Source organism: Apium graveolens, chromosome 1 (genome assembly GCF_009905375.1).
Source record: "Apium graveolens cultivar Ventura chromosome 1, ASM990537v1, whole genome shotgun sequence".
Classification (NCBI taxonomy): Eukaryota; Viridiplantae; Streptophyta; class Magnoliopsida; order Apiales; family Apiaceae; genus Apium; species Apium graveolens.
In genome coordinates this window covers 181821656-181965834 of record NC_133647.1, presented here as the reverse complement: position 1 = coordinate 181965834, position 144179 = coordinate 181821656, and the positions used below count along the sequence as shown (strand labels likewise).

Here is a 144179-nt window from a genome sequence, read left to right as displayed (position 1 = left end):
TAATTCCTCATCCACAATATCTGTGCACAGCAACTACCAGCATCAATGTACTCAGCTTCAGCTGTTGATGTAGAAATAGAATTTTGCTTCTTGCTGAACCATGACACAAGCTTATTCCCTAGAAATTGACAAGTGCCAGTTGTGCTTTTCCTGTCTATTTTGCAACCTGCATAATCTGCATCTGAGTAGCCAATTAGATCAAAACCAAACTCTCTAGGGTACCAAATTCCTAGATTTGGAGTCCCTTTGAGATATTTGAAAATTCTTTTAATAGCCACTAAGTGAGATTCTTTAGGGTCAGCTTGAAATCTAGCACAAAGACATGTAGAAAACATTATATCAGGTCTACTAGCAGTTATATATAAAAGTGAGCCAACCATGCCTCTATAACTTGAAATGTCCACAGACTTTTCAGCCTTGTTTAATTCAAGCTTGGTGGTAGTGGCCATGGGAGTTTTTGCAGATGAACAATCCATTAAGTCAAACTTCTTTAAAAGATCATAAATATATTTAGTTTGACTAATGAAAATTCCACCACTAACTTGTTTAACTTGTAAACCAAGAAAATAAGTTAGCTCTCCCATCATGTTCATTTCATATTTACTTTGCATTAACTTAGCAAACTTTTTACAAAGCTTATCATCTGTAGAACCAAATATAATATCATCTATATAAATTTGAACAAGTATTGTAGAGCCATTAACATTTCTAAAGAAAAGAGTTTTGTCAACAGTACCTCTTGTGAAGTAATTATCTAGCAGAAATTTTGACAAAGTCTCATACCAGGCTCTAGGGGCTTGCTTTAGTCCATAGAGTGCTTTCAACAGATAATACACATAGTCTGGAAAATTTGGATCTTCAAATCCTGGAGGTTGGCTTACATAAACTTCTTCCTCCAATTCTCCATTCAGAAATGCACTTTTGACATCCATTTGATAGACTTTGAAATTGGCATGGGCTGCATAGGCTAGAAAGATTCGGATGGCTTCAAGTCTGGCAACTGGAGCAAATGTTTCATCAAAATCTATTCCCTCTTGTTGAGAATAGCCTTTAGCAACCAATTTGGCTTTATTCCTTATGACAATGCCATTTTCACCCATCTTGTTTCTAAACACCCATTTTGTGTCAATAGAACTCTTGTTCTTTGGCTTGGGTACCAGCTTTCATACTTTGTTCCTCTCAAATTGGTTTAGCTCTTCTTGCATTGCTAAAATCCAATCTGGATCTAATAGGGCTTCTTCCACTCTCTTAGGTTCCTCATGTGATAGAAAACTACTATATAGACATTCGTCTTGAGTAGCCCTTCTAGTTTACACTTTAGATGTAGCATCACCAATGATCAATTCAAAAGGGTGATTCTTGGTCCATTTCCTTTGAGGTGGTAGATTAGCTCTAGATGAGGTTGCCTCGGTATTGTCATGATGTGAGATAGAATGTTGATTGGTTGAAACTCCCCCTGAGTTGCTGATCCTTTGAAAGGAATTGGGAGTTCTATTACTTGATAAAGTGAAATGATTATCCGTTGACAGACTGTGATCAACGGATGCTTCATTATGAACTTCAACGGATGATGCACTTTGTCTTTCAATGGATGCTGAATTGCTTCTATCAACGGAAGCTGAATTATGACTTTCAACGGATGCAGCATTCTGTGCATTGTCCAACAGCAGATTTTGAATTCTTTTTGAGGTGCCTTCTCCATCATTCTCATCTTCACTATCATCACAATATATCTCAATGTTGTCAAATTTGAGTCCTTCATGATGTCCCTCATCTGTTAGTCCATCAATCTTTTTATCATCAAACACAACATGCACAGATTCCATGACAATGTTGGTTCTTAGATTGTAGACCCTATATGATTTTCCAGCAGAATAACCAATAGATATTCCTTCATCAGCTTTTGTATCAAACTTTCCTTTGTGATCTGGTTGATTCCTTATAATGTAGCATTTGCAACCAAAGACATGAAGAAAGTTTAAGGTTGGTTTTCTTCTCTTGAACAATTGATAGGGAGTCATGCCTTTTGCTTGATTGATTAGAGAAATATTCTGATTGTAACATGCACAGTTAACAGCCTCAGCCCAAAAGTATGTTGAGAGTTTTGACTCTTCAAGCATTGTTCTTGCAGCTTCAATTAGTGACCTGTTCTTCCTTTCCACCACACCATTCTGTTGTGGAGTCCTTGGAGCTGAGAACTCATGCATGATCCCATTTTCTTCACAGAACAACTTCATGGTTGAATTCTTGAACTCAGTTCCATTATCACTCCTGATATTCCTTACTTTGAAATCTGGATGATTCTTGACTTGCTTGATATGATTGATAATGATTTCACTAGCTTCATCCTTTGATCCAAGAAAATAAGTCCATGAAAACTTTGAGAAATCATCTACAATCACTAGGCAATGTCTTTTCCTTGAAATTGACAACACATTGACTGGTCCAAAAAGATCCATGTGTAGCAGTTATAATGGTTCATCAATTGCTGATTCAAGCTTCTTACTGAATGATACTTTCTTTTGCTTTCCTTTCTGACAGGCATCACACAGTCCATCCCTTATGAATTCCACTAGAGGCATTCCTCTAACTAAGTCCTTTTTGACTAGATCATTCATTGTCTTGAAATTTAAATGGGACAGCTTCTTGTGCCATAACCAACTTTCAACTGGACCTGCTTTGCTGAAAAGACAAGTAATTGATTCTGCATCTGTAGAGTTGAAGTCAGCCAAGTACACATTCCCTTTTCTAACTCCAGTTAGAACCACTTTGTTGTCCTTCTTATTTGTGACGACACAGGCTTCAGAATTGAAGGAAACAGTATTCCCTCTGTCACATAGTTGACTGATGCTCAATAGATTGTGTTTGAGACCATCAACTAATGCAACTTCATCAATGATGACATTTTCCTTTGAAATCAAGCCATATCCCATAGTGAACCCTTTGCTGTCATCTCCAAAGGTTATGCTAGGGCCAGCTCTCTCCTTGAACTCTGTGAGCAGGGTGAAATCTCCTGTCATGTGCCTTGAACAACCACTGTCCAAGTACCATAGATTCCTTCTTTTTCCCTGCACACAACAAAATCAATCAAGTTAATTTTGGTACCCAAGTTTCCTTGGGTCCAGCCTTGTTAGTCTTTTTCCTAGACTTCATTCCTCCCGCATCTTTTGACTTAGGCAACTTTGGGTCAACCTTGATCTCAGATGCAGTTGGTTGAAGTGTAGGGTTAGTCACAGAATCATTTAGCACATTTGGTTGAATTTGATAAGGCATAGATTGTGCAAACATATTATTCCACATAGGCATATTGTATGGCATTTGAGGCATACTGAATGCAGTAAAATAAGGGTTATTAACATATGGCATGTTTGCGAAATGTGCATGAGGATTCTGATGAGACATAACAGGCATAACATGCAGAGGTGACATAGACATGTTAGGCATGGAAGGAGTTAAAGGCATGTGAGCATTCTTAACAGATTTGCAGTTATCAGATAGATGATTAACACTTTTACAATGCACACAGCTTTTTCTAGGAGCATACTTACCAGGTGTGTAATTGTTATGTTTGTTAATCCCTACCTTCCCATTTCTATTAGATTTTCTTTTAGTTTCCTTTTTATCCTCAACCAACTTAAGCCTATTTTTCAACTGATCTAAAGTCATGTGTCCTATATTCATCTTACTGGCATTTTTGGATGTGCTAGCTTCTTCCTTGACAAAGTTCTTGGAAGTTGAACCAAACTTCTTATTGAGATTTTTCAAATTGTTCTTTTTAAAATCACTTGCCTGTTTTAATTGATGAGCCTTCAACGGATGCTCTTTTTCTTCCTTCAACGGATAACTTTCATCATCCGTTGATTCCACATCCGTTGACAATCCATCAATTAATTCAACTTCCTTTTTGGTTTTCTTCCAGGCATTCTCACAGAGTGATTCAATTCCCTGAACCTTGACAATTTGAGCACTAACATCCCTAGATATTTTCCAGGACTTGATTACCTCTTGCTCACGTTCTAATTGTTTAGAAAGAATTTCTACTTTCTTAACAGATTCTTCTAGTTCACTCTCAACAGTCAAGCATTTGATTTTAATTTTTTCAAGCTCAATTACCTTACCCTCTAACACAATATTCCTATCACTTAAAAACACATTATTCTCTTTGATTCTTGTGTTTTCTTTAGCTAGTGATTTAAGGGAAACACGCAAATGATATAATTCATTGGACATATCATTTATGGCTTCATTGCATTCAATATTAGAAAGCTGAGAAAGGTCAGTAGTAATTACCTGGTTGCTTGATGAACTAGTTTCATTTTCATCAGAATTAGCCATCAGGGCTAGGTTGACATATTCCATATCATCATCTTCATTGGCTCCATCTGCTGCCCAATCATCTTGAGTCAGAAAAGCTCTTTCATTTTGTTTGAGCAAATCGAAATATTTCTTTTTGTAATCAACTTGCTCAAATTTCTTCTTATCAGAGGATGGCTTTCTGCACTCATTTGCAAAGTGTCCACGTATGCCACAGTTATAACATTTGAACTTAGATTTGTCCACCATGTTCTTGTTTGACTTAGTGAATTTTGCATTTTTCCTGAATTTCATCTTTGCAAACCTCCTGGACAGAAAAGCCATATGTTCATCAACATCATCAGAGTCATCTTGACTGGAATTGTCTTCAACCTCAGCTACTTGCTCCTTTCCCTTGCTTGATTCTGATTTGCTTGTGCCAATTTTGAGACTTGGCATTGTCTTTTCTTCATTCCTGGCTTCAATCTTCTCATTGTCAGCTACAAGTGCAACTGATCCACCTTTCCTTTTTTCCTTTTCCAACATCTCATCTTGCTCCATCTCAAGTTCATAGGTCTTCAAAATTCCATATAATCTTTCAAGTGTGAAGTCCTTATAATCTTGAGAATTTCTTAGAGAAACAGTCATAGGCTTCCATTCCTTTGGTAGAGACCTCAGAAATTTTAAACTGGAGTCCTTGAATTGGTACACTCTGCCATACAACTTCAATCCATTCAACAATTTCTGAAATTTATTGAAGGTATCATTCAATGATTCTCCCTCTTCAAAATGAAAATATTCATACTGTTGAATGAGAAGCTGCATTTTGTTTTCTCTAACTTGCTCAGTACCTTCACAGATAAGTTGCACAGTATCCCGAATTTCCTTAGCAGTTTGGCTGTTAATGACATTGTCAAACATTTCTTGATCTAGGCCATTAAACAGAATGTTCATGGCTTTCTTGTCCTTGTGAACCTCTTCAATATCTTCAACAGTCCATTCTGCTTTTGGCTTGGGAATAGACTGTCCAACAGCAACTGTTGCAGTAGCAGCTGTGGCCACTTTGTGAGGAATGTGAGGACCATTTTCAATGCAGTTGATGTAGCTTTCATCTTGAGAGAGAAGATGTAAATGCATCTTCACTTTCCAGTGATGATAGTTATCTCTTTCCAGGATTGGAATCTTTACACCAATATCCTTCTTACTCATGATGTTAGCAGAATAGATCTTTAAACTCTTTATATGTTAAGAGCTTGCTCTGATACCAATTGTTATTCCCAGTGGACTAACAATGAGATTTACAGAAGGGGGTTGAATGTAAATCTCAAACTTTTTCAAGTTTTGAGCAGTTTCTAAGACTAAGTGTTTTGATGAACAAATGTGTGTAAATTGCTTTAAGCTAATACATACAGATATATATTCAAGCACAAATGTAAAAAACACAAAGAACTTAAAAACTTTTCTGGTGGATATGTTGTTCCACCAGAGATGTGTTATTTCAGAAAATCTGTGAATCTAAGAATTGATCACAGCTGCGTTCTAGTACAAAGTAGATGATTTTCTCTATGGATTTTTCTAAACAGCTCTGGAAAAATTCACACTCTAATTACTAGCTGCTACTTGGTTTATATAACACCAAATTTACAAGTGAAGACAAAACTGTAGAATACAATTAAAAGATTCTTCACATGTTTCTTCTTCATTTCTCTATCCAATGCAATTTAGGTTTAGCTGTGAATCTTTGAATACTTCCTTGTTTGCACTAGAATGGAAATGCTGCTTTTTCTTGATTCCTCCTAGAGGCTGCCACATTCCAGTTTGTCTCTGTCAACCCATGTGCCTCTGTCAGCTTATGAATTATCACTATCAACTACTATTGAACTTAGCATCCGTTGAAGCTTTCATCCTTTGATGGCTTTATCCGTTGAAGCTTTATCCGTTGATGCATTAGCAGTTGAAGCTTTATCCGTGGAAGCACTCATCCGTTGATGGATGTTATCCGTTGAAGCTTTAGAGACATCCGTTGAAGCTTTGTTTCTCATCCGTTGAAGGCCTTTAATATCAGTTGATACTACTTCACTTATACAAAATTACAAGGCATGAAATATTTACAATTAGCCCTCCTATTTGCATATCCACTAGTAGTCAACATGACTTATAATTTCCCACAATATCTAAGAATTACAACTTAAATACAGAGAATGGAATGTGCTACAATACTAAACTTATTTCTAAGTAAAGCTACTCCTTCAACGGATAGCCAGAATGGTCTTATTCGTTGAGGCTACAAACACCAGATTTCTACTTAAGTGTTTTGTTGAACTTATCATCAAACTAATACACATATTCCTAACATGATCACGCCTCAGTGAAGAACAAAGGTTAAAGACTTTCAGGGTTTCAGAAATGTTAAAAATACAGTATACAAGTGCTACCGGAAGATTTCAGTGTATTGGCATTGATTGAAGATAGACAGTGTTTGAAGCAGATGAATCTGAAGAATTGAAGACAGGGTATAGACAAAGGTTAATAAAGACGTTGTCTAAAGTACCATAAAGGATTCCAGTGAAAGTACAGTTGTTTATTGACAGTCAGTGTCTGAAGCAATAAAGTTGAGGCAAGCTTAACAATTTAATCAAGGTCATAATACGAAAATCTGAATCGGGGTTAGTCGTCTGTGAACCAGGCCAGTTGCACTAGGCGTCAACAGCCTGTGAAAGGAATCTGGGTATTATTTATAGAGGAACTGTTAAGTTGAGGAACATACTTGGATTGAACATTTATATGTTAAAGTACGAGAAGAGGTGCGCAGGGTATACATCTAAACAGATAAGGGGATTGGCGAAGCTCAAAGTTTAATCGGTAAATTAAATAAATTTATTTAGTGGACTTTAATATAATTTATTTAATAAACTTAAAACGATTTATCTTATAAACTTTAAATAAGTTTATTTTGTAAATCTAAATTAGTTTATTTATATAAGTTATATTTAAGTTTATTTAATAAATTAATTTAGTTACAATTTAAACTTAAAAAGAAAAAGAAAAAAAGAGAGAAAAAACAAAAAAAAAAAAGAGAAAAAAAAATAGAAAAAGAAAAAAAAAGAGAAAATAAAACAAAAAGAAAACAAAAGAAAAAGAAAACAAAAAAAATAAAAAGGAAAAGCAAAAACAAAAACAAAATAAAAGAATAAGGGAACAAAAATGTGTACAGGTTGCTTTTGGTTAACCAAGTACATATACATGTACTGGTTATAACCTGTCGCCACGGGCTCCCCCCTCACCTGTCGCCACAGAGCAAAACACCTCCCCCTGTCGCCATAACAATCTTTACTCCCTCTCATGTCGTCACAGAGGTTTTAATAAAGTTGTCACCATAGAAGCTTCTCTCTCCTCAGCCACACATTTTATTAGATAAAGTCTATACTTTGCAGCAGAAGATTGAGAGCCATTCATTTTTTTGGGGATCAACTTCTGTTCATCTTCTCTCCCAAAAGAGAAGTGAAAATGACAGCAATGATTTACAGAGAAGCTCAAGCTTTTTGTATATCCGTTTAACTTCTCACCGGAGTAACGTTATAATGCCCGATTTAATTCTTGTATATTCATAGGGGCATTATAATCGTTACCCGATAATTAAATCCTAGTACAAACAAAAGCTAGATCATTGTATAGGATTTGATTTGTAAATCTTTGTAGAAGCTAGGAACATTATTGTTCTTGGATTGTAGCCGGTTAATTTATTTACCGGAGTGTAGCAACACCCTCGAGGATTTATATATGAATATATATTTTCCCGAATATCTTGTGTTCCTCATTTTTATCATTCCAAATACTATTCCTCTCAAGAACACGAAACCACTAACCGAGCACTAAATCTTTATCCGCTAAAGATTCGAAAGAATTTTTAATTTAGTGATTATCGTATTCAACCTCCCCTTCTACGATAATTCGAGACCTAACAACAATCCTGAAATAAGGCCTTTACCTTCGTCCTTCTCTTACAATCCATAATGATATTAAAGAAGACCGAAAGAAACCCTATCTAAGGGCGATCCCGAAGAAGGCAGGACCCTTCGTCCTCAAATCATGCATATATTTATTACATCTAAAAGGGCGATGAAGGTCAGGTCTAGGGGCGATCCCGAAGAAGACCAACCCTTCCTCTCCTTGGCCTAATCTAAGCTACTTTTTACAAGTACCAATGTTGACCGAAGGAACGAAGTCATGCTGGTCAAGGGGCAATCCGTAGGCGACCCCCATCCTTGTTCCTTTGCCCAACAGAAGCCCTACGTAGTGTCAACAACCCAAGATTCCCTTCGAACCTCGGCCTTTAACACTTGGGGCCGAAAAAGGAAATAAGAAGTAGCAAGATCATGAGTAAAAATTCTGAAAATTGCTAAGGCAAAAGGTTAAGACGGTGATGCAATAAAATACATAAATATACTAAAAACAATGTTAAAAAAAGATGGAAGATGCATTAAAATATAAAAGCCCGAAGGCTAGTTAAATTACAAAAGCTCGAAGTCAGGAGTATCAATTACAAAAAGCAAATTTACAAGTAGAAAAGATGAACGAATGAAGCAGCTGCAAGAAATGGGTATGACCATGGAAACACCAACAACAGAATTCGCAACAAGATCATCTTCAGTCATGTCAAGCACCTCGGGGTTGAAAGCTTAGGCCTGAAGGTCTTCATCTGAGAGCTCTTCGTCTTCACCGGAGGAGACGGAGGGGGGGGGGTTCGACTACTTCCGGCCGATAGGATCCTCCAGGATATCATCCAACAACTCCAAGACATAATCAGCGCCGAACTAGAAGCAACGCTCCTCCGTCAGATCCAATTGTTTCTTCGTCTTCCGAAGCTTCTTGCGGGACTTCTTCAGCTGAACATTTCGGTGGGAGATCCTCTTATTCGCCCTATCAAGGGCCTCCTACAGCCTTTTCTTGTCGCCCTTCAGCACCGTGGCCTGACCGTCCAGCACCTCGTTCTGGGTCTTCACCCTCCGAGCTCCTCCTCAGCCACCGTGGCCCTCCTCTCCAGCTCCTTCACCTCGGCCATCCGAGTCTCCATGTCCCTAACTTTGTCCTCCACGGCCGCAGCCCAAAGTGCAGCCTGCAAAAAATACACAAGGCAAAAATGTCAAATGAAAGAAGACAAGAAGTCTACAACTGAATAAAGACGAATGAATGCAAATTAACTATGTACCAGGGACAAAAAGGACAGAAGCTCAGTACAAGCCTCGATCGGAGAAGTCGATGCAAAGGCCGGAAGGTCGGCGGGAAGCTGAATGTCGTGGCACAGGTCTGAGGCCACCTTCTTTGTTGACTACCTAGCCGGATAGAAAGTATGGTCGGATGTCAGAACACCCCAATCAGGGAGGTACGTCTGAACAACCCCATCGCGGCTTCGGGTCCTCTTAGCAGGGACCCCTTCCCCCATGAACTCTAGCTCATCCCCCTCAACGCCTTCCGGAGAAAGTGGGACTTGGTGAAGTGGAGAGACCCTCTCAGCCTGGGGCTTCTCCTCCATCTCCTCGGAGGGATTCGACGTAGCCTTCTTCCCAGCAGCCTTCTCCTACGCCGCCTCCTCCGCGGCTTTTTTTTAAGCCGCCGTGACCTTCTTCCTCTCAATCAAAGCCTCACTTGAAGACACTGAAAGACAGAAGACAAAGTACAAGTCAATCTCAATATATGCAGGAGCAAGTAAATAAGGAAGACATAATGAAGGAGAGGACGTACGAACAAAGGAAACAACTATGGAAATAATATAAATGAAACTACAAGGGAAAGTAAACAGATGAAGGAAAAGTTTGTTACCCCTATCCCACAAAAACAAGAGCCAGTCTCTGTCCCGAAATTCTTCGGGACCAAGCTTGCTCACGCGGATATCAAATAGAGCCGCATAACCGTCTTTCTCCTCTTCCGTCAAATTCGACATGAGGAGCAACGAAGCGTTCACATCACGCCAGACAGACATCGTAGCCAGCTTTGGCCAACTCACGAAGCACCAATGAGTATGGGTGGTCTTGTTGCTGGAGTTGGTGGTAGTCCAATCCGCTCGGCCAGCCCAACGAGTGATGGTGTAGAAATCCGGGCTCTTCGGATTCTTTCGGAAATCATAGTGATACCAGAATAACCAAGTGCTGGGAGTAATTTCGGCGTGAAGACATCTATTCTGGAAGCAGTTGATATAGATGAACCTGTTGGGGTCCATCTTTCCTATGACAATCCCCATCCGGCTGAAGAGGTGCTTCATAATCTTCACCGTCAGCACTCTAAAGCCGCATTTGAACGCCACTTTCGAAACTCCAACGGAACAGTTACCGTATCTCTTCACCACTCCTGGAGTATCATAAATTCGTTCATTCTCCTTGGAAGTATAAAGCCAGAAGAAGCCCCGAGGAACGAAGAAGTCATAGTACATCTGACCTACCCGCTCCTTCGATAACTCCGATCGGTTATTTGCCGCTGGGCAGTTCACCGTGGAACCGAAGAGATCTCGCCCCGTCCTCTCTGGACGGATAAAAGATGTCCCGGCCAAACTGTTTGACCTTGGGTCCCAAGCCTCTGCCGGATGGTTCGCTCGGTCCATGTCCCTGAATTCGGAAACAGAGAGACGTTAGTCCATGTACTCGGATTAAACCAAAAAGAAAAATAAAAAGAATGAAGGACCAAGTACATGTCCTAGAACCGAGTTAACATAGAAAGAGTCGGGAGTCGGCTCCTGAAGGATGTTCTAACAGAAAAGTTTCTCGAAGGAAGTTCTTGCCCCCAGAAACCCTTCGCCTGCCATCTTTAAACTCCAGACCATATATCTACACCCCGGGTCGGCTCACGATGGATGTTCTACAGCCAAGAACCCCCCGAAGAGAGTTCTTGGCCAGAGAACACCTCGCATGCCATCTTTAAACCCGTAGGGGTCCCCTAAAATAAACAGAACCCTAGAAAAATCCTATTAACTACCCAGAAAACATCACATAAACTAAAAACCCCAAGACACAACTCCAAAATACATACAAAGCCCAGGAAAGAGCCCCTGGACTTACATGAAAAAAACAACGACATTGTTAAACTTGCATGAAAGCACAAAAAAACGGAAAAAGAGACATACTGATTTGAAGATGTTCTTTGACGGAGATGGGATGATCTGGGAATGTAGAGTTGTTGCTGCCCATTATTGGAAAACTCGACAATGATTGTTGCTATTTGTGTTTGGACACCGGAAAATGTTAAAAAGAAAATAGAGTACACCGTGATCCTTTATATAGGCGCTCAAAAATGAATTTAGGTGTTAAAAAGGGCGACGTTTGGGGAGTTTTGAAATGGAAGGCCCAGATTGAAACAGTTAAGATTCAACGACTGAGATTGAGCCATGAAATGACATGCCAACAGCTGTCACATTAATGCACCCACAAACTTCCACAAACTTGCCACATGTACGAACGAAGATCAAGTAAACTGAAGCAACCTCCCTAAGGTTTATTTGCACCAATATGGGCCAAAACTGATGTCCATCGGCCCGCCCGAAGGCCCCACCAAAGGACAGGGATATGTTGGCTATGGGCCCAATAAGGCCCTCCGAAAGAAGGCCCATCTGACGATTGTGCTATTGGGCCGAAGGTCCACCAGGCCCATGAGCCGAAGGCTCACGGAGTGCCACGGGATAAGGCCCACCTTCCCTCCCAACCGTTGGAAAGCAGAAGAGGCATAACACCCCCTTTTCACTCCCTTCTTAATGATGAGTAACGTAAGGACACTTATGGAAGAAATGGGTATAAAATCCCTGGAAAAGTAAGGAATAATCATATACTCATTCTCTCAAACACTCTAATTTATTATATTTTCTACCCACTTTACAACCAGATTCTTATTCTTACGCCGGGGGTGAATCGAGGGAACAATCCCTCGCATTCTCTTCATTTTCAGGTCACAGCCGAAAGCATCTCCACGGAAGCCGAAGTCTGTTCATCCTTCTAAAGGAATCTGGGCGTAACAATATCTTTATCTATATCTTCGATAGTCCCCCTCAAGTTGGGAGCTACATGAGCTAATAAATCATGAAGAGTATTGAGACAAGAATTACTTCAAGAAAAACACTAGGATTGATCTAGAAACAATGGAAATCTTGAAGACGATGATACATACACACTATGTATGTATTTATATATAAAAACAACGAAGAAAAATTATAACACGATAATGAAAACAGTAAATTTACTGAAGAACAATGATAACAAGTAAGAAAAATGATTGAACCTGTAAATCGATCACAATTAATCAATCTCAAAGAAAATCGCCATGAAAATCGTTATGTGAAACTCTGATACTATGTTAATTTCTTGAAGAAGAACAAAATTATATTGAATTTGTTAAGGGAAAGTTATAACAAGAAACTGAAAGATGTGAACTATATACAAAAATAGAAAAGAGCGGGAAAGTTTGTTATGCTAAGTAATGGACTAACTACCGTACCTATAACTATAATGTACCATCAACTAACTTTATGTGGGCTTCTATATTGGGCTTGCATTGTATCTTAATTTATATCTTCAATAGTTACGTTTACAGTTTTACTGAATAGTAGTTTGCTAGTACTCCCTCTGTCCCTCCCATTTGTTTACACTTTTCTTTTTTGGGGTGTCCCTTCAAATTGTTTATATTTCAAAATTTTCCAAAAATAGTAAAGTTTTTATAATTTTTAAAATAACTACATCCACTACTTCTCTCCACTATACCCACTTTATACATAATATTAATCGGTCCCACTACTTTACTCACTTTTTATTTCTTTTTTTCTACTAATTTATTATTTTTCTTAAACTCAGTGCCTAATTCAAATGTAAACATTTGAGAGGTACGAATTGAGTAATACTTAGCCAACTGAAACCCTGAATCCAAATTTGTATCATCAAACTGTCTAAATTGATAATCCATTTTTGGAGAAAGATTCAAATCATGTTCCCACCATAAAAAATATAAATATAAATTTAATCATCATTATTATCGTTCTCCTAATTATATTCCAATTTTAATTAATTTATATCTAATAACATTAACAAATTATTAATATAATAATATTAATTGGGTCAGTTTACATTTAACCCCGCCAATCCGATCCGACCTTATAAACACCCTCCTACTGTACACATATCACGATATAATGTCACAACACAATGTGGTAATAATTTTCGTTATACGATAGTATCTAACTATATTCGGGTATTCTTTCCCGAACCCTTTAGTAGTATGAACCAACACTTTTGGAAACGACAAGAAAATTTGCATTACCCGCGAGTACCTTGTTGAAATTTAATGTCGATTTTATTTTCACCATTTGAATACATGACATGATACGAAGTATACGACATAAATATATATATATTAATATTTTTATAACCAATATATGCATATATATTTTTAAAATAGTATTTAATTTCATACCATTGTAGAGGAATGTGATCATTTCATATATTTTATCATTTTTACCTAAAAACAATTTACTTTTAGTTATTTGTTTATTTTTATTTTTATTAATGTTCAATTTGACACGAAAATACATGACACAAAATGAAACTTAAAAATGTTGGTTTTGTATTTGACATTAAGTAATGAATTCGTAGTTCTACTTTTCAGGGAGGTAATTTAACTCATTTTCAGTCTATCGGATATTTCTTGGGTATGATTACTAAAATTCGATGTATCGATTTTCTATGTAATTCATAAATTAAATCAATTAAATGAATAAATCAAATGATACACAAATATAAAATTTAAATGAAATTTGATTTTATAATTTTGATCTAAAAACACGAAAATATAAGAGTATCTACAATACATGAACCCATTTTTTTCTTTTTTCAGGGACCCTTTTTATGCCACATATATAATACATGGTAAATGGCCAATATCATCAGGCGCAAACTTGCAACTCACCCGGCCACTTAGATTTAAATATTAATAAAACTGATCTTGTAACACAAAAATGTTTCACACATCTATACTATACTATTTGGTAGTCGGGTGCTCAATACAGTTGTTTGGTACGACAAATAACAACCGTCAAATTTAAGGTCAGAAAGATGAGAACCGTTGGATGCAATAATAAAATATTATTATATTAATATTTAAACTGCTCTCATGGATTCAGGATTCGAACCCTGTCAAAAGCTTATTATATTTAAATTTTTATATTCTTTATTATAACAATTTCTACAGGTTCAGGGCTCAAGTTCCGTGAACAACATATTATATTATATTATTTATTTTCAGTCAAGTCTCAAATTATTATAAAACATATATTATTATAATTTATTATGTTCTTCAATTTATTTTTCAACTATTGAAAATTATATTATAAAATATATTATTAAAAAATATCGAATGTTATAAGCAATTCGTGCATCGCACAGTTTATAAGCTAGTAAACAGTAAAATGCAGTGCAACAGTTATTGTAATCAATAAATTAATATAAATAGTATATTTCTGATAAAGTGGGCATGGCCAGGGACACCAAAAGGGCCTGAAGTAACTTTCTTATGTTGCCCCAATGCAAAATATGATGGCCAGGTCCACTTTACTTGTCTCAATGTAGTAATTGTACATGCATTGGAGGTGCTCTGGCAAACAATAGAACATATACCGTCCATTGTCAGTCTTGGTGCAAAGCAAGGTCCAATCGAAGGGTCATTGTCATCTCAATGTTAAAATTTTGTTCACGGTCCTACTCTGTTTCTCTCTTTCAACATCCTTTGTCTTTTTCACCTCTTTCTTTCCCATTCCCTTCTTACTTTTACTTCATTCGTGCATGTCCGTTTACTTTCTTATACAGAAAAAATATATCGTAAAAATGTCTCCGGTGACTAACCCCGTTGAGGCTGAAATTTGGTAAACAAGTTGTTGCACCATAAGCCCAGAGTCCAAATTTATGAAGGCCATACAAAATTATTTTCCTTTAAAAAAAGGGTCGCTAGAAGGAGGGGTCGAACCTCCGACCTTGTGGTTAACAGCCACACGCTCTAACCAACTGAGCTATTCCAGCAGTTGTTGCAACATTGTTTAACAACCTATTTGATAATGTACAGTTGGCAAGTTATTTAATGGCAATCGTTATTCGTTACCCTCTAATTCTGGTATCTTTCAAATTGTGATTCTTTGCACATTGTTATGAGATGTTCCATTAACCTCCCTCGCTATTTCCTCTGTTCTCTTCATCATTATTCTTGAATCACTCAGTGATCATTCGCCGTCCCTCGTAGAGCAACAAAAACATAAATGTGAATCACATCTGCTATGCATTGGATTTACATTAGTAATCTTATCATCTGCAATGTGTGTTGCAGCCTAGTCGGAATCACGCAAGAAATTAATTACTGGCTCTGGTCTAGACGTTACAGTGCCATTGCCTTACCGATTATTATTATGGAATGCTTCAAAAAAACCTAAATCATTTCCATCTACATATATTGTATTGGCTATTGTGGGCATTGAGCAGACAAGTTTTTCAGCATTATCTATTCTGCGCAAACATATACGACTGCAGATCATACAACTAGTAGTAGAACGAGTGCTACAAAAGCCAGCTTATGTATCACTGCAATGTTCAATAAAGCAAGTATAGGATGTCAAATTGTGCTTGTTTTTGTCAAGTTTATATAATACATAAAAGATGAAGAGAAAGAACAAAGAAGAGATGGTGCAAACAGAGATAGCGAGGTCTGATGAATAAGCTAGTACAGCATAGGTCCCTGAAATGAAAGCCAGCATCATTGCTAAAATCGAAAAAAGGTTGAGCAAGGTAGAGGCCCAGAACAAGGCTTTAGCAATGTTTATGACTCTCTCTTTAATCAGTATGGTCCAGAAGTAGAGGAATAATGCTGAAATCGAAAGCAACAGGGCTATTGCATCTGTTACTATAAATGTATGAAACACAACTTTTTTTAAGAGCACCGGAGATCCTTGAGCAGGTCCTTTGTCCCCATCAAAACCACCTGGCACGGCAAATCCTGCTGTCAAGGCTACCGTAGTTATTAATGCAGCCACTATAATATGGGTGTTTTGTTAGAAAATTAGGATTTTAGAGCTTAATTTAATTATGTTCTTGATGTTAATCCTAAAATCTAATGATTGAAAATTGTTCAATGATATTTGAACTTAAATTTTCATGTATGGTTTTAAGAATTTTCTTAATGAAATCCATACGAAATGAGAGTTGAAAGTAGTTTGGAAAAACTTGGAAAATTTGAGAATGTTTGTCCCACATTGAAATAAATAAAGGGGGTTGTGTGCTTTATATGGTATTACCCATATGAGTAGTATACAACTACTAAGGTGTGTGATGGTCCATTGTGTTGTTGTGTGCTTCATGCGCGCGCCCGCCCCGCCACGGACCGGATTGGGCTGGGTTCTGAAATAGGCTAAGTAGTCTAAATATATTCTGTAACAAGTTCTGATATTAGAATCAGAACTTAAGAACTGATGAATAAAATCAGAACTTAACAAGTTCTGATATCAGAATCAGAACTTAAGTACTGATGAGTTAAATCAGAACTTAACTTAAGTTCTGATAATAATGTGGGTGTTAATGTGAAAAGCTGTTACAAATAATTTAAATTCAAAAGCTGATCAGTTTTGATTTTTTCATTAATGAATTCAAAATCTGATCAGTTTTTATTTTTTATTAATGAAGCAGTTTAATTCAGACATTAAGTGTGTGGACAGTTTCATTTTTCCTCTCCTATAAATAGAGGCTAAACTGAATGAATAAAAAATATACAACACACTACATTCTCATCTCTTCTCTTCAACCTCTCTGCATTTCTCTCCCACAAGAACTGAAGTGCTGATATTTTCCGGCGACTGAGGTGCTGGTCGAAGTGGAGGTTTTGTTGCTGCTGTTAACATAAACTCCGAGTTGTTTTATCCTGGTGGAGATATTGCGCACATCCCAAACGCAGCAGGTAGGGGGCAATAATCTCTTCAAGAGCAGCCAGGACTTCGAGCAAGGCCTGATGACTCAGCTGTAATCATTTTCTTGGCGTTTTGTATCTGTAAACCTTTATTTCAGTCACTGTTGAAAGCTATGGTTTCGGGTACATCTTTCTTTCTCTCTACGTTATTTCAGTTACTGATTTTGTTTACCTGCATGTTTTGCTTTGTTAACTGTGGTCTTGGCCTAAACTTGTTAAATTCTTTATACACTTGCCTCTATGTTGCTATACTTGTTAGTGAGTTTCTCAACATGTTTATCGTTTTTTCAGTCCTTTCGACATATTTGCTTTCTGTTTCCATCTCCCTTTGCTTCACATTTTTTCCATTCTCTGGATCCTCCATCTCTATGTCTTGCAGCGGCAAGTACTGCTGTCGCTTATGTTTGCCTTGCACTAGTGCTATTCTAGTTATAGTCTGCAATATTAGAGGATTGTCATCATATACAAAATTTAAGTATGAGATAACTGATAAGTGTGAGCACTAATGCAGAAATAATGGTTAAACAAATGTATTTGGTAAATTTTATAAAACTTGGTTGTCGCGAAATAAAGGAAGCTCAACTTTTGCAAGCTAGCTGAGGAACTTACGTGATCTCCTGATGAAGTATTAGTCCGTCTATTCTGTAGTACATCCCAGGGAGTATGACCGTCGTAGTTTAGTACTTCCCAGTCACATTCTGCCTTGAGTAACATGAATTCCCGGACATAACATCCCAACTTGGCAATGAGATGGAATGGTGTATTTCCCTGCTTGTCCCTTCGAATTAGTAGTCTGTTAATTTCTTTACTATCATGTGACAAAATAAATTTAATCACCTCCTTTTGGTCCTGCACCACCGCAATGTGCAATATATTTTGACCATTTTTATCTACAATCTCCCAAGAATCAGGATAGTATTCTACCAGTTTCTTCATCACACGTACATTTCCTTGATATGCTGCTACATGAAGAGCTGTTTTACTATGATACAAATCTGCTAGGTATCCCACAGACTTGTCTGCAATTACTAGATCTTCAACTATGGTAGCAAGATTATTATATGCCACGTAATGAAATGCCGTCCATCCATAATTGTCTACTTTCTTAATGAGGTCTCTGTTCTTTTCCAATAGAATTTTCACACATTCTGATAAACAAATTTTGGTAAGATATATCATAGGCACGTATATAAAAGTACTAAGAACTAAAGAACATACCTATAAATATCCCAGAAATTTTCCAGTTAGGTTCTTAAGTCAAAATTTAAGGAGTCATTGATAACATAATGCGCCAACAAATTTCTAGGTGCTACTGAAATTTATTATAACTTTCACCCTCTGGTTATTTTTGAAGATAGTTCTTCAAGAGATTTAATTGAGATTGCACTCCTCCAAAAATTTCCCTATCTTATAGGTTCAAAATGACCTTTCATACCACACTTCCTTTTCTAATAGGTTGTTTAAACAACAACTGCACTAATAAAATCAACATGCATGACTAATTAGCAAATAAGTTCGGAGGAATTGAGAGATGGTACCATGTCCATCATAATTCAAAAGTGCAGCATGCAAAGCCGTTCTTCAATGAGGACCCCCAGATGTTGGGGATTCAGATATGTCAAGAATTGTTGTCATTATATCACAGTAACGCGCAAAAGAAGCCATGTAGAGTGGAGTTTCACCACACCTATTACGAGGATATTCATGGCTGGGATCTTCATTTAATAGCAGTTGACCCACGTTCCCATGATTGTATCGTATAGCCATGTGCAAGGCAGTTTCACACTCCACATCGGTGGTTCTAATCAGAATTTGTACTGAACTTAATGATGTATATTGGGAAGATTCAGGTTTCAGAAGCTGAGACCTAGCTGCACCGAGAAGTGCTGCAACCACTTGATCATGTCCTTCTCTTGCTGCCAGGTGAAGCGCAGTCTCACCAGTTGAGTTTGTCACTAGTAAAAGTGATTAATGGGCACGTACAATATGCTCTACACATTTGATACTCCCGTATTGGCATGCAAGATGAAGCACCGTACTTCCTGCAGCAGTCCTTCCTTTGTCGACACTAGGCCTGCCCTCAACGACGTGAATGCCATCCTTAGTGACAGCATCATACAAGACAGAATCTATCTGATTCAGTAGTTTGACACTACGCGACCGCATCATACAAGACAGAATAACACTACCATATCAGTGTTATTCTCAGTGAAAAAATCCATGTGATACAGTTGTTGTATGTGATCAATATATTATTATAAAAAGTTGAAGAAAGGTTATATAATGTTTTTTATGTAATCAGTGATTACATATAGTGGTGCAAAGAAACAGATTGTCACTCACGACACGACTAAACATTTCTTTAACAAGTAATAGCGGTAAAATCTGGGATGGAAGAGAAGAATCAGACGTACAGATTGCAATGTGAGTTACAAGTTACAAGTTGCAATGTGAGTCCTCTACTGCTCTCCCTATTTGCAATGTGAGTTACAAGTTGCAACATTGGTAAAAAAAAATCAAAAGCAAGAAGACCGCTACTAACTCTGATCTAGACGCTACACAGGGCCAGTGCCTATATTATTCTTTGGCTTGCATTTCAGTAGTTGTTGCTTGGATCAGCTGTTTCACCTAATTCTAGAACTCATGAGATAGAACTAGAACTTGTAATTTGTACCAACCTTGTTGAAATGTAAGTGACAATTATTTCAGACAGAACAGTGGCTATAGAAACCAACTTGTAAACCACTACAATGATCAATAAATCAAGTTTAGGATGTCCCAATTGTTGTAGAAAGGTTGTGGATAACTTGGATTATTCTGAAATCTTGAGAAACAATTTCAGATTGAAACAATTTGGTGGTTATCCAAATTTTTCAACCGGATAAAATCAGAATATAAGAACAGAGAATGATGTATTTTGTGTGAATTTAACAACCAACCTTTTAATTTTTTGAGTAATTGGCAGTTTGTACCCTACTATTATTTTCATTTTTTCGATTTGGGCCTATATTATTTTTGCTGTCAGTTTGCACCCCGAACAATTATTTTCGCTTCTTTTTGCACCCCACGGTCGCTTTTCCATCCAACTGTGACGTTAAAGTTAACGGGAGAAGGGGTAAATATGGAAAAACACTTTTGAACGGCTCTTTTGCAATGTGTATGTCCTGTATATATATATGCAGCCCCTTTCCATTATGTACTATCAGTGTTCTTCTTCTTCTCTCAACAAATCAGGCCTAAACTATTTACTCTCAACAAATCAGCCATAAGAAATGACTACAGGATGTTATTGTCTAAAATTTACAGCACAACAGACGGCTTGGACAACGGCAAATGCGGGTCGACGTTTCTTGGCATGTCCGGATCGCAGGTGCAATTTTTTCCGATGAGTAGATGGCCCTTTGTGTCACCGTGCTCAAGTTATCATTCCGGGACTTATTCGAAGAATTAATAATCTCGAAGAAGAAATCAAGAATTTCGAAGTGATGAATGAAAATGTTGTGGAGATTGGAGGAAAGGGGAAATGGTGTAGCAAAACCATGACTTTTCTAATGTTGACATGGATATGTATTTTCATTTATTTGTGTTCTGATAAGGAGTAAATATATTTGTCATGACAGATGTTTGTTATGAAACTATTCTTAAGTCTCAAATTTTTAGCTGTTTTTTGTATATTGTGGAAATTGTATGTTAGGATGTAACTGAATTGTACAATGCAATAAAAAGGAAAGCAAACTTGAAACCGTTAGTATTAACTTCAAACCAACCGAATCCAATAATATTTAAAACATTGCACCAAACTGCAGCCACATAAAACTATAAATGGACCTAGAGTAAATGTTTGGTTTTAACAAAAGACCACAAAAGTAGGTGCATATGTTCATTTAACATTGGTTCTTCACTTCTTTTGTTTTCCCAAATTTTTCTCCTTATGAAGCCTTGTTGCTTCCAAATTCCTCAAAGATGTGAACTTTCGACCTTCGACTGGCGGCACACCCAAATTCTTCTTCTTCCCAGTACTTGGGCCTGGTGCCCTGAAGGGCTTGATAATTCCTCCATGACTGGATGCATCTATATTGGTCCTAGCCTTCTTTGGTGTGTTTTGCACCTCCTTCCTTGGCTCCAGATCTGACTCCTTCCTCACTTCCTTCCTTTCCTTTACAGCTGGGTCCTTCATTGCCTCCTTTTTTAGGTTCTTCTTTGCCTCCACTGTTGGCTTCTTCTTTTCCTTCTTCTTTGGCTCCACAGAAGGCTGTAATGTAATTAAATGAGTTGTTAACTTCAGATGTGTTTAGACATGAATTGAGTTGTAATTGATTACCTTTTTGCAGGTTCTTTTATTGTGGCCATGGCCCTGACAATTGCCGCATCTTGATGCAACTTTTGAGGTACTTTCTTCCACACCTTCTTCTTTATTCTTTCTCTCCTCATCAAATTTCTGGCAATGAAATAGCTCCAATTAGTCCCAAAATCAGACCATTTGCATAAATAAACCAAAAGCACAGTGATATATACCTTAGCTTCACATGTTCTTATGTTGTGCCCTAAAGCCTTACACCAAGCACACTGATTTGTTGTGCCACTCCTTTTTAACATTGTTGGGTCATTTTCTCTTGTCTCAACAACATCAGTGGTTGTGTTTCTCTTTTTTTTAGGTCGACCAGGTGCCACTCTCAGTTTTGGAGGAAAGATGGGAGTTTCATTTGTCTCTTCCCAAAACTCCTCTCCATTTAGTGGTTCAAGTACATGGCTATAGACCCTTAGGTACCAATCTTTGTTGTGACACTCATGCATGTATTCTAAAGGGCTTTGTTTTTGAAAAAATATACAAGCACAAGCGTGGAAGCACGGTATACCTGTTAGTTGCCACTTTCTACATGCACAAATATGGTGCTTCAAGTCAACAACAACTTGGTGGCCACCTTCTGACATAGTAACTAGGTATTTGTAACCACCATTCCACACAGGACTTGCTGTTCCAGCCATTTCCATTGCTCTATTTCAAAATAATATTTAGCAAGTAAGTCAATCTGTTTTATACCGAAAAAAATAAGTACATATCATTAGTACATACTTATGTAGTTTCTTAAGAGGCTTAGTACAAAATTTAGTCCTCCTTTGCTCCATCTTCTGTTTCCTTCTACTAATCCTCTCCATGCATGTATTATGGATTTTGGTGAACATAGTGACAATGGCCATATCCCTGAATCTGTTAATGGCATTATTGAATACTTCACAGTTATTATTAACAAAAATGTCTGATTTAGAGATATCTCTAAATCCAGACCTACTCCACTGAGACCTTGGCTTAGATGCCAACCAATCATGGGCCCTGGGTGCAATCTGATAATAATATAAAAACACATTAAGAAAAACAGTCTACAAACAGTCTAAAACTAGACTAAATATCAGTCTAATAATGCACAAGAGAAAGAAACATATATACCTTTTTCAATTCTGCCATATTTTTTTGGAAGAAATAGTCTGTAGTTGATCTAGCAGCTAGCCATAGAAGTTTCCTCACTCCAGTTCCCTTGTGCTCTTTCCAAAGATTTCTGTAGAGGTGCATCACACAAAACCTATGTTCTGCCATAGGTACTTGCTTCTCCAATGCATTGACCAAGACTTTTTGTCTATCACAGATGAAGGTGTAAGTTCCTTCATGCTCCATATGCAAGTCAGCTTTCAGAAGGCCAATAAATCAATCCCAAGAATCATTGTTCTCTGCCTCTACTTGTGCCCAAGCAATTGGGTACATCCCATCATTGGGATCAGTCCCAATTGCTGTCAACAAAATCCCACCTAATGGTCCCCTAAGATGGCACCCATCCAGACCTATAACAGGTCTGCAGCCATCTAAGAACCCCTCCTTTAATGGACCTAAGCAAATGTACATCCTTTTAAATCTCATATTTCCATCTTCCTCTTGCTCAGACATGATTTTGACAGTGGAGGTAGGCATTTGTTTCTTAATCTCATTCCCAAATGCAAAGACCTTAGCATATTCAGCCTCATGCTTACCTGTGATGTTATCTCTAGCCTTTTTCAGTGCCCTATATATCATTGACAAAGAAATTTTACACTTTACATCATTCACAACCCTAGCATGAAAAGCAACTGTTGCCCAGGTTGGGTTCAGTCTTAATTCATCCTCATATGTCTCTGCAATCCATGTAGAAGTTATACACTTCTGTTACCATGTGGGATTACAAGAGTGTGTCTTGCATAATGTCTTTATCTGAAAGGTGTCTGTCCTTCTATGCTTTATACCATAACATTTCCATTCACATCCAGGTGAGCACATCCATTTCACCTTATCAGTATGATTCTTCTTAAGACTAATGGCCCTCTGATTCTTGATTGCATACTTTCTAACTGCTGCTCTAAACACCTTAGCACTTGTAAACAACATACCAAGCTCAAACTTAGGGTCATCCATATCAGTGAACTCATTAAACTCAGGGAATTGTGTGTCAACCTCATCACAGGAGTCAACAGCCATCCTCTCATCAGTACTGTCAAAACCACCCTCAGAACTTTCTTCATCAACAACTTTTGGTTCTTCACATTCAACTCTATCACCCTCAACTTCATTCAAACCTTCATCATCACCTATATCTGCACTGGTTCTCACTTGTTCTTCTCTGTCCCCTTCATATGCATCATCCCTAACTGCTTCTTTTCCTTTTTTACTTGACTGTGCTTGTCCTTTTTTAGTTTTCTTCTTTGGCTGACTACTCTGACTTACAGGTGGACCATCATCTTCATCAAGCACTACAGGAGTGTCAACAGTATTCTTGAACAAGCCCTGTTAGGAAACAATGCACCATATTTGAAAATGCACCATCAAGCAGAATTTATGAAAATGCAATAATTAAAAATTGATAAGGAGAGTTAGATATTACCCTTAGCATTGAGTATCTTCCTTTTTTCCTGGTTCTGAAAGGAGGATTGGGAGGTGGTATTCTCTTCTTCTTCTTTTTAGGACTAATTTCAACCTCACTCTCACTGGAATCCATATTTGAACTATCTCCATTAAAACTCACATCATCTTTCTCTTCATCCCCCTCACAGTCATCTTTCCCCACTTCTTCCTGTTTTCCTTTTGCTTGACACTCTTCAATCATACTCTCAACTCTTTGTATTCTCTCATCAGTGTTAAATTGAGTGAAATCAAAGTCAAGCAAGTCACTATAATTATCTTTGGCAGTGGTATAAACTTGAAGGCACTTAGTGTAAACTAACATATCCAACATGGTCCCAACATCATCATCAAAATCTAATGGATTTATAGTATCAACACATAACTCTCTCTCAGGAAGGGAAAACCACAGATCATATGAACCCTCTCCTATGCCTATTTCCTTACACATTGAGTCCAAATCAACCATTCTAAAATTTCTAAGAGAGCACATATCAAAAAATTTGCATTCCCCGTCAATGTACGTAGTAAAATCTTGACTAAACTCTCCCCCATATAACAGTTTAATGGAGAAATTAAGTGAATAATCTGAAACAAAACCAATTTTGTATACATGTAAACAATAATATCACAACATAAACACATTGTGACAGTTAAAAAAGACCACGAATTGGACAAAAAAAACCCTAAAAACTCAGATGACAAAGTAACCCCACTTGTATAACTGATAACTGAAATTGCTAGATGACAAAGTATTTAGGGACCACAAATTGTTCAATAAACAATAGAAACCCTAAAAATCATGCATGCAAACATATTGGGTTTAATCGATACCATACAAACACTATAACCAGACTTGGAATAGAAATTTACCCCCATATTCTGGTATTTCAGCATCATCTTCCATTATTGGTGCTTCAATCACCGGGATTTCAACTCCTTTGTCCAACACTTGTAGCCAATAATCCTCTGGAACTTCATTCCAACTTATTGTTCTCAAGTTATCATCACTTACTACTCGCATACGGCCTCTCATTTTCTCACAGTTGTCTAGGGTTCACAAATTAGGGGTTCACAAATTAACGAAAATGAGAGAGTGGTTAGGTTTAATTGATGTGGAGTTTGGTTTCCTATTTTTGTTTGTTTTACTCTGTTTTTTTGTTTTTAATTAGTAATTGACTAAAATGCCCCCATTCCCGTTAACGTTAACGGCACAGTTGGATGGAAAAGCGCCCATGGGGTGCAAAAAGAAGCGAAAATAATTGTTCGGGGTGCAAACTGACAGAAAAAATAATATAGGCCCAAATCGAAAAAATGAAAATAATAGTAGGGTACAAACTGTCAATTACTCTAATTTTTTTCTATATCCATGACCAAATCTGTTGCAAGTATTATATAGGTGTCCAAAAGACATGTCCTAAGACACATCCATACATGTCTAAAAGACATGTTCTAAGACACATCCATACATGTCCTAAGACACGTCCTAAGACACATCCATGTCCAAAAGACATGTCCTACGACTAGACCTGACAATTCGGATAACCGATTCGGTTTCGGATCGGATCAATTTTGGATCAGATCTACTTTCGGATTATGATATATTTGAAGACCATTCGGATCGGATCGGATTTGATTCGGTTCAGATCTAATTCGGATTAAAATCAGATAAAATTCAGATTAAAATCAGTTAAAATTCTATTCGGATCAAATTCAGTTCGGATATTTTTGGATCCTAACTTATTTATTTTTTCAATTTTTGAGATTGAAAAAATTTCTTTTTTATTTAATTTAGTATTTTTAATATAATATAACGTACTTTTACAAAAGAATATGATTAAATAAGTATGTTATCATAAACATAAAATTGTTTAAAGTATAAATTTTGCATATTTCGGGTCATATTCGGTTCGAGTAATATATTATTCGGTTTTAATCGGTTCCAAATTATAATTGGGTCTTGTATTTCAGATCATTTTAGGTTAAATTTTCGGTTCGGGTATTTTTCGGATCGATTTAAATCGGTTTTCAGATAATTATCGGATTGTATGATTCGGATCTCGGATCGGATCTCGGTTTCATGAATTTCGGTTCGGTTCTTCGGATCCAGACCCATTTTGCCAGGTCTACCTAAGACACATCCATACATGTCCAAAAGAAATGTCCTAAGACACATCCTTTGAGGTATGCGGTTGTGTCTGAAACACATGTCTTTTCACATTAACACGAACCCCGCCAATACCGAAAATCATAATAAACTCAAACAAGTATGCACTCCACTCTCCCGACTTATTTGATGAAATATTACAATCACATTGGTTAACTAGTTAATCCAATTACACTAAAATATCTAACACCAATTATATGCTTGTTTTTGCCTGCACAACCATCCCCAGGTGCTATTTTCTTCTGATTAGTAGCTGTAAAAATGAAAGCGAACTCGGATCCTTACAAGTTGAATTAGCCTCTCTTTGATTTTCCACTGTTGTCTTTACTATATTTCTTGCACCACTGTATGACCATTTTGTCATCCCATTTGCTCGTAAGGCAACAAAAATCAGAAATGATAATCACTCATAAGACGCAGTGGATTCAGATTAGTCCTCTCTATTATTGCAACGAGAGTTGCAGCTTTGGTTAAATTCAAAATCAAAATATACTTCACTAGAGCTTCCAGCCAACAATAATGATGAAGAATCTTGATCTTTTTACTGGTTAAATATATCACATAAATTTGTCAACTAATTATGTCAAAATATGTCATTATAAGTATCCCCCCTAGTCTATATTAAACTAATGGAGCCATTTGAATGCCCTCTGAAAGTCTGGATTTCTGAACCTCTGTGACTGTGACTAACAGGTCAAGCTTATTCACTAAAATGTTTAAATCAGATAAGACATCAAAATTGTGCTCAAACTTCTCCCTATATTTGTCAGGTTTCCAGAAACTCAGTTCAATAAGCAGCTACATTGTACAAAATACTCCAATCCATAAAAGTACCTACAGCCTCCCTCCCGATTTCCCCTGTTCTCTTCATCACGATTCTTAAAGCACTCTATTGTTAATTCCATCATCATGTTCACTCAGCACAGCAACAGGAATTACATAAATGAAATCACTCATCTTCAATGCACTAGATACAGATTAGTCCCCTCCAGCATTGTAATGGGATTTGAAGCTCTAGTTGAAACCAAAAGCTAGAGAACCGCTACTAACTTTGGTCTAGACCCTACAACACATTGTCTGTATAATTCTTTTAGACTGCATTCCGGTACTCGTTTCTGGGAGAGCTGATATATTCACTTAATCAGCGGACTAATTGAGTTTTTCTTTGAAAAGCTCCAAGTGGCATTCAATCTCCAGCTACTTCACTAATGTGAGATTCAATGTCACTGGATTAGTGCAAAGGTTGTTGATTATTTCAGTTGTCAACAGCACAACTGGTAACTCCAACAACAAATCATGGCTATCCCAAGATTGAGATAAAGCGACAGAAATACAGAATATTGAACTAGTAGTACAAGGAGTAGAGAAGTTCCAATGCAAATATTTAGAGGGGAAGTCAATAGATAGTCTGAGCATCCAGGCAACAACATTACAGAAGAAATTTTGATCCTCTTTACTGCTTGAATATATATCACATAAATTAATTGGCTTTAATAAAACTTGGATGCTAGCTAAACAGATTGAGTTTTCTACATTATCTGGTAAACAGTTCAAGCACAGAACATCAAACTAGTATTAGTACAAGGGAAAAGAGAAAATTCCTCTTAATGCGTACCTGAGGATCCATAGAGCCATAAAATACATAATACTTCATCACATTATCATTAGTTCATCAAAAGCAATCATCAGCTAGGCAGAACGAGGAGACAAAAAAATTGTTTAATAAAAGATTTAATTAAATGAAATGATACCTCAAACATCCTTTGCACTATTGCAGAACAAATCAAATTACATTTCTATCTCAAAATCCATATCTATAATATCTTCAATTCTATAGTTCCAACCAAAAAATAAGAATGATCCTCTATAAGCTCATCTTAATCCACACACAATGACTTGGAACACCCTCATGTACCACAAACAACATATAATAACCAGGAGGTGCAACATTACGCGATGGAGGTGCAAACACACTAGCCTTATAAGCAACATCCGACAACTGCTGCACATCCGTAGAATCCAACACCAGCAACCTCTGATTCATAGCAAACGAGTGTGTCGTAAATGAAGGTGCAATCATCACCACATTGATCACTCCATTTCTAATCTCTGGTCCTAATGAAAACATCACAGAAAATTGCTGACCATAATCTGAAGGATACTCAACCGAAATTATCGAAGGCTGCAAATGCCTTAAATCAGCTGCAAGATAAGGTGGTGAAAAGGCCTCTAAGCTCAACTCTGTTGGATACTTAACATCAGTAAAATTATAATGTACATGAGGATTACTACCACCCACTAATATCCTGCCATCTGGCAACAATGTAGCAGCTGAATGATACATCCTAGGTATTGTAGTAGGGTTCATCACAGTAAATCTTTTTTTCGGATCATCCACATTACTCGAGTACAAAACTGGGTACAAAATTGGGTCATCCCCTTTCTCCCACCCGGCTGTCCCTCGACCCGCCCCATTCAAAATAACCACATCACCAGTCGGGACCAACAACATATCGGGCATGACCCGACCCATGGGCATTTCCTCCATTACCCATTTAGGATCCGGATCCGAAACTTTTAACCGCCCACAAGAACTCGAAGCTGCCACGTAATCACCAACCTTAGCTTTCAAGTAGGCCCCACCATAGGACCCACCACAAATCATAACCTCAGCTTCAGGTAAACTCTCACCAGAAACCAACTTGAGAGGTAACAAAACAGATGATCCGGTAGACGGATACGATCTTTTCGCATCCGGAATCACCGGGTACTCCTTAAGTACCCGGTGATTCGAGTAATCGAATAAAATCGAACGTTGGTTTGCGAAAATAAAAAGATTACCGTCCGGTAACACATGCAAGAATGGATAAAGATTGTTCTCCTCTTTAGAATCAGTAGTTTCTTGCAAGAACAACAGATTAAACACATTATTTAACGTACCATCTTCTTGATTTTTCGGAAAAAACTCGTAATTAAAAGCCCTTCTGCCACCGACAATTATGATCCTACCATCCGGGAGAATTTGATTAGTTGCATACCATCTTTGAACTGTTAAGTTCGTTACGAGTTCAATCCAATCACATTTTTCATCGTCGCATGGCGTAAATGACCGGATTTTATTAGCTCCGGTGAGATAACCGCCGGTCTGAAGTAGGGTTCCGTCAGGTAAGACAGAAGCTGATGAACACCAAAAATCAGTTTGTACAATAAGTGGCCTAAATGTGTTTAATGCAATGTCGTAAGAGACCGAGTGAGCGGTGCAATCCATGTTCTTGAGTTCATCGTTGTATCGACATTGAGAATCAGAAGGTAAGGAGAGATTCGAGAGGCCAAAATTTGTACGGTCAAAGATGATGATTTTGTTGTTGTAGAGGAGTTGCATGTGCATGGCTGAGACGCCTATTGTTTTTTGGAGTAGGGCCCACTGGCCTAGGGTTTGGGAGGGTGGGAGAGGAGGAGAGAGTGGTGATGGGGTGGGAGGGAGGGTGGTTTGGTGGTGGTGGTGGTGATTGGGTTTGGAGAGAGATAGGGAGAGATAGATAGAGAGAAGGATGATGAGGTAGGAGAGATTCTTGAATGCCATTGGGAGAGAGATTTTAATTTTCTTGCAGAGAGGTGGTGTGTTGTTTTTCTAGAAAAGAGGGAGACAGATGTGAAGATATAGACAGGAGTTAAGGGTTTAATAAAGACTTTTCGTGGAAAGTGTTAAATACACTGCACACGGTTAAAATCTTGAATGAATAAACTGTATATGGACAAGAGTAGTAAAGATATAGAGAGAGATTTGAGAGAGATCAACAGAGAGAGAGAGAGATGGTCGTCCTTGTTACTTATAGAGACTTAGAATTGGGGGAAGAGTACAAGGACTGCACACGGTTAAAATCTTGATTGAAGTAATAACTGTATCTAGACAGGAGTAAAGATTTGAGAGAGAGAGAGGGATTAATATTGGAAGAGGGAGAGAGAGAGAGAAGTAGTCGTCCTTTCTACTTGCAGAGACTTGTATCGGGGGAAGAGTAAAAGGACAGCACACGGTTAAATGTTGGTGTATATGACTGTAAATAGCAATCAATTGATGGAATGTGTGTGTGTGAAAATGTTTAAAGATTGAGCTGAATTGGTCAAATGAGGTGATCAGATGACATTCACAATGATTGAGAAGAACAGAGGAAGCGACTACTAGGCTATATATTTGTGGAAACTGATTTGTTCTTTTGATAGGTAAAATAGGAATGTAGTTGTAGGTATTGTTTTACCAAAGATTTGAGACATTAGTGGTAGGCTCTTTTATAAAAGGTAAGTGAAAAAAATGTGATCTTTGAATTGAAATTGAATTATGAGAAAATTGTGGGACGACAAGATTTTGTGAAAAGGTGTTCAAGTGGAGGTGGGTTATGGAAATGTCTGTGTGCGTTTAAGCTGTTCTATGTGTATTTTATGCAAGTTTAATTTTCACTTTACATGTGGAGGACTCTTTTTTATTTATATTTTGGTAATGCCCTGATGTTTTTATGTTGCAACCGACATTGAAATAAGGAATTTGGGAATACTTTTTCTATTTTTTTTAAAAATATTTGTTTACAAAATATTGAGAAATACCAGCTTAAATAATTTCCAAAAATCTTATCAATTTTCAAAGAGAATTTCTTAAAATGAGAATTGTGAAATGGTAATTATTGCAGTTAAAATTGATGATTTTTTTGTTAATAAAATTAAAATTTTGATAAATTAATAATTTTGTGCAATTTTAAATTTCTTAAAATCATCCATTTTTTAAAGAGAAAGATATCCCCAGTTAATTTGTTGGTCAATTTTTTATACAATAATATGAATTTGTAAAACGGAGAAAGATGCTCGTAGGATTACGAACACGGAGTTGCTTATTGTGATTGATACTTATAAAATGTTCATAATTATAACTATATTACTATAGTTTTACTAAGTTTTTAATTGATATTTTCCTTCTTTAAATAACAACTTCAAATCTTTTAATTTTTACTGCAGAAGTATACGAGTACATGTTTTGAAAGCCATACGTTCTCACCGCCGACTGGTCCCAGTAATAACTGGTAGTACTAGTTGAGTTGACTGCTGCCTATAAATTACTGCTGCATTAACTTTTTTTTGCCAGTACATCCAGTTGGATTCTTAATTATAGCTCTCAGCTCTGTTTCTCTATTTTACTTCTTTCAATTTATCATCATATTTATTACTACTGCAGTATCATATACAGTATAGGCATCACATGGCATTTTGTTATGGCAACCCTTTTCTTATTTATGTTGACAACTAAAATATACCAACTACTTTTGCAACAAGTCCTGTGATGACACTACCGAACTTGTTCCATTGACAGATGATCTAGATATCGACTCATTCTCCTAATATTTACAAAAAAAATTCTACGAGAGAGTCGGTTAATTTAACATGGTATCAGAAATTTAGCCGACTCTTGAAGAGTCTCGCCAAGGATATCTGATCTCCCAGCTGAAACATGATAATCAGAACCTGCGTTACAACATCTTTTTGGCTACCTCTACTTTATATAATATGTACATAGCATTCCAACTCTTTGACAAGAAGACAATGTTCTATTTTTACATCCGTTTCACTTGAAGAAGAGACCCAAAACGTAACAAAGATAGCTCAAATTTTCAAAGATGACATAAACATGGAAAAACAATACTAGGTATCGCCAAAACAGTTGTGTGCATATCTGCTGAGAAGCCAGCCTTTGCACTAGCTTGACTCGATATCTCTTATCTTCACGACCCTCGCTGTTTGCATCCATATCCATATCTGTCAGCATACCTAATGGAAGAAACAGAACTATTCTGATGACCTCAAGAGAACGTTATATAAGGATAACTCTCAGAGGAGATGACTTGATATGTAAGCATAAAGACCTATAAAGACTACTCCAACATTAGACTTGTATAATTGCATGCAGTTGCAAATGCTGTGAATATTTACTATACTTACCTTCCCAGAACCAATTCAATTAGGTAAAATGTGAAGATAACTCCAAAACAAACTCGTAAATTCCCTGCAGATGCTTCAGAAAATATATTGCAATAAGTCTGATTAAAAACACAATTTCTAAAAAGCAGAAACATAACTTTGATATTCACCAATGATTCAACATGAATAGAGTGCACACACAGCTCCCCCTTTCTTATACATTTGACAATCTGCAGGAGCAGCAGAACTGGTAATATGGAACAACCTTCTGAATAACAAAATGTCCATATATGTTTCTCTGGTTGCATTTCAGTAGAACTACATGAAATATATTATGTCATAGTGTGTCCTTCCTTGTCCAAGATAGAAAAAACATACTAAACATTACATAACCTAAAATAGTAAACATAAATTATATGATAAGCTGTCTAAACAAATAAATTCCTCTACAATGTGTTTGATGAATCCAGGCTCTGCTCACTTAAAGAAATTATGATTGCGGACTACTGAAACATATTCAATTTTGCCAGTGGATGAATAGTGTAATACGTCGAATTATATTGGTGAAAGCCAACTGATAACTGTCAATTTTATAAAGGTATCACTCGCTGACTTGCATAGACAATGTCCATGTCTGGTAAGTATGGGTCAGTTCTGCAAGCAATAAATTTTCTCAAGTCACCCGAAATCAAGTGACAGAAACAACCTGTATGAAACATAGTCATATCTTTCCTCAAACAAGAAAATTTAGGGATCAGACCCAGTTCACAATATAAAACTCTATCTGACTCGACCTAAAGAGATAGTAAGGTAAGAGGACTAATACCTGATGGCTGATACATAACATCTCTCCACAAAATTTTAATCTCCCATCTACTTGCTGCAGTAAGAGGACTAATATCGCACACTTTGAACATTCCTTAATAATCATTAGCCAATCAGTTTTCTCTGTGGGGTTCTTCCAATGAGGTTTGTTTTGTAATACAATTTGTCCAGAAACAGACCAGTATGTGTATGTGAATAAAATGAACCAACAGAGTAACAGAAAAAGAGGAGAGAAGGATATAATCCGAGGCCAGTGTAGAACTGTCTCCTTAAAGCTTATTAGCCCTCACCATTGTGTGCAAGCGAAAAGCCTCCCAGGATAAAACGGATTGCAATGATATAGAATAGCACTCTCAGCGAGCTTGAAACAGAGCAAAAAATTATCACCTGAGGAGAGAGATGTAGGGTTTTGTGTTTTTTTGGTGTATCTAACCCGCCCTAGAGGTGTTTATATAGGTGTAGATAGACTTGTGTGTTACTCTTTTACATAATTAAATATCCTAAATTATGAAATCGGTGTAATATTTGCAAGCTACTCTATTCCATAAATAATTAGAAACAGAATCAAATTAAATATATCAAGACATACACCATATCAATTAATCTGAAATAAAATCAAATTAATTAATGCCATAATATTTGAGCCAAATTGTTGTGAAAAATAATAATTTTTATTATTAAAGAATATCATCATATCTCATACATCTTTTAGTCATAATGCTCAAAATATGACTTACCAATATGAGACTTATACCCATATTTTCCAACAATCCCCCACATGGGTGAGATTGGTGATCTTAGTAGCACACACCAGACAGACAGACAGACAGACATACACACGGTTTGACTTGGCGATAATTTCTTCGATCAAATATAACATACGATAGGTAGAGAATGCTCCTTGAACCTTCGCTCGAGTAAGCATACCGACTTTACTGGTAGACAGTAGACGTGCTTGTCCTTGAACTGTTCGACCATTTGTGTAAATGATGATATACTTATCACTATATCTTTTCTGACTCGTTCAGCTCTCATGGGTATATCCATTTTGGCCATGGAACATCGTCCTGGTTCTGCAGGAGTTTCTAAAGAATTGTGCCTCGCAATTCTCCTTTGTAGCGGTCCCACTTCTCTCCCACATAGGTGATCTTTGTCTTATAGAGTAACCTGCGTTTACTCAACTGAATTCCATGCATTCAATATTTGAACTCCATGTATTCACCGAAAGATCATTAAAAGCTCAGGAGCTTAACCTCGTACCTTACGGGTCTCACTGTTTCTCATCATAGGAACATGTCAGGGGTTACCCCACAGTGATTTGGTCATCATGATTTAGTTGTCCCATTGAACCAAGTTCTTGGAATCTCCATGTAGCAATGGTTGGGTGTCCACCATGATGCCATTAAGCAATAGGCTTAAGGCCCATCCCTCTCGATGATTTCTCAACCACTTCTCTTGATAACCCTTTGGTTAGCGGATTCACGATATTATTCTTTGACGATATATAGTCAATAGTAATAATTCCGATTGAGATTAATTATCTAATGGAACTATGTCGTCGTCGTATATGACAGGACTTTCCATTATACATCGTGCTCTGTGCTATGCCAATAGCGGATTGACTATCTGACAGCTCCATTAATGAAGAACTTAATCAAGCTTATGAAACAAAAACAACATTTCTGTATTGAAGAAGAAGAAGAGTATATTACATTTCTTAGCTTGTAAGCTAAGCCTCTATATTCTATTTATACAAAATGGATAAGAAGAGAATTGTAACAAACTAATTGCCAGCTCATATAACTAACATTCCTTCTAGAATATTACAGCTCTATTGTGTTGATGCTATACTGACTTTCTATATTAGTTACATCATCCCCCCTCAAGATTGGAGTGGGAAACAAATTAAGCTCACCAAGCTTGGACATGAGATGAACCAGAGAGGAAGAAGGAAGAGCTTTGGTGAAGAGATCAGTTGGTTGTTCCTTGGAAGCAATGTAGGCAGTAGAGATGACACCTTTCTGTAATTTCTCACGAACAATATGATAGTCAATTTCTATATGTTTTGTACGCTCATCAAATACTGGATTTGCAGCAATGTACATGGCTGATTTGTTATCACAGAAGAGTTGGACTGGTTTCAGATTACTAAAACCAAGTTCTTGAAAAAGAGTGAGTAACCATGTTATCTCACAGCAAACATCAGCTAAGGCACGATATTCAGCCTCTGCAGAAGATCGTGACACAGTGTGTTGTTTCTTGGCTTTCCAGGATAACAATGAAGATCCTAACACGACACATTAGCCTGTAAGAGATTGACGAAAAAGATGACAACCCCCCAATCTGCATCAGCATAAGCAATAAGAGATAAAGTGCTATGAGCAGATAATAGTATTCCCTGACCAGGAGTGTATTTAAGATACCGAACAACGCGATAGGCAGCATCAAGATGACACTGTTGAGGAGAAGAGAGAAACTGAGACAGAATATGCACAGCGTAGGAGATATCTGGACGTGTTATGGTGAAGTAAATAAGATGCCCAACCAAACGACGGTAAGGGACATGATTAAAGAGAAATGGAGATGTAGAATTACTAAGTAGAGTGTGATTTTGCTCCATAGGAACAACTGCAATTCGAGCATTTTCAAAGCCAACATCACGAATGATATCAGACGTGTTGATTCAAGTAAATACCTTTATCAGACCTAGCAGCTTCGATGCCTAAAAAATATTTGATTGGACCCAAATCCTTGATTTTGAAATGACCAGCAAGATGAGTCTTTAGATGGGCAATTGTTGTCGTATTATTTCCAGTGACCAAAATGTCATCAACATAGACTAGTACTGCCATAAAAATGGAAGATGTAGCCAAAATAAACAGGCTATGATCAGAACTAGCTTGAGTAAATCCATAAGCTAACACAACAGATCGATATTTGGTAAACCATTCCCGTGGAGATTGTTTAAGACCATGAAGTGACTTAATCAGTCTGCATACTAGAGGAACTTTAGATGTATAAGCAGCAAACTCTATTGGAAAATTGTAGCCTTGAGGAATAGACATATAAACTTCCTCCTGTAACTCACCATATAAAAAAGCATTTGTAACATCCATCTGGGTGACAGACCAATTATGAATGGCTGCTAAATATAATAACACTCGAACTATTGACATTTTTGCAACTGGTGCAAACGTTTCAAAATAGTCTAGTCCTTCTATTTGGGTAAAATCACGAGCTACCAAACGTGCCTTGTAACGCTCTACTGTACCATCTTGATTGAACTTTACTTTGTATAACCATTTGCAGCTAACAACTCTTTTTCCAGGAGGCAATGACACGATTGTCCAAATTTTATTTGCTTTCAGTGTTGTAAGTTCTGTAGCCATAACTTCACACCACACAAAATGTTGACGGGCTGATTTATAAGAATTTGGCTCATGCACATGAGTAATATTAGCAGCAAAAACCTGATATGCAGGAGAAAATCTTGCTAACTGATGAAACAAGATAGTTGTGTTGACTTTAGAAACTACAGTGGAAGGAAGACCAACATAATCCTGAAATTTACTTGGAATGGACTTCACACGAGTACTTCGTCTAACAGGTATAATTGGAGTTGGAATTACTGGAGAAACTTCAGTGGACTCCATAGGAGCGGTAACAGATTCAGATTCCCTATTCTTCAACTCTCCATTAGTAGCAGCATTATTTGTGATTGAATCAAATGAATTCAGTGTAGAAGATGCATAGAAAGGATCTTCAGGAAATGATATGTCAGAAGTAAACAAATGAGCAGGTGTAGATGAAACAGGAATAGAAGCAAATGGGTAGAAATTTTCCTGAAACATAACATCTCTGGATACAAAAACCTTTCTGGAAGCAAGATCTATGACTTTATATGCTTTTTGAACAAATGGATAACCCAGAAAAATGCATTTGTGAGCACGATTACTGAATTTATCCTTGTATGGAAGCGTATTAGTAGCATAACACAGAGTACCAAATACTCTAATATGATCATACATAGGAGGTTTCGAGAACAAGATTTGATAAGGAGTTAAACCCTTCAGACTAGCCATAGGGGTTCTATTTAGCAAATATGTGGTTGTTAAAATACAATCTCCCCAGAAATAAATTGGTAGAGATGCCTGCAATCTCAAAGCTCTAGCTGTATTAAGAAGAGTCTTGTGCTTTCTCTCCACAACTCCATTTTATTGTGGAGTGTAAGTACAACTCTTTTGCTGAATAATACCAAGTGAGGCTAAATAATTTCTGAAATCTGAATGTAAGAACTCTGTGCCATTATCAGTTCTAAGGCATTTGATATGACAAGAGAACTGTTTATGAATGTATGTGATATGATTTCTCAATAACAAATAAACTTGACTTTTATCAGGCAAGAGAAACACCCGTGTAGTTCTGGATAAGTCTTCAACTATAGTAAAAAAATAACTACAGTTTCCATGTGTCTTGTATTTGCAGGGACCCCAAACATCTACATGAATGAGTTCAAATAGACTAGAACTGCTAGTAATACTATCAGAAAAAGACAGTCTAGTTTGTTTAGCCAAATGACAAGTATCACATTCAGTAAACATGACAGAGTGATTATACATTATTGTTGGTAAAAATTTCATGAAAGACACAGATGGATGTCCCAAACGGGCATGCAAAAGCTTTGAAACAGTTACATTTTGCACATTATTACACATAGACTGAACAAGAGTAGTATGATCAAGCTGAGAATGAATTACATCAGGTAAAGACTCAGAACTATTGACAGGGTGATGTAGAAGATACAGTCCATCATGAAGCTCACCAATCTCTGTGATCTTCTTCAAAACATGGTCCTGAACATAACATGCATCTTTAGTGAAAAAGACATTACAGGAATTTATAGCAGTAAGCTTTGGGATTGACAACAAGTTATAATTGAAACTTGGCACATAAAGCATATCAGTCAAGACAATATTAGTATGTAGAGCTACATTACCAATATATGTAACAGCAGTGTATTGACCATTAGGCAAATGCAACACAGAATTAGTTGTGTGCACATCTTGTAGTAAGTGAAAATGGGGAGTAATATGATCTGTGGCACCAGAATCTATAATCCACATATTAGATTTTAAAGTATGCTTACTTTTTGTATGACAGACAAAGTGAATGACATTACCAGCCATATGTGGAGTAGAAGTATTAGAGGTAGGCCATTGACTGTTCATTCCAGATGTAGATGCAACATTACTATTTGTAGCAGATAACTCTTTGAAACTGCTCTGTATCATAGTCATAAGTTGTTGACATTGAGCATTAGTAAATCTTGCAGTATCAGGAGCTTTCACTGCAGTTACTGATTCTGAAGGAGTAGTATTGACATTGTAGGCATGAGAAGCTTTGACTTGATGCTTAGGCTTAGGTTTAGGTTTACCATGAAGCCTGTGCCATGGGGGATAACTATGTACACAAAAACATTTGTCTCTTGAATGACCAGACATTTGACAGAAATCACATATTTCTGCATTCTCAGGTTTCTTGACATTACTCTGTCTTCCAGATTTGAGACCTCCTCTTTGATTATCATAAGACTTATCATAAGTCTTAACAGACAAAGCCACAGACTCAGTGACATTAGTATTGATCCCCAATTCCCTCTGATTTTCTTCCTGCATCAATAGACTGTAAGCATCACTAAGAGATGGAATTGATGTCATTAATATGAGATGGCCTCTTATAGCTGTATATTGCTCACCAAGTCCCATAAGAAACTGTGATAACTTTGCACTTTTACTAAAATTGTCCAATTTAGCATTCACATTACATAAGCACTTTCCATAATCACAACGTGGCACAGTTGAGATAGCATCTAATTCATCATGAAGAGACCTAAATTTGGCGAAATATGCAGAAATTGACAAATTTTCTTGACTCAAATAAGCCAGTTCTTTTCTCAAATTAAACAGCTTAGGAACATTTGTCTGAGCAAATCGAATAGCAAAATCATCCCAGATGTCTTTAGCATTATTCATATACATAACACTTTGACGAATTTCAGGTGAAACAATGTTCAGAATCCATGAAATAACAATATCATTGCAACGAGTCCAATGCAAAATCAGATTGGCATTAGTAGCAGTAGTTGCAGGTTTAGTATATGTGCCATCAACAAAACCTAGCTTTAGCTTAGATGAAAGCGCAATCTTCATAGATCTAAACCACTGATTATAGTTTTGCTCAGTTAAAGTGACAGTAAGGAGAATTCAACCTGGATGATCGGATGGATGTAAGAAATACGGATGATTTGTATTAAAAGTGAGAGAAGTAACCAGTGAAGATGCGTTTCCAGTTGCAATATTTAGATATGAAGGAGACGCCGCCATTGAAGATAATTATGAGCTTCAGAGATTATGAATTGGAGTAGTAAAACAGATCTATTGAAATAGAGAAAGATAATGAATATGTATGTAGCAGCGGAATAGTATATACTATAGGTATCTATGGCTCTGATACCATGACAGCTCTATTAATGGAGAACTTAATCAAGTTTATGAAACAAAAACAACATTTCTGTATTGAAGAAGAAGAAGAGTATATTAAATTTCTTAGGTTGTAAGCTAAGCCTCTACATTCTATTTATACATAATGGATAAGAAGAGAATTATAACAAACTAATTGCCAACTCATCTAACTAACATTCCTTCTAGAATATTACAGCTCTATTATGTTGACTTGCTATGCTGACTTTCTATGTTAGTTACATCACTATCACAATGTATCCCTATTACAGTCACAGGCTTTGGACATCTTGGAATATCCTCCAGAAACTGGCGTAGATATTCAACCTCTTCAGCGCATTTATCTAGTGCTACGAACTCAACTTTCATCATGGAATGAGTTATCACCGTTTGCTTGGAGGATTTCCATGATACTGTCGCTCTGGATAGTGTAAATATGTATCCACTCATAGACTTTAGTGTCTTCTTACTAGATATCCAGTTTGTGTTAGTATATCCCTCTAATAATGCTGGATATCTGTCATAGTGCAGTCCATAGTCTCGAGTTCCCCTCAAATACCTCAGTACTCTTATGATTGCTTTCCAGTGATCAGCTCCCGGATTACTCGTAAATCTACTCAACATGCTAATTGAGTATGCAATGTCTGGTCTTGTACAACTCATAAGGTACATCAGACTTCCGATTATTCTCGAGTATTCCACTTGGGAGACTCCTACACCTTTATTCTTGGATAGATGTAAAGTCATATTCACAGGTGTCCTAGATTTCTCAAATCATCCTTAAGAAACTTTTCTAGGATCTTGTCAATATAATGAGGTTGACTTAGTGTAAGACCCTCTAATGTTCTAAAAATTTGAATTCCTAGAATAACATCTACTAGTCCCATGTCTTTCATATCGAATCTTGATTTCAACATGTCCTTAGTAGATTTGATCACTTTATCATTGCTTCCGGCAATAAGTAGATCATCTACATACAATGTCATCATGACATAACCACTGTCATTTTCCTTGACATAGCTTTTCTCGTTTTCCTTGTAATAAACACAACTATCACATTCACCGATATTGAAGCCATTTGCCAGCACGATCTCATCAATTTTTTCATGCCATTTCATAGGCGCTTGCTTTATACCATATAGTGATTTCACTAATTTATAGACTTTTCTCTCTTGTCCAGGGATAACAAACCCTTCAGGTTGTTCTATATAGATTTTCTCATCTATATCCCCATTTAGAAAAACTATTTTCATATCCATCTGATTTACTGTTAGATTTCGCATTGTAGTGATAGCAAACATCATCCTTATGGATGTTATTCTCGTTACAGGAGAATATGTATCGAAGTAATCAAGGCCTTTATGTTGTTTGTATCCTTTGATTACAAGTCTGGCCTTATACTTATCGATAGTGCCATCGGTTTTCAACTTTTTCTTGAACACCCACTTGCTACCTAATGGTTTACAACCGGTTGGCAAATCTACTAATTCCCAAGTATTATTCTGCATAATCGAATTAACTTCATTCTTGATGGCCTCTTTCCACATGGGCCCATCCGGTGAGGTAACCGCTTCCTTATAGGTTTTCAGATCACCTTCTTCGGGCAAATATGTAATAAAATCAGACCCATATGATTTCTTCGTACGTTGTCTTTTGCTCCTTCTCACAACCCCCACATTTCCGTCTTCACTCTCATTATTATCATCTATAGACTCATGAGTTCATTTAGACGTTGTAGGTTGTTCATATCCTGGATTACTTGGAAATGTTGTCTCAAAGAATGAGGTGTTCCTTGATTCTATAATGGTATTCTTTTGAATATAAGGAATTTTAGATTCATGAACAAGAACCGATATGCAGTGTTATATGGAGGATATCCGATGAAGATACAATCCACAGTCTTTGAACCAATCTTCACCTTTTTAGGTGTAGGGATTAGTACCTTTGCAAGGCACCCCCACACTTTCAAGTGTTGATAACTTGGTTTCTTCTTCTTCCATAATTTATAAGGACTTACATCCTTATTCTTGTGAATCGTAATATTTAAGCTATTATTTGCGCTTAAGATGGCTTCCCCCCACATCGACTGCGGAAGTCCAGAGCTTAACAATATCGCATTCATCATCTCTTTAAGAGTGAGATTCTTCCTCTCAGCCACACCATTTGACTGAGGGGAGTATGGTGCAGTGACCTCATGGATTATACCATGTTGTGAACATAATTCCCCAAAGGGTTCAACATATTCACCTTCACGATCACTTCATATTATTTTGATTTTCTCAGATTGTTGTGTCTCAACTTCTTCCTTATAGATTTTAAATTTAGCTATAGCTTCGTCTTTGCTTTTCAGCAAATATACATAGTAGTATTTTGTATATTCACCTATGAATGTAATAAAATACTTGTTTCCTCCTCTTGTTGGAGCGAATTTTAAATCACATATATCGCTATATATTAGGTCTAGCACTTTGGTGTTTCTTTCCACACGTTTAAATGACGATCTCGTTAATTTTGCCTCAACACAAGTATGACACTTATGTTTTAAATCAATTGTTAATTTTGGTATGTATTCTTATACACTTAACCTTCGTAAAGTGTCGTAATTAACATGTCCAAATCTAGCATGCCATAAATTAGGAAACTCAAGCAAGTAAGCTGAAGAATTCTTCATTTCATTATCGTCCTTAATGGACATAACGTTGAGCTTAAAAAGCCCATCGGTTACATAACCCTTACCTACAAATATACCACTCTTAGACAAAACAACTTTATCTGACTCTATTATAATACGGAAGCCATGCTTATTCAACATAGAAGAAGACACAAGGTTCTTGCGAATATCAGGCACAAAATGTACATTCTTCAAAGTCAGATTCTTTCCAGAGGTCATCTTCAGAATCATCGTGCCTCTCCTTCAATCGTAGAAGTTGCAGAGTTCCCCATGTAGAGTTTCTCACCAGCATTAGAAACTTTGAGGCTAGATAAAATCTCCTTGTCCGAGCAAATATGCCTTGTAGCTCCAGTATAAATCCACCATTCCCTAAGATTTGAGCCAATGAAGTTTACTTCAGAGATTGTAGCACATAGGTCTATATCACCTATCTCCTTGGACACATTATCAATCATGTTTGCTTCTTTCTTCTTGCTGGGCTTTTTGGGCTTCTTGTAATCGGCAAACATATGCCCCATTTTATCACAGTTGAAGCACTTTCCTTGAAACTTCGACGGCTTCGAAAATCTTCCTTTGGGTGCTAGTTTCCCCCTTTCCTAAAATTGTTCTTCTTGGGCTTGGAGCTCTGGTGCTCCACCACGTTTGCCTTTTCAGTGGAAACATTAGTTTTCCTCTCGGATCCTCTGTTGTCTTCTTCGATACGAAGTCTAATGAAAAGATCCTCCATAGACATCTCATTATGCTTGTGCTTAAGGTAGTTCTTGAAATCTTTCCAACCAGACGACAACTTTTTAATCATAGCAGCAACTTGGAAGGACTCACTTATGACCATCCCCTCAGCATAGATATCATGGATGATCACTTGTAGTTCTTGCACCTGACTGACCACAGTCTTAGAATCCGCCATCTTGTAATCAAGAAAGCGACCAACGATCCACTTCTTTGCCCCAGCGTCCTCGGTTTTATACTTATGGTCGAGTGATTCCCATAAGACCTTAGCTATTATTTTCGAGCAGTATACATTATACAATGAATCAGCCAAACAATTTAGCACATAGTTCCGACAGATATAGTCGGCGTGCTTCCAGGCATCCGCAACATACATGGTCTGCATATCACTCTCAGCAGTGAGCAATGGTACTTCCTCCTTGAGATATCGATCAAGGTTTAGAGTGGTCAGATAAAACAACATCTTTTGCTGCCAGCGCTTGAAGTTCAATCCATTGAACTTCTCGAGTTTCTCAGCGTATACAGCAGGCACAACAGGATGAGTAGGCGCTACAGCTGGCATATGAGCAACAGGTGGGACAGTCGTAACAGGTGTCTGTACACCAGTATTCTGTCCAAGAGGCACCTGGAATTGTTCAACGACAGTATATCCCCAAGGCGTTCTTCCCCAAGGTACATGTCCCAAAGCCACATGTCCAACCGGCGGATGACCCCCATCAGGTACCAGTACCTGTGCGTTAGGGTTTAGCGGCGGTTGGTGATCCCCATCAGATGTTATAATCTGTGCGTTGGGATCAACCATATCGTTACCACTCGTATTATTCATGTTCTCTATTAGTCTGTTAAACAAAACACGCAAGACAGATTTGTCAGTCACAGATTAAATAAACCATAAGCTTTAAGATTGTAATACAATCTGTGCAGAAACAGACCAATATGTGTATGTGAACAAAATAAACAAACAGAGTAACAGAAAAAGAGGAGAGAAGGATATAATTCGAGTTCAGTGCAGAACTGTCTCCTTAAACCTTATTAGCCCTCACTGTCGTGTGCGAGCGAAAAGCCTCCCAGGATGAAACGGATTGCAGTGATGTAGAACAACACTCTCAGCGAGCTTGAAACAGAGCAAGAAATTATCATCGGAGGAGAGAGAGGTAGGGTTTTGTGTTTAGAGGCTTGTTTTTTTGTGTATCTAACCCTAACACCCTAGAGGTGTTTATATAGGCGTAGATAGACTTGTGCGCTACTCTTTTCCATAATTAAATATCATTAATTATGGAATCAGTGTAATACTTGCAAGCTACTCTATTCCATAAATAATCTGAAACAGAATCAGATCAAATATATCAAGACATACACCATATCAATTAATCTGAAATAAAATCAAATTAATTTATGCCATAATATTTGAACCAAATTCTAGTGGAAAATAATAATTTCCATTATTAAGAGAATATTATCATATCTCACACATCTTTTAGTCATAATGCTCAAAATATAACTTACCAATATGGGACTTATACCCATATTTTCCAACAAGTTTATCTCTATTAATATGAAAAATGATAGTGATGTGGACAATTTAGTCGATAACTCACTATCATAGATGGTAATACTGATTTCTGCTCTGGATTATTATTAAAAACAGTAAGTTCCAGACCATGACAAACTCAATAACACTAATTAAACCCAATAAAAGGGAGGTTGATCCCATACATGAAGCTGATAGCGACCAAATTGAGGTCAGTTCAAGATTAGAAAAATGCTCTTGAAACCTCGATAATTTGTAATGATTTTTTTAAAGATCACAAGGTGAGCAATGAGGAGCACTAAGGTATAAAGGTTGAAATCAAAATATTTTCTGTTGGCACCCTCCAGATGACTACAGATTTTTAGGCAGAAGTTGAAACTTGCAAGATTGGGATACCAATGTATCACCCATGGAGTCATGGGGCAGCAAAAAGGCTGCCTGGCTTGCATTTATGAACTCCATCTATGAGAAGTTTGTAGTTTGACAACTTTTGGTCTTGCAGCCTCATTCTTTCATATGACACTCACGCTACCACTGATCTTGTCGGGAACTTAGGATGCATTCCACCTATATATGACCAAGCCTCTATTCTAACCTTAAAAAGGGATGTATGTAGTTCTAGAGTCTTTCCAGTGGAGCTTTTTACTGGTCTTAGGTCAATTGATATGTCAAATGTGTACACGAGAGGAAATCGAGATTCGACATACTATGTGATTCAATTAATAAAGATGGGGAAGGGAGAGTTAAATAATTGATATGTTCATTGAAGAATGTAACTAATACTTGTTCGAATAGCAGAATGCTAGCATTCTTTTGCACCACACCGATTTCAAAAGAAAAGTAGAATTGAAGTAAGCAAAATAACTTAAAAGGTATAAACCTTGGCTGGACATGTTCTTCATGAAGAAAATTAGTACAATCAGAAACAAAGATTAAATATCTCATTTCCAGTCCCATATAGAGCAAGGTCATGGTCTTTGTGCTCTAAGCCTCAAACCTCAATCTCTTAAATTCACATGACAATAAATTTCTGGTAGCAATAATCATTTATATACATGAATGTATCAACTTAGACAATGATATATTCAACTTAAACTTAATACAAATACATTCATATCCATTCATTGGCCATGAAGGATTTGGAATTATGTACCTTATTAGAGTTCAAACTCTCCGGTCAATAAAAGCTGCAACTAAAGTAATAAAGCCGATGGATATTAACAACTGGGTTCTTAAATGGATTCCAGAATATAAGGTGGCTTTGTAGAAAAATTAGGAGTTGTAAAGCTGGCCGGTTTGAAGTCCGGGAAAAATGGTAGGTTGTTAGAAAATATACTGCAAGAGGGTGTGAAAGGAAGACAAAGGCAATGTGAAATATGTATGTGTTATTACTATAAATGAAAGTCAAGGAAACCTGGTATATGTACTGCTGCGTAGCTCCTGAAAATAGGGTTGGTCATAGGCTAATATTAATTGTAGGCATATGAAAGCAGTGATGCATGTATTTCTATGTGTAGTCATAAATAAGACTTCTGTTTTGTATTTTAAGAAGACATCGAGTGATATAGAAAGAAAAGAAAAAAGAAAAGAGTTGAAGCTCTGGTTTTCTGTTATTAGGAAAAGCTGTAATCTTCTTACGTGCATGTCTTAGAAATAAAAAATATGTGTTTGTTATACAGCTTGTACATATTCATATTGCGTGTGTTTAAATACTTATAAGGTCCATTCACGTCTCCAACATACCTTTACCTTCTCCAAAATGAAGAATCAAAACTTAGCATACATCAAAAACAAAGTAGTGCTAGACTTCAGTCGAGCATTTTCACAATGTTCAATCAACCATATAAAAAACCAATCAAATATGCAAACATCTTTGTTTACAAACTAGCCTAAGTTCTCAAGTCCAAGACTATAAATAAGATAAGTCAAATTTTTAAAAAGTTGAGGTAGCAAAACTCACAGAACATCAACTTAACTAAAGATTGATTAGCCCGAAGGAGAAAGACTATGATTACATTATTTACGAGGGGCTGATTAAATTTTACATGTCAAGAACCAGTATATTATTCCATCCTAAACGATTCTGCTCCTGCTTCTAAATATAAAACATGTAAATCATCTATGATTAACAAGCAGGCAAAGCATTGCATGTAAGAGGAGGTAATAATTATAATTAGCTGAGTAACTTGGCCATATTCCATTAGTTTATGGTATAAAGTTTTCCCTAAATGCTTTGAACCTCTCCGCGGAGCGAAATCGAATACTACTTATTAGCTTATAAGCTATGTTCAGAGAAACAACAACTATATTACAATCTATATCTATATCTATATATCTATATAAAGGAAAGTCTCAGGTTAAACATGTGTCATCTCACAAACATCTTAAAGCTATTTCCTCAAAATTCTACACCCTCATCCATTTCTCCATTGTCTCTCCTCCCTTCTTTGTAACTGTAAGACAATTAATGTAAAGAAAATAAAAAAGGTTATATATCATATGGTCTTTCTATTTTTCCAATCCAGGATAAATGGTCCAGACCACCTTGATTTCAACTTTCCAGGAAAAAGTCGGAGACGAGAGTTGAATAAAAGAACTTGTTGCCCCAGCACGAATGACTTAGGAGATAGCTTCCTGTCGTGCCACCTTTTTACTTTTTCCTTGTACATTTTGTTGTTCTCGTACGCTTACAGTCGAAATTCATCAAGTTCATTTAACTGAAGCATTCGCTTCTTCCCAGATACACCTAGATCAATGTTTAACTTCTTTAATGCCCAATAAGCCTTATGCTCAAGCTCCGCAAGTAAATGACATCCCTTACCATAGACAAGTTGAAACGGGGACATCCCAAGTGGAGTCTTGTATGCTGTTCTATAAGCCCAAACAGCTTCATCGAGCTTCAAAGACCAATCTTTCCTTGACGGACAAACAACTTTCTCTAGAATGTGCTTGATCTCTCTATTAGACACTTCAACTTGACCATTAGTTTGCGGATGATAGGCAGTAGCGATACGATGATTCACATTGTAGCGCTGCATCATAGAAGTGAACTTACGATTGCAGAAATGCGACCCCTCATCACTTATGATTACTCGTGGTGTTCCAAACCTTGTGAATATCTGCTTATGAAGAAAACTCAACACTACCTTTGCATCATTTGTCGGTAGAGCCTTGACTTCTACCCATTTCGAGACATAATCGACTGCCAGCAAGATGTACTGATTATTGCAGGACGAGATAAATGGTCCCATGAAATTGATTCCCCAAACATCGAAGACCTCAACTTCAAGCATCGCATCCTTTCTAGTAAGATTCCCAACTCTTTGGCAACGATCACACCTTCAAACGAACTGATGTGCATCCTTAAACAACGTAGGCTAGAAAAAACCTGCTTGAAGAATACGAGCTGCTGTCTTTTCACCACCATAATGTCCACCATAAACTGTGGAATGACGGTCTCGTAATATCCCCTCCGTCTCACAGAATGGGATACATCTCCTGATGATCTGGTTAGCTCCTTGTCTAAACAAATATGGTTCATCCCACATGTACAACTTCACCTCATGCATAAACTTCTTCTTTTGAGCTGCATTCATATTCAGAGGCATTATATTGCTGACAAGATAGTTCATAATATATGTGAACCACGGCTCTTCCTCCTGAACTGTGAACAACTGATCATCCGGAAAAGATTCGTTGATCAATGTCTTATCATGTGAAGTAGAATCGGGATTCTCCAATCTAGGGAGATGGTCAGCAACTTGATTTTCAATATCTTTTCGATCCTTGATCTCTAACTCAAATTCCTGTAGCAAGAGCACCCAACGAATAAGTTTAGGCTTCGAATCCTTCTTTGAGACCAGATAGCGAATGGCAGCGTGATCAGTGAATACTGTCACCTTTGTCCCAAGCAGATAAGATCAAAATTTTTCGAAACCAAAGACTATAGCTAAGAGCTCCTTCTTAGTAGTGGTGTAGTTCGTTTGAGCTCTATTAAGTGTCTTACTAGCATAGTAGACCACATGAAAAGATTATTATTGCGCTGCCCAAGAACTGCTCCCATCACATAATCACTCACATCGCACATCATCTCAAAAGGTTCTGTCCAATCAGGTGTCGTAATAACTGGTGCAGTTATTAAACTCTTTTGAGAGTCTCGAATGCCGCCAAGAATTCATCATCAAATTTGAAAGGCACATCTTTCTCGAGCAAGCTGTACAACGACTTAGATATCTTAGAGAAGTCCTTGATGAAACGCCGATAAAAACCCGCATGACCAAGAAAACTATGGATTCCTTTCACCAAAATAGGTGGCGGAAGATTTTCAATGACTCCCACCTTGGCTTTATCCACCTCAAGACCTTTACTAGAGACCTTATGCCCAAGAATGATGCCCTGTTGCACCATGAAGTGACATTTTTTCCAGTTGAGCACCAAATTAGTTTCCACACACCTTTTAAGCACCAAACGAAGATTATGCAAACATTTATCAAATGAATGTCCAAAGATGGAGAAGTCATCCATGAACACTTCGACATTATTTCCAATCATATCAGAGAATATAGCCATCATGGATCTCTGAAAAGTGGCAGGTGCACCACATAAGCCAAATGAAACTCTGCGAAAAGCAAACGTTCCAAATGGACAAGTGAAAGTAGTATTTTCTTGATCTTCTGGTGCAATACAAATCTGATTATAACCCGAATAGCCATCCAGAAGACAATAATACTCATGACCAGCCAATCTGTCAAGCATATGATCAATAAATGGAAGAGGGAAGTGATCCTTCCTTGTGGCTTTGTTCAACTTTCTGTAGTCCATGCATACCCTCCATCCATGCTCGTTCTTCTCATTTTCTACCACAGTATTACCTCCTTTCTTAGGTACACATTGCACTAGGCTCACCCAAGAACTGTCAGAAATAGGATATATGATTCCTACATCCAGCCACTTTAGAATTTCTTTCTTCACCACTTCTTTCATGATAGGATTAAGTCTTCATTGTTGCTCAACAATTGGCTTGCTACTTTCCTCTAGCAGAATTTTATGCATGGAATACGAAGGGTTGATCCATTTTATATCTGCTATAGTCCATCTGATGGCCGATTTGAATTCTTTCAAGATCCTCAAGAGCTTGTCCTCATCACTAACTGAAAGGTCAGATATAATAATAACAGGCAAAGTAGATGCATCACCTAAAAAAGCATACATCAGGTGTTCAGGCAAGGGTTTAAGCTCCAAAGTAGGTGCTTCCTCAATAGATGGTTTGAGCTTTCCCTCAGCATGCTTGAGATCGGTAGTACCAAGATATTCAAATGGCATGTCTAGCTTTCGCCTCCAAGGAGAAGCATTTAGATATTGTAGTTGCTCATTGCCTTCCTCATCTTCACTGTCAAATTCCCCCACTAAGGCTTTTTCTAAGGCATCAGACTTTAGCACATGATCAAGTTCTGAAGTTACCGCATAATCAATCAAATCCACCTTGAAACACTCCTCATCTTCTATAGGGAATTTCATCACATTGAATACATTGAATGTCACATCCTGATCTTGCACCCTCATAGTAAGTTCACCTTTTTGCACATCTATCAAGGTACGACCTATAGCCAAGAAAGGTCTTCCCAAGATTATGGGAATCTTCTTATCTTCCTCGAAATCCAGAATGACAAAGTCTGCAGGAAAGATGAGCTTATCCACCTTTACTAACACGTCCTCCACGATGCGTCGTGGGTATGTAATAGAACGATCAGCCAATTGTAGAGACATATAGGTGGGCTTTGGATCAGGAAAATTTAGCTTTTTGAAGATAGACAACGGCATCAGATTGATGCTTACTCCCAAATCACAAAGGCACTTGTCGAATGATAACTTGCCAATGGTGTAAGGAATGGTGAAGCTCCCTGGATCCTTAAGCTTTGAAGGTAATTTTTGTTGCAGCACAGCACTGCACTCTTCCGTTAGAGCAACGATATCAAGATCATCCGGTTTCACCTTCCTTAAAAGAATACCCTTCATGAATTTCGCATAACTAGGCATTTGCTCCAGAGCCTCAGCAAAGGGTATGTTGATGTAGAGTTTCTTGAACACCTCCCGAAACTTACCAAATTGCTTATCGAGCATTTGTTTTTACAATCTCTTAGGAAAAGGTGGTGGAGGATAAAGTGGTTTCTCCCCGGTATTACCCTCAGGTAGAGTGTGTTCAACAGTAGTCTTTCTCGATTCCGCCTCTTTCTCCTTTTGCTTCTCTTCTTCATCTACAACTTCAGCTACTCCATCTTTTGCTTTTTCAGCATCAACAACTTTTCCAGACCTTAAGGTAATAACTTTGACTTGCTCTTTAGCTTCCTTCCTGCCTGGCACTTCAGTATCGCTGGGAAGTGTGCTAGGTTGATGATTGAGCACTGCATTGGCTATTTGACCAATTTGATTCTCCAAGGTCTTGATAGAAATAGCTTGACTTTTGCACAACAGCTTTAGCTCCTCAAAATCAGCACTAGACGGTGGAGCAGCACCTCCTTGTTGAGGATATGCTTGCCTTTGAGTATATTGCTGAGGTTGCGGGAATTCAGGTGGATTAAACTATTTACTTACACCTTGATGATATGGTTGCTGAACAGTATTCTGAGTATTACTGCAGCTGAAATTGGGATGATTTCTGTTATTAGGATGATAAGTAGCTGGCACAGGCTGCTGCAGTCGCTGATAATTGTTCACATACTGAACATATTCATTAACAAGAGAACACCGATCTGTTGCATGAGAGCCTGAATAAAGCTCACAGACCATAGCTATCTGATTGACTCCATAGTTGGCTAAAGAATCGACCTTCAAAGATAGCGCTTGGAGCTGCGCTGCAATAGCTGTAGCTGCATCAATTCCAGAATACCTGCTACCTTCCCAGGCATCATCCTTTGAGTTGGGTTTTGATGCTCGTTTGCAGCCATAGTTTCAATAAGATTATAGGCCTCAGTGTAGCTTTTGGCCCACAAGGCGCCTCCAGCTGCTGCATCGAGCATGGGCCGAGATTGGGCCCCCAAACCATTATAGAACCCAGTGATCACCATCCGGTCAGGCATACCATGATGTGGACATTTTCTCAATATCTCCTTATGGCGCTCCCAAGCTTCGCACATAGATTTTGTTGGTTGCTGCCCAAACTGAGTAAGAGCACTCCTCATAGCTGTAGTCTTGGCCATTGGATAGAACTTTACCAGAAACTTTTGCGCAAGATCTTCCCAAGTAGTGATGGACCCAGCTGGTTCAGAATGTAACCAGTCCTTAGCTTTATCCCTCAGAGAGAATGGGAAAAGCCTCAGTTTGATAGCCTCATCAGTAACACCATTATATTTGAAAGTACTACAGATCTTGACAAAATTCCTGATATGCATGTTGAGATCTTCAGTCGCAGCACCTCCGAAAGAAACAGAATTCCGCACCATCTGAATAGTGCCCGGCTTGATTTCAAAAGTATTAGGCTGAATATCCGGATGAATGATGCTTGACTGAATGTCATCAATTTTAGGCCGAGAAAAGTCCATAAGAGCTGGATCTGCTGGAACTATACGATCACCCATGATTACCGGTTCTTTCTGCTCACTCTCTTTATCCGAATCTTCAAAATCTATCTTCTACAGAATATCAAGAACTGAGTCTGTCTCCTCAGCCGTATCTAGAGTCCTCTTGTGAGTGCGAGAACGTGTTTGCATAAACGCTCGCTAGAGTACCTGAAACACAACCGGAAATAATAAGTAACAAGTCTTAATCAATGAGTCCTAATGGCCATTGATGGCAAGTACATAAACTAAACAAATTAACATCGAGTCCCCGGCAGCGGCGCCAAAAACTTGTTAGGCACAAAGCATGCGCTAATAATTCACGCAAGTATACGCGTTCTCAAGTAATATAGAATAATTTCTAGTTCGTTCCCACAGAGACTCAAACTAATTATATTTAATTAATTCGTACTCACCAATGTATGATTACTTCTCAATGTCAAGATAATAACACTTAAGGTTGATTAACTAAATATTAACTATAATTAACTACGAGAATAAAACACTTAAATAACACTTGAATTAACAATATTAAACACACATGAGATCATAACTTCATTACTACTTCATTCAATAGTTATTGTTATTACCCTTAGCATGTAATGATGATGATATTAATCGAACAACACGAAACTGATAAAAGCCAACTTTCGTTGTACAAGTACCATTCTACCAAGCATCCACAATTAAGATAAAAGTTGAATAGACATCAATTATGTTGAGACCCTATATGTCTACAGAATTTGACAAAATAACGATTTAAGCGCAAGTTATTTATTATGATTACACAGGGCAAGTAAAACGGTTAGAGTTACCCACTAATCATGCATACAATACATGAACCTATGCTAGCATGGCAAGTTCTAAAGCTCAAGATTCACTGTCGCTTCACAAGAGATTAACAGGCTATCTTATATGCTCACGACGCACATAAGATGAATAAGAACAACCTATACAATAGATATCATACAATCATCACATACCAAGGTATTAAACAATTAACTAAAGAAATCCATAGTAAATCCGCTAGGACCCCATGATCATGATTAGCCCATGATAGAACTCATCGTCACCATGGGTTCATATAAAAACATGATAATAACACGACAATATAAACTAATAAAATACTTATTAAAACCAGAGTACGTCACAAGAGTATTAAGGTTCAAAGTAAAGAAAACTAGCATCCACTTCTACAACGAATAAAAGAATCACAAGAAATCATATGCTTCCTCTTCTTCATTGCGGTGTGCTAAAACGGTCTTCTTAATCTTCTCTCCTTGCTCCTTACTTGATTGATACTTGATTGTTTCTCTTTTTGTGTGAAACGTCTCTGAAGATTACTTATATAGAAGTCTACAAGAATCAGCAGTCTCAGTAGCCCAGTAGAACACGAATTAAAAACCAGCATTAAAATTCTCGACCCCAGGCGGCCGACCCAGCTTTCCAAGCGGGCGCCTCAGCTTCCAAGCGGCGGCCCCAGATCCCAGGCGGGCGCCTGACATGCTTCTAGAAAAATGACTGTTTTGCTCCTGATTTTGCTGATTTCTTCGCACAACTCCACGCAACCGATTCCAAGTACTTCTCTAGGCTTATTATGATGAATTCTTCCTACATACGCAGGTTATACCCTTAAATGCAAAAACACTAGAAAAATGCGTCAAATACACAAAATACTTGATTTCAAGACATCAATTCAAGCTATTATAAGACGTTCTAAGTGGTATAAAATGCCACTTATCATCCCCTCATGAAGAAATTAATCATTTCTCGAGATGTTGAGTTTGATGAATCAGATTACTGAAGATGGAGAGTGGAAGAAAGAAAAGTTGCTGGTTTATTTTTCAACAATGATGATGATGATGATGGCAATGACGACCCCAATATAGAAGATGGTGGAGATGATGATTTAACTCCTCCACAAAGTCCAAATCAACAAACTCCCGCATCAACACCATCGGATTCAAGTGGAAGCAGAAGTTCAGGGGGAGCAAATAGAAAAATGCGGAGTCTGGATGATATCTACGAAGCTACAAGTCTGGTACAAACAACCTTTGATTATTCGTTATTTTGTTTAATGGCTGAATGTGATCCAGTTACATTGGAGGAAGCTTCTGAAGAAAATAAATGGAACAAAGCCATGGATGAAGAAATTGGTGCAATTAAGAAGAATGATACTTAGGAGCTCACGGATCTTCCAGAAGGACACAAAGCAATTGGTGTCAAATGGGTCTATAAGACCAAGATGAATCAGGATGGAGAAGTGGAGAAATACAAGGCGAGGCTAGTGGCTAAAGGCTACAAGCAGCGATATGGCATTGACTATGATGAGGTATTTGCTCCAGTTGCACGAGTTGACACCATCAGACTTCTTACAATAATTGCCGCTCAGAATCAGTGGAAGATTTATTAAATGGATGTGAAGTCGGCATTTCTCAATGGTTATATCCAAGAAGAAGTCTACATTGAGCAACCTTCGGGATATGTTCAGAAAGGCCAGGAAGATAAAGTCTATAGGCTAAAGAAAGAATTGTACAGTCTAAAACAAGCACCGAGAGCGTGGAACACAAGGGTTGATGAGTATTTTCAGAAAAATAGTTTTGTGAAGAGTCCGTACGAGCATGCACTCTACACGAAAACATATTCAGGGGGAGATATTATGATCGTTTGCTTATACGTGGACAACATGATTTTACCGGAAACAATCCTGGTATGTTTGATGATTTTAAGAAAGTTATGGCTAATGAATTTAAAATGACAGATATTGGTCAAATGTCATACTTTTATGGAGTCGAGGTGAAGCAAAGCAAAGATGGGAATTTTATGACTCAGAAAAAATATGCGGAAAAGATTTTGAAAAAGTTCAGAATGGAAGAGTGCAAGCCAGTGAGCATGCCAGCAGAAGCAAGCATAAAGCTCAGAATCGATTCAACGAGGGAGTCGGTAAATCCGACATTGTTCAAAAGTTTGGTTGGAAGTCTGAGGTACCTAATTTTCAGTCGTCCGGATATAATGTATGCAGTTGGATTGGTTAATAGGTACATGGAGAAGCCGAAGCAAGATCACTTCATGGCAGCTAAAAGAATTTTGAGATATATTAAAGGTACACTTATTAATGGTATGTTTTACACTCATTCTCAAGATTCAAAATTAGTTGGCTACTCAGATAGTGATTATGGTGGAGATTTGGACGACGGGAAAAGCACATCAGGATATGCTTTTCATATTGGTTCGACGATATTCTCATGGTCATCAAAGAAGTAACAGAAAATCGCTCTCTCAACATGTGAGGCGGAATATATTGCAGCAACAGGAACAACATGTCAAGCTATGTGGTTAAGTTATATTTTAGGCGAGTTAAATCTTGCGAAGGAAGGTCCGGTTAAACTTTACGTGGATAATAAATCCGCTATTTCTCTAGTGAAAAATCCGGTGTCATACAGTCACATCAAACACATCAACATAAAATATCATTTACTTCGCGAATAAGTAAATGATAAAATCGTGGAACTGGTACACTATAGGACGAAAGAAAATTTAACATATATTTTTACGAAGCCTTTGAAGCCAGACGTTTTTGAAAAAATGAAAAAGAAGCTCTGGATGGAAAGTCGAGTTTGAGGGGGAGTGTTAGAGTTCAAACTCTCCGGTCAACAAAAGATGCAGCTAGAGTAATAAAGTCGATGGATATTAACAGCTGGGTTCTTAAATGGATTCCAGGATATAAGGTGGCTTTGTAGAAAAACTAGGAGTTGTAAAGCTGGTCGGTTTGAAGTCCGGGAAAAATGGTAGGCTGTTAGAAAATATACTGCAAGAGGGTGTGAAAGGAAGAAAAAGGCAATGTGAAATTTTCATGTGTTATTACTATAAATGAAAGTCAAGGAAACCTGGTATATGTACTGCTGCGTAGCTCTTGAAAATAGGGCTGGTCACAGGCTAATATTAATTGTAGGCATATGAAAGCAGTGATGCATATATTTCTACGAGTAGTCTATAAATAAGACTTCTGTTTTGTATTGTAAGAAGACATCGAGTAATATAGAAAGAAAAGAAAAAAGAAAAGAGCTGAAGCTCTGGTTTTCTGTTAGTAAGAAAAGTTGTAATCTTCTTACATGCATGTCTTAGAAATAAAAAGTGTGTGTTTGTTATACAGCTTATACATATTCATATTGTGTGCGTTTAAATACTTATAAGGTCCATTCACGTTTCCAACAAGTGGCATCAGAGCTAGGTTATTTCAGAGAAGGAAAAATGTCAAATATGATGGCACAACCACAAATCCCGAAATTGACGGCAACAAATTATGGGAACTGGAGTATCCAAATTAAGGTGTTATTCGGTTCATACGATAATTAGGATATTGTTGTAAGTGGTTATGACGAGCCCGTAGATGCTACCACTGAAGTGACCCTTTCAAATATGGAGAAGATGATTTTGAAAGAGGCCCGGAAAAAAGATAAAAAGACATTATATACAATTATTCAAGGAGTTGACGAATCAACCTTTGAAAAAATTTCAAATACAAAAATGGCGAAAGACGCGTGGGAGATTCTGCAGAAATCATTCCAGGGTGTCGAGAAAGTTAAAAAGGTTCGGCTCCAAGTACTACGTGGGAAGTTCAAAAATTTGAAGATGAAGAGTTCCAAAAATATTGGTGAATTTGTTACGCATTTGAAAACGGTGAAAAATGAGATAAAAGAAATGGGGAAAGTGTCGATGATGTTCGGGTCATGAAAAAGTTGCTCCGTTCATTAACAAGAAAATTTGATTATGTTGTTACTTCTATCGAAGAGTCAAAAGACTTGTCCATGATTTCTATTGATGAGCTCGTAGGTTCTCTTCAAGCCCACGAGCAGAGAATGAACAAGTATGATGATGTAAGCCATTTGGAAAAGGCGTTGCAAAGTAAGGTGTCCATTGGTGACAGTTCTGACAGTAGCAGTTCTGCACGTGGAAGAGGTGGCTTTAGAGGTGGTTACCGTGGTGGACGAGGACGAGGAAGGCAGTCCTTCAATAGAGGCCAGAATTCTGAAGGGTATCAGCCATCTGATCATGGTCAAAATTTCAGAGGCCGAGGACGAGGCGGATATCAACAACGAGGTGATAAATCTCAATATCAGTGCTATAACTGTAATAAATATGGCCATTTCAGTTATGAGTGTAAAGCTCCAAAGGTGGAAGAAAGAAATCATTTTGTAGCAGCAAAAAAAGACAAAGATGTTGGCACTGCTATATTCCTCACTTACAAAGGAGACGAGGAAAGTAAGAAAAATGTTTGGTATCTTGACTCAGGGGACAGTAATCACATAACTGGTCACAAGGAATTATTCACGGAGATAGACGATACCATCAGCGGAGAAGTTACTTTTGGTGACTCGTCAAAGATTCCGATGAAAGGAAAAGGTACCGTCAAGATCATGTCAAAGAAAGGTGAAAAGAAATATATAAATGATGTTTATTATATTCCTGCATTGAAAAATAATATTATCAGTCTTGGCCAACTTGTGGAGAAAGGATATAATATACAGATGCAGGACAATTCCCTCATTATCAGAAATTAAGCTCGGGAATTGATTGCAAATATGGAGATGTCAAAGAATCGTTTGTTTATGCTTGATATTCAAACGAATATGCATAAGTGCTTAAAGTTGGTCATTAAAAATGACTCGTGGTTGTGGCATTTGAGATATGGTCATCTTGGATTTTCTGGCCTGAAATTATTGTCAAAGACAAAAATGGTGGTCGGTTTGCCAGAAATCAATGAACCAGAAAATTTGTGTAAAGTATGTGTATAGGGGAAGCAACATCGACAAAGTTTTCCCGTTGGAAAATCATGGAGAGCCAGGAGGCCATTGGAGATTGTTCACATAGATATTGCTGGTCCATTTGATATCTCATCACTTGGAGGAAATAGATATTACCTAACATTTATCGATGATTTTAGCAGGAAAAGTTGGGTGTATATCATCAAAGAAAAGTCGGAGGTTCTTGATAAATTCAAGGAGTTCAAAGCACTGGCAGGAAAGCAAAGTGGTCATTATTCGAAGGTACTCAGATCAGACAAAGGAGGCGAGTATACTTCTAATCTCTTTAGAAGCTTTTGTAGAGCACATAGAATCAATCATTAGTTGACAACGGCCTATACTCCTCAACAAAATAGCATTGCAGAAAGAAAGAATCGCACTATTCTTAACATGGCAAGGAGCATGGTGAAAGCAAAGCACTTGCCGAGAACCTTTTAGGCCGAAGTCGTTTTATGTGCAGTTTATTTGTTGAATCGCTGTCCAACAAAAAGTGTCAGAAACAAGACTCCAAATGAAGTATGGAGTGGTAGCAAACCATCAATGGGACATCTCAGAATTTTTTGGTGTATTGCATATGCCCATGTTCCTGATCAGAAAAGAAAGAAGTTGGATGATAAAGGCGAGAAGTGTATATTTACTGGATATGACAAAAGGAGCAAGGCGTACAGGCTCTATAATCGCCTTTTAGGCACAAAGCATGCGCTAATAATTCATGCAAGTATAAGCGTTCGCAAGTAATATAGAATGATTTCTAGTTTGTTCCCACATAGACTCAGACTAATTATATTTAATTAACTCTTACTCACTAATGTATGATTACTTCTCAATGTCAAGACAATAACAATTAAGGTTGATTAACTAATTATTAACTACAATTAACTACGAGAATAAAACACTTAAATAACACTTGAATTAACAATATTAAACATACATGAGATCATAACTTCATTACTACTTCATTCAATAGTTATTGTTATTACCCTTAGCATGTAACGGTGATGATATTAATCGAACAACACAAAACTGATAAAAGCCAACTTTCGTTGTACAAGTACCATTCTACCAAGCATCCACAATTAAGATAGAAGTTGAATATGCATCAATTATGTTGAGACCCTATATGTCTACATAATTTGACAACATAACGATTTAAGCGCAAGTTATTCATTATGATTACACAGGGCAAGTAAAACGGTTAGAGTTACCCACTAATCATGTATACAATACATGAACCTATGCTAGCATGGCAAGTTCTAAATCTCAAGATTTACTGTCTCTTCACAAGAGATTAATAGGCTATCTTATATGTTCGCGACGCACATAAGACGAATCAGCACAACCTATACTAGATATCATACAATCATCACATACCAAGGTATTAAACAATTAACTAAAGAAATTCATAGTAAATCCGCTATGACCCCATGATCACGATAAGCCCATGATAGAACTCATCGTCACCATGAGTTCATATGAAAACATGATAATAACACGACAATATAAACTAATAAAATACTTATTAAAACCAGAGTACGTCACAAGAGTATTAAAGTTCAAAGTAAAGAAAACTAGCATCCACTGTTACAACGAATAAAAGAATCATAAGAAATCGTATGCTTCCTCTTCTTCATTGCGGTGTGCTAAAACGGTCTTCTTAATCTTCGCTCCTTGCTCCTTACTTGATTGATACTTGATTATTTCTCCTTTTTTGTGAAACGTCTCTGAAGATTACTTATATAGAAGTCTACAAGAATCAGCAGTCTCAGAAGCCCAGTAGAACACGAATTAAAAATCCAGCATTAAAATTCTCGACCCCAGGAGGCCGCCCCAGCTTTCCAAGCGGGCGCCTCAGCTTCCAAGCGGCCGCCCCAAATCCCAGGGGGGCGCCTGGCATGCTTCTGGAAAAATGACTATTTTGCTCCTGATTTTTCTGATTTCTTCGCACAACTCCACGCAACCGATTCCAAGTACTTCCCTAGGCTTATTATGATGAATTCTTCCTACATACGCAGGTTATATCCTGAAATGCAAAAATACTAGAAAAACGCGTCAAATACACAAAATACTTGATTTCAAGACATCAATTCAAGCCATTATAAGACGTTCTAAGTGGTATAAAATGCCACTTATCACACCCCCAAACTTAAATCGATGCTTGTCCTCAAACATCACAGACTCAAAAACAAAATAAAAACATGCATGAATGCAAACTACATGAAATACAACGATCCCCCTCGCAATGACTAAACCAACCAACACTTGACATCTCAACAAATGCAATTAGGTGACAAAAAATCAATCAAATCACGCAAGCTAACATACAACTAGAAACGTGGTGTGTGCGAATGCTTAACAGATATGCTTCAAAACTAGATCAATTATCATAACTCAATTATCCTCAAGGCAATCCCATGATTATATGAAGAATAAATTCTAGACACAAAATGACTTATAACACTTCAAGATCACTGGAGCTTATTATGAAATCATGCCTTTATTCAACACAGTAAACAAATGCTTATTTAATCGTGCAATGAGTGAGGTCCACAAAAGACTTATGCAATGACATCCATTTAAAGAGCATTAGGTTAGCAGATCCCAGATTATAAAAACCTTAGGTCACTAGGCACAAAGTCCCCTAAGAACTTAATAACTCGAATACCAAAGAGCTCACTCGTGATCAATTATGCATTAAACCATATTTTTTTCTTCTTTTTTCTCTCTTTTTTTTAATTTCTGAGCAAGTGTGTTTCGCTCCATCTTGCTCAACCCTAGACTACTCGTATACAATACGAGCCGGCTACTAGCCATTTGACGTCTAACCACAACTAGCAATGAATTCCAATTTTTACTCCAATTTTATCTTTTCATGCCTTTTATCATTAAGAGCCTATCATACATTCTAAGCATAATCAATAGATTAACCTCAAAAACCATCAAACCATGACAACAATCTAGTCCTTAAGCATACTCTAAGACTTAGTGAAATTACAAGTGTTTCTAGCATGCATGTCAACCTAACAAGATTCAACATCACTTTACCGCTATCACTACACTTGCATCAATATCACATATCAATTAATAAAGCAACACAAAAGGGATCATGGTATATGATGAGCTATATAACTTGATAAATAAAGCTATAAAATAATAAAAATAAAAAAACTATATGGCAAAAAATATGCAACTATATGAACTAAACTATCATGAATATGCAACTACATGACACACACACAAATATGTTCCTTAACTACCACCCCCAAACTTAAAATCTTCACTGTCCCCAATGAAGGTAATAGAAAGGAACATAGGGTATACCTACGCAGAGAAATCATCATCATCATCACCCTCAGAGGGTGGAGTGTTAGGAGGCGGATAGCAGAGTCCTCACCAAAAACGGGCCACTGGATGTCAGCTCCAAGGCCTCTGAAAGCATTCCCAAGTGCTAGGGTGAGCTCCTGTGCAAACCTACTCTGCGACTCATACATCGCATCCATCCTCGTGGAAAGCCTCCTGTACTGGGCATCAGCCATCCCTGAACCATTGCCTCCCTGGGTTCTAGAAGAACCTACCTCGCCATGAGCCTGACTGGGACTAGCCATCGTAGCATTAGCTGCTGGACGTCCTCCTGGAAGACGATATCCCAAACCATGCTCCTCGGGCTCTCCACCCGTCCACTCCTGCATTGCATTCAGCGTCGATGAATCAATAGAAGCGGCATGCATCTGCAGCTACTCATAAGAAGGCCAGTGGACTCTAACTGCCTTGCAGAGCTTCGTGACAACAGAGCCATAAGGGATGTTGCTATGCGACCTCCCCCTCTAAAACTTTAAAATCCCTTGGTAGATGAACTCACCAAGGTCCACATAATACTCCTCATTCAAAATTCCCCACAACAACCTGGCTCTCTCAACTGTAACCTCATGTTCATGCAAAGAAGGCAAAATATTAGCACAAATAAAGGCATTCCATGCACGGGCATACCTGTTCATCGCAACGGCCGGAAAAGAATGATACTCGTTAGATCCCGTCTTAAACTTTCACACCATGCCCGGCTGACAGAGAGTAGCAATAATCAAATCCGAATCAAAATCCTCAGGGGTCTTCTCGTTCCAATTCTCCTCCTGGGGCTTCCTTTGTCGCTGCCCAATAACACGGTGAATCACCTCGGGATGGTAATCAACCGTAAGCCCCCTAAAAACAGTGTACCCATTCTTGTCGGCCTTGGCGTTCGCATAAAACTCACGAACCACACTCATCGGGACCGCCTCCGGCGACTCACAAAAAATAATCCACCATTTCTCTGCAATCATCGGTAATAACTCACCATCCCTCCCCTATGGCAAAAACCCCCCTCTCCTTCAGAATCGGATTCAACAGAAGCCAAGCATACTCCTACTCAGCATCCCTGTCCACCAATCGGGGTCTCGCAGCAGTACCCCTCAAAGAATCAGCAATATTAATGGTGCTATTGCTATCAACAGTTCGAGATCTCTTAGGGGCCATTGAAACTGAGAATAAGTGTTTGAGATTTATGTTTTGTGTGTAGGAGAGAGTTTTTAAGTTGAAAGTATATGGGAGTGTATATGGAGAGGTTGTGTGTATATGTAGGATTTAGGTTTAGAAATTAAATTGGAGTGGGGTTTGTGGCTTGTTTGAGGAGGAATTTCGTGGGTTAATGGGGTTATGGGTGTGTTTTTTTTTATTTTTCTATTTTTTTTATAAGGCTGTAAAAAAATTTCAAACATACGGGCTCTAGGCGGCCGCCCCAGCTTTCCAAGCGGGCGCCTCAGCTCCCAAACGGCCGCCCCAGATCTCAGGCGGGCGCCCGGGAGGTCTCTGGAATTTTTTTTTCTGCCTTTGTTTTTTCTGATTTTTTTTTTTGGATTTTTTGATAGAGTTCTAACTTCTAAAGGTTCCTATAGTCTCAAATCTTGGGTAGCCTCCCAAGAAACGCTTTTTTTACGTCATTAGCTCGACGTAGAGTAGTTCGATCAAGTTGACAATAAAACGGCACTAACCACTTCCCGGTTTGCCATGTCCCCATAATAGTGCTTCAATCTATGACCATTAACCTTGAATGCTTGGCCCGGATCATTCTAAAAAATCTCCACCGCTCCATGTGGAAACACAGCTTTGACGATAAATGGTCCAGACCACCTTGATTTCAACTTTCCAGGAAAAAGTTGGAGACGAGAGTTGAATAAAAGAACTTGTTGCCCCGACACGAATGACTTAGGAGATAGCTTCCTGTCATTCCACCTTTTTACTTTTTCCTTGTACATTTTGTTGTTCTCGTACGCTTGCAGTCGAAATTCATCAAGTTCATTTAACTGAAGCATTCGCTTCTTCTCAACTACATCTAGATCAAGGTTTAACTTCTTCAATGCCCAATAAGCCTTATGCTCAAGCTCCGCAGGTAAATAATATCCCTTACCATAGACAAGTTGAAACGGGGACATCCCAAGTGGAGTCTTGTATGCTGTTCTATAAGCCCAAACAGCTTCATCGAGCTTCAAAGACCAATCTTTCCTTGATGGACAAACAACTTTCTCTAGAATGCGCTTGATCTCTGTATTAGACACTTCAGCTTGACCATTAGTTTACGGATGATAGGTAGTAGCAATACGATGATTCACATTGTAGCGCTGTATTTTAGAAGTGAACTTACGATTGCAGAAATGCGACCCCTCATCACTTATGATTACTCGTGGCATTCCAAACCTTATGATTACTAGTGACATTTGCATCATTTGTCGGTAGGGCCTTGACTTCTACCCATTTCGAGACATAATCGACTGCCAGCAAGATGTATTGATTATTGCAGGACGAGATAAATGGTCCCATGAAATCGATTCCCCAAACATCAAAGACCTCAACTTCAAGCATCACATTTAAAGGCATCTCATCCTTTCTAGTAAGATTCCCAACTCTTTGGCAACGATCACACCTTAAAACGAACTGATGTGCATCCTTAAACAACGTAGGCCTGAAAAAACCTGCTTGAAGAATACGAGATGCTGTCTTCTCACCACCATAATGTCCACAATAAATTGTGGAATGACAGTCTCGTAATATCCCCTCCGTCTCACAGAATGGGATACATCTCCTGATGATCTGGTTAGCTCCTTGTCTAAACAAATATGGTTCATCCCACGTGTACCACTTCACCTCATGCAGAAACTTCTTCTTTTGAGCTGCATTCATATTATGAGGCATTATATTGCTGACAAGATAGTTCACAATATCTGCGAACCATGGCTCTTCCTCCTGAACTGCGAACAACTGCTCATCTGAAAAAAATTCATTGATTAATGTCTTATCATGTGAAGTAGAATCGGGATTCTCCAATCTAGAGAGATGGTCAGCAACTTGATTTTCAGTACCTTTTCGATCCTTGATCTCTAACTCAAATTCATGTAGAAGAGCAGCTAACGAATAAGTCTAGGCTTCGAATCCTTCCTTGAGACCAGATAGTGAATGGCAGCGTGATCAGTGAATACTGTCACCTTTGTCCCAAGCAGATAAGATCAAAATTTTTTGAAACCAAAGACTATAGCCAAGAGCTCTTTCTCAGTAGTGGTGTAGTTTATTTGGGCTCCATTAAGTGTCTTACTAGCATAGTAGACCACATGAAAAAGATTATTATTGCGCTGCCCAAGAATTGCTCCCATCGCATAATCACTCGCATCGCACATCATCTCAAAAGGTTTTGTCCAATCAGGTGCCGTAATAACTGGTGCAGTTATTAAACTCTTCTTGAGAGTCTCGAATGCCCCCAAGCATTCATCATCAAATTTGAAAGGCACATCTTTCTCGAGCAAGTTGTACAACGACTTAGATATCTTAGAGAAATCCTTGATGAAACGCCGATAAAAACCCGCATAACCAAGAAAACTACGGATTCCTTTCACCGAAATAGGTGGCGGAAAATTTTCAATGATTTCCACCTTGGATTTATCCACCTCAAGACCTTTACTAGAGACCTTATGCCCAATAATGATGCCCTGTTGCACCATGAAGTGACATTTTTTCCAATTGAGCACCAAATTAATTTCCACACACCTTTGAAGCACCAAACGAAGATTATGCAAACATTCATCAAACGAATGTCCAAAGACGGAGAAGTCGTCCATGAACACTTCGACATTATTTCCAATCATATCAGAGAATATAGCCATCATGCATCTTTGAAAAGTGGCAGGTGCACCACATAAGCCAAACAAAACTCTGCGAAAAGCAAACTTTCCAAATGGACAAGTAAAAGTAGTATTTTCTTGATCTTCTGGTGCAATGCAAATCTGATTATAACCCGAATAGCCATCCAGAAGACAATAATACTCATGATCAGCCAACCTGTCAAGCATCTGATCAATAAATGGAAAAGGGAAGTGATCCTTCCTTGTGGCTTTGTTCAACTTTCTGTAGTCCATGCATACCCTCCATCTTGTGACTGTTCGAGTGGGGATGAGCTCATTCTTCTCATTTGCTACCACAGTAATACCTCCTTTCTTAGGTACACATTGCACTGGGTTCACCCAAGAAATGTCAGAAATAGGATATATGATTTCTGCATCCAGCCACTTTAGAATTTCTTTCTTCACCACTTCTTTCATGATAGGATGAAGTCTTCGATGTTGCTCAACAGTTGGCTTGCTACCTTCCTCTAGCAGGATTTATGCATGCAATACGAAGGGCTGATCTCTTTTATATCTGCTATAGTCCATCTGATGGCCGATTTGAATTCTCTCAAGATCCTTAAGAGCTTGTCCTCATCACTACCTGAAAGGTCAGATGCAATAATAACAGGCAAAGTAGATGCATCACCTAAAGAGCATACCACGGGTGTTCAGGCAATGGTTTAAGCTTCAAAGTAGGTGCTTCCTCAATAGATGGTTTAAGCTTTCCCTCAGCATTCTTGAGATCGGTATTACCAAGAGATTTAAATGGCATGTCTAGCTTTTGCCTCCAAGGAGAAGCATTTAGATATTGTAGTTGCTCATTGCCTTCCTCATCTTCACTGTCAAATTCCCCCACTAAGGCTTTTTCTAAGACATCAGAACTTAGCACATGATCAAGTTCTGAAGTTACCGCAGAATCAATCAAATCCACCTTGAAGCACTCCTCATCTTCTATAGGGAATTTCATCACATTGAATACATTGAATGTCACATCCTGATCTTGAACCCTCATAGTAAGTTCACCTTTTTGCACATCTATCATGGTACGGCCTGTAGCCAAAAAAGGTCTTCCCAAGATTATGAGAATCTTCTTATCTTCCTCGAAATCCAGAATGACAAAGGCTGCGGGAAAGATGAGTTATCCACGTTTAATAACACGTCCTCTACGATGCCTCGTAGGTATGTAATGGAACGATCAGCCAATTATAGAGACATATAGGTGGGCTTTGGATCAGGAAAATTTAGCTTTTTGAAGATAGACAACGGCATCAGATTGATGCTTACTCCCAAATCGCAAAGGCACTTGTCGAATGATAACTTGCCAATGGTGCAAGGAATGGTGAAGCTCCCTGGATCCTTAAGCTTTGGAGGTAATTTTTGTTGCAGCACAGCACTGCACTCTTCCGTTAGAGCAACGGTATCAAGATCATCCGGTTTCACCTTCCTTGAAAGAATACCCTTCATGAATTTCGCATAACTAGGCATTTGCTCCAGAGCCTCAACAAAGGGTATGTTGATGTGAAGTTTATTGAACACCTCCAGAAACTTACAAAATTGCTTATCCAGCTTTCATTTTTGCAATCTCTTAGGAAAAGGTGGTGGAGGATAGAGCTGTTTCTCCCCTGTATTACCCTCAGGCAGAGTGTGTTCAACAGTAGTCTTTCTCGGTTCCGCCTCTTTCTCCTTTTGCTTCTCTTCTTCATCTACAACTTCATCTACTCCATCTTTTTCTTTTTCAGCATCAATAACTTTTCCAGACCTTAAGGTAATAGCTTTAACTTGCTCTCTAGCTTCCTTCCTGCCTGGCACTTCAGTATCGCTGGGAAGGGTGCCAGGTTGACGATTGAGCACGGCATTGGCTATTTGACCAATTTGATTCTCCAAGGTCTTGATAAAAACAGCTTGACTTTTGCACAACAGCTTTAGCTCCTCAAAATCAGCACTAGATGGTGGAGCATCACCTCCTTGTTGAGGATATGCTTGCCTTTGAGCATATTGCTGAGGTTGCGGAAATTCAGGTGGATTAAACTGTTTACTGACACCTTGCTGATATGGTTGCTGAATAGTATTCCGACTATTGCTCCAGCTGAAATTGGGATGATTTCTGTTATTAGGATGATAAGTAGCTGCCACAGGCTGCTGTAGTCGCTGATAATTGTTCACATACTGAACATATTCATTAACAAGAGAACACTGATCCGTAGCATGAGAGCCTGAACAAAGCTCACAGACCATAGCTATATGATTGACTCCATAGTTGGCTAAAGAATCGACCTTCAAAGATAGCGCTTGGAGCTGCGCTACAATAGCTATAGTTGCATCAACTTCCAGAATACCTGCTACCTTCCCAGGCATCATCCTTTGAGTTGGGTTTTGATGCTCGTTTGCAGCCATAGTTTCAATAAGATTATAGGCCTCAGTATAACTTTTGGCCCACAAGGCGCCTCCAGCTGCTGTATCGAGCATGGGCCGAGATTGGGCCCCCAAACCATTATAGAACCCAGTGATCACCATCCAATCAGGCATACCATGATGTAGACACTTTCTCAACATCTCCTTATAGCGCTCTCAAGCTTCGCACATAGATTCTGTTGGTTGTTACGTAAACTGAGTAAGAGCACTCCGCATAGTTGCAGTCTTCGCTATTGGATAGAACTTTACCAGAAACTTTTGTGCAAGATCTTCCCAGGTAGTGATGGACCCAGCTGGTTCAGAATGTAACCAGTCCTTAGCTTTATCCCTCAGAGAGAATGGGAAAAGCATCAGCTTGATAGCCTCATCAGTAACACCATTATATCTGAAAGTACTACAGATCTCGACAAAATTCCTGATATACATGTGGGGATCTTCAGTCGCAGCACCTCTAAAAGAAACAGAATTCTGCACCATCTGAATAGTGCCCGGCTTGATTTCAAAAGTATTAGCCTGAATAGCCGGATGAATGATGCTTGACTGAATGTCATCAATTTTAGGCCGAGAAAAGTCCACAAGAGTTGGATCTGCTGGAACTATACGATCACCCATGATTACCGGTTCTTTCTGCTCACTCTCTTTATTTGAATCTTCAAAATCTATCTTCTACGAAATATCAAGAACTGAGTATGTCTCCTCAGCCGTATCTAGAGTGTGACGCCCTCAATCTCGGGGTTAGGAAATGAGGACCCACTCACCCTTAATCTAATATTTAAATAAGCATAAACCCCGATAACTACTAACAGGATCAAACAGGATAAAGTATGAGACAAGATTACAACTACCAATCATAAAATATAACTTACAACCCCAAAATAATTTTAAATATACATAGTCGATCCCGGCTTGGAACCGACAGATAACCCATTGTATCTTTACAACTTTCTCGCTAAGCGCTTTCTCACTCAAAAACACCACTACCTGCTCTGGCAACCGGAAGCCCTCAACACGGTAGGGACCACTAGGTATGCTCTTACGAGCAGTGCGCCTAAACCTGGCCATCTTCTTGCTTAACTGCCATGGTTAGATTAAAATAAAACATATGAGTATAAAACTCAGCAAGTAACTATTAAGCAGTTCTGCAATATGAAATTCATAATTTACTTTACCAAACTTAGGGCATTCTACTTTATCAGTTCTAGGTGGCAGATTTCCATCTTTCGGGTTATGAAAGGGTTATGAAGGAAAAATGTGGGGCTTTCATGGAATAGGGCTCGAAGAAGGGTGAAAGCCGACATTCATCACAAATCATTAAAGGATCAAAAAAGACCTGTCAGAAAGGAAAGCAACAATATCTCACTATATGGAATCAATTATATGATCAACAGATTAAAATCAGGGTTCACGAGCTTTAAGCTTCACAATATCACAACCGACTCTTTAAACAACAATATAAACCATTTTTCATTTTCAAGAATCAATTACTGAACAGGAAATTTCAGTTTCATTTTAAGTAATCCTTGATTGGACCACTTTATCTTTTCATTTCATTTTAATACGGGTGATCAGCCCGTACTGACCTCCATCCGGTCTTTAAGGTACCATAAGGCATAATTTCAGCCTTAAACTGGACTAGCCCCGCTAGCCTCTTACAATGACTGGACTAGTCCCACTTGCCTCTTACGTCCAATCCAATCCATCAGGAATTCGTTTGGAAAACCTTGAGTTGGAAAAAGTAGGTTTTCTAAATTCATTTTATCATTATCAAGAATATGAAATCATTCGGACTCTTTCAAGTCGAAACTCATTCTTAGATTCAATTTCAAGAAATCAAAGTTAAGGAAATGAATCAAGGATAAACAAGATGAAATTCTAGGGGTTTTGAATTAATGAAAACATGGTACTTAAGTTAAAAGAATCAGACTGTTCCAAGGATCAATAGGGGAGATGGTGATCAAAGAATATGGAATCATTACAAGGGGTTCGTAAAGGTAATTATAGGGTTTGTAACAGTTCAAGGCATAACAAATAAGTTGAGCAGAAAAGATAGGTTACCAAAGGGTTGAATCAATAAACTTCTCAGTAACAGTTTTGCAAGATCAAAGACCGGGAATCTCAAATCAGTAACAGGGTTTCACCATTTTAACAGTTCAATACTCTACATGGTATGAACAACATTCTCGCTATAACCATTTACACAAGTAATTAGAGTTACTTGCCTGAATTTCTTCTTTCCTGTTTCACAAAGGTTGATCTACTGCCACCTAGTATACCTTTCCCTTTCCTAGCCTGAATGCCCTCACGTTCCGAATCTACAATCAAAACCAAAAACTTAATTAGTTTCTCAACTCTCGTTCCCGGAATGTTCACTCAATACGATAGTCCGATTATACTTCTGACTCGAACTATACGAGTATAGCTTATATACACACATGCACATAGCACATAACACATTCTTTTCTCATAGCCTTTATATCTCTATATATACTTGATCACCAACTTATACTCGCTAAATCTTGACTATTCTCCAAATCAAACATTTATAACTTATACGAACACACAATTTCATTCATAGCTAATTACTTACGACCATAGATATCGCTTATAGCTTTTAAAATCAATCAACTCATTTTCCCTTTTTCTTTTATCCTTAATTCGAACCAAATCAATAATCCAACAAGCAAAATCAAAGATTTTCACATATAAACACTCAATCATTCTATCAATTGCCAAAAATCATATTTTGACCTTTAATTCCTATGGCCTATTAGGCCTTAACACTTATCACAATCAAGAATCAAACATGCAAAACCCTCATTTGACATGCATCAAGTATATCGTTCCAAAGTAGTTTAATTTCATTCTTACAACTCATTTAAACTCATAATTCATACGTAATCATGGATGATCACTCAATTTAACACCTAATTCAACTTAATCAAGTAGAAGCATTCGAAATTTCCAAGAATCACAACATGCATGCATCAATTTGGACTTTTAACCATAACTTATTCTCATTACACTACCAATTATAAAAATAATTATCAATAAGTCATTCACATCAACAAAATCAACATGATTTTCCAAGAAAAACAAGAACCAATCGGCCTCTTCTAAGAATCCTCACATGCAAACTCAATTTCAAACTTTTGTATCTTAATCACACTAATCTTTTAATCACTAAGCTAGATTAACATCCATTTCCAACAAAAATCAACTTAGTAACTTGTAAACTACAAAACCATTCGGCCTTTTATCAAAATACCACATGCAAACACAAATATTTGATTTAAAGATACTAGAGCTCAGTTTTTAACATCATTGCTCACCACCGATTCACCGGAGTTCATCACCGGTGGCGGTGGCATCTCGGTGGTGCCCCCATTCGGGGGCTTCCAACCATCAACCACCAATTTTCTCAAGTAATACACACATGCAAACACATATCTTCACTCTAAATCATTTAAAAATACAAACCCTTTTGTTTTCATAAAACCGAATTCAAAACCACCAAATCCAACTTTGGATTTTCTCAAAAACTTGAAGATAGTGACATGCATGTATGTATATAGGTAGATAACACAAAATCTCACACAATCATGGTTCTATAACCGAAAAAGAGTGAAGAACAAGTGAGAGATTGAAGAGAGAGTGTATCGAGAGTGAGAGATAGAGAAATCCCGAGAGGGATGAAGAAATGAGAGAAAAAGAAAGAGAAGAGAGAAGCTCTGTTGAAAAAGAAAGAAAAGAGGAGGTGGGTGTGATTATATACTACCAAGGGAGGGGTAGTATGGTAATTAGGTATCTCATTTCTGATTCACTTTTTATTCTTAAAAGAAAACGAATTTAATCTGAAAATATCTCTCTCGGAAAGATGAATTTGATACGAATGATAATTTTAAAACGTGAATCTTGAAATTAGCTTTCCAACCATTACTCATAATAAGATTTTGAGCGTACGGTTGATTTTATATGATTTTTACAAGTTTGTGCTAATAATAACATTTTATCACATAAAAATCAATTTAAAATGCAACGACCAAAAAATAAATCCGTCCATCATTTTTAAAAAGTCTCTAGGACTATTATGAAAATAACAGAACAAATCTCATACCTTTATCTTACTCAGATAATTTTATAAAAATGCGCGAAGGTTAAATAAACCTTTATTTAAATGAAACAATTCCCTTAAATTCATAAAAATGTCAACAGATCACGTAATCATGCATACAAACAAGCAAGCACATATACGAATACATCACAACTCATGTCTGATCATAGAAATTATCCTTCTTTAATATTATCCCTTTTTACGCGTTCCGGGTCACGTTCTGCCTGACGACCCGACGCTCAGCGTTTCAATTATGCTTCTCGTTATCATTATCGACCGACACGTCGCTAGGACGAAATACTTCATTTAAACATCCATTTCACACAATCATACATATTTCACATTTTATATACTTTTAAATCCTTATTAGGACGGGTTCCGTTCTACCCGACGGCCCGACAACACAGCTTAACTCCTAAGCGGACTCTTTAAATTAGAACGCTTTTACTTACGCTCCTAGATTCTAATACACAGTCACGACAATTAACCAACACTTAATCACATAATTATAATCACTTCACATAAAACATACTTTATTGACTTAATTACGTCGAAAAATTCTCAGTCGTCACATAGAGTCCTCTTGCGAGTGCGAGAACGTGTTTGCATAAACGCTCGCTAGAGTACCTGAAACACAACCGGAAATAATAAGTAACAAGTCTTAATCAATGAGTCCTAATGACCACTAATGGCAAGTACATAAACTAAACAAATTAACACCGAGTCCCCGGCAGCGGCGCCAAAAACTTGTTAGGCACAAAGCATGCGCTAATAATTCACGCAAGTATACGCGTTCGCAAGTAATATAGAATGATTTCTAGTTCGTTCCCACAGAGACTCAGACTAATTATATTTAATTAACTATTACTCACCAATGTATGATTACTTCTCAATGTCAAGACAATAACACTTAAGGTTGATTAACTAATTATTAATTACGAGAATAAAACACTTAAATAACACTTGAATTAACAATATTAAACACACATGAGATCATAACTTCATTACTACTTCATTCAATAGTTATTGTTATTACCCTTAGCATGTAACGATGATGATATTAATCGAACAACACGAAACTGATAAAAGCCGACTTTCGTTGTACAAGTACCATTCTACCAAGCATCCACAATTAAGATAAAAGTTGAATAGACATCAATTATGTTGAGACCCTATATGTCTACAGAATTTGACAACATAACGATTTAAGCGCAAGTTATTCATTATGATTACACAGGGCAAGTAAAACGGTTAGAGTTATCCACTAATCATGCATACAATACATGAACCTATGCTAGCATGGCAAGTTCTAAATCTCAAGATTCACTGTCGCTTCACAAGAGATTAACAGGCTATCTTATATGTTCGCGACGCACATAAGATGAATAAGCACACACAACCTATACTAGATATCATACAATCATCACATACCAAGGTATTAAACAATTAACTAAAGAAATCCATAGTAAATCCGCTACGATCCCATGATCACGATTAGCCCATGATAGAACTCATCGTCACCATGGGTTCATATGAAAACATGATAATAACACGACAATATAAACTAATAAAATACTTATTAAAACCAGAGTACGTCACAAGAGTATTAAGGTTTAAAGTAAAGAAAACTAGCATCCACTGTTACAACGAATAAAAGAATCACAAGAAATCGTATGCTTCCTCTTCTTCGTTGCGGTGTGCTAAAACGGTCTTATTAATCTTCTCTCCTTGCTCCTTACTTGATTGATACTTGATTGTTTCTCCTTTTTTGTGAAATGTCTTTGAAGATTACTTATATAGAAGTCTACAAGAATTAGCAGTCTCAGAAGCCCAGTAGAACACGAATTAAAATCCAGCATTAAAAATTCTCGACCCCAGACGGCCGCCCCAGCTTTTCAAGCGGGCGCCTCAGCTTCCAAGCGGCTGCCCCAGATCCCAGGCGGGCGCCTGTCATGCTTCTGGAAAAATGACTGTTTTGCTCCTGATTTTGCTGATTTCTTCGCACAACTCCACGCAACTGATTCCAAGTACTTCCCTAGGCTTATTATGATGAATTCTTCCTACATACGCAGGTTATACCCTGAAATGCAAAAACACTAGAAAAATGCGTCAAATACACAAAATACTTGATTTCAAGACATCAATTCAAGCCATTATAAGACGTTCTAAGTGGTATAAAATGCCACTTATCATCCCCTCACGAAGAAATTAATCATTTCTCGAGTGTTGAGTTTGATGAATCAGATTACTGGAGATGGAGAGTGGAAGAAAGAAAATTTGCTGGTTTATTTTTCAACAATGATGATGATGATGATGGCAATTACGACCCCAATATAGGAGATGGTGGAGATGATGATTTAACTCCTCCACAAAGTCCAAATCAACAAACTCCCGCATCAACACCATCGGATTCAAGTGGAAGCAGAAGTTCAGGGGGAGCAAATAGAAAAATGCGGAGTCTGGATGATATCTACGAAGCTACAAGTCTGGTACAAACAACTTTTGATTATTCGTTATTTTGTTTAGTGGTTGAATGTGATCCAGTTACATTGGAGGAAGCTTCTGAAGGAAACAAATGGAACAAAGCCATGGATGAAGAAATTGGTGCAATTAAGAAGAATGATACTTGGGAGCTGACGGATCTTCCAGAAGGACACAAAGCAATTGGTGTCAAATGGGTCTACAAGACCAAGATGAATCAGGATGGAGAAGTGGAGAAATACAAGGCGAGACTAGTGGCTAAAGGCTACAAGCAGCGATATGGCATTGACTATGATGAGGTGTTTGCTCCAGTTGCACGAGTTGACACCATCAGACTTCTTACAATAATTGCCGCTCAGAATCAGTGGAAGATTTATTAAATGGATGTGAAGTCGGCATTTCTAAATGGTTATCTCCAAGAAGAAGTCTACATTGAGCAACCTTCGGGATATGTTCAAAAAGGCCAGGAAGATAAAGTCTATCGGCTAAAGAAAGCATTGTACGGTCTAAAACAAGCACCGAGAGCGTGGAACACAAGGGTTGATGAGTATTTTCAGAAAAAATAGTTTTGTTAAGAGTCCGTACGAGCATGCACTCTACACGAAAACAAATTCAGGGGGAGATATTATGATCGTTTGCTTATACGTGGACGACATGATTTTACCGGAAATAATTCTGGTATGTTTGATGATTTTAAGAAAGTCATGACTAATGAATTTAAAATGACAGATATTGGTCAAATGTCATACTTTTATGGAGTCGAGGTGAAGCAAAGCAAAGATGGGATTTTTATGTCTCAGAAAAAATATGTCGAAAAGATTTTGAAAAAGTTCAGAATGGAAGAGTGCAAGCCAGTGAGCACGCCAGCAGAAGCAAGCATAAAGCTCAGAATTCATTCAATGGGGGAGTCGGTAAATCCGACATTGTTCAAAAGTTTGGTTGGAAGTCTGAGGTACCTGACTTTCACTCGTCCGGATATAATGTATGCAGTTGGATTGGTTAATAGGTACATGGAGAAGCCGAAGCAAGATCACTTCATGGCAGCTAAAAGAATTTTGAGGAATATTAAAGGTACACTTAATAATGGTTTGTTTTACATTCATTCTCAAGATTCAAAATTAGTTGGCTACTCAGATAGTGATTATGGTGGAGATTTGGACGACGGGAAAAGTACATCAGGATATGCTTTTCATATTGGCTCGACGATATTCTCATGGTCATCAAAGAAGCAACAGAAAGTCGGTCTCTCAACATGTGTGGTGGAATATATTGCAGCAGCAGGAGCAACATGTCAAGCTATGTGGTTAAGTTATATTTTAGGTGAGTTAAATCTTGCAAAGGAAGGTCCGGTTAAACTTTACGTGGATAATAAATCCGCTATTTCTCTAGCGAAAAATCCGGTGTCACATAGTCGCAGCAAACATAAAATATCATTTTCTTCGCGAACAAGTAAATGATAAAATTGTGGAACTGGTACACTGTAGGACGAAAGAAAATTTAGCATATTTTACGAAGCCTTTGAAGCCAGACGTGTTTGAATAAATGAAAAAGAAGTTCGGGATGGAAAGTCGAGTTTGAGGGGGAGTGTTAAAGTTCAAACTCTCCGGTCAACAAAAGCTGCAGCTAGAGTAATAAAGTCGATGGATATTAACAGCTGGGTTCTTAAATGGATTCCAGGATATAAGGTGGCTTTGTAGAAAAACTAGGAGTTGTAAAGCTGGCCGGTTTGAAGTCCGGGAAAAATGGTAGGCTATTAGAAAATGTACTGCAAGAGGGTGTGAAAGGAAGAAAAAGGCAATGTGAAATTTGCATATGTTATTACTATAAATGAAAGTCAAGGAAACCTGATATATGTACTGCTGTGTAGCTCTTGAAAATAGGGCTGGTCACGGGCTAATATTAATTGTAGGCATATGAAAGCAGTGATGCATGTATTTCTATGTGTAGTCATAAATAAGACTTTTATTTTGTATTGTAAGAAGACATCGAGTAATATAGAAAGAAAAGAAAAAAAGAAAAGAGCTGAAGCTTTGGTTTTCTGTTAGTAAGAAAAGCTGTAATCTTCTTACGTGCATGTCTTAGAAATAAAAAATGTGTGTTTGTTATACAGCTTATACATATTCATATTGCATGTGTTTAAATACTTATAAGGTCCATTCACGTTTCCAACATACCTTTACCTTCTCCAAAATGAAGAATCAAAACTTAGCATACATAAAAAACAAAGTAGTGCTAGACTTCAGTCGAGCATTTTCACAATGTTCAATCAACCATATAAGAAATCAATCAAATATGCAAACATCTTTATTTACAAACTAGCCTAAGTTCTCAAGTCCAAGACTATAAATAAGAAAAGTCAAATTGTTAAAGAGTTGAGGCAGCAAAACTCACAGAACATCAACTTAACTAAAGATTGATTAGCCCGTAGGAGAAAGACTATGATTACATTATTTACGAGGGGCTGATTAAATTTTACATGTCAAGAACCAGTATATTCTTTCATCCTAAACGATTCTGCTCCTGCTTCTAAATATAAAGCATGTAAATCGTCCATGATTACTATGATTAACAAGCAGGCAATGCATTGCATGTAAGAGGAGGTAATAATTATAATTAGCTGAGTAACTTGGCCATATTCCATTAGCTTATGGTATAAAATTTTCCCTAAATGCTTTGAACCTCTCTGCGGAGCGAAATCGAATACTACTTATTAGCTTATAAGCTATATTCAGAGAAACAACAACTATATTACAATCTATCTCTATATCTATATAAAAGAAAGTCTCAGGTTAAACACGTGTCATCTCTCAGACATCTTAAAGCTATTTCCTCAAAATTCTACACCCTCATCCATTTCTCCAATGTCTCTCCTCCCTTCTCTGTAACTGCAAGACAATTAATGTAAAGAAAATCAAAAGATTAAATATCAGATGGTCTTTCTATTTTCCCAATCCAATCAATTTTAGCCTTTTCGCCTACCCCATCCGATCATGTGTTAACCTATATATAGTTGTGTGTATGCAAGCAGCTGCAAAAAGCTATGTGTTGAATTTAGGATAATTAACCTTTTATGGGGAATCTTTTCATTCAATCAGGTTTATTTCTGCACATTTTGATTCACACTTATACAGCTATACTTGTAAATGTTTTGTGATGTGTATACACTCGAATTTTTATCTTCTCTATTTTCAGATATTTGCTGATTATTCATGTCAATAATTCTTGACCCAATGTTGTATTGTACTTTAATATAGACCCTCGAATTGAAGGACCGCATTAAGTTTATTCGTAATTCTTGACACAATGTAATGTATTGTGCTTTCTATATATATGGATGGCCAAATTAGGTCCCGCCTCTGTTTTAATTCATTAATTCTGAATTAGAGTTTATCATATATCCATTTTGGTTGTCGCTGGATTTTTGGTGACTGTATGATATTGGTAATTGGGTTAGCAAGCCCTCTTTTCCATATTTATATGTGTTATTTATTTGTTAAAAGCCGCTTATTCATATGTACTGGTAGTTGGTAATCCATGTGAAACACGGTTCGAAATTCTTAAAAATAATGATATCACATTATTATTTGTATAAAACTGAAACTCATAATCCGTGCAAAATAGAGATCTAAATATAATATATAAAATACTTTTAAAATATATAGTTAAAAAAATTGAAGTTAAGTTTAACTCTAAAATTTCACCGTATAGTTCTAGTTATGCATGCACCTAATTATTTACCTATATAAATCTGACATGTTAACTTACTAATACGACTATTTTAAAGTAAATTAATGCTTGGATGTTCATCAAAAAATAAAAATTTAAGGAAAATAAAATTTACAGAAAGTAGAAGTTAATTTTGTTAATTGTAATTTTATTACATAAAATTTTAAAAATAGTTGTATAATTTTCTAGTGAGTACCAAGATTTGGGACTTAAAAATGGTTTCTCTTATTAGTATAGATAGTTGATAACCCGTGCGAAACACGGTACCGAGACTAAAAATATAGAATTAATATTTGTAGAGAATTATGCATAATTCGTGCGAAATACGAATTAAAATTAATATATTAATATCAAATATGAAATTGATACTTGTAAAAAATAGTTATGTAGTTAAAAAGAATTGAGTCAGTTATGAAATTTTCCACTATAATTCTAGTTTTGCATTGTTTTACTTGATATAAAAAAATCTAACATATTAGTTTTTTTTATGAAACGAATTGTATCTCTATCTTATGAACCAGATATTTGTTCTTTAGACAATTTAATATTAATTAATATAATTTGATAATTATCTTATAATTAGTTTTTTCAATATAGTTTATTTAATATTACTTAATTATCGATAAAAAATAATTTACAAATTAAAAGTAAATAAATGTTATTAAACTTAATTTAATATTACTAAATATAATCTAAAGTGTTAAAATATGTTATTTTAATTTAAATTATATAAACGTTGTGATGGACAGTAACAAATACGGTCGTTAAATCAATAATTTTCAGTTTATAAGTTAATAAATGTTACTAAAGTCATATGTTATTACTTAATCATTTTTAAAAATAATACTACGGAAAATAAAGTTTACAGAAAATAGAAGTCAATTTGTGTTAATAGTTTACTTTGTAGTTAGTAGTTTTTAAAAATAAAAGTAAATATATATTATTTTACTTAATTCAATGTAACTTAATAAATTTTTAATATAATTTATAAATAAATAAAGTTTACAGAGAATATAAGTCAATTCGTATTTGTAGTTTTTCTAAAATTAAATATAAATATAAGTTATTTTACTTAATTTAACGTAACTTAATAAATTTTTAATATAATTTACAAATCGTTTAAAAAATATTTTTATTTATAAATTAAAAGGACGATTGGATGAATACTAACTAAAAATAAAATATAGTTTACAAAGAATAGAAGTTGAGTTGTGAATAGAAGTCAATTTATGTCACGTAAGTACCAAAATTTGGTATTTTGATACTTTTAGCACCAAATTATACATGATTTTGCTTATTAATAAAGAGTATAGATTGTTTTTGTTTCCTAAATCAGCCATGACATAACCTCTTTTCAAATGCTAGAATAAGCTCTGCTATGTTTAGCAAATATTTAAAAGCCCTTTTTCCTATTCTTATTTTAATGTGTTTTGTTTTTCCTGCAATTTCCACAAGCGGGGTGGAGGCGATCTCGGATGCGGGGACAGTAGTGGAAGAAGAGGTGCCACTGGTGACACGTGAACTGTTATGATGTACTGAAGTTTTACTTGATCCGCAATAAACTATTGCATCCAGCAATGAATTTATGAACATGAAATTTGGATTGAGTTATAGGTCCTGATGAAGCCGCTTGTAGCTATATAATAATTTCTATCTGTGTATAAAAATTAGGTCTCAGATTTTTTAAGTTTCATGTTTGTGCTGATGTTATGGATGTTCATTTTATTGTATAAAAAACCACATCAAGATATTTTAGCCAATACTATTTAAAAGTGTTCTAAAAATCGGCCGATTAATCGGAGTTCGGACGGGTCCCGTCTCGATTAATCGTTAATCGGGTCAAAGTACGATTTTTTGAAAAATCGGTCAAAAGTCGGGCAGTTCGGAAAAAATCGGCCGAATCGGGTCAAAAATCGGCCGAATCGGTCAAAGTTTGAAATTAAAGAAAAAATTATTTTTTTTCAAAAAAAATATTTTTTTTAAATAATCATTAACATTTAACATTTAATAATTAATATTAATAATAATATATTAACATATTGACTCTTTTACACACAGAAACAATCGTATATTCTTATATCCCTAAATCCTCTATACAAATCTCTAATGAATTATTCTCAAATCTCAATACTCAACTTGCTTGCTCGATAGATTCACAATTTTGAGATTTTGAGGTATTTTAAATTTATTCAATAATTATCACTTAAATATCAAGTAGGTAGTAAAAACTTAGCCGCCTCCTTCCTCTCCTCTCCTCTCCTCTCCTAGGGTTTGTTTATTTTCAAGTAAATCAAGGGGCTTGCACGGGTTTTCTCCGGTGAAAAGCCCCAACCCTTCATTCTCTTTTGTCCTTATTAAATTCCCTTCAATAAAACCCAATTTTTTGGGTGTTTGTGTGTCTCTCCTTTTGGAGTGTGTGTTTTATCTCTCCTTTTGGAGTGTTTTGTTATGTTTTTGTTTAATTATGGTGGGGTTTATTTCGTGTTGAATCGGTTGAGAACGAGTTTATTGATATTCTTGGTGATCTGCAAAGCCTGCGTCGAATCTGGAGCGGTGTTGATTATTGCAAGAGCTCACCTTTTACAACCAAAGATTGTTCATCTTTCACGTGTTTACACTTTCGGCATGTCTATAGCTGGTATCCGGCATGTAGATAGCTGAGGTGTTTTCGGCATGTCTATAGCCGGTGTCCGGCAAGTAGATAGCTGTGGTGTCGTTTCTCCAATCTCAGTGATTGGTGTTTTTGAACATTAGGCTAACAATGGTTTTTATGTGATATGGTCAATTGCGATGTTGCTATTTTCAGAGATGTTGGTACAATTTGGATTGCTCGGGATGTCTTTGATTTCGTTTTTAATTTCAAGAATTTTTAAATTCTATGTGTTAAACGATCAGGAAACAAATCATCTAATTGTTTTTAGTATGATATTTGTTTTACCACCTGGTTGTATCGACAGTTGGGGGTTTGTCCCGACTGTATTATATTGAAATTAATGAAAGTTTTCTGCATTTGTCAAAAAAAAAATATCAAGTAGGTAGTAGTTTAAAATCTTAAGATTTTAATTAGTACGTAGTAGTTTCTAATTATCAAGTAATATTAGTCAGTAGTCAGTAGTAATTAATTAGTATAAATTACTTAAATATCAATTATGGATTTGTGATAGTAGTTTTTTTTATAAATTTTACTATTAAAACATCAATACTGAATTAATGATATGTGATTTTATTTTTTTTAATCTTATGGAAGGTTAATGATATTTAATAGAATTATTTTTTATTATTTATTAAAAAAATTCTTCCGATTAATGCTCCGATTAATCAATCCGATTAATCATCGATTATCTGATTAATCACTGAAAGATCCCTCCACCGAACAATTCTGATTCCCGCTTTTTAGAACACTGCTATTTAATGTACTAATTTTCTAACTATATTTAGAGGGCTAAAAACACACCATTTTGTCACATTCTTCATTACTTTTAAAAAACATCAAGAAGAGCTGCATTTTAATTGAAACCATATTGTAATACATAAATTGAGCTTAAGGCTTAAAACTATCTAACTCTATCTCCTGTTTAAAGGTTTGAGCATCTGATAACTTAATATTTTAAGTATCCGCAAATCGTTCAAGTCTGTGAATATGGTCAGTCACGTGCAGCAACATATGATTAAGAATTTGGTTACTTCCGAAATTCATGAAATTAAATAAATATTTTTACAAGTTGTCATTTGATGGCAATGCATCATAGAAATGATGTCACAAGTCTTTTACTTTCCAAAATTATAGTTTAAAAGTTCAGTATTTCTCCAGAAACTAGTCTTTCTAAAATCGAGCATTATAATGACGTAGTAGTTACGATTCATAAGTTTTCGTTAATTCTAAATCATCCTTAATTACTTAATCCACAACCACCAACAATTTAACATCCTAATTACTTCAAGAATTCAAATTTTGATTAACAAAATCCATCTTCAACAAAATATCCAATCAAAAACTTACAACTCTTAAACATAACACTTATTATAAATTCATAATTGCTACTGATGTTATGCTTGTTTTTTCAACGAAATATCTTCATTACAAACTAAAGTGTTCTAAAATTGGCATTTTTTTGATAAATTATTTCAAAAGCAGTATTTGTCATCTTATAAAAATCTAGTGCCACTGATCATCATACATATTATCATCTCTATAATTGATGTTAACAAAACCCGTTTCGGCCTCGTCCTTTGACACATTTTTCTCCCCGTAACAGTACCACCTGGTATAACATTACATGATACTAAATGATACAAATCAAGTTTCAAATTAATAAGAGTTTATAGTAATTATTCCCACAATTTTTGCACGGACATCTTATATACCATTGTCTTCTTCTTTGGATGTTCAATAGCAAATTTAATGGAACTATCAACATCCAATTTGTACTTTTGCTAAGTATTTTGCCTCACTAAATTGTAATAAATCTGTTACGGCTAATCCAATTACGATCGGATACGGTCTAAAAATATATACAAATTGATATTAGGAGATTATATTAATTAACAAATTCAAGTAATTGAATCATTGAACAAAAGTAAAAGATAATCATATTGAAATTTATAGTAATTACACTACTTAAAATTAAAAATAGTCAACATAACACTTAAGAAATTAATGACTTAAAAGCTAAAAATATACTTACCTAAAAAATTTAAGAAAATCACGTAAATATTGGACAAAATATATAAGCAGGACAAATATATAAGCGGGACAAATATAATCACGTGGAGCAAAGTAAGATTAGAAAATGGAGAAAGGTGGAGGAATTTGCAGCTAGGGAAAGTGGAGAAGTCGTAGAATTTCTAACATTTTCGCTTATTTCGACCATAAACGATTATAAAACCTTTGCGCGAAAATACAATCGCAAGCATTTAAAAATATATAAGCGGCTAACACAAATTAAACTCAGTTACAAATACAAATTCGACTGGTTATGAATGTTTTTACCTAAATTCAACTTCAATCTGTCGTATATGTCTAAATACAACTATATTATGTCGAATTTCAATAGTAAAATTTAATATTTACCAAAATATTTAGGAAATAAAAGTTATAAAAATAATTTTTTTTGCAATTCTTAACTTTAAAAAATAAAAACCACTGTTGTATTACTTAAAAAAATTATAAGCTTTAACCTTAAATATAGTTAATGATGTAAACCTTAAATCCACAATATTAAATTAATGATATCTTAATGTATTATAACATTATTATTGTGACAATTTTAGAGGGTTTTTTAGTTTAAATATTCTCAAAATATTGTAATAGGTGCAATAGGGATTACGGGCAATAAATATATTTCAAAAATTCTATATTTACAACCGGTTCACAAGGTCTTTTTTATCCTTATTTTCTTGTAATATTGTGATACTATTTTTTCTTTATTAAAAGAATAAGTTGCAACTGCATTTTTCATTAGAGCAAAAAAATGTAATTTTACAAAATAAGAAAAAAAAACTATTTTCTTCTCCATCATTTATCATTTATCATTAATATTATTAATATCAATATTATCATTGTTATTATTATTACTTTTAAATTGCATTAATACTGTTTTTATTATTATTATTATTATTATTATTGAATATGTTACGTAGAAGACATGCGAGAGATGTAGTGAATGACAGAGTAATATTACTACTATTTACTACCCTAGATAGGAAATCTGCAGAGAATGGGATTCATGCTCCAAATGCTATGAGGAATCGGAAACAGACATCAGAACTTGGGGGCGAAGTAACAAACTACTATTTAAGAAACCTAATGTTTGCCATAAATGAACTATCCATCTCTCAAAGACATACAGTTTCTGATCATCATGGCATCAAAGTGGGTTCGAACTAAGTTCTTGGGACAAGGATCATACGGCTCCGTCTTCCGAGCAGAATGTGCATCACCATCTCTAGATTGCGCTTATTATCTACCTAAGACCGTGGCTATAAAATCTGCTCCTGAAAGTTGTTCTTGGTCTTTGCATATGGAGAAAGCTATCTTGGATGACCTTAGAGGATGTTTACATATTGTTCGTTGCCTTTCTAATGAGGATTTCAAGAGTACTAATGCAGTTGGTAAAAAGTTTTACAACCTGGTTCTCGAGTACGCTGACCAAGGATCCTTGGAACAGCTGATCAAGTCCAAAGGCGGATGGATACATGAAACCGAAGCTAGTTGGTATGCATCGATGTTGCTGAGGGGACTCTCTTGCGTACATGGACAAGGGTATGTTCACTGTGATATGAAGCCTGCTAATGTTCTTGTTTTTAATATTCCTTCTAATGAATGTAAGGGGGTTCTCAAGTACAATCTTAAAATAGCTGATTTCGGATTGGCGAAAAAGGGTGGAGGAATAAGTGCTGGGGCAGGGAAGGAGTACAAGTATCGGGGAACTCTATTGTATAGTTCTCCGGAGTCTGTAGTTTTTGGGGAGCATGAAGCAGCAATGGACATATGGTCACTTGGTTGTATTGTGTTGGAGATGCTTTTAGGAGAGAGGGGCTTATGGAAAAATTATCTTCATGTCGATGCACAATGTTTAGCGGAGATGATTGCTAATTACGAAGATGACAGATTAAAGTGTTTGCTGCCGGAGCTGGATAACTTGTCAGTTTTGGCCAAGGATTTTGTGAAAAGGTGTTTAACAAAAAGGGTTGAAGAAAGATGGACTGCGGAGGAACTTGTGACACACCCCTTCATTACGCACAATAAGGGTCTGCTGAAGAAGTTTGAGGCGCAATTGTCCTCTCAGAAAAGGATGCAGTTTCAAGCAAATACTCCGTACTATTCTTTATTCGGACCATCTCAGATCTCTTTGGGAGTTTATTAGTTTATCAGTGTTAGCAGAACTAGCTATGTAATTTACTTCACTTGATCTTGATCTGTACTAATGTTTTAAAGAAGTTATTGAAAGAGATGGTGAGTAGATTGATGGTAAACAACATTACTGCCTGGAGTTAGTAGTTAAAGTTCTCTGGAGATATGTGTAGCTGAAGCAGGTGTTTGATTAGAAACTTAATGTTAGAACTTGGAAGTTGTTCTTGTTGTAGTTAGCAAGTTAATTTTAGAACTTGTGTTATTGTAAACCTTTAAGTTTCTGCAACTGCAATGTTACTCATGAGATGTCTACTTTTGTAAAGTTACTCATGTTCATGGTTGTGAGCCACACAGTATTCATCGTCAAATCTGATATATTTTGTTCTATGTTTTAATATGTTACAGTATTTAATTTCAAAAACAGAAAAGTTGAGTTTACTTATAGATAAATTGGTCAGCATAGTTGATCAAGAAACTTTCTAATAATATTAATGGAGTGCATATCACATGAGTATTTAATTTGATAAAATTGAGATGACATTCCTTTGATCAGTTTCATGAAAATTAAAAGGCATTGAAACTGAAGTACCACTGTTGTGGTTGAAGATATGCTTAGTGTTCCCAGATATATTTTGCATTAGAAATATTATTTCAGAGATGCCCAACATTGTAGCTAAGCTGCTGGGTTGATGCTCCTTCAATTATATTTTCACAACTCTGCAAAGATGTGCCATCTGCAGTCTGAATATGGGAACCTTGGGCATGGATCCAGACCCCTCTGTCAAATGTTGCAACATGTGTTGATTCAAAGGTGTCTACTATTGATCAATATCACTACTATTCTGTCTTCTGCTCCACCACATCATGTGATCCAATGAACCTTTTTCTGGTCTTTTTCATAGTTTCGTTTTATAATCTAGTTTTTGTTCTTTCCTTATGTTATGGTATACTGTTTATTACTTTCACAAAAACTTAAAACACAACTGAACCATTCTCTTTAGAGATTATTGATGCAAGCATGCTTCTGAACAGGAGATAGTACTATAGCAAACAGTTTAGATCTTCGTAATTTTACTAAAATCTAGTATAGTTGATTAGTTGGAATCTGCAAGTTGAAATGCCCTTACTTTAGCTCTTCATCGACAGAGAACATGAAAACTAAGAAGTTCCCGATTTTACAAAACTAAAGTTTATACTATGCACATGCTTCGTCTTATGGTGAAAGTGTAAACACTATATGCAGTCAGAGTTAGTGGTCATCACAAATATTAACTCTGTACTGATTAGCAACTACCTCCCAGAATTCTTCTAAGATCAGACTTCTGTTCTATGGTGAGACTTGTTGGGAATTTGATACTGAACTTGATCCTTAAGTTCCCTCTCTTCCCAGGTTCTTTGGATATGGGCATTCCTTCATTAGGTACCACTTTCTCATAACCTGGCTTTATAACATCAGTAATCGGAATTCTAAGATCTCTTCCATCCAAAGTAGTCAGTTTTACGTTCTTACCAGTAAGAGCATCCAGTAGGGAGATCTTCTTATAAATAATCAAGTCATTTCCATCCCTCTTGAAAATTGAATGTGGTTTCTCGTCTATTACGAATATAAGGTCTGCAGGAATAACACCAGGTTCTTGGTTGCCTTTCTCAGGAAAAGTGATCTTTGTGCCCTTCTTCCAACCAGGTTTAACATGTATTGGCAATATCTCCTCAACAGTAGCAAGCTTACTGCAATAAGGTGATAAGGCAAAAAAAATCAAATTGCAGACACTCGGACAGGCAATAAGCTTACTTACGAGTTATGACACATTGATTTAGTAATATAATGTCATTTCTTCCTGAGACCACATTTCATGTTCCAGAATCCAGATCACGGAATCATGAACTGTCAGACCTAGTGCTAACTCTCCAGAACCTCAACATCAGACCTTGTTAATGTATCAAAAGGAACTTTGTAAATACTCGAAGTTCCAGATTTCATTACGGAATATACATTTTCCTTCATTTTTAAACGGTTGAAGGATAAGGACTGGAAAATTGCAACAGTGCACTAACTTCTTTAAATGGAACCACCTACAGCAGCCATACTAACTAGTAACAAAAACAAGACATTAAAACAGAGAACATAAACCTAAACAGACAATATGCTACATTGTCACACCCATATAATGATCGCATTTAACAAATTAGCTCAACAATTTATCATTGTCTCAGATGAATTCCAGATTAGAAACGACTGCGTATTGCACACACTCAATTTCTGCAACTAAACTCATATTCAAATGCTAATTTGCACAACCTGGTAACCAAACACAAAAATAAGATAGGATTGCATATGATATTATGATGCTAACCTACATCGTGGAAAATAAAATTACAACACAATAAAATAAAATAAAAAATAGTAAAACAATGTAACTGATTTATTGAAATTACGATATTACCCTGAATCATGAATAACAGTTCTGGAAATCTTCAATTTCCGGTCGTACATTAGCCGAGCCCTTGCTACTCTTTCCACCAGCATCATACTTAGATTTCTCAAACTCACTCTTCTCTGATCGATAAAAAACCTCCTTATATGCATTCTTAGCTCCGCGCTTATTGAACCTAATCTCCGAATCACTAGTAGGAAACTGTGCAGTACTTGATCCTACTTCACCATAACGATCATAGTACTTGCGCTTATGTGGATCACTTAATACATCATAAGCTTGGGAGATCTGCTTGAATTTCGCTTCAGCTTCAGTCTTATTACCAGTATTGTTCCTATCCGGATGACATATCATAGCTAGTTTCTTATAAGCTTTCTTAAGCTCTTCTTCACTAGCATTTCGTTCTACTTTTAACACATTGTAGTAATCAATCCCCATCTATTCCTAATAAAAAAAACTGACAGTAATTTTTTACGCAACACGAGAACACTACATAAAAATAAGTAACAAAATTCGTGTGCTCGTGTCACAACCCAGCTAACTTGAAGTATATGTATTCAGCAAGTCCTAAGGTAGGATACGAACATGTGAAGTGTGATATTTCATGGGAATGTGCTACTGTGACATGAACAACTCTAGTACTTGGTAAGCTGGCTGATTTTTATTGGACCTTACAAACTTTGAGCGACAGTAGTGTATTGAAGTAAAGAAGTTTCTATTTTTAGATATTTTGGGTGATTTAAATTCAATTTGGGGCTTAAGGAAACATTTTCTACGTCTCTTTGCATATATTAGGCTTGTATGGGGTATGCATGTTTTGACACAAATTATTATAGATTTTTATATCTATGTATATAATAGTTCCTACTTCCCTTTTGAATAGTAACTTCAACCCCTTTTTAGTATTGTACCCACCAAATTGTAAAAAAATTATTGAAGTTGACACTGATTAGTTTTTTAAAATTGATAAGAATACAGATTATATTGGATGAGAAAAAAGCTTATGTTGAAAGTTTCTTAAACTTCTCTTGGAAGGTAAGAATGTGTCTATGCACTTTTGAATTTGAAATTCAAATTCTAATTAGTTTCTTTAGGTTAATTAGTGACGTCTCCCCCTCTTTTGAATAGTGTCTTCACCCACTTGAAGATTGTGTATACAAATTCTTGTTGTTAATTTGACTACGGGTTGATTCATTGTGCAAGATATGGGTGGTGAAGAAGGTGACAAGTTCTTTAACCTGGAAGATTTGAATGCAGATTATGATCGGAAGTACAGAAGAACGAAACAATTGAATCGTAACAAAGAGAATGTGGTTGTCGACTCTGTTGTTGCTGATCGTTGTGCTTTATCTTCTTCCACAGGTAAGGAGCACGACCACATGTAAGTTAGTTGTTATTGAATACATTCTCTTCGTATGTGTGAATATAAGTAAGACTTCTGTTTGTGTTTGTTCAGCACCCGTGTTAACAGGATCAATGGTCAACGTTCATACTCCATCCCCTAAGACGAACCGATCACCTCTGTTCACCCCAGCAATAGTTAGTAGTGGGAGCCAAAACAAAATACCTACAAGTACAGATTCTAATTCTTACAAAATTTAAACCGCAAACATACTTAGGCTTATGTTCTGACTACCCATTGTTTTGTCTGTAATGCAGGTATGTTGACGGAATCCACGCCAAATATTGTTAGGTTGGTGGGAAAGAGGAGGAAACTTGGTGACTTGCCTAGGTCAGGCCACTTGAATGAAACAGCTGCAAGTACTATTTAATTTCTTAATTTACTCTGTATTTTTCTTGTAAAGCAACTGATATTTTATGTTTATGAAGCAATAATGCGTTTAATATTTGGTTGGTAGAATGTAGTGGTCCTATTGTTACTCCCCGATCAAATAGCAGAGTAAACTACATGAATCATCTTGAAGGTAGTCAGGACAGAACTCCTTTATCAGATGTAACAAATTCAGGTAGCGCCTCATTTTCTAGAAATATGTTGAGAGGTAAATATTAGATTCTAGCATTGTTAAGCTTTTGTCTGTCTATCCTTATGGTAACAGGAATAACTAAATAATAGTTGTTTTAATTATGAAACAGAGGAAACGCGATCAAACATTAATGATGTTTCCTTAAATTGACGTGAACTTTTGAACTGGAAATGGAAGGAAAATTATTTTGGATTTGGTAGAGAATTATTCGCAGATGAGATTGTTAGTGATGATGAGGAAGAAAGTAATGACTTTAATGAAGGTGAAATGTATGTGATACATCTTTGTTATGTCTTACGTAATTATGATTTACCATTTAAGGAAATCTTGCAGGTCCGAATGTAGTTGCTCTTTCACTTTTGTATGATGATTCTGAAGGATCAGATTATGAAGCAAGTGATTGTGAATCAAATGGTAAGAAAAACAAAGATGTACTCCTAAAAAATTATCCACATTTAATTTTGTCAAACTAAAATAAAAAAATGCAGATGATGCAGATTGTCTTAGTTGGTCGCTTGATGGTGATGATGAAGACATTGTTGATGGGATGAATTCAAATTATAATTTGATGCAGAGCAGACGTGCACCGCGACATGTCGTTCCTGAGGAGTATGCTTCTTTGGGTGGTCCTACTGCCATATGTTCGAAATGCCATGCTCGGATGTGGAAGGAAGAAAGGGTAAATAAAAATGTGACTAAAGGTTGTCCTATATTTTCTCTTTGTTGCATGAAAGGTGTTGTGAGATTGCCTCCAATCCCTCCTACCCCTGAGTATTTGCTGGATTTATACAATGACAAGAAAAGAGGTCCTGCTTTTCATAGATTGATACGGCTCTACAATGCAATTTTTGCCTTTAATTCTACCGGTGGTAACATAGATCATTCAATTAATAATGGAAGGGCGCCTTATGTATACAGATTAAATGGTCAGAACCACCATGTTTTTGGATCTTTAATACCGAATGACAATAAAACCCCCAAATTTTGTCAACTTTACATTTATGACACCATTAACGAAGTTGATAATCGTCTTCGGTGGGTTAGTGTTCATTGTGACGACTGAGAATTTTGTGACGTAATTAAGTCAATAAAGTATGCTTTATGTGATGTGATTATAATTATGTAATTAAGTGTTGGTTAATTGTTTTTACTGTATATTAGAATCTAGGAGCGTAAATAGAAGCGTTCCAATTTAAAGAGTCAGCTTAGGAGTTAAGCTGTGTTGTCGGGCCGTCAAGTAGAACGGAACCCGTCCTAAAAAGGGATTAAGGTATTTAAAATGTGAACTATGTGTTATTATGTGAAATGAAATGCTTGAGTAAAGTAATGCGTTCTAATGATGTGTCGGTCGATAACGATATTGTGAAGCGTAATTGAAACGCTGAGCGTCGGGCCGTCAGGCTAAACGTGACCCGGTACGCGTAGAAAGGAATAAAATTAAAAAATGACAAATTTTATGATCAGACATGAGTTGTGATGTGTTCGTATGTGTGCTTGCTTGTCTGTATGCATGATTACGTGATCTGTTGACAATTTTATGGATTTAAGGGAATTATTTGATTTAAATAAGGTTTATTTAACCTTTGCACATTTTTATAAAATTATCCGAGTAAGATAAAGGCATGAAATTTGTTCTGTTATCTTCGTAATAGTCGTAGAGACTTTCTAAAAATGATGGACGGATTTATTTGGTGATCGTTGCATAATAAATTGATTTTTATGTGATAAAATGCTATTATTAGCACAAACTTGTGAAAATCATATAAAATAAACCGTTCGCTCAAAAGTTTATTATGAGTAATGGTTGGAAAGCTAATTTTGAGATCTACATCTTAAAATTGTCATTTACAATAATTTTTGACTTTCCGAGATGGATATATTCAATATTCGATTTCTATCTTATTTAAGTAAAAAGAAAGGATTAATCAAATAAAAAGGGATTTAGTAGATTACTAAAATACCCTTGGCCCTAATACAAATATAAACTCACTCTCCCCCCTTCTTTCTTCTTTCTTTTCCCGTGAGCATCCTCCCCATCTCCCTCACTTTCTTTCTTCCTCTCTCTCGAACACTCTCTCTCTCTCGGCTCTCTCTCCCCATCTTTCTTCTCTCTCTTGCATGCAACACTGAATACTCACTCAAATTCAAAGGTATTACCATCTATAGCTTCTATTTTCGGTATACTACTCAAACACCACTTGCATGTAAGTGTTTATGTAAGTGTTTATGGTTCCATCTCTATGGTTGTGTTCAAGAAAATACGATTTCTTGATACATGATCACAAGAGAAGATTCAAGAGATTTTATGGTTTAAAACTCAAGAGGAGACCCGTTATGGGCACTCTTAAGTTCGACCACCACCGGTCATGATCCAAGGAGAGCCGGTGGAATTTTAAGAAAATGATATGTTAATGTGATTTTTGAGTTTTATGCTCTTTAAAAATTTTATGTAGCTATTGCATGTCTTGGTTTATTGAAAAATTCAAAAAGGGTTTTGTACTTCCTTTGAAATTTAAGTGTGTGATTGATAAATGGATTGCTATGAATGTGTTAAAAGAATTTGGATTTGTGTAATTGATTTAATGCTTAAGGAATCGAATTTGAGGGTTGCATGTTGGGGATTTTGGTTCGGCTTTGTACTAATAAAAAGGGGAATTGGATTTGGTGACTTGATCTTAGTATAAACTAAGCTTATTTAGTGAGAAATATGATTGCATGTTGGTTTAAAAGAAGAACTAGTGAATGCATGCATGTTTAATTAGATAATGTGATTAAGGCTTGAGTCACTAAGTGATGCTTTGTTTGTGATTCGAAAATCGTGATGAAAATGAGTTGAATGTCTAAGATAAGGTGTAAAACAAGTTGAAATTGTGATTTAAAACCTTGCATTTGTGATTTCTTGAAAAACCCGAATGGGTCTTATGGTTAAAAAGAGAATTAAGTGGATTTTTGTGAGATTATATGCTAATTATCTTAGTTACTAATAAGAACTTGGTTGCATGTCATTGATTGGATGATGCTTGTGTTCGAATTTGATAATTAAAAGAGGGTGTTGATTTTCAATTCTTGATGTGATTATGATTCGGTTTTTGGATTAAAAAGAAAGAAGCTTAATTGCGTAAAAGACCCTTGTAATTTGCATACCAAAGAGGTTTATTGTGTTTGATTATATGAGATTGAAATTGAGTACATTTGGTTGTGTTTTTGGTTTATAGCCGAATAGTATATAAGTAGAAAAGCGATTGATTTGGTTCCATTACCTTGCTAAGTGATTGCATGTGAAATTCTAGAAGATATGTGATTCATTTGTTTGATTAAATGATGTTATGGTTCAAATTAAGGAATAAAAGAAAAAGGGAATTAAGTGGTTTGATATTAAAGAACTATAAGTGACAGTTATGGTCGCAAAAGATTTAGTTGTGAATAAATCATGTACTCGTAAGAGTTATATTGGTGTGATTTGAAGAATAGTTAAGGTTAAGCAAGTATAAATCGATTGATGAGTATATAAAGATATAAAGGCTATGAGAAAGGAATGTGTTATGTGCTATGTGCATATGTGTATAAGATATACTCGTATATTTGAGTCAAGAGTATAATCGAGCTATCGTATTGAGTGATCGTTCCGGGAACGAGAGTTGAGAAACTGATTAAGGTTTTGGTTTTTATTGTAGATTCGGAGCGTGAGAGCATTCAGGCTCGGAAAGGGAAGGGTATACTAGGTGGCAGTAATTCAACCTTCAGGAAAGCGAATTCAGGCAAGTAACTCTCATTACTTGTGTAAATGGTTATAGAGAGGTTATTGTTCATACCATGTAGAGTATTGAACTGTTAAAATAATGAACCCCTGTTAATGATTCGAGATACCCTATCTTGATCTTGTTAAACTGTTATTGACAAGCTTATTGATTCAACCCTTTGGTAACCTGTCTTTCCTGTTCAAATTAGTTGTCATACTATGAACTGTTATAAACCCTATAATTACCTTTACGAACCCCTTATAATGATACCATATTCCTTGATCACCATATTTCCTATTGATCCTTGAAACAGATATTGATTCTTCTAACTTAAGTACCTTGATATCATTGATTCAAGATCCCTAGAATTGCTCTTTCCTATCCTTGATTCATTTCCTTAACTTTGATTTCTTGAAATTGAATCTAAGAATGAGTTTCGACTTGAAAGAGTCCGAATGATTTCATATTCTTGGTAATGATAAAATGAATTTAGAAAACCTACTTTTTCCAACTCAAGGTTTTCCAAACGAATTCCTAATGGATTGGATTGGACGTAAGAGACTAGTGGGACTAGTCCAGTCATTTTAAGAGGCTAGCGGGGTTAGTCTATTTTAAGGCTGAAATTATGTCGTATCCTACCTTAATGACCGGATGGAGGTCGGTACGGGCTGATCACCCGTATTATAATGAAATGAAAGATAAAGTTTTCCAATCAAGGGTTCTATATTGATTTTAAAAAGGAATGGAAACTTCCTACCCATTAATGAATTCTTTGAAAATAAAAATGGTTTATATTGCGTTGAAAATAGTTGATTGTGATATTGTAAAGCTTAAAGCTCGTGAACCCTGATTTTAATCTGTTGATCATATAATTGATTCCATATAATGAAAATATTGTCGCTTTCCTTTCTGAAAGATCTGTTTTGATCCTTTAATGATTTGTTGTGAATGTCGGCTTTCACCCTGCTTTGAGCCTTGTTCCATGAAAGCCCCACACTTTTCCTTCATAACCCTTCCTTAACCCGAAAGATGGAAATCTGCCACCTAGAACTGATAAAGTAGAATGCCCTGAGTTTGGTAAAGTAAATTGTGGATTTCATATCATAGAATTGCTTTATAGTTACTTGCTGAGTTTTATACTCATATATTTTGTTTTAATCTAACCTTGACAGTTAAGCAAGAAGATGGCCAGGCTTAGGCGCACTGCTCGTAAGAGCGTACCTGGTGGTCCCTATCGTGTTGAGGGCTTCCAGTTGCCAGAGTAGGTAGAGATGTTTTTGAGTGAGAAAGCGCATAGCCAGAAGGTTGTAGAGATACAATGGGTTATCTGTCGGTTCCAAGTCAGGATCGACTATGTATATTTTATATTATTTTGGGGTTGTAAGTTATATTTTATGGTTGGTAGTTGTAATCTTGTCTCATACTTTATCTTGTTTGATCCTGGTGGTAGTTAATCGGGGTTTATGTTTATATAATTATTAGATTAAAGGTGTGTGGATCCTCATTTTCTAACCCCGAGATTGAGGGCGTCACATTCATGACCGAGAAAGTGTTGATAAAGAGGTTGTACGAGGTCTTATAACAATGTTAGATGAAACAAGTCAATTGGTTGGTGAGTTTAGGCAGCAGCGTGATTTGTAAGAAAGCGATGAAATTGTTGAGCTGCAGATTACACTGAAAGTTATCAGATCTGAGAGTGGAAGAGAATGTCATATTTCTAGCACTGATGAAGTTGCTGGCATTATGGTTGGTGACACTAAAGAAACATGTGGCGACCGTGATATAGTTCTTAATGAAAAAGGTAAATGTTTAGTCTGTGTTTCTTATGTTCATCCGAAGTTGATGGCTTTACAGTACCCTTTACTCTTTCCACGTGGAGAAGATGGATTTCACCCAAAGATAAAATTTTAAAAGACTGCTGATAGTTCTTGCAAACCACGTGGTTTTTTGTCTCTGAAGAATTACTACTCATATACTTTCCAAATTAGAGAGTCTGATGGTAAGGTATATTTAGAAATTAATATATGTTTGTTTATGTTCCCCAGAAATAAATAATGAAAGTTGTATTGTAGGTTTGACTCCTCGGCTAGGTGGAAGACTATTTCAACAGAATATGGTAGATGTTTTTTCTACCATTGAACAGACATGACTATAGTCGTTCCGTACTCACCAAACTACTTTATGGAATGAATTATACAGCAATATTTGTAGATCTGTTAGTAGAGGTGATGTGGACAATTCAAATACCGGTAAAGGTATAGTTCTGCCAGCTGGCTACGTTGGTTCGAAGCGATACATGCAACAAAATTTCCAAGATGCGTTGGCCGTATGCCATTATATCGGACATCCTGACATATTCATGACTATGACCCGTAATTCTCTTTGGGATGAAATTCAGAAGATGATGGAGTATGTGCCTGGTTGCATTGCTCCAAACTGTCCCGACATCATATCAAGGGTGTTCAGCCTAAAACTTGATCAATTAATGGTAGATATTAAGGACAAAAAACACTTTGGTGTTTGTATTGGAGGTAAGATTGTTTACCAGGACTTTCTTAGTTTAATTTCTAATTAGATTTTTGTTTTGTAAATTGCCAATATAATCTATATTTTCCTGTTTTGCAGTTATGTATGTCGTCGAGTTTCAGAAAAGAGGCCTTCCACATGTACATATGTTAATATGGCTTGATGCTGATTCAAAAAAAACCTCAAACAGAATGTGGATAATTTTGTATCCACAGAATTCCCAGATCCTTTATTAGATCCGGTTGGTTATGCAGCCGTGAAGGAATTTATGATCCACGGTCCATGTGGTTTGCAAAATGTAAAGTCTCCATGCATGAAAGATTTACGTTGCATACGTTATTTTCTGAAAAAATAAGATATAGGCATACCCTTTTTTGTGTCATTTCAGAATCCAGTAAGTTACCCTAATACCTAAACTTTGTGATAATTGAATGGTTTCAAGTACTGTGCTCGAACTACTTTTGATGACAGTGGCTTCCCGATGTATATGCGACGCATGACAAACACTACATGTTGAAATAAGGAAGGTTGAGCTGGACAACCAGTGGGTAGTACCATACAACCGAGATCTTTTAGTCAAGTATCAATGCCATATGAATGTGAAAATATGTGATCACAAACGCAGTCTTAAGTATTTATTTAATTACTGTTTGAAAGGCCATGATCGTGTTACGGTTCATGTCCAGAGAAAGAGAAAAAGGCAAGCGAATGACACTGATGAGGGGGAATAGATGAGATAAATGCATATTTTGATGGCAGATATTTATGTGGTGCTGAATCAGCCTATAGGATTTTTGGCTTCCCTATCCATCATAGAAGTATATCTGTTGAGAGACTTCAATTTCACTTACCAGGTGATAAAAACTGCACCTTCTGTGCCAATGAAGCGCTAGGGAAAGTTGCTGCCAGGGAGAAGAACAAGTTCAGTAAATTGGAAGCCTTTTTTATTTAAAATTTGTTGATGTTAATGCACGGAAGTACACGTATGATGAAATTCCACGGTTTTATGTGTGGAATGATGGTGAGAGGAAATGGACCATGAGGAAGCGTGGGTTTCAAATAGGTAGATTGTGTTATGCGCATCACAGTACGGGTGAGCCTTGGTTTCTTCGTTTATTGCTTACGAAGGTACGTGGTGCCACCTCCTTTGATTCTTTACGTACCGTTAATGGAGTATGTTACAGTACATTTCGCGATGCATGTAAAGAGTATGGTTTACTTGATGATGATAAAGAATGGCATGAAGTGTTGACTCAAGCTTCTGCAGGTGGATTACCTCCCCAGGTTCGACAGCTTTTTGTCCATATTATTGTCAATTGTAAAGTCACTGATTTGAAGACTTTATGGAGTACACATTGGAAGAGCATGGTTGATGACATTTTACTCAGACAACGTCAAAGTTGTCCAAATACCTTATTCACTCTTAACGACACGCAACTGCAGTTCTATGCTTTAGGAGGTATGACACCTTTTTACATTACAGTGTAGGACAAATTTTAAAATTTTTGTGGGATGGAAATGCAGTCCATTAATTGTTCGTCATTTTTTCTATAATTGGGTGAATGCTGTTAAATAGTTTTAGATATCAAATATTACAGAAATAGATGAGTTGCTCCGGTCAGTTGGTAAATCCTTGAAGAAATTTGATCAGTTGCCTCAACCTCCTCGCAGATATTTGAACAATGGAACAAACAATTTGATAATTGAAGAGACAAGCTATGACACCAAGAAGATGGAGTATGAAACTGTCAAGCTACTACATGACTGTACAGAGGAGCAGAGGAAAATATATAATGCAGTAATACAATCTATTGACAGTAATGTTGGAGGGATTTTCTTCATTTATGGTAGTGGTGGTTGTGGATAGACATTCTTATGGAGAACTCTTATATGTAAGTTACGTTCACAAGGTAAAATTGTGCTTCCAGTTGCTTCTTCAGGGATTGCTACCACATTAATGCCCGTTGGTCGGACTGCGCACTCCAGATTTAAAATTCCAATAGTTCTTGATGAATGTTCAACATGTAATATTGCCCATGATTCAGATATTGCACAACTCATTAAGCAGACACAACTAATAATATGGGACGAGGCGCCTATACAGCACAGGTACGCATTTGAATGCCTAGACCGATCGTTGAAGGATATCATGAAAGCTGTTGATCCAGAACGTTACGCCATGTCGTTTGGCGGTATTACCGTAGTTCTAGGTGGTGATTTCCGTCAAATCCTCCCAGTAATTACGTACGGAGATCGTGCTGATATTGTAGATGCCTGTATCACTAGGTCACGGTTGTGGTCCATTTGCCAAGTATTCTTGCTGATAGAAAACATGCACTTGAAACAAGGTAAGAGTGATAGTGAAAGTGAAGAGCTTAAAAAGTTTGCAAAATGGGTACTTGACATTGGTAATGGCCAGGTCAATCCACCTCGAGTCTGCAATTTTCCAGTCACTGAAAATCAAATTTTGATTCCGTCTCAGTTCTGTGACGTACAAACTGAAAACACAGTTGATAACATGATTTGTAGCACGTATCCTAATTTTGCTCACGAAGGGCACAGTACACAGTACTTGAGCGAGAGAGCTATTTTGACCCCTACCAACCAGACTGTGGGCCACCTCAATTCGCTTATTATAGACAAGCTCCCCGGAGAATCTGTGTCCTATTTTAGTGTTGATGTTGCAGAGGAATTTGGTGGGACAGATGAGGATCTGAATGAAGCCTTACCAATAGAGTATTTGAACTCCTTAAATGTTGCTGGGATGCCACCTCATGATCTGAAACTGAAGGTTGGGGTTGTTGTTATGCTAATGCATAATTTGAACCAAACCCTAGGTTTGTGTAATGGTACAAGGATGATTGTGACCAAATGCCTGAGATTCTGTGTGGAGTGTGAAGTAATATGTGGTACGTTTGTTAGTTCGAAGCATTTCATTCCACGTATGGAGATTTCTCTCTCAGATACAAAGATGCCATTCAAATTAGTACGGAAACAAATGCCTTTATAGATATGTTATGCCATGACAATCAACAAATCTCAAGGTCAATCCCTGAAGACAGTTGGGCTATACTTACCTAAGTCAGTGTTCACTCATGGACAATACTATGTTGCTATTAGTCGAGTAACCTCACCCAATGGCCTCACTATATTTGTTGATGATGAGTCTGGTGCAGCTACAAATATCACCCAGAACATTGTGTACAAAGAAGTTTTTTACGGCCTTCCAGAAGCTTAGTTTGTTTGAATTTATAAATGTGTAGGAATACATTATTGTGATTAAGTAATTATGTAAATCTGATTGTGGGAAAATGTTTTACTGTATTAAATATTTTGCTCTTAACCATTATATATTGTAAATTATGTTACAGATTGGTAGTAGTTTATTCTTCTACAAATGTATTCTGAATTGTTTCATCTTACATGTAACATAATAAAGAAGAATTACGCCTATGACCGTAGAAATAGGTGAAGAAAAGGTATAATTAAAATGTGAATAGTTGATCAAACGTAACAAACTTCAAAAGTACAAATAAGTACTGAATTAAAGTACAAATAACCTTCATGCCAGATTGGAAGTGCAATTAAGTAAGGAGAACAACTCTAAATGTGTAGTTATTTTGGTACATGAATCGTAGTCTGTTGCCTGCAACAAAGTTATTGTCGTAGGTGAAATCGTTCCAGCACAATCCAAATCGGCATGTTTTCCTCTTTTGCTGAACAACGACATACCAAGTACCATCTCCAAATAGAAGTCTGATGAGAGTAGATTTGGTCCATGGTCGAAATACTTGGAGCATGTATCTTGGGAAATACTATATGGAAGATAAAAAAAAAGTTAAGAGGACAAGTATGGATTAAGCATAATCAAATTTTTACAAGGACTGGGTACAAGTAATCTTACCACTCTGTGTCCTCTTTGATCAACATGTGATGGCAACAGAGTTACTGTGAAGGAAAGGGTATTTTCTTCTTCACCAAAATATACTTCTGGATTTGCTTGGGTGGCTCCTGAAGCGGCATGAAATTTTACAGTTACTTATGAAGCTATAACAAGTCATTAACCCCTCAATTGAAATGTACCTTCGTCCACATTTGCCTGAGCCGCATCATGCAAAATCCCAGGTATTTGACTTCCTCCAGTTGATATCTCATTAACCAATCCTGGAATATAAATAATTAGTTAAAATATTGCATACATCCCAACGATCACCCGCACAAAATATACACATACATATGAAACTATAACAAGTCATTAAGGCATTAATTCAAAGGTACCTTCCTTGACATTTGCCTCAGCTGTATCATGCAAAATCACAGGTAATTGACTTCCTCCTGATGAAATGTGATTAGCCAATCCTGGAATAAAAATAATTAGTATTAATTATGCATACAGGCCAACAAACATCCCTACTTAAATGGACAAAGTACTGTTGTACCTGTTGTTTGGCCTGGCGATCTCTCCAAATGAGCATCTGTTATAAAGCAAACAAAATTGGTTATTCTGTATGGTTCTTCGCTAATATACTACATACTGAAATGAAAAGTATCTGAAGAATCTGAATCTGACGTAGACATATCAGTAACCTCAAAACACAGTCTTTTCCCCAGCTCTTTCAAATACACTTTAGCGGGTGCAGAATTAAGAATATCCATACAGTTTGTGCTAAATATTGTTAAGTATAGACTTGATGGACCAACACAATCGAAGAAAATCCAAAAACTCTCCCTCACAGAATAATTGTTGAAAACTTCATCCAAATCGAACAAACTTTTATTGAGCTCAGAGAACTTAGCAATGTACTGCCACCCGTCACCAAACGACAGCCTAACTTTCTTACCCAGCATTGAACCATAAGTGTCTATAAACTTTGATGGTAATTCCTATATAGTACAAATATAGATGTGAAGAACATAAATGTATTAGCCACACCCTAAAATTGTTGTAACAAATGTAAGTTATTAAATTACGTTACCAGATTCCCTTCATGCAGCATGTCATGACTAACCATTTTAAAACATTTTTTGGCTGAAATTCCACTTCTATGAACTGCCCAGGAAGAATACAACATGGTTAAAAATTTTGTCATATACAGTTAATGTTTGTCATGTCTGATAAAGATCTACAAATATACCTTCAGTTTTTGATTCACTGTCATTATCATTGTCAATATACTTATATTCAACCTCTGCGAATGCTCTGTACGGGAAAACACATAAACATCCCCTTCTTTCAAGTTCACATATTCACAGAATTTTGTCAACTCTTTGTTAAAGAGCAAATTCCCATTCTCCCATTTCAAGTTTATAATCCAAGTACTTTTGTTCAGGCATAACTGAACCCAGGTCATTTGTTCATGTACATTTAATCGGGCGATGACATCATTGGTGTAATAACCCCAAAATTTTGAACTTTTTGTAACTCTTATGAATAGTGTTTTTGCTGATATTGCTGAATAAGAAAACTTTTCATGCCACATTATGTAGGGGTTCTTTTATTGTTATTCTGGGATCTTATTAGTACTCTATATGATATATAAGTGTATGTAAAGATCGTCAGAATCCAAATTCAAACACTTTGATTTTTCCCGAAAATCAATTGAGTATAAGGTAACAGGATAAAAAAGATTTAAATTAAAGGATTATAAGAGAGGATCATAAAAAGGAATTTAATGTATTGAGAAAGGTTAAGGGAATCCAAGTAATAAGATCCCGGTTATGATCCCTCAAACGATAGACGAAAACGAAAGTTAAGCGAACCGTATAACAGATCAGCGGTCATTAGCCAAGTAATTAGGAGTTAATCAAAGGGTTAGTGGAGAGTGATGTCATCTCACCAACAAGAAGAGGACAAATGTGGGAGGATGACATAACATGATGACCTAAGCATGACCAAAGAGCAGTGTGTTGTTGGTTGATTAAGAACCAAACAAAAATCACCATGGTTAAAAGGTAAATAATTAAAACAAAAGCCAAAAACAACCAACCAACAATTCATTTCACCAAAACACAAAGTTGACTTCACTTTTCTTCAAGAAAGCTCTTGGCCCTTTTCATATTTCAAGAAAGAAAAATCCAAAATCCAAGATCCAAGCCTTGTTAATTAGTGAGGTAATTATATAATACTCCTTATGCATAGATATAGCTATCCTATAAGTTTGAGCTTCAAATTCCTTCACAATCTCTTCCTAAAATTCATGGAAGAAGAGGGTGAATAGTGTTTTTCAAGAACTTAAAATTTTGTTCTTGAGTTTTTGTTTAGATTAAGCTTGGGTAAGGACTTTCAAGGGTGATTCCAAGCTAATTAGTTACTCCTACTCACAAGGAAGGTATAATCTCTTAACCTAGCTTTGTTATTGAATGTTAAGAGCTTAATATGAGTATAATAGTTCATGATAGGCTTGATTGTTGTGTATTTAGAGATTGGTTGGTTTTATTATGTTTTTGGAGTTGTAAATCTTGATGATTAGTTAAAGAACTTAAGTAAAGCTTTTAGTTCATGTTGGGAAGTAGTATAAATTTGGAAATATTGAGTTGTTGGGGATGTTGTAGCATTGTAGGTATGGAATTTGGTTGTATGGTTGAATTGTGGTTGATTGGTGGTTGATTTAGAGTAGAATAAAAATTGGTAATCGCGTAAACATAGCCGTCGTAATGTCCGAATTACTTTAGACTGTTTTGTTCTTAACATCAGGACCCGAGAACTCACTGTTAGGTTTTGACCATTGCCATGATTAGATAGTTCATGTTACGAGCTTCGTTTTGATATGTGGCTCGTTTGAATCCGATGTACGGTTTAGGAGAAACGATCATTTTAAGTAACGGCGTTTCGCGAACGAACCATTACCCCTCGCCTTACTTTGAAACTTAGGTTAAAGACCTTAAAGGACTAATTGGAGTATGAATCATTTATGTAAAGTATATTAGGCAGTTGGTAAGTCACTCGCGAAAGAATCGCCTTAAAACCCTTAATGGTTAATTTATTAAAAATGGTGGAGCCAAGGGTACTCGAGCGACTTAAGAGAATCGTTGAGCGCAAAGCGAGTGTTAGAGTCTAATTGGTTAAAGTATAGATTCATAAGCGACTTTGATTTAATTCCAACTTATATGTTGTTTATAGGTTACCAGACTCGTCCCAAGCCATTTATCACCCCCAGTCGCTCAGGCAAGTTTTATACCCGTTATACTGTTGTTGTGATGTATACATATGTATATGCATTATCTTGTGATAGATGCATGGTGGTTAATTAGCAAATCTTGCGATATATTGGAGCATGTGATATGGTATATATGCATGTCTGTTTCGTAATCTTGATATATATTGTTGATTCAATTGATTATAGTTGCATAATACCTATGCTAGAGATAAGCAGCAGTTGCGTATACCCTTAGTATAGGGGACCCAAAGGTGAACATTTTCTAAAACCGGGAGTCGATGTTCCCGAGTATATTATATATATATACTTATATATATATATATTGATATAGTTTTCAAAACTATTAATCGAATAAGGTTTATTCGATAACTTTATTTTTATTAATGAATATTACTTTGAATATTCATTCGAGGACTTATGACTCGGTTTATTTTATTTAATGAATATTAGTTGAATATTCATTCGAGGACTTATGACTCCGTTTATTTTAATTAATGAATATTAGTTGAATATTTATTTGAGGACTTATGACTCCGTTTATTTGCTAATTAATATTCTTTATTTTATTAAAGAATAATGTTTCGATAATCAAACTTATTTTCGATTATTCAAATAAAGATCATACTTTCGTATAAGTATATCTTTGGTTATTAATATTCATTTCAAGTATGAGTTTTAAAACTTTTACTTCAATTATTTTTATAAGGATTATCCTTATGGGAATATTATTTAAATAATAATATTTAGATATTTCTAATATATTGGGACTGATTTATTTTATTAAATCGGCATTACTCCAAACATTCTTAAAAATGTTTTCGAGTCTTCAAAATGATTTTTAAAAGTTAGAGCGGATCCCAAAACTCATTTTTATATTTAAGATCTTCCTTTTAAGGGGATTTAAATACTCGCTCAAAACCTGAGGGATCCGGCTCTGTGGTGTATTTTATATTCGCAATGTGGTTGCTGTCTTCAGACAACAATTTGATTACTTGCCCAATGTTCGGGAAGTAAGTCCATCTGATTGAGTCGGCATAAGCGACAGGCCGAGGTACGGTCTATGAAGGTGTAAGAGGCTGGGTGACAGTCCATCCACGCGTGAGTGGCCGGGTAACGGTCTAGCGCGAGGTCCGAATGCGGCCAGGGTGATGACCGGCGAGGAATTCATCCATCTACAGTAGAAAAGGTTACTTATTGGTATCTTTGCCTGATCAGCAAGATATCGGGTTTATGCCACAATTCTTTTCCTTTTCAAAAATTCATTGGATGTTACAAACTATGTTCATACTTTACATGACAGAGGTTTTCAGGAAATGTATAAGAGATATATATGTGGATATATATCGGGACTTAATGAAGTATCTCGTAACTTCATTTCATTCAATAATATTTCAAAGATTTAATCTATTCAAATCTTATCTTGTAGTCTCATCTATGTGATGAACTGTTGAAAACTCATTATACTTTGAACAGTGGTAGTTCAAGTAGTTTTATAAATGATATAAGTATAGTGAAGTATTTGGTAACTTCATCCCTTGTTTTTACTTATATCCAGTAAGTAATTATCTTACACTTGATAAAGGATTCTAGTAAGTTATCCATTTAGATGCTTGCATTATTGTTTACACTATATATTATCTTGCGAGCTGTAATGCTCACTCTTGCTTCATTTCTTCATCACACAACAACAGTTAGGAAAGATGGCCAGACTCAAGCAGACCCAGCGCAAGAGCGTGGGAAGCGCCCCGCGCCTTCCCGTTGAGATCGTAGCTGCTATAGCTACTTTTGGGAATCAATTATGTATAATTATAACTTGTGGCAGATAATGGCAATTAATTGTAAACTTATCAAGTAATCATTTTGGGTTGTAATAACTTTTAAATTATGGATTCAAGGACTTGTACTTAGTTCAATTTCATCTCTGAGACTATAACGGGTTGTGGTGTGTGTTAGTATGGGGTCACAGCATGAGGTTATTTATTATTAATTAAGTTAAGTGATATTGTGGAAAGAAAGACCGTGACGACCCGGATCCCCGACCCCGGATCTGGGGGTGTTACAGAAATAGTATCAGAGCTAAGCGTTATAAACCTCAGAGATGATGCGACGATATAATAATAAACTCACAAAGATAATAAGAACTCTTGCCAAGTTCATGGTCGGACTACTTAAAGTAGCACTGACAGTTAAAACCCTTACGGGAACCCTTATAAGTATCATGATAGTAACTTAGCTCGTTTAATGTGTAGGAACATGAGATAGAGGACCCTGAGATGTTCGAGCGTGAGCATGATGAGGCACTGCTAGATGCCGAGGATCAGGAGGAGCCTGAGATGGAGGAGGATGAGGAGGACCCCTCAGAGGAGTCAGAGACAGAGGTTATTGCTATTTCAGATGATGATTACAAATATTTAATAAGTTATCAAATTTGATTTTGGTCAATTGGTCATACAACTTAGTTCAGTAACCCACCCCTTTTATTTTAAATACATTAAGAAATAGTAAAAGTTAATTTTTTTTAAAAAAAAAATTGTATTTCGAATTTTGACCAGCTCTTCAATTTAAGCACTCACATATGTTAAAAAAGAACCGAACATGTTATTCATTTGAACTCAGAAAATAGTTGTTTTCGAAAACTGTTTAAAATTGAGGTGAAAACTAAATTTGATTGATTACAGAATATGTAAAGAATATAAATGTACTGAGAAGTTAATTTTTTATTATGATTAAATATATCTATTAATTTATCAAATTTGGAATTTGAGCAATTGACCAGCTCTTCAGCTTGAGCAGTCATCATATGTTAATCTTTAGCCAAACATATTATTCATTTCAATTTATAAAATAATTTTCTTAAAGAACTGTTTCATATATAGGTGAAAACTAAATTTGGATTTTTATAAAAAATAACATATATGGTGATGACATATATGTAATAAGTTATCGAAATAGGATATTGTGCATTTGGTCCTACAACTTAGTTCGGTAACCCACCCCTTTCATTTTAAATACATTAAGATATAAAATTTAAAAAAATTGAACCATATAAATTGTTGTGGGTGTAATATATTGTCATCTAAAGTGACAGAACCACTAATTTGTTCATGTAATATTCATCATGGAAAAACTGAAATGTCTATTTTTTAATAACGATGTCAAAAGTAGGTCACTTTTTAAATATAGTGCACTATAAAATATATGTCCCTTCCTCAAATTTTTAAAATTTTATTTACTAAATAAATTGTGTAAGTTTGCTAAATATTAAAAGTTCAACCAAAAAAGAAAATCAAATACAATTTAGAATGAAATTTAAAAGGAAAAGAAAAATTTAGCCCAATTATGCCACAACTTTCAATTTTATTTTAAAAAGTTACAATTTAATGTTACAATTGTACTTGATAAACAATATTTCAAGGAAACTAAATAGAGAGGAATAAGAGTACTGAAATGTTAGTTGTAATATGACCTTACTATTTCATTTCAAAATAATTTTATTTTTAAACTCCCAAACTAAGTATTTAACAAATATCTATATACAAGTACATGTATAACACAATAAATATATACATCATATTGAAGGTTACAGTTCGGAGTGAAAGACAACAGATGTTTCAGATGTAGGAGTTGCAGAAGAGTACTGCAGACGTCAAACACCTTTGGCTGTACATCGGCCATCATTCCTTTGAGTGGCTCGATGCTGCAGAATATTAATTGCCTTATGACACATGTATGTTTAGCACAAGTAGTAAATTTTAATGAATAAATAGATCATGCAGAGAACAGATCCTTGAGTATCTTTACCTGCCAAGTACAATTACTTCTTACGTCAGTCTGTTGGACTTCCCCGTACTGATAGTTACATACACACGGCTGTACAAACTATGTTTCTATTTACAGTTTTTAAAAGTTCTGTTAACTGTAATGAAAGTTAAGTAAGCATGACTTTTATGGAGGTAATAGACGATTGAATTACTTAGCAGACAAATTGAAAATAAAAAACAACTTTCACATGCAAAACACAGAAATGTAAGCAGCATAATAACCATGAAACTTCCTTACATTAGGCCAAACGTTGTTAACATCCAAAGAAAACCCCATTGTTCATGAATATATTAAAACATAATCAAAACATAATTAAACATAAACAGACTTTAAATCAGCCCAACTGCCAGCCATTCAGAATCCCTCATTGATCTTCCTGCGAATCTCACCATGCTCAATCCTCAGTAGCCTAATCTCCTCAAGCAGAAGCTGTTAATGCGCCTTGAAGCTTTTGTTGAACTCTTCCTGCTGCACTGTCATGTGCCCACTGAACTGCATGTGGCTCTCCCCCAGTGCCTGAACCATCCTCGACATAGCAGCCAGGTTGACATTGAGATTGGTCATGCTCTTTTCCATATTCTCTGAACTCAGGAATCTGCGGTTCTCACATCTTGCACTTTCGCACTCATCCGAACTGCTACCACTGGAGGAGAAATTAGGTTAGGCAATATCATAGGAGTAAAAGTAAAAAAAATAAGTGCAGCAATAATATCACACCGGGAAATGAAACAATTAGAAGGCGAAAAGTCATTTCAAAGAATAGGGCAAGGAAGCATATGACACATGTATTGGAAATGAACCGAACAATGTAAAACTACAGACTTTTACCATTCGATTTAGCACTTACAAGACATGAATCAAAATTGTAATAACAGCGGCAACTTAATCTATCTGTTACACAAACTATGAAACATTAAAGTACAAAAGTGCCTAAAGTTATGACAAGTAATATTGGTGTGGACATGTTAATATACCAAAAGGAAGTGAAATGAGGAGAAACGGTTTAGAAGAGAGACATGTAAGTAAGAAGAAGACATGGCAACCAAATCATAAAACATGAAGGAGACGCTAAATAACCATACAAATGGACTAAAAGTTCAGAGGAATTGGACAATTTATATATGTATATACATGCCTAAGTGAAGAGGATGGCAAAGGGTGTACAACACAGGCAAAGAAGGTAGAAGAAGACATGGAAATTAAATCATAAAACATGTTGCAAACGCTAAATAATCATAAAAATGGACTAACAATTCAGAGAAACGGGTTTATTTATATATGTGTATACACGCACAAGTCAAGATATTCACCTGTTGTTGGAAGCGGATGCCATTGCTCTGTTGATTGATGTGGCGGAAGATAAGAAGAAATTTGAGTGAGAGGAGATGATGAATGAACCGTTATGAGTCTGATGCAGTGGGCTTTAATAGAGGTATTGGGGGAGATGAATAGTCCAGTTCTAACACATGCAATGTACCGTCTGTTCGTTCACCAATACACCGTATGTAACACCTGTGATTATTCAATGAATGGTGAGACGACACACACGTTTTTTTGGTTGGCCAAATTTGACACCCACGTTTTAGAAAAATGCAGAAATAAACAAAACTTACAATTTCATATAATAAATAATGAAATACTTAATAGTAGTTGTTATTTTAATTTGGACATTTTTAATTAAAAATAATAAACTTTATTAATTTATCAATGTATTTGACTAATTACAAATATTACTTAATGATTTTGAAATTTTTTTAAAAACATAAAATACCTTATTTTAAAAGTACAATAAATGTGACATTAATGTCAATAAAATAGTGTTTAAAATAATAGTAATTTTTATTTCACGTAATGTTGTACCCTTAATAAAATACAAATGTACAAATATTGAAAACTTTATATGCGAGTACGATAAAAATACGACCTAATATATTATTTTATTAATTTAAGTATGTACATAATTCTAAATGAAAACATATTTATTTAATGTCATAATTTAAAAAAAAATATATAATTTATTTACAGAATAAATATTATTAACTCACCGTAATCATATAGTTTGGTTAATGTAACGTATGTACATTGGGTTTTTTAGTTTTTTTTCGTAGTTAACCCAAAGCCGCAATACTTTGGCTACGCACTTGGTGGTAAATCATTGTGTACATGTTGATAGGGCTGTAAAATGGATAATTCGGATACGGATCTGCCCGGATCCGAATCCGAAAATCCATATATGTATCCGTATCCGAATCTGAAAATATTTAAAGAATAATATCTGAATCTGGATCCGACGGATACTATGCAGATACGGATAATATCCGGATCTGAATCCGATTTTCAATCAGATTTTTTATTTTATATTAAAAATTAAAAAACATTGAAAAAAAATTGAAAAAATATAGTAAAAATTAAAATAAGAGATAAAGTGATTTAATCATATTCTAATTTTTCAAACAATTAATTTTATTTATTTATTCAATATAATAGTTATCTTTAAATTGTTTAACAAAAATGATTTTTTTCTATATGTCTATGAAATTTGTATAAATATAATATTTAATATATATATATATATATTTAATATATATATATATATTATACATGTATATATAGACACATAAACACATTATAAGTTTCATATAATATATTTTTAAATTATTTAAATTATTTTAATATAAAATATATTTATTCGGATTCGGATATTATCGTATACGAATATGCCTATATCTATATCCGTTTCCGTAGTCGTCAGATTCGAATACGGATAATATCCGTTTTATTTCGAATACGGATAATATCTGCTTTATTTCGAATACGAATGCGGATTTTACAGAATAAATATTATTAACTCACTGTAATCATATAGTTTGGTTAATGTAACGTATGTACATTGGGGTTTTTAGTTTTTTTTCGTAGTTAACCCAAAGCCACAATACTTTGGCTACGCACTTGGTGGTAAATCATTGTGTACATGTCGAAGATGTAATTTAAAAGAAAAGCATAAATCTTATTCTTTTCAGAATATGGTTTAACTTAGGAAATTTAATTATGTTGGCCAACCGATACGTTTTTTATCAACTATGAATATTCAAAACCAATAAATTTTTGCACCTTCCTTTACATAAGCTGTTATTATATTTTCAACTAATGGCACGAGCAATCCGTTGGAACCAAGATTCCACAGGCCCGTAACTTACAGTATGAAATATTTACTTGGTCCAATTCAAAGTCACGGATTTTATGTAGTTGCTAACGGTATTATCTCACACGATTTAATTTTCAAAACATCCTATTGAAAAAACCTTTGCTCAATGTATTTATTTAGCGTGTATGAACCATAATTTGACTACATTTCGTAAGTAGTACAACTACAACATGCCCTATTTGGAAAATATTTTATATGCTACATATAATAGTACGTGGCTACGTGCATACGAAACTAAAGATTAATGCGAAATTGTAATTTCAGATTCCTTCATTAAATTAAGATATCCCAGGTTTGGAATTAATAAGTTTAATGAAACAACTTTAAATATAAATATTATTTCTCAATAATTTTATTACACAATTAAAAAAAAAATTGTAATTATAAATATTACAATCATTTCTTAGCTTTCAAATTTTAATATTGGTATTGTGTTCTTCAAAAAGTTAAAAATAAAAAAAATGTAAATTACAATTTCATAAACATCATTAACACACGATTTACTTATGTAATTTATGGCATTTGAATTTCAAAAAATATCAATCACATAATGAACTGAATGAAGTAACTTACAAATATTAAAAATTAATTTGACCGTTGGTTTCAAATAAATAAACCAAATGTGTACAACGTTAATTAAATTTGAATTTTTTTTGATAATGTGAGAAAGAATTATTTATAGAATATAACTTCGATCAAATAATATGTCCACTACTATAAAAACAACAACCAAGGTTATGAAACAAATAAATTTACGTATTACTATATTTGAATTAGAAAATTATCAACACTTTGAATATATTATACTTATACGAGATATAGGTTATTTTGAAAATATATTAGAATAATTTGGAAGCTAGGTGTTTAGCATTTTTTACTTCCATGAGGTCATACCATATTATTGAAATTAAGTATAAACCTCTCCCTATATCAGTTAAGTTGAAGTTGGAGAATGTACCCTGCCATTACGTGCCGCATCTTCAACCAGTCATCAACCAAGTAACATGTCGTGTTACTATACGAACTTAGGCACTAACTAGAGCATGATTAGCTTTCGGTTACATACCTCTTTAGTTACCATTAAGAAGCCTGATATATACATACCATTAAGAAGTTAGGTGAAAACTTAGTGAAGCTCCGCCTGCAGTTCGCAGCATATCAGGTATGAATCTTTAAATCTGGCACTTACACTCTGCATTCAATAGTCTTACTTGAGTGACCTCTGAACACATTTATTGAACGCATCTGCAGGTACCTAATACTGAAGCAATAAGTTGCCTACAAATGGATCTACACAACTACGACAATTTAAGTGATGTGGATAGCTCAAGTTATGACTGGAAATGTAGAGTAAGAGTGCAGGCGCTGTGGAAAGGAATGAATAAAGAAACACAAGAATTTTGGGGTCTTAATATGCTGCTTATCGATGATATGGTAAGTAGCACATCATAATTACAACTGGGGACTACATGTCTCACTTCCACAACACCTTTTAATATGATGTTGATTCACAATATGTAGAACAATCGAATTCACACTTTTACAAATACAAAATATTATGCGGAGTTGACTTGCCCTTTGCTTGAAGGAGGCATTTACATAGTTGACAACTTTAAAGTGAAGGACTTTTTAGGTGACGAAACATATCGCCCTGTCAAAGACAAAAAACACATATTCTTCACCAAGGACACAAAATTAAGCAGAGCAACTGAGCTGGGATTAGTAATTGAGAAATATGCTTTTGATCTTTTCCACATGACTGAAATTGATAAACTTGCAACAGACAATAGGTTCTTAGTAGGTATGGATGCTATACTCTTTTTGTAATTGATAAGAATGCCTATTACTACTAAAATGTTTTTAATTTTAGACATGGTTGGTTACTTGAAGAACCGAAGACCCCTCATAACTTCGACTAAAAATAGTCAAGAAAAATAAAGGCTGAAATTTGATTTGGTAGATGGGAGGTTTGTCTTCTAATCCGACAAGGTGTTAGTGTTTTTTGTAATTACATACTTGCCTACCCACTTAAGCAGCTTTTCGTTATGTAGGTTTTGCGTGTCTGTCACTTTGTTTGACGAATTTGGAATTATAATTGACAAAGTTTTGCAACAACTTGAGGAGGAAGAACCTATTATTATCAGTTGTGCTAGAGTGATTTCGTATGAAGGTATGGGTAATGGCACTGTCATAATGATTTGTATTACGTAATTAAGTGAAAATATCGACTAATAATATGTTTTACGGATTTAGGCAGAGCACACCTTACAAACTACCCTGCAACAAGGATTTTTATCAATCTCGATCATTATAGTGTTGATGACCTCATAAACAGGTTAAATTTTTTACTTAAGCAAATTTATAAAATATATTTTACCTTCCTATTTATGTGGCTTTGCAATGACTTCAGATGCGATGAAATGACTGAAATGTCTGATATTGATGAAAAAGACACCAAACAGACACTAACTGTGAGAGATATTACTTGGTTAACTGAAACACATGTTCAGGTACTGTAATTATTTTGGTGGTATTGTCATTGTCACTGGATAGGAACTAACTTATGATATTCCTCTTCAGAGGGAAGTTGTGTGCCAAGTTGTGATTGACAAGGTTAATGAGGATGCTAATTGGTACCTAAAAAAATGCACAAGATGTCTCCTTGAAGTTCCGTTCATAGTTGACAAATTCAAATGTCAAAAATGTAAGAGGATCATACCACATCCTAGAAGAAGGTAATATGACAAGTAATTAATTTACAGTACTATGAACATTGACCACTTTTGCATGCATAATCAGTTTCTTTGTAATACAGTTTTCGGTTGGAAATAAAATGCTCGGATGACAGTGGATCGTTGACAATAGTTTTACCTCACGCAGCCGTTGCTCAAATTTCACAGAAAACTGTTGAAGATCTGTATTCTCTAGACAAAGTGGGTAACCTCCAACATTCTGCTGCAAAAATTTTGTAAACTAATACATACATTTTGCTGAAACCAGACATTTACACGTGTAGGAACTGGGAGAACAGCAATACCCGCCGTATTTGAGAATGTTTGAGAAACAGAAATACAATATCACGGTCATCATTACAGAGGAAAATGTCATGAAAGGTTCAGAAGTGTACGAAGCTACTGGAATTGGTAAAGAAAATGAATCGGGTGGGACCTTCACTCCGTCTTCTAACCAAACTCTTGAGACGAATGAAATGTTAGCTATGAATGTAAGAGATTAACATTAAAGTACAATATAGCTTAAAAAACGTCTAATGTATGACTATCTTCTTGCATGTAGGTATCACTGAACGAAGATACATTAATGCAAGCCCTCAACACAGCCAAATCTACAAGCAAGAAGGTTCGAGCAAGGAAATTTCATGCACCAGTGCCATTTGATGAAGAAGGTCGGATTAAGAACGAGCCTAAATTAGACAAAGTATGTAACCTCATTTTGACATTTGACAATATGTTATTATATTGCTAACTTTGTTGTCTGACCATGAATAAACTCTCTCCAGAAAAAGAAGGCTAAGTGAAGAGAACCAGGAGATTCAGTAACATGGGGAATTTTGTCTACGTAAAGCCAATGTTTGCAGTTGTAACTATTAAGACTATATCATCATATATTTTATTAACAACATCAGATGTAATTAACTGCATTTAATTATGATAAGATATGAATGAAGTAGTTGCCCATATTGGTGACGCCAAACAACAAGTAATTACAAAGAAATTACCATTCTTTACAAACACCTTACACAGATACAAAAATTACAAAATTGTCCACCTACAGCTGAAAGCTATAAAACTAAAAGTGTGACAGAACAATTGTTCATTTTTGCCATTAAAAAAAAACAGGTAATTATAAGCACACCACAATCAAATATAAAGGAAAATAATTAAAAAAAATCTTCATCATTTACATTTGTAGGTAATTAAATGTTGTTATCAAATCAAACATAAGTGCAGATGGTGGTAGGTGATAAATATAACACATTATGCTTCTCTGACTATAATGTAACTTATTCACAGCAGAGAACTTTCAACTACCAAACAATTTAGCACTGTAAGTAGCCTGTGAAGAGCAACATGTCCAAAGCAAAATTTGACAACCTACGTAGCCTCAAAGTTGGGAAGTTTGATTGGAAAATCAGAGTAAGATTTACAAGGTTCTGGAGAGGGGCTACAAGAAAGGGCGAGATTTTCAAAAGTTTCAACATCATTCTCTTAGATGACAAGTAAACTATGTTATGAACTTTTACTATTATACATTCAGCTGCAGAATATAATGTCCACTTTCTGCAAACCCCCCGGAATAGCAGGATGCACGCTTTCATCCCTGAAAACGCAGATGACGCGCTAAGAGATAAGTTCATTGTGGGCAAGTGCTATATCATTAGGAAGTTTGTCGTTCAGGCATACAAACCCGATGACAAGTTCTTATTCCTCGCAAATGATGTGCAGTTGGTTTTCTCAAAAGACATTCAAATTAAAGAGATTGAGGAAAGTACATGTACTATTGAAAGTAATGCTTTTGATTTCTATGATCATAGCGAGCTGATGGAGCTTACAAAACAAACAACTCACTTGGCAGGTGAAATCAATAAATAAATGCTTTTAACATGTAAACCTTGAACTGAAACTAACAATTTCAAATAATTGTATCCACAGATGTAATTGTAATTGTGAAATTTTATCAGCCACTCACACATTTGGTTAACAAATTCAATGATGCTCAGAAGCAAGTTAAGCTAATACTGACCGATGGAAGGTTACATTTTCCTTATACGTTTCATTTCCGTATTTTTAGGTTATTTTCGTCCTTAATCGTCAAATATCCCGGAAAAAATGCGTAGGTCCTCAATCAATATCACTTTCTGGGATACATTTGCTGAAATGTTTGATGAACAGATGAAAGAAGTTCATGAAAAACCTACTATACTGATTATTGCAAGTAGCCGAGTAGGATTGTGGAATGGTATGAAAGTAGTAAGTTCTTTCGTTTATTGATCAATCCATAACATGTTTACGTCTGACTGACGGTTCTCTACAAACTCTGTGCATGTGTAAACAAATGTTTCCCTTCCAAGATCAAGTTAATCTTTCAAGTGTAGGGGGACCCAATGTTATATCAGCACAATCATTACAGTGTGATGCAGCTAAGACAGAAGTAAGTAAAGAACTTATATTCACACAATCCTTACGCGAATGTCATTTATCTAACAATTTGAACATTGTCCAAATATCATTAGATTGACACAACCTTCTTTCCAACAAGAAATGTATGCAATGGACAAGCATGCAGTGGTAGAAATGCTTAATGTAGCGAGGATTATAAGCCTGGGGAAGGAATGCATCATGGTACTGCAAACCTAAACAAGTACCAGTTCTTTCTTCGTTCAATATTACAGTTTATGTACTTGCAGAGACAAATTTGTGCACATCTGATTATCACTGCGGTGGAAGAGACCGATCCATGGTATAAGACGATTTACACACAATGCTTTGGAGAAATAGAATTTGAGCAAGATAGATGGTACTGTATGAACTGCAATCGTATCCTGCCTTGCCCCGACAAGAGGTAAGTGACAGATTAAAAACTTCCCCCCCCCCACAAAAATTAGTGTCTACATTTGACAGCAAATTAATACCTTCTCTTGCCTCTTCAATATACATAGATTCAAGGTAACTGTAAAAGCATCAGATAACACGGGTTGCATTGACATTATACTGAACGACCAGCAAGTAAGAGCTGTCCTTGAAAAAAGAGTTGTCCACCTCCTGAAACAGGTAACAACTAATACCTTAACATATCATTTCATGCCTCATTCCAAAGTCGCTAACTTCTTAGTCTACTTTCAGATGGGAGAGGATAAGTCGTTCCCTTCAGAGTTGAAAGCATTGGTTAATAGGAAATACACCATCAAACTTATCATCAAGGAATTCAATGTACTGCACAAGGCAAAAACATACTTCGCAACAAACATTTGCACAGCCTTCATCGATCCAAACCAACATCTAACAGCCACAGCCTCTATGCACCAGCAAACAGCAACAGTATGGCATTACACCCCAACCTTCCTATGCAAATATTAAACAGAAGCTTATTCTGAATATCGTTCTTCACTTCACTGGCTTTTACAGGGATCAAGCAGCAACTACCACCTGGACATGATGTTATATCTTAGCTTTCGGTCACCACCGACAAAACAGAAACTCAATCCATGAAAGCAGTAGAGGACAAAGAATCAAATTCTAATGATTTCCACAATCTATTTTGCTTGAATTTTGCATCATGTACAATGTGAAACTATATGTCCCCATGTTTCTACTTTTCCCTCCAACCTTCAAAGTGAGGAGGTTAAACTATTATGTGATGAATTTTATAGTTTTCAAGTATAACGAAATGCAGTTTTACATTGGTAATTGATTCCCACATAAGTTGTGTTATGACATTCACCATATACTACACAGACCATTTTATGTTCACCCCTACTACTCTATCACTCTTAAACGTAAAGTTTCTATTGCTAAGTAACCGTCAATGTTATGTTAAAATTTTCACCTTATTTCATTCTCAAGTTCCATTACGGACCCAAAATAACAAAGAAGAGGGAGTACTTCGGCAAAAAAAATAATAAATACAAAATCGTCCTACTCAGTCATTTTTAAACGGTTTTCACAATAATGTAATCCCATTCATTTAACCTTCTTCCATTTCCTAGCCATCCTCATAAAAAAAAACATTACGCATCCAAACTCCTAATTTTGAAAAAGCAGTTCCGTGTAATCACTTGATTGTTCTCTTAATTTATTAAAAAAACCAACGCCACACGAAGCGGGCATCCATGCTAGTTGCATATATTAGGCGTTGTATGCATATTTTGACACAAAAAATTATTATAAATTTTAATATTTCTATCACAAATTGTACTACGAATTATGTTTTACATTTACAAGAAATTAACCAAGTGACAACTCATCTTTTAAAAAATTTCTTCGATGGAAATTAGAAGTTCTAGAATTACTTTTTCCAATGATCGTACTGCTTAATTCAAATTTTAATATCTTTATGTAGTTAGAGCATCTCTTAGTTGAAAAAGCTAAAATTGTTAGTTAAAATAAGAATAACTAAAATTTTATTTAACTTGTAAAAATATTTCTAACCGTATAATCTAAAACTGTTAGCTAAAAATTTTATTGAACTCTTAAACACTTTTACTTCAGTGGTATTATCTATAATTATTATTAGTTATAAATTTATGCTCCAAATGCTATGAGGAATCGGAAACAGACATCAGAACTTGGGGGCGAAGTAACAAACTACTATTTAAGAAACCTATTGTTTGCCATAAACGAACTATCCATCTCTCAAAGACATACAGTTTCTGATCATCATGGCATCAAAGTGGGTTCGAACTAAGTTCTTGGGACAAGGATCATACGGCTCCGTCTTCCGAGCAGAATGTGCATCACCATCTCTAGATTGCGCTTATTATCTACCTAAGACCGTGGCTATAAAATCTGCTCCTGAAAGTTGTTCTTGGTCTTTGCATATGGAGAAAGCTATCTTGGATGACCTTAGAGGATGTTTACATATTGTTCGTTGCCTTTCTAATGAGGATTTCAAGAGTACTAATGCAGTTGGTAAAAAGTTTTACAACCTGGTTCTCGAGTACGCTGACCAAGGATCCTTGGAACAGCTGATCAAGTCCAAAGGCGGATGGATACATGAAACCGAAGCTAGTTGGTATGCATCGATGTTGCTGAGGGGACTCTCTTGCGTACATGGACAAGGGTATGTTCACTGTGATATGAAGCCTGCTAATGTTCTTGTTTTTAATATTCCTTCTAATGAATGTAAGGGGGTTCTCAAGTACAATCTTAAAATAGCTGATTTCGGATTGGCGAAAAAGGGTGGAGGAATAAGTGCTGGGGCAGGGAAGGAGTACAAGTATCGGGGAACTCTATTGTATAGTTCTCCGGAGTCTGTAGTTTTTGGGGAGCATGAAGCAGCAATGGACATATGGTCACTTGGTTGTATTGTGTTGGAGATGCTTTTAGGAGAGGGGGGCTTATGGAAAAATTATCTTCATGTCGATGCACAATGTTTAGCGGAGATGATTGCTAATTACGAAGATGACAGATTAAAGTGTTTGCTGCCGGAGCTGGATAACTTGTCAGTTTTGGCCAAGGATTTTGTGAAAAGGTGTTTAACAAAAAGGGTTGAAGAAAGATGGACTGCGGAGGAACTTGTGACACACCCCTTCATTACGCACAATAAGGGTCTGCTGAAGAAGTTTGAGGCGCAATTGTCCTCTCAGAGAAGGATGCAGTTTCAAGCAAATACTCCGTACTATTCTTTATTCGGACCATCTCAGATCTCTTTGGGAGTTTATTAGTTTATCAGTGTTAGCAGAACTAGCTATGTAATTTACTTCACTTGATCTTGATCTGTACTAATGTTGTAAAGAAGTTATTGAAAGAGATGGTGAGTAGATTGATGGTAAACAACATTACTGCCTGGAGTTAGTAGTTAAAGTTCTCTGGAGGAGATATGTATACCTGAAGTCAGTGTTTGATTAGCAACTTAATGTTAAAACTTAGAAGTTGTTCTTGTTCTAGTTAGCAAGTTAATTTTAGAACTTATGTTCTTGTAAACCTTTATATTTCTGCTATTGGAATGTTACTCATCATGAGATTCCTGCTATTGTAAAGTTATGTTTTATCTGCAGAAACAGATAAGATTACTCAAAATAATAAGCAGATAAAACAGCTAATTAGCATAGTCGCCTAATGAGAATCAGTGGACGATAATGGAACTATTAAGCAGGTCTCTTTATTTCAGGTCTCTTTGGTCAGCATAGTTCATCATCCAACTTCCTAATAAATATTTATGTTTCCAGTATTCTAAAAATTGAACTATGAGATCTTAGAATGCTTTGAGTCCTGTTTTGGAAACTTGGGGTTTGGGTCGGATGGTTATGTAAAAAAAAAGTTTGATTCATTTTTATGGGTCTCGTGGATGTTTGGATGAGGCATGTTTGGATGAGGCATGTTTGGATGGGGGAGTTTGATGAGTCTGTGAGATTTTTCCGTCAAATGCAGATGGTATTTGAGCCAGATAAGTATACGATGCAAAGCATGATTAGTGCTGGTTTAAAGTCGTTGGCCTTAGGGATGTGGTATCATTGTTATGTTTTGAGGGAGCTTGGTAGTGAGGTTGGTGAGTCGAATTTGTTGAACAATGCGTTGATGGATATTTATTGTAAAATTGTGGTGCAGTGGATATTGCTAAGCAGCTTTTTGAGAGGATGAACAAGCGTGATGTTCATTCTTGGAATTCGATGATTCTTGGATTTGCTATGCATGGTAGCATTAGACTTTTTTGATTGTTTGGCTCATGAAGAAGGTTTGGTGCCTAATTCTATAACATTTACGGGGGTATTGGCTGCTTGTTATTATAAGGGTTTGGTTTGTTTTTATATTATAAGGTTAATGAATACAATATTCAGCCTGTACTAGAGCACTATGGTAGCCTGGTTGATCTCCTTGGTCGGGCTGGACCCGTTGATGAAGCTCTTGATATTATTGCAAACATGCCCATGGAACCTGATGTTGTGATCTGGAGAAGCATCCTTGATGCTTGTTCCAAGAAAAATGGAGGTCTAGAGCTAAGTGAAGAAGTGGCAAGGCAGAAAGAGCCTGATAAGGGAGTGAAGAAAGAGCCTGGTTGTAGCTCAATAGAGATATATGGTATCTCTCACGAATTCTTTGCAGGAGACACATCTCACTCATGTATTACACAAATATACAAACTGCTTGATGTCATAGACAAACGCTTGGAGGCAATAGGGAATGTCCCTGATGTTTCGCAAGGGCCAATGGTATATGAAGGGGAACTTGTAGATGGCAAAAGACATTTACTTAGGCTGCACAGTGAAAGACATGCCATTGCTTATGGGCTCTTTAACTTGCCACCAGGAGACCCAATACATGTGTTTAAGAACCTTAGAGTCTGCAACCATTATCACAACGTAACCAAGCTAAAATATTTATTTGTATTATCTAGATCAATCTAGTAAATTGCTAATGGTTATCAATAGAGAAATAAACAATACTTCATATGGTTGAGTGAAGAGGCATAGTTCAATTTAGGAGGTCCTCAAAAGAATCTACACAATAATCACTCCAGTTTTGCAACATCCTTCTTACAAGCAGGAGACAGAGGTCATCAAACAACTAAACAATGTAACAAGTTTTACATTTTTGTCCAAAATGCAACATGAAACATACATAGCTTTCACCATTATTTGATCTTTTATATTCGTCACTGAAAGTTATTAACTCTTACATCAAAAGAGATTACCAGATGCATGTCTCTGAAAATCATCCTCCTCTTTCGGTGGGGAGAAGAAGCCTCCTGTAAATTCTAGAGAACAAGGCTTCGACTTATCTTATAATCTCGACAGCAAAATACTAATTCTTACCTAATGCACCTCATAGATAAAGGCCCCTAGTTTTCGCCAAATTTTAAGCCACTGATACAACAAAGATCAAGAAGATACATTAGAGGAAGTGCTGTCAGATTCAGAAAGCATGCTCTTACTACTTAAGCTTGGTTCTGGGCGGAACATTATTAAGCACCAATCATAATATGAAGCATGTAGTAACTTTGTTAAAACTCACCTTTTTATGAGGATTGGACTACAACAACATTCATTGTCACATTATTGGGAGGAAGGTGCAACCTAAGTGGGTAAAGCTTTCCATTCAAAGGGCTCCGCGAACACACGGTGATATCAGTGAGTCCAGTCTCTTCCTCCAACCTCTTTGTTAACTCGTCAACTCCAGTCCCCTTGAAGGTAATCACAAGTTCATCCAAATCTTCATCTACATCCCCATATTCATTAGAAATGTGATAAAATATTAGCCTTCCATCACCTCTCTTTGGTGGCGAACTGACAAAAGAATCAGCAGACTGCAATGTGAACAAAAAAAACATGGTCAGTTACAAATTATATAGGATACTATTTGGCTTATTTACAATATCAAATTTATTAAATTGTACAACTGCAGTAAAGAAATGTAAGATTGTAATTAGAATTAACCTCAGGCCCGGAGAAACTGGCAGGAGTATTAGGTGTGCTAGATTCAGTAGAACCGAAAGAATCAGAGTGATCAGCAATCGACTTCTGCATTGGCTTTGGCGGGACAACCTCAACAACATCAATGTACCAGAAAATCCAATCCCTAGTAGCTGTCCGCTGAGGAATGTCATGAGTAATAGAGTTTCTCCATGGTGGAAGACCACCATTGGCTCGAAGAAACTGACCATATCGAGTTCTGAACTTCACCTGGTTATCACCATCTCTAAGAGGCTCCCATTCAACAGAGGAGTCCAGCCTGTCTGGCATAGTTTGGAGAACTTTACGACCCGTCACTCCAAGTAGAAATGGCTGATTAGAAGCTGTCAGATACTTGTTGTAACAACTCTTGAGGCGAATAATATTGTGGTTGTTGTGATCAGCTGGGAGGAATTCGACTGTCCACTTTGCCGCCTTAGTAGAGCCATGCTTGTCTTGGGTGACAGACTCTTCGTCGTCTTGGGCAGTTAAGTACTTTCCGTGACTGCTCCGGATTCGAACAGCCCTGGCATTAAGGAAGAGATCTATTGCTGGTACTTGTTGAAACGAAGTTGCTCGATTCTGGTAATAAATTTAAAAATGTAAGAAATTATAGCATAGACTGTGATACTATGTATTTAATATCTGGTTTAGGACAAAATGATAAAAACACGCGTACAAAAAACAATAATTTGATGAGCACTAGACAAATTACAAATTACAGGTAACAATTATACAGATAAGGACGGTAGGAACACAGTTTTGTGGTATGCGTGTGTGGATGTTATGTTTATTAACGTGGGAAGTTTAGTCAATTAACAATAATAGTTAAAGGCAGAAGCAGCTAAGAAACCCATGTGTTGATTGTGATTTGTGACTTATGTTATTAACATACAGATTAGCGGTGATTCGTCATTTGATTACTGAGTTTATAATGTATAACTAATTTATATGTAGGTCATCTTCTAGTAAAATTGCATGATCATGCTTTGCCTCATTACTTTCTTCGTATTTTGTTCCTTAATATAGAGTTCCGCTCATAATATTCTCAAAGTCGATCAGCGGAGTTCTAGAATCCATAATTACGGTAATTTCATCAAAATGGGAAGGTATAACTCAGAAAGTTACATGAGTGGTTCTGATCATATAACAATCTGCAACAAAGCCTGGTGTTTATTCCATGCCCCCGTTATGGTAAAATATAAAAGCAAAACGCAAAATGTTGGGTTACATCTTCACTTTCTATCCTCCCAAAGAATCCAAGATAAATGTCCAATACACACCATCAATTGAAACACAAGAATTACTACTATTTCAAACTTTATAAACTAGTGGAATGTAGAGTAAGTAGTTTAGTGGGGGGGGATGATGAATGGTGGTGATGTGATTTAACTATCCCCCTCATTTGGTGGCCATTAGGTTTTTCAACTGCAACCATTCTAGAATGCCCCCTTATTTATCTTTTTACATGTCTAGTGGAAACTGATTGTTCTTCACCCCACGTTCATTCCATTTTAAACCCCATACTTCTACATTTTAGACACTGGTAAACTTATGATCCTCCCGGTCAACGCAGGCATAGTGGAGCTTAATGGTCCGCCCAAATCTTTACAAATTACAAAACATTTGACTTGTTTTTCGTATCATATTTGACTTGGCACATAGCACCAAGCTAAACCTCAACAGGTTTTATTTTTCAAATTTTCGATTTTCCGGTAACAATATAAGCTATGTATTGATCTCGAACGAGAAAAAATACGAGCTAATTTTTGGGATCGAGAACCAGACATTTCCAGGTAGTGATAAACATGTTAAGTCAATAACACTCAACAAGTTGCTAAACTTAATTAGAAAAACATAGCAATAAGGAGACTCTTGACAAGTATATGCTAAATAAACATAGTTAGGATCATTGCACACGTAATGTCTAACTTGCCACTAAAATGCTACATACATATCACCAGTAACTTCCTTATGAAAATGACTTCCTTTCGCCTTCATCTCCGGCTTATTATTCTCTAATGCACTAAAATCTAATCTTAACAACTATGATAACACATAATTAAGAAACATAACTGATAAGAGAAAATACTATGACATATGGAAATAAGTTAACAATTAAAACGTACCTTTCTAGAAAAGAATCGAGCCGGAGAATAATTAGCCGAAACATTTGAAACCGGCGAGCCAAGGCCATCCAAGCTGGAAAGTTCATCCGAAACCGCAGAAAAACTCGAAACCATCGACAAATAATCGTTTAATTGTTCGTCTTCAGGCACATCTACACCTTCCACAGTCCATAAAATCCAATTATTTGTCGAACCACTATGAGGATTATCATGCGTGATCGAATTACGCCAAGGTAACGTACCACCATTAGCACGTAAATACTTCCCGCCAAAACCCCGAATCTTAACCTGAAATCCGTCTCGTATCGGTTGCCATTCGATGGCGAAATCTTTAATGTTTTCGGGAACGGTTTGGAGGACTTTGTTGCCTGTCATGCCTAGAAGAAATGGAGAACTCGATGCAGTTAAGTAACGTCCGTAACAACTTCTGAGACGGACAACATGGCTGTTTGTGTCGACGATTTCGACAATCCATCGTGCTTTACGTGTCGATCCGTTACGACTCTGGCGAACAGTTTGTTGATCTTCATCAGCAACCAAGTACTTGTCTAGGTGGCTTCTTAGTCTTACAGCTTTTTTGTTGAAAAACTCCATGCTAAAATCGAATTATTTATGATGATCACTAAATCTCGAAATATTTGTGTGTGTAAGAGAAGTTATTTGTCTGATGGTCTGAGATGATAAGAGAAAAAACAGAGGATTTAGAAACTGTTTGAAAGAGAAAATAGAATTTCAATACTCTGAATTGGTCTAGTTTTCGAATAAATATGTTTTATTTTGATTTTAATTTTTTTTCCAAAACGAAATAGTCCCGAGTTTTGTTTAAGAACGGAAACTTAGACGATGACGAGGTATGAAATTGTGAAGGGAGGGGGACAAATACAGAGAAACGAAATGAAGGATGAAACTTCTGAGGGGGGAGAACGGCATGGTATGAATAATAATCAATCAGCAGTGAATGCAACGCCTACTCGCTTTTAAACGTGGAAATTCTATTAATTTTGCTCCTATTTAACTGTGGATTTTAAGAAATATTGTAATATTCCTTTTTGCAAGATATCGCAAGTTACGAGTCTATCCACAAAGATCTTAAAACATTTAATTTTTGATTTGATTTTATTAGGATTTTCATTATCTTGTGGATAGTTTTGCTATATACCAGCACGGTCAAATATTGAAAGATACCAGTAAATTAAAGGAATGATTTTCTTTAATTTATATACTGTATGTTTATAAAAATCCTTGATCACCATCTTTTACTCAGGGTCACGTTTGTTTCATGATATTATGATTTCGGGATAATAATTCGAGCATAATTAATTCATTAAAAATAGTTTTGTGGATAAAATAATCATATTATATATTTGTTTAAAAAGATTAAGTGTAGAATTGAATTATAATCATTTAAAATTTTATCATATGTTTGTTTTGAGTGATAGTTTTAGGATTGGAATATAATCCTTTATATTTTTCAATCTTATATTTATTTCATATGAGATGCTATGTGCCCGTTTGGGAAATCTTAAAATAAGTAACTTATAACTTAAAATGATTAAGTGCGAAATAAGTGATAAGTTGATAAATACTTATAAGTTCTATAAGTGTTTGGATAAATTTACTTATAAGTCAGAATTTTTTTTACTTACATGAATTAAAACAAATAATTATTAAATATAATTATCTTAGTTCATGAATCTTACATTAGAAAATATTTAAAAATTTATATTTTAAAATCAAAACTTTAGAAAAAAGTGAAAAAATGAAAATAAGTTGGAAAAAAGTACGTCACTGCCAACTTTCAACTTATCAGCTTATAAGTTGTAAATTCAGCTTATAAGTTGGGTCGACAAACACTCGTCGATAAGCTGTTAAGGGCTTATAAGCCATAAGTGGCTTATAAGTAGCGTGACAAACAGGCCCTAATGTTTGTTTCATATGAGACAACAGTTAGTGCATTATAATCTTTTAAAAAATGATTTGCAAGAAGAGATAATCATTTAAAAAATGATTTGTGGAAGGGAATAAAATAATATCTCTCCCACCGAAGTATTAGAAGAAATTATTCTCATATCCTCTACTCCAACAAAACAAGATAAGAGAATTTAAAGAATTATAATTTTTGAATAATCCTTCACTAATTTTTTACAAAACAAACGTAAAATAAAAAAATTTAAAAGAATATAATCTTATCTCGTGCTTAATCCCATAAAACATATATGGTCCAGGAGATTGAATGTAGAGTAAATTTATGCTTTTTGGATTGAGAAATATTTTGGATTTAAGTGATGACTTAAATTACTAAGAATATAAAATGTTGGAAGTTTTTCAATTTTTTTGTAATTTTACTGGCATGATTTGGCCCATCTAACTGTCATTTTGCGATAGGCGTGAATTATATTTTCTCACGTTATTATATTTACGGTAACACCCGGGTTCAAATAACCCGGAATAAATTGAATTATCATGTTAAGAAAGAATAAAGAATTTTATGTTTCAAATTCTTAAAAATAACATACACCTTAAAGATCCCTCTGACCATCATATTAAATTCTACCTTTTTATAAAACATCGTGACGCTCGAATTTAAAATATATAATTTTAACAATAATGTTGAGTAATATGAGAAAATTGAAATTATTAAAAATAATATTTTATTATTTCTAAGAATATTAGAAAAATAGATTTTATAATGAAATGTAATTTTCTTCATTTTTTTGAATATTAAAAGAATATTTGTGTTGCAATTTCAAGTTAATTTAATGTGCACTCGTTAATCACGTCTTGGCCTTATGCAAACAAAGATAATTTTGAGAGAATAATGTTTATTGAGGTTATCATTACATAGGTTTCAGATATGAAAAAAATCTCATATATTTATTGAGGGTATGATTAAAATTACAAAAATTGTTTATATTTACAAAATCACTTACTTTTTATACTAAAAATCATCGTACATCTCAGATAAATTTTTCTGAAATAATCTCAATAACATTATTTTCTAATTTTAGTTACTTATTTTTAAAGTTATGATTGAGGTTGATTTTTTCATTAAGATAATTTTGATTGATTTTAGTTGATTTGAAGTATAAATATGACTGAGATTTCGAGGTTGCAAAGGTGAAAAAGGAATTAGAAAATATTTTTTAAACTATAATATTTTTATAATTTTCTTTTTAAAAAGTTTATATTTTTATAAAATATTTTTAAAAAAATATTTTTCTAAAAAATCTTAAACCTTTGAGTATTTGAATCAATTACAATTACAAATTTAAAACCGATTTCCGGTATTTAAAAAGACTGCCAGTCCAGTTTAAAAGCGCAGAGCCCCTGACATGTATAAAATGTGTTATCTTAAAATAGGTTACTTATGACTTAAAATTAAAATGAATACATATAAGTTAAATAAGTGTTTGGTTAAATATCAGAATATTTTTTACTTAACTAATCTAAAATAAATAAATTTTAAATATAATTATCTTCATTCGTAAATTTTAAATTAGAAAGACAAGTAAAAACATAAATTTTAAAATAAAAATTAATAAAAAAACGAAAAATCAAAATAAATTGAAAAAAAGTATATAGTTATTAATATTTAACTTATCAGCTTATAAATTATAAATTCGACTTATAAACTGTTTTGACAAATACTTGTCGATAAGTATTTATTAACTTATAAGCCAATATGTAACTTTTTTGATAGCCTTTTTGGTAGCCAAACACGCCCAGTGTGTTTTCATATTTCATACACAGACACAGCCACAGCCACAGCCACAGGCTGTACAAACACTCTAGAAGGTAAAATTCCTCCAATTTCGGACCAGGAAACAACCGGTCTAGTCCGCGTTAATCAAACTCGAGACTTGCACAAGGGACTTTTATTTTGTATTTTTACTCTGCAACTTCATCTTTATTATAACTATTTATTTTTCTGTATAAGTAGGGCTCACTTACTTATGTGTTACTAATTACGTACATTATACAAAGTCTTGATCGTTAGAAATACTGCCAAAAAATTGTGATGGCATTTTTTATTTTATATATAAGGGTCTTAATCGTGAAATTAATTTAATTACTCCTCTTATTCAACTTTTATACTGGTAATTTGTTTTTGTAAGATGTTAGACAAAGAGAAGATGTTAACATTTGTGAATTATTAAATACTAGATACAATGTCAATGTGCCCTCTACCAGAGAACACATTAACAGTCCTGTCTTTACGAAAAGGGTGTTTCAGTTTGCAATGAGTTAAATATAATATGTATGATTATAAAATTTGACCTTTAGTGTATTAAACTAATTATAAGATTTCAACTATTTGGTTAAATTATTTAAGCATTTTAAAGATTTATATCGATAAATATACACTTAGATGGAATGAAATATATATAGATTTCAATAAAATAGCTAACTCTATGAGACAACTCGTCCCAACCATTTCACATATAATAAATTTAATAAAATAATAATATTTAAACTTCCTCGTCACGAACAGGGTCGGCCCTATGTATTTGGATGCCCTAGGCGGGATTCAAAAATGGTGCCTCATATTCATAACCAAAAAATCACAATAAAATATATTCATTATATAAAAAAAAACTTACTTGAATCTAAAGTAGCAAGTGAATATAATGAATTTCTTGTACGCTAAATATCCAAGTTTTCAACCTCCTGCAATAATCTCCTACAAGCCACTGATGTCGTATCATGAATATAGAACAGTCATCATTACTAGTACACAACAATGTCAAAATAAAGTTATAAAAATGAGTTTACCTTTATTGATTTTGAAACTTTTTTCTAGGCTTTTGAGATGTGAATCTCTCTATGATTTTGAGATGTCATCAAACAAAATAAAACAAAATAATGCAATTAATTTTAGTCACCAATCCCAAATCAGTAAATCACAAAAGACATACTACTTCTTACAAAAACAAATCTCAATTATTCTCTAATTATTCACATCAAATCCTTAAATTGAAAAATAATAATAAACAAATAGTAAATTACAATATTATTAAAAAAGTAATTAGAATAGAAATCTTTAAACCATACCTGTGTTATAATTGTTGAATTGCAAAGCACAAATGATCTGATCTTCACGATGAGTCGATGACTTCCAGTGTTTTGATAATTGATATTCAGAATGAACAGAGAACAATTTGTGTTATGTATTTTATTCGATAGCTAAGGCCTAAGCATAGTGAAGGAGAGAGTTTTGTACTTTTGTTATATGACTTCATCTGGCCATATGGGGTAATGGGTATAGACGCATATAGTTCAAAAACTCAATTTTTCCAGACCTTTCACATTTTTACTTTGTTTTGTTTATTAAATAAATTTATTAATTATATTTTTAAAGTAAATTAAATTTTAATTTTAAAATAAAGTTATCACAAAGATAATAATATATTTTAAAATTTTAATATATCCCCCAATCACATATATGTTAATGTATTCTAATTAAAATTTGTATTTTAAAATAAAAAAAATATAAAAAATAAATAATATAAAAAATAAATACACCTATATATATATATATTATTGAAATATTTTGGTGCTCCTGTGCGCGGTGGTGCCCTAGGCGGCCGCCTTACCCAAGGGTCGGGCCTGGTCACGAACGATAATAAGTGTCCAACATTTATGGGTTGAGACTTGGTCCTGGTTTGGGAATCCACCTTTGAAAAATCTTAAAATAAGTAATTTATGACTTAAAATGTATAAGTGACTTATAAGTGATAAGTAGATAAAAATTTATAAGTTATATAAGTATTTGGATAATTTACTTATAAGTCAGATTTTATTTTTACTTCAATGAACTAAAATAAATAATTTTCAAATACAATTCTCTTAATTTGTGAATTTTAAATTTAAATAATATTTACAAACATAAATTTTAAAATAAAAATTAATAGAAAAGTGAAAAAACAAAATAAGTTGACAAAAGTACGTCGTTACTAATATTCAACTTATCAGCATATAAGTTCTAAATTCTAACTTGTAAGTTGGGTCGACAAACACTCGTCGATAAATATTTATGGGTTTGAGCCAATAAGCTGGCCCTTGGTAGTTCAGTGATATAGCTAGTAAAATAAAATTCATCAATCGTTCCGAAGTCAGAAGTTCGATTCTCAGTTACATCAAAAAATTATATTGAACAGATACATACGAGTATCCAGCTTGATCACAAAAAAAAGTGTCAAAAAGTTTATAAGTTAAACATATTTATCCTTCCAAGATGCGGTCCAATTTGTATTACAAATAACTAAAATATTGTAATATTAATATTTTAATTACGGTCGGTGATGCGAGGATGATAATTAGAGTGATTAAGCTTATAGGTTCATAGAATTATCCTTCCAAAATGCCGCTCTTATACGTATTGTATAATATATAAACGAAAATAAGAAAGTAAAACACAGTTTGATGCAAGCAAAGGGCAGCATATAGAAGAAGGGCACAAATGGTGAAGAAAGTTGAGGGGAAAAAAGAAATATAAACAGAGAATAATAGAAACTGATGGCAACAGGCATGCGCGTTGTGTGGAGCATGCTCGAGTCGTATCGTAAGACTCTACTTTTATGTCCATTTTTCTTAATGCTCTTATAATATGGTGTGCTCATTGCATGTTTGTCTACACTCTACCATATCAACATTGTCACGGCCTATAGCCAAACTTTAAAAAAAAACTCTTTCCCAATATTAAAGGGTAACCGGGTGCAAATTGAGTCATTTTAATGGCTGTAAAATTACCAGTCTTACCTTTTTATTTTTAAAATTACAAAAATGACACTCTTATATAATTTAAGGCAAATTGAGCCATTTTAATGGCTGTAAAATTACCAGTTTACCCTTTTATTTTTAAAAATTACAAAAATGACACTCTTATATAATTTAAGCTAAGATTAAGAAAACTTGTGTATATAAGGAGATTCGAAACAATAACCTTCTATTGTCAAAATCACTACCATTATACTATATGTCTCATTGAATAACTTCTAAAAATCTTATTAGATAAACTCCATCGTCTCTTTCAATAATAATCTTTTTTCATTATTTTAACTTTAGAGTAAATAAAATATTACTTTACATTATTTATTTAACGCCGTTTTTTTAATTTTTTTAGTTTAACTTATATTATATCTCCTTATATATATTAAAAGATGATTAGGGATAAATTAAGATATTTTAATAGTGGTAAAATTACAATGTTACCCCTTTATGTTGGAAAATTTATAAAAATGCCATTGCTCACACATTTTTTGTTAAAAATAGGTATATTGTTATATCTACTAAACCTCAAATTTCCTATTTAAAAATTTCATGTCATTAGCATTGTGCTACATATATTCTTATTCTTGAGTTTACATTAAAAATTTTATTACATGAGCTACATCATTTTTTTAACAAATTCTTTTTATTACTTTAATATTTGAGTAAATAAAATATTAGTTTATATTATCTACGTATCTTCTTTTTATTTAGTTTTTGTAGTTTTATTATAAAATTTTAAAAATGCCATCACTTCATATATTTTTTTAACTCACTTCACATTTAAAAATTCTCTTAGTCAACTCCGATAATTTTTTATATATTTTTATATATATTTTATTAAAGAAATTTTTATAAAAACAGTATTTAAAAAATTATAATAATTTTAAAATAATCTATAACTTTATTGATCAACTTTTTTACATTATGATATAATATATGTTTTTAATTTGTCATTTATTTAAATTACAAATAAATTTTAATATGATTTTATATTAAAAATATGAAATATAATCAATATTTTTATATATAACGAATTAGTAGATTGTTTTTTATTTAAAAAAATATACTAAAAATATATATTTTTTAATTATTCCCTGCATCTCCTGCATCCCTGCGAGAATTCTCGTTTCGGCGGGGATCAGTGATAAAAAAAATTTCGTTTAGGATTCAAAAAAAGGAAGCAAGACAATTCAATGACAAGTTAAAATAATCATTTATCGTATTCAAAAATTATTTTTGTATAGATGTAAATTCGTTTAAAATAATATTTCAATATATATACAGGCCCATGCCTCGCATGGGCTATTATGCTAGTTCTATCTTATTATCGAATTAAGCGAATTGATTTTTCCTATAGTCCAGATGATTAGAAGTTGACTTTAAATTGAATTGATACGCACATGACTTTTGAAATTTTGAAAATCCTCCGTGATGATCATGATAATTATGAAATCTATAGCGGATACATGTCACGAACCGAACAATAGTAGTAGCTGATAACTCCTGGTGGCGGGGCTGCTCCTTCGACGTCGTGCCTGGATCCTTCGCCGTTGTGGAGGTGTAGATGTGGTGGGGCTCCTACAAAACAACACCGGAAGAGGATTTTGGATCATGCGGCGTCTCCGGTGTGAGAGTAAGAACTCGCTTTTGGGGAAGAGGAAGATAGATAGGAATACAAGGTGGTTGTGGGTGTATATGAGTGTGAGAGAGTGATTAACCCCAAACCCTCACCTTCTTGGGCTATTTATAGCCCAATGATAGGGTTTTGGGGTTGATACCTTTGTATCGTAGCCATTGGTTCTAGGAGCGGAGGACACCTGTCTGGAGTGGATACTTTACACGTGTCAGCGCGGGACTGGCTGAGGAATGTTCTGAGGATCCTTTGACATGTGCTTAGGCAAGTGCCTCACGTGCTGGAATTCCCCAAGATTGGGCTTGCGGGACTAGGCCAGTTAGGACTAGCATCGTGTGGGACTGGATTGAGTTAGGAGTCCGGACCTGGTCCTTGCGGAAGTTGCATGTACTATCATGTGCTTGCCACTCCCTTATGCAGATTTTTTGGATGGGGGAGTAAGGTTGGCTTTGTTGAAGAACTTGATCTTTTTCTTTCCCCCCAGTCCGGATTGCGAAAACTTCAGCCAATTAGGACTAAGGTTAGTTGTCTTTGGAAGATTTTGAGCTTTGCTTGCCCCCAGTCCGGATTGGGTTGGGTTCAGCCAATCAGGCTTAAGGTTGTTTGTTCTTAGAAGAATTTGAGTGTCCGGATTGCGTTGAGTTCAGCCAATCAGGACTAAGGTTGGTTGTCCTTAGAATAATTTGAGCTTTGCTTGCCTCCAGTCCGGATTGCGTTTAGTTCAGCCAATCAGGACTAAGGTTGGTTTCCCGTAAAAGAATTTGAGCTTTGCTTACCCCCAGTCTAGATTGCGTTTAGTTCAGCTAATCAGGACTAAGGTTGGTTGTCCTTAGAAGAATTTGAGCTTTGCTTGCCCCCCAATCCGGATTGCGTTTAGTTCATTCAATCAGGACTAAGGTTGGTTGTCCTTAGAAGAATTTGAGCTTTGCCTTCCCCCCAGTCCGGATTTTGTTGAGTTCAGCGAATCAGGACTAAGGTTGGTTATCCTTAGAAGAATTTGAGTTTTGCTTGCCCCCAGTCCGGATGTTGTTGAGTTTAGCTAATCAGGACTAAGGTTGGTTGTCCTTAGAAGAATTTGAGCTTTGCTTGCCCCCCAGTCCGGATTTCGTTGAGTTCAGCGAATCAGGATTAAGGTTGGTTGTCCTTAGAAGAATTTGAGCTTTGCTTGCCTCCCAGTCCGGATTGTGTTGAGTTCATCCAATCAAGAGTAAGGTTGGTTGTCATGTTCGGGGGTCCGGAGTGGTAGGTGAAGCATTTTAATTTCCCCACAATGATTTGAATTATTATAGCTGTCTTTTCTCAAGAGACGTGTAGTAATAATTGTCCTCATTAATCACTTTATATATATATTACTGTATGTATATTTTTGTTGTGATGGACGATCAGGATCAGGCCATGTGGCGTGGCCGTTCATTTTTCACCCCGCCTATAAAAGGCGGCCATGCACTCCTCCTTTATTTTTCACTCTTCTTCAATTTCTCTCCCGATTTTTCTCTTCTTTCTCTTCTATCTTTGACGGTTGTCTCTGGAGGTTCCGAAGGGTTGCAATCTTTGGCCGGTCGTCCCCAACCTCTCCATATTCTCTAAACCTGTAAGTCCCTTTGTTTTATCTTTCGAAATTTTCCTTGTATACTGTTTTTTGCTCGAGCTTTGGTTGTTTTTGTTTGGTGTTGTGCTTGTTGTTTTTCTGTTCGTTATTTTGGGGATGTGTTTATATATATATATATATATATATATCTGTGTGTGTGTGTGTATCTGTGTTTTTGTTGTGATTTAGTTTTTGATTTCTCTTAGGTAATGTTTCTGGTTTTAGGGTTTGTAGATTGGTCCAGACTTGTAGATAGAGTCCGGACTTGTATTGTATATTTTGTGTGTTGTTGTTTTGGTTGGTTGTGATTGGAGTTCGGACTATGTTTCTGGTTTGGTTGGTTTATTGGTTATTAGTAGTCTGGGCTCGTGGTTTGGGTTTATTCTATCCGGGGTTTATGGGTTTATAGTGGATCTTGTAGTCCGGGTCGCCGGACTGATTGCTTGTAACTTTAATAAAATTGAACGTAGGGTAGTCCAGACCACTAGGATTCAAGATAAATAAAATGTAGGGATTTAGACTAACATTTATCATGTGTTTTAGATTTATGGTCCGGACTAAAGCTCGGGCAAAGGCTTACATTTCCTGCTACCCGGACCCGTCAAATTCGAATTTGTCTTCTGATTCCGAGCGCATTGAGATGGGGAAGAAGGAATCTATATCTGGAGCCAATGTCATTACTAAGTTGATCGGAGAGGAGCAATCCGGGGTTGGATATGAAAGTTACCCATTTCATGGTTGAGATTCCCTCGACCACCGACTGGAAGGAGATAAATGCCTCCGGATTCGATTCCACGATGAAGGAATGTACTCGTCTCTGGGGCCAGGTATGCAATGTTTCTTTCCTTGCTCCGTTTCTTCTATTTTTGCCTTGTGAATTTTTCTGAGATTTTTAACTTTTTCTTTGTAGCTTGGTGGGTACATGGTCAGAGCTGCTTCTCTTGCATACAATGAATTGAAGAATTCCTGGACCACAATTACTGACAAGAATACAGAGATTGGGGAATTGAGGGATCAGATTATCGTGAAGGATACTTCTTTGTCCGGGCTGAACAAACATCTCAGCGAGGTTACAACCCGGGCTGAGAATGCTGAGAAGGAGGCTGCAGATCTGAAGTCTGAACTAGCTGAGCTCCGGAAGCAGATATCTGCTGTGAGACCGGAGGTTGAAGTTATTGCAGCTTACAAGAATTCTGAGGGAATATGACAGGGCTATTGCTAACGTCGATGCTCCGGAGATTGGTCGTTGTTGGGTAATTGCTGAAAAGCATATCAAGACTAATCCGGAGGCGAACTAGGATAACTTTGTTGAAGAATTCATTAAAGCCAAGGAGAATATCGAGGCTGGGCTCGGGGATCCGGAGCCTTTCGACGGTCCATGCCCAGCTTCCTTACTCCAAATGCTCCGGATTCTTAGTTTTTTATATGCATTATGAACTTATTGTGGTTTTAAGACTTTTAAATCATTTGTAATTGTAATATCATACTCAGCTTCGGGTTTTGTTGGCCCGGTTAACTTTTGATGTGATTGCTGTTTGATTTTATTTTTGCTTTGCTACTGTGTTTGCCTTAGAATATTTTTTTTCTAAGTTATTGTGTTTCCACAAATCCGGTGTTATAGTTTGTCCGGACTAGTATTGGCTCTTTTACTTAGAAAATTAATTCTATGTAAATATGTTTGCTCTAGTCCAGACTAATCTTTGGTCCGGACTAGTGTTTGTTTCTTTACTTAGAAAATTAATTCCAAGTAAATATGGTTGCTCTAGTCCAGACTAATCTTTGGTCTGGATTAGTGTTGGCTTCTTTACTTAGAAAATTTATTCTAAGTAAATATGTTTGCTCTAGTCCATCTTTGGTCCGAACTAGTGTTGGCTTCTTTACTTAGAAAATTTATTCTAAGTAAATATGTTTGCTCTAGTCCTAACCAATCTTTGGTCCGTACTAGTGTTGGCTTCTTTACGTAGAAAATTTATTCTAAGTAAATATGTTTGTTCTAGTCCTGACTAATCTTTGGTACGAACTAGTGTTCATTTCTTAGAAAATTTATTTTAAGTAAATATGGTTGCTCTAGTCCAGACTAATCTTTGGTCCAGACTAGTGGTGGTTTCTTTACTTAGAACATTAATTCCAAGTGAAGATGTTTGCTCTAGTGCAGACTCGTGATTGGTCTGCACTAGTGGTTGCTTCTTTACGTAGAAAATTAATTCTAAGTAAATTTGATTGCTCTAGTCCAGATTAATAACTGGTTCGGACTAGTGGTTGCTTTTTTACTTAGAAAATTAATTCTAGGTAAATTTGATTGTTTTAGTCCAGACTAATATTTGGTCCGGACTACTGGTTGCTTTTTTACTTAGAAGATTAATCCGAAGTAAATTTGATTACTCTAGTCCAGAGTAATATTTTGTCCGGACTAGTGGTTGTTTTTTGTTGGGTTAATTTGATAAATATAATGTAGAGAAATGATTTTCATAAATCAGAGGTTTCATTCATACAAAATATAAGGAAAAATAAACTATTTGCTTGCCATATTGGCTACAAGATTTTGGTTGCTTTGTTTGCTTTATCCTATTGGTAGAATTTTCTTAGCCTGAGTCCATGCCAGGTATTGGGTACTTCTGAATCATCCATGTTCATGAGTTTGTAGATTCCTGGACTCGGGATTTCTTTGACCTTGTATGATCCTTCCCATTTGTGCATTAGCTTTCCAGTGTTTGTAGGATTTGATGCTTCGGTGTCTCGAAAAACTAAGTCTCCCACTTGGAAGCTTTTGACTCTGCACTTCTTACTGAAGTGCTCCCTAGTCTTCTCCTTGTATCTTTTCGTCTTTTCTACAGCTTGGTCCTGGACCTCATCAATTAACTCCATATTTGTTTTGAGTCCTTCTTCATTGGCTTCTTCGTCAAAGTTTATTGCTCTGTGGGAAGGAGATCCCACCTCAATAGGAAGCATTGCTTTTGTGCCATAAGCTAATTTGAATGGAGTCTCTCTGGTGCTTGTCCTGGGCCTTGTCCTGTAGGACCATAGTACGCTTGGCAGTTCTTCTGGCCATTTGCTCTTGTTTTATTTGAGTCTCTTCTCAATACCTCGGAGCAGGATTCTGTTGGTGACTTCTACTTGGCCGTTTCCTTGGGGATATGCTACTAATGAATTTTTGTACTTGATCTCGCGCTCCTGGAGGTAGGACTCGAATCTGATCCGATGAATTGTGCTCCGTTATCTGATACTAGGACTCTTGAAATCCCGAACCTCATTAAAATATTATCCATAAACTTTATGCAGTCCTGTTGGTTTATGGTCCTCATTGCTTTCGCTTCAACCCATTTGGTCATGTAATCAATTGAGACTAACAAGTACCTGAGATCACCTTTGGCCCGGGGAAAGGGTCCCATAATATCAATACCCCATACAACAAAAGGGATTGGAGATAGGACTGAGGAAGGTAGGACTGGGCTGATCCGGGACACATTGCTGAAGAGTTGGCATTCCTTGCATTTTTTCACGAACTCCACCACATCCTGGTGGATAGTTGTCCAGTAGTAGCCTTGCCTTATGATTTTATGAGCTAGGGCCTTTGCTGACATGTGATCTCCGTATATCCCTTCATGGACTTCCATTAAGCAGTACTTCGCTTCTTCGGGGCCAATGCATTTCAGAATAAGAGAGGAGAAAGTCTTGCGGTATAGTAGTCCTTCTTCGAGGAAGAACTTGGTTGCTTTAGCTTTCAGTCTTTGGGCCTTTCCTTTGTCTTCTGGAAGTTCTCCTTTTTCTAATTAGTTGATGAAAGGAGTCATCCAGTTCTGGTTGCTTTCGATCTCGAAGACTTCTCCTGAATCAACAAATGGTTTGTGGAGTTCTTCAAAGTAAACCGAGCAGTCCAGATCTGATGAGTTCCGGAATAAATTGATAGAATATCCGCTTTTTTGTTTTCTTCTCGATATCTAAAGGACTTGATGCTTTGGGATTGAGGCTAAGTAACTTTGAACGAGTGCTTGGTACTTTTCCAGAATGGGTCATTTGTTATGTATTTTCCGTTTGTTTTTTTACCACTATTTGGTAGTCGCTGTAGATTTATAAGTCCTGGACCCTCAGAGTCCTGGAGAGCTTTAGTCCTGCTATCAGTGCCTCATATTCCGCCTGGTTGTTGGTTGTCGAGAAACCGAAAGATATAACCGTTTGAATGGTGAATCCGTCAGGACTTTTTAGTATATGTCCGGCTCCCGACCTCTCGGTTGTTGAAGAACCATCTACTTTTAAGATCCAGGCTCCTGGATGTGCCTCTTGTTCTGTCCCTGGATCTATGTTCATTGGCTTCGGTTCTTCTTCCGGGAAGTTACATTCGATTATGAAATCTTCAAGTGCTTGAGCTTTAATGGCAGTCCTGGGAATGAAGCTTAAATTGAACTGGCTTAACTCCATCACCTAATTGACAAGCCTTCCCGAGACATCTGGCTCGTGGATTATCTTTCTAGGCTAATTTGTGACCACTCTGATTTCTCTTCCTTGGAAGTAGTGCCTGAGTTTTCTTGAAGTTGTGACTAAGGCGAAGGTAAACTTCTCCAGTCTTGGGTATCTGGTTTCCGTGCCTTTAAGTACTTGGCTTATATAGTGAACTAGTTGTTGTTTTACATTTTCTTCCCTGATTAGGCAGCTCCTACTGCTTGTGCTCCCGCTGATAAGTATAAGTAGAGAGGCTCTCTTGGTTGAGCTTTAGTTAGGACTGGTGGCTGAGAGAGGCAGGACTTGATTTATTCAAATGCATTCTGGCACTCCGGACTCCAGTTTATCTCTTTCTTGTTGCTTGCTCCCTTGAGTAAATCGAAGAATGATAAACACCTCTCTGCTAGTTTTGAGACAAATCTCCTGAGTGCTGCTAGGGAACCTGCCAGCTTCCGCACATCTTTTTGGTTCTGGGAGCCCTCATCTCCTGGATTGCTTTTATCTTCTCCGGATTAGCTTCTATTCCTCGGTTGCTAATCATGAATCCTAAGAACTTGCCTGCTCATACTCTAAAGGTACATTTCTATGGATTCAGTTTAAGTTGGTACTTTCTCAGGTTGTCAAAGCACTCCTTTAGATCTTTTACGTGTCCTGGTAAAGTTGTTGATTTGGAAATCATGTCGTCAACATAGCACTCCAAATTCCTCTCGATTTGGGACTTGAATATCTTATTCATGGCTCTTTGGTAAGTGGATCATGCGCTTGTCATTCCAAATGGCAACATCACATAAGCGTAGACTGATCAGCGAGTTATTAATATTGTCTTAGGTATATCCTTTAGGTTCATCTTGATCCGGTTGTATCCGGAGAAGGCATCCATGAAACTTAGCATGATGTGTTCGGAGGTGGCATCTATCAACTGATCAATATTGGGGAGAAGGTATGGGTCCTTCGGGCATGAATCATTCAAATCAGTGTAGTCCACGCACATTCTCCATTTGCCATTCGACATCTTTACCATGACCACATTAGTTAACCACTCCGGGTATTTGATTTCTTTGATGATTCCCTCTTTGAGTAACTTCTCTACTTCTTCGTCTATGGCTTTTTGCCTCTTCGGGGCGAAGTTCCTCCGCTTCTGCTTGACTGGTTTTCTGTTGGGGTTGACATCCAAGCTGTGCATTGCTATAGATTCATGTAGTTCGGGCATGTCTCTTGGACTCCAGGAAAACACATCTTTGTACTCCCAGAGCAAGGACACTAGTCTTTCTCTGAAGGAATCCTCGATTCCAGACCCGACTTTCACCTTTGTTTTAGGACTGCTTTCATCAACCTGGACCTCCTCTGTTCCAACTGCAGCTTCGATTTTTGCTTGTTCTTTGTTTGAAACCATTTGATGGATTCAGGCTTCGTAGTTCTTCTTGAGCTAGAAGTTTATTTGTTCTGATCCTTTGTCTTTGGTTGCTTGCATGGTAGGACTATCTATAAAGAAAATAGCTCTTGTGTTTCTCTCTTTTATTTCTCTTGGTGTATATTATAACTCTTTTCTTGGTACATAAATGAACTAGCTGGAAGCCTAATTTATAGGCTCCAGATAAAACAACTTACATTACTGCTTTCATACTTTGCAACACTAATTTCTACCATCCCACCTAATTTATTTAGACTTTGAACAAATACCAGCATGTTATTATTGACAACTTAACATGCAGCCTACCATATTTTATGGTGTCTATCTTGGACTTATTTTAATACTTCCAGAAAGAGTTTGATTTCTAATACTCCCCGTCAAACTCGACTTTCCATTCCAAGTGATTTCCGAAACTCATAAATCTTTGTTGCTGATAAGCTCTTCGTAAATATATCTGCAACCTGATCTTCGGTCCTGACTGTCTTCATGTCAATATCGCCTTTGAGTACTTTTTCCCGTAAGAAATGATAATGTACTTCGACATGTTTAGTCCTAGCATGAAAGACCGGATTCTCAGCCAAACGGACTGCTGATAAATTGTCACAGTATAATGGAACTCCATCTTCGGTTGGTTGGTTCAAGTCCTTCATGAGTTGAGTCAACCATGCACACTCTTGTGCTGCCATCGCTCCTGCTCTATATTCTGCTTCAGTGGTTGAAAGAGAAACAGTAGGTTGTCTCTTACTGCACCATGATATAGAACCTGAACCAAGATTGAATACATATCATGTAGTCAATCTCCTGGTGTCATGGTCTCCTGCATAATCAGCATCACAGTAGCCGCTGACCTTGCTTTATACTCCATTCTTGTAGAAGAGTCCCCAATCAATTGTTCCTTTAACATATCTCAAGATCCTTTTAACTGCTTCAAGGTGTGTTTTTCTCGGTTTCTGCATGAACCTGCTAACAACACCTACTGCAAAAGCTATGTCTGGTCTAGAAAGAGTTAGATAGATAAGACTACCTACTATTTGCCTATACATTTTTGTATCCTTCAAGTCCTTTCCATCGTAGGCACACAACTTTAAATTTGGCTCCATTGGGGTAGAGATCGGCTTGCACTCAGCTAGCCCATACTTTTGAATGATATCTTTTGCATATTTTTGTTGACCAAGAAATATACCAGTTTCTGTTCTTTCAACCTCCAATCCTAGGAAGTGCTTCAACTCACCAAGCTCCTTCATTTGAAATTGAACTGATAAGTTTTTCCTTGTTCGTTGAATCTCATCTTTGTCATCTCCTGTGATGATTAGATCATCTACATATACAAGGACAATTGATAATTTTCCCCTGGACATTTCACGAACACGCTCGAATCTGCTGGGGCAACATGCTAACCACTTTGTACTAGGAACTCAGCAATCTTTCCGTACCATGCTCTGAGTGCCTGCTTCAGGCCATATAATGCCTTCTTCAACTTGCACACGTATTCTGACTTTTCATGATTCACAAATCCTTGGGGTTGATCAATATAAATGTCACGATCAAGTTCTCCATGTAAAAAAGCATTCTTCACATCCATCTGCCATAATTTCCATGACTTACTTGCGGCTAAGGCTAGTAAGACACGAACTGTAGTAATCTTTGCCACTGGACTGAACGTCTCGTCATAATCTATGTCATATTTCTGAGCAAACCCACGAACAACTAATCGAGCCTTGTATCGCTCGATCGTACCATCCGGGCGAATCTTTAACTTGTAAACCCATTTGCAGGATATGGGTTTAACAGCTTCAGGTTTTGGCACTAAATTCCAAGTTTGATTTTGTTTAAGTGCCAAAATCTCTTCTTCCATGGCCTTTCTCCACTCTGGACTCTTTGATGCTTCATCAAAGTTAGCTGGCTCTTTGACCTCAGCATAGGCAGCATCTATATACTTTGGATTTGGTTGTCTATGTCTGTTAGACCGTCGCACTTGAGGTTATGAAGACTCTTGCTCTTCCGGTTGACTAGTCTGTACTTCATCTGGTGTTTCATGTACACCTGTTCTCCAAGGGCTTCTTGACTTGGATCGTACCTCCAATTGATCCGTCGGAGATTGTGGTTCCTCTGTATCATCATTATTTTGGGAGGTATCAAGCTGCAACTTGATTTGTAACTTTTCTTGCAGCTCCTGTGAATCTGGTAACACCACTTTATTTGCCCACCATGAAGATGCCTCATCGAATACAACATTTCGTGAGACATATATCTTGTTTGTATTGGGATCGCAACATCTCCAACCTTTCTTCTGTTCATCGTATCCCACAAAAATGCAGCGGGTAGCTTTCTTATCGAACTTACTACGGTCTTCATCTGCAATAAACACATAACATACACAACCAAATACCCGAAAATAATTGACCGTTAATTTTACATTATGCACCTTCTGAAATGGTGAAACAAATTCCAACCTTGGTTGTGGTAACCTGTTAGTGATATAGACCACTGTCTTTATGCATTATGCCCAAAATCTTGTATCAACATTCTTGGCATGTAGAAGACTTCTACACATCTCTGCTAGATGGCGGTTCTTCCTCTCCGCTACTCCATTCTGTTGTGGAGTTTTTGCACATGTGAGTTGTCTCCGGATGTTGAATTCTTTTAGGTAGTTGTTGAACTCATTTGAAGTATATTATCCTCCATTATCAGTGCGAAGACACTTGATTTTTCTCCCGAGCTCGCGTTCTACCGTGTCCTTGAATTCCCTGAATTTTTCAAAAACCTCATCTTTATGTTTTAAGAAGTATACCCACACGTACCTCGAAAAATCATCAATGAAAGTTAACAGATATTGATAACCACGAGTTGATGGTTGTTTGATTTTCCCAAGAACATCTGAGTGCACCAGCTCCAACGGCTCCTTTGCTCTAAACTTTGACTCCTTGTACGGCAATTGATGCGCCTTACCATATTGACATCCAGCACATATAGTATCATGGTGAATCTCAAGTTGCGGGAGTCCCTTCAACATTGACTTTTGCATCATAATCTTTAATTTGCTGTAGTTGACATGCCCGAGTCGTGCATGCCACAAGTCACATGTGTCACTTCTTCTGGCCTTGTCTACATAGGCCTCTTCAGCTGACATCACATAGATAACCTTCATTTTTGGTCCTTCTATGAAAGGTGTACCTATGACTTTTAATTCTTTATACACCTTCACATCATCTGGGCCGAATAGTACATAGTTACCTGAAGTTGTTAGTTGGGGTACTGACAATAGGTTCTTCTTCATCCCTGGGACATGATAAACATTTTCTAGTTGTATGTCTTCATGTCCGTACTTTTGTGGAAGCTGCATCTTGCCAATATGGGATATTGATAATTGTGTGTTATCTGCTGTTACGATAACACGATCTCCTATGTACCTTGTTATGCTCGACAATTTTGACTCATCTCCGGTCATATGATTGGAACAGCCTGAATCAACGATCCAATCATTCTTGTAGTCGACTGAATACTTACATACAACAGTAAGTGCATGTTCTTCTGTTGGGCCTTTCCCTCGTGCATCAGCAATGTTTTTTTCTTCCACAAAGAAAGAAGTGTCGAAGTTCCAATCTTCTTCTCCAGCGTGTTCATTCTTAGAAGATGTTGCGACATTTCCTTCAATTTTCTTCGACCAACAATTTCTTGCGTAATGTCCCTTCTTGCCACAATTAAAACATTCCTCACTTTGATGATCCTTTTCTTGCCACCGGTTCTGACCACCCTGATTATTTTGAACTTCTCTAGCTCCCCCTAACTTGAAACCTCTATCTTGGTTTCCTCGAACATCTCTTTCTTGACTATTGAATCTCCCGAAACCACGTCCTCGTCCTCGACCACGACTACGACCGCGTCCTCGGCCGTTTCTCCTGTCGGTGAAAAGAGCCGTCTCTTCACGGATGGTTGGTTGACTAGACATGGGTTTGTCTAGATCCTCTTCGTTAATTAGCAAATTCTCTAGATCTGCTAAAGTTGGCTCGGTGGCCCAGCCCCGAGTTGCCATGATAATACTCTTGTACTCCGGCTTTAGTCCATGGATGATAATTCTCTTCATCCTGGTTGGTGTAATACCATTTTCTGGATCTAGTTTGGAAATCTCATCACATAGAGACTTTACCTTTGCGAAATATTGACTCACGGTCATATTTTGCTGGGAGATTGACAAAACCTCATTTTCGAGCCTTTGTAATTTTGCATCATTCTTTTTGGTAAAAATTCCCGTTAATATGTCCCATGCTTCCTTCGGCGTTTGAGCGTCTTTGATTCGCTGTAGAAATTCATCCTTCACAGCCACTGTTAAAGTGTACATAACTTTGCCTGCCTTAACCTTCCATTTCTTTAAAATGTCAGGATCAACAGCTAGTCTTTGAGGTGTAACATCTGGTCGTGCCGGTGTTGAGGTTGAGGTGTCGGACGTTGTGTCTGTGCTTCTTGCCTCCCTGGGTGGTGTTGTATCACTGCCATTTACAACATCCCATAAATCTTATCCCAATAAGTAAAATTTTATACGGGTGCTCCATGACCCATAATTATTGTGATTGAGTTTCTCAATAGAAGTTATAAAATCTCCCATAATTTTGACAAAGCTTCTTCAGACAATACTTTCGAACTAGAAACTCACCGGAACAACTTGAAGATTTGATAATCTGGGACCTAAGGATTATGGCTCTGATACCATATAAAGAAAACAGCTCTTGTATTTCTCTCTTTTATTTCTCTTGGTGTATATTACAACTCTTTTCTTGGTACATAAATGAACTAGCTGGAAGCCTAATTTATAGGCTCCAGATAAAACAACTTACATTACTGCTTTCATACTTTGCAACACTAATTTCTACCATCCCACCTAATTTATTTAGACTTTGAACAAATACCAGCATGTTATTATTGACAACTTAACATGCAGCCTACCATATTTTATGGTGTCTATCTTGGACTTATTTTAATACTTCCAGAAAGAGTTTGATTTCTAACACTATCTTGGTCTAAGACCTGATTTGCCCTGTCGACTATCATGACTTGGTTGTTTTTTGGTCCCTCCGGACTTGGTATGTTTGCTTCTTGTTCCGGACTTGATTCAATGAGTTGTACTTCTTTTGTTTTTTCTTCCCTTGGTCGGGGTCGGTGCTTCTTAATGCTTTGTTGTTTGCGAATGACTGTGGCCTTCCTTTTGTTGTCCTGATGGGTTTCTTCCATGACTAACCCCTGGCTATAGTATGTTTCGGCAACTCCATAATCTCCTTTAATCTCCCCAACTCCTTTCGGGGTTGGGAACTTGATTTTGAGATGGGAGATTGAAGTTATCGCTTGCATCATGGTTAGAGATGACCTGCCAATGATTCCATTGTATGATGAAGGAGTGTTGATGACATAGAACTTGATGACATGAGTTACTTGGTTAGGAGCAGTTCCAAAAATGACAGGTAGATACAAGGTTCCTTGGATCGGGACTAAGTTGTGTCTGAACCCATAGAGTGG

The 144179-nt window shown here is 36.2% G+C and overlaps 10 protein-coding genes, 1 long non-coding RNA gene and 1 other non-coding gene across 12 annotated transcripts; 5 read left to right on the top strand and 7 right to left on the bottom strand.

The window, feature by feature from the left end:
- Nucleotides 1–15261: 15261 nt before the first annotated feature.
- TRNAN-GUU (transfer RNA asparagine (anticodon GUU)) lies at nt 15262–15335 on the bottom strand. The gene has a single exon. It is a non-coding gene; the product is annotated as a tRNA-Asn (tRNA).
- Nucleotides 15336–28056: 12721 nt separating this feature from the next.
- Nucleotides 28057–30332, bottom strand: LOC141672656 (aldehyde oxidase GLOX-like). Its single transcript, XM_074479306.1, has one exon. It carries the CDS (start codon nt 29932–29934, stop codon nt 28216–28218), a length of 1719 nt encoding a protein of 572 aa, XP_074335407.1. The 5' UTR covers nt 29935–30332; the 3' UTR covers nt 28057–28215.
- Nucleotides 30333–31690: 1358 nt separating this feature from the next.
- Nucleotides 31691–33329, bottom strand: LOC141672672 (uncharacterized). The gene is made up of 3 exons (XR_012555646.1): nt 33139–33329; nt 32334–32630; nt 31691–32162 (listed from the first exon to the last, which is right to left on the bottom strand). It is a non-coding gene; the product is annotated as an uncharacterized LOC141672672 (long non-coding RNA).
- A 4022-nt stretch (nt 33330–37351) lies between these two features.
- On the bottom strand, nt 37352–40938 carry LOC141712832 (uncharacterized). The gene is made up of 3 exons (XM_074515925.1): nt 40634–40938; nt 39899–40076; nt 37352–39358 (listed from the first exon to the last, which is right to left on the bottom strand). The coding sequence occupies exons 1-3, from the start codon at nt 40936–40938 to the stop codon at nt 37352–37354; spliced, it is 2490 nt and encodes an 829-aa protein (XP_074372026.1).
- A 42777-nt stretch (nt 40939–83715) lies between these two features.
- LOC141712805 (mitogen-activated protein kinase kinase kinase 20-like) lies at nt 83716–84720 on the top strand. Its single transcript, XM_074515880.1, has one exon. The coding sequence runs from the start codon at nt 83716–83718 to the stop codon at nt 84718–84720; it is 1005 nt and encodes a 334-aa protein (XP_074371981.1).
- A 1090-nt stretch (nt 84721–85810) lies between these two features.
- On the bottom strand, nt 85811–87580 carry LOC141722584 (uncharacterized). The gene is made up of 2 exons (XM_074525047.1): nt 87187–87580; nt 85811–86427 (listed from the first exon to the last, which is right to left on the bottom strand). The coding sequence occupies exons 1-2, from the start codon at nt 87578–87580 to the stop codon at nt 85991–85993; spliced, it is 831 nt and encodes a 276-aa protein (XP_074381148.1). The 3' UTR covers nt 85811–85990.
- A 767-nt stretch (nt 87581–88347) lies between these two features.
- LOC141712794 (uncharacterized) lies at nt 88348–97260 on the top strand. The gene is made up of 12 exons (XM_074515868.1): nt 88348–88504; nt 88599–88715; nt 88802–88903; nt 89002–89142; nt 89461–89541; nt 89616–90166; nt 94536–94720; nt 95079–95398; nt 95493–95533; nt 95584–95691; nt 96372–96852; nt 96992–97260. The coding sequence occupies exons 1-12, from the start codon at nt 88348–88350 to the stop codon at nt 97258–97260; spliced, it is 2553 nt and encodes an 850-aa protein (XP_074371969.1).
- Nucleotides 97261–97350: 90 nt separating this feature from the next.
- Nucleotides 97351–98403, top strand: LOC141712784 (uncharacterized). Its single transcript, XM_074515858.1, has one exon. The coding sequence runs from the start codon at nt 97351–97353 to the stop codon at nt 98401–98403; it is 1053 nt and encodes a 350-aa protein (XP_074371959.1).
- Nucleotides 98404–116973: 18570 nt separating this feature from the next.
- LOC141712774 (mitogen-activated protein kinase kinase kinase 20-like) lies at nt 116974–117978 on the top strand. Its single transcript, XM_074515848.1, has one exon. The coding sequence runs from the start codon at nt 116974–116976 to the stop codon at nt 117976–117978; it is 1005 nt and encodes a 334-aa protein (XP_074371949.1).
- Nucleotides 117979–118588: 610 nt separating this feature from the next.
- LOC141712765 (pentatricopeptide repeat-containing protein At1g59720, chloroplastic/mitochondrial-like) lies at nt 118589–119658 on the top strand. The gene is made up of 3 exons (XM_074515838.1): nt 118589–118802; nt 118862–118948; nt 119045–119658. Exons 1-3 carry the CDS (start codon nt 118589–118591, stop codon nt 119656–119658), a joined length of 915 nt encoding a protein of 304 aa, XP_074371939.1.
- On the bottom strand, nt 119654–123783 carry LOC141672647 (uncharacterized). The gene is made up of 4 exons (XM_074479296.1): nt 122832–123783; nt 120688–121284; nt 120266–120557; nt 119654–120117 (listed from the first exon to the last, which is right to left on the bottom strand). The coding sequence occupies exons 1-3, from the start codon at nt 123423–123425 to the stop codon at nt 120270–120272; spliced, it is 1479 nt and encodes a 492-aa protein (XP_074335397.1). The 5' UTR covers nt 123426–123783; the 3' UTR covers nt 119654–120117; nt 120266–120269.
- An 11605-nt stretch (nt 123784–135388) lies between these two features.
- LOC141712758 (uncharacterized) lies at nt 135389–135772 on the bottom strand. Its single transcript, XM_074515826.1, has one exon. The coding sequence runs from the start codon at nt 135770–135772 to the stop codon at nt 135389–135391; it is 384 nt and encodes a 127-aa protein (XP_074371927.1).
- Nucleotides 135773–144179: the final 8407 nt, after the last annotated feature.

Excerpts from the sequence above, each read along its gene's own strand:
- LOC141672647 (XM_074479296.1), bottom strand. The coding sequence starts at position 123,425 with ATGGAGTTTTTCAACAAAAAAGCTGTAAGACTAAGAAGCCACCTAGAC. Across the intron at positions 121,285-122,831 it reads CTCGATTCTTTTCTAGAAAG|AATCGAGCAACTTCGTTTCA; the intron begins GTACGTTTTAAT and ends ATTTATTACCAG. Across the intron at positions 120,558-120,687 it reads CCAGTTTCTCCGGGCCTGAG|TCTGCTGATTCTTTTGTCAG; the intron begins GTTAATTCTAAT and ends TTCACATTGCAG.
- LOC141712758 (XM_074515826.1), bottom strand. The coding sequence starts at position 135,772 with ATGCTTCCTATTGAGGTGGGATCTCCTTCCCACAGAGCAATAAACTTT.
- LOC141712774 (XM_074515848.1), top strand. The coding sequence starts at position 116,974 with ATGGCATCAAAGTGGGTTCGAACTAAGTTCTTGGGACAAGGATCATAC.
- LOC141712765 (XM_074515838.1), top strand. The coding sequence starts at position 118,589 with ATGGGTCTCGTGGATGTTTGGATGAGGCATGTTTGGATGAGGCATGTT. Across the intron at positions 118,803-118,861 it reads GGAGCTTGGTAGTGAGGTTG|TGGATATTGCTAAGCAGCTT; the intron begins GTGAGTCGAATT and ends ATTGTGGTGCAG. Across the intron at positions 118,949-119,044 it reads TCTTGGATTTGCTATGCATG|GGTTTGGTTTGTTTTTATAT; the intron begins GTAGCATTAGAC and ends TGTTATTATAAG.
- LOC141712794 (XM_074515868.1), top strand. The coding sequence starts at position 88,348 with ATGGGTGGTGAAGAAGGTGACAAGTTCTTTAACCTGGAAGATTTGAAT. Across the intron at positions 88,716-88,801 it reads CCAAAACAAAATACCTACAA|GTATGTTGACGGAATCCACG; the intron begins GTACAGATTCTA and ends TCTGTAATGCAG. Across the intron at positions 95,534-95,583 it reads AGAAAAGAGGCCTTCCACAT|AATGTGGATAATTTTGTATC; the intron begins GTACATATGTTA and ends AACCTCAAACAG.
- LOC141712805 (XM_074515880.1), top strand. The coding sequence starts at position 83,716 with ATGGCATCAAAGTGGGTTCGAACTAAGTTCTTGGGACAAGGATCATAC.
- LOC141712832 (XM_074515925.1), bottom strand. The coding sequence starts at position 40,938 with ATGCGAAATCTAACAGTAAATCAGATGGATATGAAAATAGTTTTTCTA. Across the intron at positions 40,077-40,633 it reads GGTTATGTCATGATGACATT|AGCGACAGTATCATGGAAAT; the intron begins GTATGTAGATGA and ends TACACTATCCAG. Across the intron at positions 39,359-39,898 it reads GGATACATTGTGATAGTGAT|TGGTTTAGATCTATGAAGAT; the intron begins GTAACTAACATA and ends AACTATAATCAG.
- LOC141712784 (XM_074515858.1), top strand. The coding sequence starts at position 97,351 with ATGCCCGTTGGTCGGACTGCGCACTCCAGATTTAAAATTCCAATAGTT.
- LOC141672656 (XM_074479306.1), bottom strand. The coding sequence starts at position 29,934 with ATGGCATTCAAGAATCTCTCCTACCTCATCATCCTTCTCTCTATCTAT.
- LOC141722584 (XM_074525047.1), bottom strand. The coding sequence starts at position 87,580 with ATGGGGATTGATTACTACAATGTGTTAAAAGTAGAACGAAATGCTAGT. Across the intron at positions 86,428-87,186 it reads GGCTAATGTACGACCGGAAA|CTACTGTTGAGGAGATATTG; the intron begins TTGAAGATTTCC and ends GCAGTAAGCTTG.